At 43.9% G+C, this 144,179-nt stretch overlaps 1 protein-coding gene across 9 annotated transcripts; it reads right to left on the reverse strand.

Annotated features, from left to right (window-relative positions):
- Positions 1–51,735: 51,735 nt before the first annotated feature.
- Vamp7 (vesicle associated membrane protein 7) lies at positions 51,736–81,913 on the reverse strand. Of its 9 annotated transcripts, none has more exons than XM_070039417.1 (9): positions 81,794–81,913; positions 75,852–75,949; positions 74,520–74,611; positions 69,599–69,656; positions 66,721–66,858; positions 64,002–64,092; positions 57,032–57,099; positions 54,821–54,913; positions 51,736–51,958 (listed from the first exon to the last, which is right to left on the reverse strand). In XM_070039417.1, exons 3-9 carry the CDS (start codon positions 74,546–74,548, stop codon positions 51,890–51,892), a joined length of 546 nt encoding a protein of 181 aa, XP_069895518.1. In that variant the 5' UTR covers positions 74,549–74,611; positions 75,852–75,949; positions 81,794–81,913; the 3' UTR covers positions 51,736–51,889. The 9 variants fall into 9 exon arrangements, with proteins under 9 accessions (XP_069895518.1, XP_069895512.1, XP_069895519.1 ...); XM_070039411.1 differs by having other exon boundaries at positions 74,455–74,611; XM_070039418.1 differs by having other exon boundaries at positions 74,520–74,615; positions 75,847–75,949.
- Positions 81,914–144,179: the final 62,266 nt, after the last annotated feature.

The following is a 144,179-nucleotide window of genomic DNA, read 5'->3' on the forward strand; positions in this document are numbered from 1 at the left end:
GTGGGAAAGGAGCCCTCCGGTGCCACCCTCCTGGACATGCGTGGGTACATCACAGGGCCCACAGCACGGCATTGTGGGAAATGGTCTCCCTGTTGCCACCCCGCTGAGATCAGCCGGCATAGCCACTGGCTAGCCTCGCGGCAGAGTGGCAAGTGAGTTCTTTGGCACCACCTTATGAAAAGGTGCGGAACTATCACCCGGCCGAAAGCCGGGACCTGTGCCCTCTGGCACCCCCTCATACCAAGGTGCCTCTGCTATTGAGTTCTCTGCCTGTCGCTCAGCTGGAGATGTGCAGACATAGCACTCGGCTCCCACTCTGGGCATTGTGGGAAATAAGCTCCCTGGTGCCATCCTAAGGGAAATGGCCCGGGATGAGGCCTCCTGGCCATCAGCACAGCATCGTGGGAAATGGGCTCCCTGGTGCCGCCCTGTGGACATGTACGGGCAGAGCACTAGCCCGGCACTGCGGGAAGTGAGCTCTCTGGTGCCACCCGGAGGGTGGATGAGGGCATAGCACCTGGCCACCAGCTGGGAATTGTGGGAAATGACCTCTCTGAGGCCATCACGTGCAGATGTGTGGGCAGACCACCCAACAGGTAGCACAGCCCTGTGGGAAGTGACCTCTGTGCTGCCACCCTGTGAAGATTTCCAAGCGTAGCAACTGGCCACCCTGTGCGAATTGTGGGAAGTGAACCTGCTGGCAGCAACTCATGCAAATGTGCGGCACAATCACCTGGCAACCAGCTGGGGACTGGGGGAAGTGAGCTGTCTGTAACCACCCCGTGGACGTGTGTGGAATTATTTCCACCGGGCCGACAACACAGCTTTGTGGAAAATGACCGTTCTGTTGCCACCCCGTGGGGATTTGCAGGCATTGCAAGGGGCCACGAACTGGGCATTGTGGGAAATGAGGCTTCTGGCACCGCCTAAGGCAAAACTGGGGCACCGGCGCTTGGCTGACAGCAAAGCATTGTGGGAAATGAGCCTCTCTGGTGCCACCCCCGTGGACATGAGTGAGCCTACAGCATGGCATGGTGGGAAATGGGGAACTCTCGGCTTCCACCACGTGCAGAATTTCGAGCATTGCCACTTGGAACCCTCTGGAAATTGTGCGAATGGAGCTTGCTGGCACCAACTCAGGCAAATATATATGGCACTGTCACCTGTGTGACAGGAGAGCATGGTGGGAAATGACCTCTCTGATGCCTCCTTCTGCAAGTTTTCAGGCATAGCACATGGCCTCCCGCTGGGCACCGTGGGAAGTGAGCTCTCTGTAACCACCCCGGTAGACATGAGTGGGAATAACACCGGGCAGGCAGCAGGGCATTGTGGGAAAGGAGCCCTCCGGTGCCACCCTCCTGGACATGCGTGGGTACATCACAGGGCCCACAGCACGGCATTGTGGGAAATGGTCTCCCTGTTGCCACCCCGCTGAGATCAGCCGGCATAGCCACTGGCTAGCCTCGCGGCAGAGTGGCAAGTGAGTTCTTTGGCACCACCTTATGAAAAGGTGCGGAACTATCACCCGGCCGAAAGCCGGGACCTGTGCCCTCTGGCACCCCCTCATACCAAGGTGCCTCTGCTATTGAGTTCTCTGCCTGTCGCTCAGCTGGAGATGTGCAGACATAGCACTCGGCTCCCACTCTGGGCATTGTGGGAAATAAGCTCCCTGGTGCCATCCTAAGGGAAATGGCCCGGGATGAGGCCTCCTGGCCATCAGCACAGCATCGTGGGAAATGGGCTCCCTGGTGCCGCCCTGTGGACATGTACGGGCAGAGCACTAGCCCGGCACTGCGGGAAGTGAGCTCTCTGGTGCCACCCGGAGGGTGGATGAGGGCATAGCACCTGGCCACCAGCTGGGAATTGTGGGAAATGACCTCTCTGAGGCCATCACGTGCAGATGTGTGGGCAGACCACCCAACAGGTAGCACAGCACTGTGGGAAGTGACCTCTGTGCTGCCACCCTGTGAAGATTTCCAAGCGTAGCAACTGGCCACCCTGTGCGAATTGTGGGAAGTGAACCTGCTGGCAGCAACTCATGCAAATGTGCGGCACAATCACCTGGCAACCAGCTGGGGACTGGGGGAAGTGAGCTGTCTGTAACCACCCCGTGGACGTGTGTGGAATTATTTCCACCGGGCCGACAACACAGCTTTGTGGAAAATGACCGTTCTGTTGCCACCCCGTGGGGATTTGCAGGCATTGCAAGGGGCCACGAACTGGGCATTGTGGGAAATGAGGCTTCTGGCACCGCCTAAGGCAAAACTGGGGCACCGGCGCTTGGCTGACAGCAAAGCATTGTGGGAAATGAGCCTCTCTGGTGCCACCCCCGTGGACATGAGTGAGTGTACCACAGGGCCTACAGCATGGCATGGTGGGAAATGGGGAACTCTCGGCTTCCACCACGTGCAGAATTTCGAGCATTGCCACTTGGAACCCTCTGGAAATTGTGCGAATGGAGCTTGCTGGCACCAACTCAGGCAAATATATATGGCACTGTCACCTGTGTGACAGGAGAGCATGGTGGGAAATGACCTCTCTGATGCCTCCTTCTGCAAGTTTTCAGGCATAGCACATGGCCTCCCGCTGGGCACCGTGGGAAGTGAGCTCTCTGTAACCACCCCGGTAGACATGAGTGGGAATAACACCGGGCAGGCAGCAGGGCATTGTGGGAAAGGAGCCCTCCGGTGCCACCCTCCTGGACATGCGTGGGTACATCACAGGGCCCACAGCACGGCATTGTGGGAAATGGTCTCCCTGTTGCCACCCCGCTGAGATCAGCCGGCATAGCCACTGGCTAGCCTCGCGGCAGAGTGGCAAGTGAGTTCTTTGGCACCACCTTATGAAAAGGTGCGGAACTATCACCCGGCCGAAAGCCGGGACCTGTGCCCTCTGGCACCCCCTCATACCAAGGTGCCTCTGCTATTGAGTTCTCTGCCTGTCGCTCAGCTGGAGATGTGCAGACATAGCACTCGGCTCCCACTCTGGGCATTGTGGGAAATAAGCTCCCTGGTGCCATCCTAAGGGAAATGGCCCGGGATGAGGCCTCCTGGCCATCAGCACAGCATCGTGGGAAATGGGCTCCCTGGTGCCGCCCTGTGGACATGTACGGGCAGAGCACTAGCCCGGCACTGCGGGAAGTGAGCTCTCTGGTGCCACCCGGAGGGTGGATGAGGGCATAGCACCTGGCCACCAGCTGGGAATTGTGGGAAATGACCTCTCTGAGGCCATCACGTGCAGATGTGTGGGCAGACCACCCAACAGGTAGCACAGCCCTGTGGGAAGTGACCTCTGTGCTGCCACCCTGTGAAGATTTCCAAGCGTAGCAACTGGCCACCCTGTGCGAATTGTGGGAAGTGAACCTGCTGGCAGCAACTCATGCAAATGTGCGGCACAATCACCTGGCAACCAGCTGGGGACTGGGGGAAGTGAGCTGTCTGTAACCACCCCGTGGACGTGTGTGGAATTATTTCCACCGGGCCGACAACACAGCTTTGTGGAAAATGACCGTTCTGTTGCCACCCCGTGGGGATTTGCAGGCATTGCAAGGGGCCACGAACTGGGCATTGTGGGAAATGAGGCTTCTGGCACCGCCTAAGGCAAAACTGGGGCACCGGCGCTTGGCTGACAGCAAAGCATTGTGGGAAATGAGCCTCTCTGGTGCCACCCCCGTGGACATGAGTGAGTGTACCACAGGGCCTACAGCATGGCATGGTGGGAAATGGGGAACTCTCGGCTTCCACCACGTGCAGAATTTCGAGCATTGCCACTTGGAACCCTCTGGAAATTGTGCGAATGGAGCTTGCTGGCACCAACTCAGGCAAATATATATGGCACTGTCACCTGTGTGACAGGAGAGCATGGTGGGAAATGACCTCTCTGATGCCTCCTTCTGCAAGTTTTCAGGCATAGCACATGGCCTCCCGCTGGGCACCGTGGGAAGTGAGCTCTCTGTAACCACCCCGGTAGACATGAGTGGGAATAACACCGGGCAGGCAGCAGGGCATTGTGGGAAAGGAGCCCTCCGGTGCCACCCTCCTGGACATGCGTGGGTACATCACAGGGCCCACAGCACGGCATTGTGGGAAATGGTCTCCCTGTTGCCACCCCGCTGAGATCAGCCGGCATAGCCACTGGCTAGCCTCGCGGCAGAGTGGCAAGTGAGTTCTTTGGCACCACCTTATGAAAAGGTGCGGAACTATCACCCGGCCGAAAGCCGGGACCTGTGCCCTCTGGCACCCCCTCATACCAAGGTGCCTCTGCTATTGAGTTCTCTGCCTGTCGCTCAGCTGGAGATGTGCAGACATAGCACTCGGCTCCCACTCTGGGCATTGTGGGAAATAAGCTCCCTGGTGCCATCCTAAGGGAAATGGCCCGGGATGAGGCCTCCTGGCCATCAGCACAGCATCGTGGGAAATGGGCTCCCTGGTGCCGCCCTGTGGACATGTACGGGCAGAGCACTAGCCCGGCACTGCGGGAAGTGAGCTCTCTGGTGCCACCCGGAGGGTGGATGAGGGCATAGCACCTGGCCACCAGCTGGGAATTGTGGGAAATGACCTCTCTGAGGCCATCACGTGCAGATGTGTGGGCAGACCACCCAACAGGTAGCACAGCCCTGTGGGAAGTGACCTCTGTGCTGCCACCCTGTGAAGATTTCCAAGCGTAGCAACTGGCCACCCTGTGCGAATTGTGGGAAGTGAACCTGCTGGCAGCAACTCATGCAAATGTGCGGCACAATCACCTGGCAACCAGCTGGGGACTGGGGGAAGTGAGCTGTCTGTAACCACCCCGTGGACGTGTGTGGAATTATTTCCACCGGGCCGACAACACAGCTTTGTGGAAAATGACCGTTCTGTTGCCACCCCGTGGGGATTTGCAGGCATTGCAAGGGGCCACGAACTGGGCATTGTGGGAAATGAGGCTTCTGGCACCGCCTAAGGCAAAACTGGGGCACCGGCGCTTGGCTGACAGCAAAGCATTGTGGGAAATGAGCCTCTCTGGTGCCACCCCCGTGGACATGAGTGAGTGTACCACAGGGCCTACAGCATGGCATGGTGGGAAATGGGGAACTCTCGGCTTCCACCACGTGCAGAATTTCGAGCATTGCCACTTGGAACCCTCTGGAAATTGTGCGAATGGAGCTTGCTGGCACCAACTCAGGCAAATATATATGGCACTGTCACCTGTGTGACAGGAGAGCATGGTGGGAAATGACCTCTCTGATGCCTCCTTCTGCAAGTTTTCAGGCATAGCACATGGCCTCCCGCTGGGCACCGTGGGAAGTGAGCTCTCTGTAACCACCCCGGTAGACATGAGTGGGAATAACACCGGGCAGGCAGCAGGGCATTGTGGGAAAGGAGCCCTCCGGTGCCACCCTCCTGGACATGCGTGGGTACATCACAGGGCCCACAGCACGGCATTGTGGGAAATGGTCTCCCTGTTGCCACCCCGCTGAGATCAGCCGGCATAGCCACTGGCTAGCCTCGCGGCAGAGTGGCAAGTGAGTTCTTTGGCACCACCTTATGAAAAGGTGCGGAACTATCACCCGGCCGAAAGCCGGGACCTGTGCCCTCTGGCACCCCCTCATACCAAGGTGCCTCTGCTATTGAGTTCTCTGCCTGTCGCTCAGCTGGAGATGTGCAGACATAGCACTCGGCTCCCACTCTGGGCATTGTGGGAAATAAGCTCCCTGGTGCCATCCTAAGGGAAATGGCCCGGGATGAGGCCTCCTGGCCATCAGCACAGCATCGTGGGAAATGGGCTCCCTGGTGCCGCCCTGTGGACATGTACGGGCAGAGCACTAGCCCGGCACTGCGGGAAGTGAGCTCTCTGGTGCCACCCGGAGGGTGGATGAGGGCATAGCACCTGGCCACCAGCTGGGAATTGTGGGAAATGACCTCTCTGAGGCCATCACGTGCAGATGTGTGGGCAGACCACCCAACAGGTAGCACAGCCCTGTGGGAAGTGACCTCTGTGCTGCCACCCTGTGAAGATTTCCAAGCGTAGCAACTGGCCACCCTGTGCGAATTGTGGGAAGTGAACCTGCTGGCAGCAACTCATGCAAATGTGCGGCACAATCACCTGGCAACCAGCTGGGGACTGGGGGAAGTGAGCTGTCTGTAACCACCCCGTGGACGTGTGTGGAATTATTTCCACCGGGCCGACAACACAGCTTTGTGGAAAATGACCGTTCTGTTGCCACCCCGTGGGGATTTGCAGGCATTGCAAGGGGCCACGAACTGGGCATTGTGGGAAATGAGGCTTCTGGCACCGCCTAAGGCAAAACTGGGGCACCGGCGCTTGGCTGACAGCAAAGCATTGTGGGAAATGAGCCTCTCTGGTGCCACCCCCGTGGACATGAGTGAGCGTACAGCATGGCATGGTGGGAAATGGGGAACTCTCGGCTTCCACCACGTGCAGAATTTCGAGCATTGCCACTTGGAACCCTCTGGAAATTGTGCGAATGGAGCTTGCTGGCACCAACTCAGGCAAATATATATGGCACTGTCACCTGTGTGACAGGAGAGCATGGTGGGAAATGACCTCTCTGATGCCTCCTTCTGCAAGTTTTCAGGCATAGCACATGGCCTCCCGCTGGGCACCGTGGGAAGTGAGCTCTCTGTAACCACCCCGGTAGACATGAGTGGGAATAACACCGGGCAGGCAGCAGGGCATTGTGGGAAAGGAGCCCTCCGGTGCCACCCTCCTGGACATGCGTGGGTACATCACAGGGCCCACAGCACGGCATTGTGGGAAATGGTCTCCCTGTTGCCACCCCGCTGAGATCAGCCGGCATAGCCACTGGCTAGCGTCGCGGCAGAGTGGCAAGTGAGTTCTTTGGCACCACCTTATGAAAAGGTGCGGAACTATCACCCGGCCGAAAGCCGGGACCTGTGCCCTCTGGCACCCCCTCATACCAAGGTGCCTCTGCTATTGAGTTCTCTGCCTGTCGCTCAGCTGGAGATGTGCAGACATAGCACTCGGCTCCCACTCTGGGCATTGTGGGAAATAAGCTCCCTGGTGCCATCCTAAGGGAAATGGCCCGGGATGAGGCCTCCTGGCCATCAGCACAGCATCGTGGGAAATGGGCTCCCTGGTGCCGCCCTGTGGACATGTACGGGCAGAGCACTAGCCCGGCACTGCGGGAAGTGAGCTCTCTGGTGCCACCCGGAGGGTGGATGAGGGCATAGCACCTGGCCACCAGCTGGGAATTGTGGGAAATGACCTCTCTGAGGCCATCACGTGCAGATGTGTGGGCAGACCACCCAACAGGTAGCACAGCCCTGTGGGAAGTGACCTCTGTGCTGCCACCCTGTGAAGATTTCCAAGCGTAGCAACTGGCCACCCTGTGCGAATTGTGGGAAGTGAACCTGCTGGCAGCAACTCATGCAAATGTGCGGCACAATCACCTGGCAACCAGCTGGGGACTGGGGGAAGTGAGCTGTCTGTAACCACCCCGTGGACGTGTGTGGAATTATTTCCACCGGGCCGACAACACAGCTTTGTGGAAAATGACCGTTCTGTTGCCACCCCGTGGGGATTTGCAGGCATTGCAAGGGGCCACGAACTGGGCATTGTGGGAAATGAGGCTTCTGGCACCGCCTAAGGCAAAACTGGGGCACCGGCGCTTGGCTGACAGCAAAGCATTGTGGGAAATGAGCCTCTCTGGTGCCACCCCCGTGGACATGAGTGAGCCTACAGCATGGCATGGTGGGAAATGGGGAACTCTCGGCTTCCACCACGTGCAGAATTTCGAGCATTGCCACTTGGAACCCTCTGGAAATTGTGCGAATGGAGCTTGCTGGCACCAACTCAGGCAAATATATATGGCACTGTCACCTGTGTGACAGGAGAGCATGGTGGGAAATGACCTCTCTGATGCCTCCTTCTGCAAGTTTTCAGGCATAGCACATGGCCTCCCGCTGGGCACCGTGGGAAGTGAGCTCTCTGTAACCACCCCGGTAGACATGAGTGGGAATAACACCGGGCAGGCAGCAGGGCATTGTGGGAAAGGAGCCCTCCGGTGCCACCCTCCTGGACATGCGTGGGTACATCACAGGGCCCACAGCACGGCATTGTGGGAAATGGTCTCCCTGTTGCCACCCCGCTGAGATCAGCCGGCATAGCCACTGGCTAGCCTCGCGGCAGAGTGGCAAGTGAGTTCTTTGGCACCACCTTATGAAAAGGTGCGGAACTATCACCCGGCCGAAAGCCGGGACCTGTGCCCTCTGGCACCCCCTCATACCAAGGTGCCTCTGCTATTGAGTTCTCTGCCTGTCGCTCAGCTGGAGATGTGCAGACATAGCACTCGGCTCCCACTCTGGGCATTGTGGGAAATAAGCTCCCTGGTGCCATCCTAAGGGAAATGGCCCGGGATGAGGCCTCCTGGCCATCAGCACAGCATCGTGGGAAATGGGCTCCCTGGTGCCGCCCTGTGGACATGTACGGGCAGAGCACTAGCCCGGCACTGCGGGAAGTGAGCTCTCTGGTGCCACCCGGAGGGTGGATGAGGGCATAGCACCTGGCCACCAGCTGGGAATTGTGGGAAATGACCTCTCTGAGGCCATCACGTGCAGATGTGTGGGCAGACCACCCAACAGGTAGCACAGCACTGTGGGAAGTGACCTCTGTGCTGCCACCCTGTGAAGATTTCCAAGCGTAGCAACTGGCCACCCTGTGCGAATTGTGGGAAGTGAACCTGCTGGCAGCAACTCATGCAAATGTGCGGCACAATCACCTGGCAACCAGCTGGGGACTGGGGGAAGTGAGCTGTCTGTAACCACCCCGTGGACGTGTGTGGAATTATTTCCACCGGGCCGACAACACAGCTTTGTGGAAAATGACCGTTCTGTTGCCACCCCGTGGGGATTTGCAGGCATTGCAAGGGGCCACGAACTGGGCATTGTGGGAAATGAGGCTTCTGGCACCGCCTAAGGCAAAACTGGGGCACCGGCGCTTGGCTGACAGCAAAGCATTGTGGGAAATGAGCCTCTCTGGTGCCACCCCCGTGGACATGAGTGAGCGTACAGCATGGCATGGTGGGAAATGGGGAACTCTCGGCTTCCACCACGTGCAGAATTTCGAGCATTGCCACTTGGAACCCTCTGGAAATTGTGCGAATGGAGCTTGCTGGCACCAACTCAGGCAAATATATATGGCACTGTCACCTGTGTGACAGGAGAGCATGGTGGGAAATGACCTCTCTGATGCCTCCTTCTGCAAGTTTTCAGGCATAGCACATGGCCTCCCGCTGGGCACCGTGGGAAGTGAGCTCTCTGTAACCACCCCGGTAGACATGAGTGGGAATAACACCGGGCAGGCAGCAGGGCATTGTGGGAAAGGAGCCCTCCGGTGCCACCCTCCTGGACATGCGTGGGTACATCACAGGGCCCACAGCACGGCATTGTGGGAAATGGTCTCCCTGTTGCCACCCCGCTGAGATCAGCCGGCATAGCCACTGGCTAGCGTCGCGGCAGAGTGGCAAGTGAGTTCTTTGGCACCACCTTATGAAAAGGTGCGGAACTATCACCCGGCCGAAAGCCGGGACCTGTGCCCTCTGGCACCCCCTCATACCAAGGTGCCTCTGCTATTGAGTTCTCTGCCTGTCGCTCAGCTGGAGATGTGCAGACATAGCACTCGGCTCCCACTCTGGGCATTGTGGGAAATAAGCTCCCTGGTGCCATCCTAAGGGAAATGGCCCGGGATGAGGCCTCCTGGCCATCAGCACAGCATCGTGGGAAATGGGCTCCCTGGTGCCGCCCTGTGGACATGTACGGGCAGAGCACTAGCCCGGCACTGCGGGAAGTGAGCTCTCTGGTGCCACCCGGAGGGTGGATGAGGGCATAGCACCTGGCCACCAGCTGGGAATTGTGGGAAATGACCTCTCTGAGGCCATCACGTGCAGATGTGTGGGCAGACCACCCAACAGGTAGCACAGCACTGTGGGAAGTGACCTCTGTGCTGCCACCCTGTGAAGATTTCCAAGCGTAGCAACTGGCCACCCTGTGCGAATTGTGGGAAGTGAACCTGCTGGCAGCAACTCATGCAAATGTGCGGCACAATCACCTGGCAACCAGCTGGGGACTGGGGGAAGTGAGCTGTCTGTAACCACCCCGTGGACGTGTGTGGAATTATTTCCACCGGGCCGACAACACAGCTTTGTGGAAAATGACCGTTCTGTTGCCACCCCGTGGGGATTTGCAGGCATTGCAAGGGGCCACGAACTGGGCATTGTGGGAAATGAGGCTTCTGGCACCGCCTAAGGCAAAACTGGGGCACCGGCGCTTGGCTGACAGCAAAGCATTGTGGGAAATGAGCCTCTCTGGTGCCACCCCCGTGGACATGAGTGAGCGTACAGCATGGCATGGTGGGAAATGGGGAACTCTCGGCTTCCACCACGTGCAGAATTTCGAGCATTGCCACTTGGAACCCTCTGGAAATTGTGCGAATGGAGCTTGCTGGCACCAACTCAGGCAAATATATATGGCACTGTCACCTGTGTGACAGGAGAGCATGGTGGGAAATGACCTCTCTGATGCCTCCTTCTGCAAGTTTTCAGGCATAGCACATGGCCTCCCGCTGGGCACCGTGGGAAGTGAGCTCTCTGTAACCACCCCGGTAGACATGAGTGGGAATAACACCGGGCAGGCAGCAGGGCATTGTGGGAAAGGAGCCCTCCGGTGCCACCCTCCTGGACATGCGTGGGTACATCACAGGGCCCACAGCACGGCATTGTGGGAAATGGTCTCCCTGTTGCCACCCCGCTGAGATCAGCCGGCATAGCCACTGGCTAGCGTCGCGGCAGAGTGGCAAGTGAGTTCTTTGGCACCACCTTATGAAAAGGTGCGGAACTATCACCCGGCCGAAAGCCGGGACCTGTGCCCTCTGGCACCCCCTCATACCAAGGTGCCTCTGCTATTGAGTTCTCTGCCTGTCGCTCAGCTGGAGATGTGCAGACATAGCACTCGGCTCCCACTCTGGGCATTGTGGGAAATAAGCTCCCTGGTGCCATCCTAAGGGAAATGGCCCGGGATGAGGCCTCCTGGCCATCAGCACAGCATCGTGGGAAATGGGCTCCCTGGTGCCGCCCTGTGGACATGTACGGGCAGAGCACTAGCCCGGCACTGCGGGAAGTGAGCTCTCTGGTGCCACCCGGAGGGTGGATGAGGGCATAGCACCTGGCCACCAGCTGGGAATTGTGGGAAATGACCTCTCTGAGGCCATCACGTGCAGATGTGTGGGCAGACCACCCAACAGGTAGCACAGCCCTGTGGGAAGTGACCTCTGTGCTGCCACCCTGTGAAGATTTCCAAGCGTAGCAACTGGCCACCCTGTGCGAATTGTGGGAAGTGAACCTGCTGGCAGCAACTCATGCAAATGTGCGGCACAATCACCTGGCAACCAGCTGGGGACTGGGGGAAGTGAGCTGTCTGTAACCACCCCGTGGACGTGTGTGGAATTATTTCCACCGGGCCGACAACACAGCTTTGTGGAAAATGACCGTTCTGTTGCCACCCCGTGGGGATTTGCAGGCATTGCAAGGGGCCACGAACTGGGCATTGTGGGAAATGAGGCTTCTGGCACCGCCTAAGGCAAAACTGGGGCACCGGCGCTTGGCTGACAGCAAAGCATTGTGGGAAATGAGCCTCTCTGGTGCCACCCCCGTGGACATGAGTGAGTGTACCACAGGGCCTACAGCATGGCATGGTGGGAAATGGGGAACTCTCGGCTTCCACCACGTGCAGAATTTCGAGCATTGCCACTTGGAACCCTCTGGAAATTGTGCGAATGGAGCTTGCTGGCACCAACTCAGGCAAATATATATGGCACTGTCACCTGTGTGACAGGAGAGCATGGTGGGAAATGACCTCTCTGATGCCTCCTTCTGCAAGTTTTCAGGCATAGCACATGGCCTCCCGCTGGGCACCGTGGGAAGTGAGCTCTCTGTAACCACCCCGGTAGACATGAGTGGGAATAACACCGGGCAGGCAGCAGGGCATTGTGGGAAAGGAGCCCTCCGGTGCCACCCTCCTGGACATGCGTGGGTACATCACAGGGCCCACAGCACGGCATTGTGGGAAATGGTCTCCCTGTTGCCACCCCGCTGAGATCAGCCGGCATAGCCACTGGCTAGCCTCGCGGCAGAGTGGCAAGTGAGTTCTTTGGCACCACCTTATGAAAAGGTGCGGAACTATCACCCGGCCGAAAGCCGGGACCTGTGCCCTCTGGCACCCCCTCATACCAAGGTGCCTCTGCTATTGAGTTCTCTGCCTGTCGCTCAGCTGGAGATGTGCAGACATAGCACTCGGCTCCCACTCTGGGCATTGTGGGAAATAAGCTCCCTGGTGCCATCCTAAGGGAAATGGCCCGGGATGAGGCCTCCTGGCCATCAGCACAGCATCGTGGGAAATGGGCTCCCTGGTGCCGCCCTGTGGACATGTACGGGCAGAGCACTAGCCCGGCACTGCGGGAAGTGAGCTCTCTGGTGCCACCCGGAGGGTGGATGAGGGCATAGCACCTGGCCACCAGCTGGGAATTGTGGGAAATGACCTCTCTGAGGCCATCACGTGCAGATGTGTGGGCAGACCACCCAACAGGTAGCACAGCACTGTGGGAAGTGACCTCTGTGCTGCCACCCTGTGAAGATTTCCAAGCGTAGCAACTGGCCACCCTGTGCGAATTGTGGGAAGTGAACCTGCTGGCAGCAACTCATGCAAATGTGCGGCACAATCACCTGGCAACCAGCTGGGGACTGGGGGAAGTGAGCTGTCTGTAACCACCCCGTGGACGTGTGTGGAATTATTTCCACCGGGCCGACAACACAGCTTTGTGGAAAATGACCGTTCTGTTGCCACCCCGTGGGGATTTGCAGGCATTGCAAGGGGCCACGAACTGGGCATTGTGGGAAATGAGGCTTCTGGCACCGCCTAAGGCAAAACTGGGGCACCGGCGCTTGGCTGACAGCAAAGCATTGTGGGAAATGAGCCTCTCTGGTGCCACCCCCGTGGACATGAGTGAGTGTACCACAGGGCCTACAGCATGGCATGGTGGGAAATGGGGAACTCTCGGCTTCCACCACGTGCAGAATTTCGAGCATTGCCACTTGGAACCCTCTGGAAATTGTGCGAATGGAGCTTGCTGGCACCAACTCAGGCAAATATATATGGCACTGTCACCTGTGTGACAGGAGAGCATGGTGGGAAATGACCTCTCTGATGCCTCCTTCTGCAAGTTTTCAGGCATAGCACATGGCCTCCCGCTGGGCACCGTGGGAAGTGAGCTCTCTGTAACCACCCCGGTAGACATGAGTGGGAATAACACCGGGCAGGCAGCAGGGCATTGTGGGAAAGGAGCCCTCCGGTGCCACCCTCCTGGACATGCGTGGGTACATCACAGGGCCCACAGCACGGCATTGTGGGAAATGGTCTCCCTGTTGCCACCCCGCTGAGATCAGCCGGCATAGCCACTGGCTAGCCTCGCGGCAGAGTGGCAAGTGAGTTCTTTGGCACCACCTTATGAAAAGGTGCGGAACTATCACCCGGCCGAAAGCCGGGACCTGTGCCCTCTGGCACCCCCTCATACCAAGGTGCCTCTGCTATTGAGTTCTCTGCCTGTCGCTCAGCTGGAGATGTGCAGACATAGCACTCGGCTCCCACTCTGGGCATTGTGGGAAATAAGCTCCCTGGTGCCATCCTAAGGGAAATGGCCCGGGATGAGGCCTCCTGGCCATCAGCACAGCATCGTGGGAAATGGGCTCCCTGGTGCCGCCCTGTGGACATGTACGGGCAGAGCACTAGCCCGGCACTGCGGGAAGTGAGCTCTCTGGTGCCACCCTGAGGGTGGATGAGGGCATAGCACCTGGCCACCAGCTGGGAATTGTGGGAAATGACCTCTCTGAGGCCATCACGTGCAGATGTGTGGGCAGACCACCCAACAGGTAGCACAGCCCTGTGGGAAGTGACCTCTGTGCTGCCACCCTGTGAAGATTTCCAAGCGTAGCAACTGGCCACCCTGTGCGAATTGTGGGAAGTGAACCTGCTGGCAGCAACTCATGCAAATGTGCGGCACAATCACCTGGCAACCAGCTGGGGACTGGGGGAAGTGAGCTGTCTGTAACCACCCCGTGGACGTGTGTGGAATTATTTCCACCGGGCCGACAACACAGCTTTGTGGAAAATGACCGTTCTGTTGCCACCCCGTGGGGATTTGCAGGCATTGCAAGGGGCCACGAACTGGGCATTGTGGGAAATGAGGCTTCTGGCACCGCCTAAGGCAAAACTGGGGCACCGGCGCTTGGCTGACAGCAAAGCATTGTGGGAAATGAGCCTCTCTGGTGCCACCCCCGTGGACATGAGTGAGTGTACCACAGGGCCTACAGCATGGCATGGTGGGAAATGGGGAACTCTCGGCTTCCACCACGTGCAGAATTTCGAGCATTGCCACTTGGAACCCTCTGGAAATTGTGCGAATGGAGCTTGCTGGCACCAACTCAGGCAAATATATATGGCACTGTCACCTGTGTGACAGGAGAGCATGGTGGGAAATGACCTCTCTGATGCCTCCTTCTGCAAGTTTTCAGGCATAGCACATGGCCTCCCGCTGGGCACCGTGGGAAGTGAGCTCTCTGTAACCACCCCGGTAGACATGAGTGGGAATAACACCGGGCAGGCAGCAGGGCATTGTGGGAAAGGAGCCCTCCGGTGCCACCCTCCTGGACATGCGTGGGTACATCACAGGGCCCACAGCACGGCATTGTGGGAAATGGTCTCCCTGTTGCCACCCCGCTGAGATCAGCCGGCATAGCCACTGGCTAGCGTCGCGGCAGAGTGGCAAGTGAGTTCTTTGGCACCACCTTATGAAAAGGTGCGGAACTATCACCCGGCCGAAAGCCGGGACCTGTGCCCTCTGGCACCCCCTCATACCAAGGTGCCTCTGCTATTGAGTTCTCTGCCTGTCGCTCAGCTGGAGATGTGCAGACATAGCACTCGGCTCCCACTCTGGGCATTGTGGGAAATAAGCTCCCTGGTGCCATCCTAAGGGAAATGGCCCGGGATGAGGCCTCCTGGCCATCAGCACAGCATCGTGGGAAATGGGCTCCCTGGTGCCGCCCTGTGGACATGTACGGGCAGAGCACTAGCCCGGCACTGCGGGAAGTGAGCTCTCTGGTGCCACCCGGAGGGTGGATGAGGGCATAGCACCTGGCCACCAGCTGGGAATTGTGGGAAATGACCTCTCTGAGGCCATCACGTGCAGATGTGTGGGCAGACCACCCAACAGGTAGCACAGCACTGTGGGAAGTGACCTCTGTGCTGCCACCCTGTGAAGATTTCCAAGCGTAGCAACTGGCCACCCTGTGCGAATTGTGGGAAGTGAACCTGCTGGCAGCAACTCATGCAAATGTGCGGCACAATCACCTGGCAACCAGCTGGGGACTGGGGGAAGTGAGCTGTCTGTAACCACCCCGTGGACGTGTGTGGAATTATTTCCACCGGGCCGACAACACAGCTTTGTGGAAAATGACCGTTCTGTTGCCACCCCGTGGGGATTTGCAGGCATTGCAAGGGGCCACGAACTGGGCATTGTGGGAAATGAGGCTTCTGGCACCGCCTAAGGCAAAACTGGGGCACCGGCGCTTGGCTGACAGCAAAGCATTGTGGGAAATGAGCCTCTCTGGTGCCACCCCCGTGGACATGAGTGAGTGTACCACAGGGCCTACAGCATGGCATGGTGGGAAATGGGGAACTCTCGGCTTCCACCACGTGCAGAATTTCGAGCATTGCCACTTGGAACCCTCTGGAAATTGTGCGAATGGAGCTTGCTGGCACCAACTCAGGCAAATATATATGGCACTGTCACCTGTGTGACAGGAGAGCATGGTGGGAAATGACCTCTCTGATGCCTCCTTCTGCAAGTTTTCAGGCATAGCACATGGCCTCCCGCTGGGCACCGTGGGAAGTGAGCTCTCTGTAACCACCCCGGTAGACATGAGTGGGAATAACACCGGGCAGGCAGCAGGGCATTGTGGGAAAGGAGCCCTCCGGTGCCACCCTCCTGGACATGCGTGGGTACATCACAGGGCCCACAGCACGGCATTGTGGGAAATGGTCTCCCTGTTGCCACCCCGCTGAGATCAGCCGGCATAGCCACTGGCTAGCCTCGCGGCAGAGTGGCAAGTGAGTTCTTTGGCACCACCTTATGAAAAGGTGCGGAACTATCACCCGGCCGAAAGCCGGGACCTGTGCCCTCTGGCACCCCCTCATACCAAGGTGCCTCTGCTATTGAGTTCTCTGCCTGTCGCTCAGCTGGAGATGTGCAGACATAGCACTCGGCTCCCACTCTGGGCATTGTGGGAAATAAGCTCCCTGGTGCCATCCTAAGGGAAATGGCCCGGGATGAGGCCTCCTGGCCATCAGCACAGCATCGTGGGAAATGGGCTCCCTGGTGCCGCCCTGTGGACATGTACGGGCAGAGCACTAGCCCGGCACTGCGGGAAGTGAGCTCTCTGGTGCCACCCGGAGGGTGGATGAGGGCATAGCACCTGGCCACCAGCTGGGAATTGTGGGAAATGACCTCTCTGAGGCCATCACGTGCAGATGTGTGGGCAGACCACCCAACAGGTAGCACAGCACTGTGGGAAGTGACCTCTGTGCTGCCACCCTGTGAAGATTTCCAAGCGTAGCAACTGGCCACCCTGTGCGAATTGTGGGAAGTGAACCTGCTGGCAGCAACTCATGCAAATGTGCGGCACAATCACCTGGCAACCAGCTGGGGACTGGGGGAAGTGAGCTGTCTGTAACCACCCCGTGGACGTGTGTGGAATTATTTCCACCGGGCCGACAACACAGCTTTGTGGAAAATGACCGTTCTGTTGCCACCCCGTGGGGATTTGCAGGCATTGCAAGGGGCCACGAACTGGGCATTGTGGGAAATGAGGCTTCTGGCACCGCCTAAGGCAAAACTGGGGCACCGGCGCTTGGCTGACAGCAAAGCATTGTGGGAAATGAGCCTCTCTGGTGCCACCCCCGTGGACATGAGTGAGCCTACAGCATGGCATGGTGGGAAATGGGGAACTCTCGGCTTCCACCACGTGCAGAATTTCGAGCATTGCCACTTGGAACCCTCTGGAAATTGTGCGAATGGAGCTTGCTGGCACCAACTCAGGCAAATATATATGGCACTGTCACCTGTGTGACAGGAGAGCATGGTGGGAAATGACCTCTCTGATGCCTCCTTCTGCAAGTTTTCAGGCATAGCACATGGCCTCCCGCTGGGCACCGTGGGAAGTGAGCTCTCTGTAACCACCCCGGTAGACATGAGTGGGAATAACACCGGGCAGGCAGCAGGGCATTGTGGGAAAGGAGCCCTCCGGTGCCACCCTCCTGGACATGCGTGGGTACATCACAGGGCCCACAGCACGGCATTGTGGGAAATGGTCTCCCTGTTGCCACCCCGCTGAGATCAGCCGGCATAGCCACTGGCTAGCCTCGCGGCAGAGTGGCAAGTGAGTTCTTTGGCACCACCTTATGAAAAGGTGCGGAACTATCACCCGGCCGAAAGCCGGGACCTGTGCCCTCTGGCACCCCCTCATACCAAGGTGCCTCTGCTATTGAGTTCTCTGCCTGTCGCTCAGCTGGAGATGTGCAGACATAGCACTCGGCTCCCACTCTGGGCATTGTGGGAAATAAGCTCCCTGGTGCCATCCTAAGGGAAATGGCCCGGGATGAGGCCTCCTGGCCATCAGCACAGCATCGTGGGAAATGGGCTCCCTGGTGCCGCCCTGTGGACATGTACGGGCAGAGCACTAGCCCGGCACTGCGGGAAGTGAGCTCTCTGGTGCCACCCGGAGGGTGGATGAGGGCATAGCACCTGGCCACCAGCTGGGAATTGTGGGAAATGACCTCTCTGAGGCCATCACGTGCAGATGTGTGGGCAGACCACCCAACAGGTAGCACAGCCCTGTGGGAAGTGACCTCTGTGCTGCCACCCTGTGAAGATTTCCAAGCGTAGCAACTGGCCACCCTGTGCGAATTGTGGGAAGTGAACCTGCTGGCAGCAACTCATGCAAATGTGCGGCACAATCACCTGGCAACCAGCTGGGGACTGGGGGAAGTGAGCTGTCTGTAACCACCCCGTGGACGTGTGTGGAATTATTTCCACCGGGCCGACAACACAGCTTTGTGGAAAATGACCGTTCTGTTGCCACCCCGTGGGGATTTGCAGGCATTGCAAGGGGCCACGAACTGGGCATTGTGGGAAATGAGGCTTCTGGCACCGCCTAAGGCAAAACTGGGGCACCGGCGCTTGGCTGACAGCAAAGCATTGTGGGAAATGAGCCTCTCTGGTGCCACCCCCGTGGACATGAGTGAGTGTACCACAGGGCCTACAGCATGGCATGGTGGGAAATGGGGAACTCTCGGCTTCCACCACGTGCAGAATTTCGAGCATTGCCACTTGGAACCCTCTGGAAATTGTGCGAATGGAGCTTGCTGGCACCAACTCAGGCAAATATATATGGCACTGTCACCTGTGTGACAGGAGAGCATGGTGGGAAATGACCTCTCTGATGCCTCCTTCTGCAAGTTTTCAGGCATAGCACATGGCCTCCCGCTGGGCACCGTGGGAAGTGAGCTCTCTGTAACCACCCCGGTAGACATGAGTGGGAATAACACCGGGCAGGCAGCAGGGCATTGTGGGAAAGGAGCCCTCCGGTGCCACCCTCCTGGACATGCGTGGGTACATCACAGGGCCCACAGCACGGCATTGTGGGAAATGGTCTCCCTGTTGCCACCCCGCTGAGATCAACCGGCATAGCCACTGGCTAGCCTCGCGGCAGAGTGGCAAGTGAGTTCTTTGACACCACCTTATGAAAAGGTGCGGAACTATCACCCGGCCGAAAGCCGGGACCTGTGCCCTCTGGCACCCCCTCATACCAAGGTGCCTCTGCTATTGAGTTCTCTGCCTGTCGCTCAGCTGGAGATGTGCAGACATAGCACTCGGCTCCCACTCTGGGCATTGTGGGAAATAAGCTCCCTGGTGCCATCCTAAGGGAAATGGCCCGGGATGAGGCCTCCTGGCCATCAGCACAGCATCGTGGGAAATGGGCTCCCTGGTGCCGCCCTGTGGACATGTACGGGCAGAGCACTAGCCCGGCACTGCGGGAAGTGAGCTCTCTGGTGCCACCCGGAGGGTGGATGAGGGCATAGCACCTGGCCACCAGCTGGGAATTGTGGGAAATGACCTCTCTGAGGCCATCACGTGCAGATGTGTGGGCAGACCACCCAACAGGTAGCACAGCACTGTGGGAAGTGACCTCTGTGCTGCCACCCTGTGAAGATTTCCAAGCGTAGCAACTGGCCACCCTGTGCGAATTGTGGGAAGTGAACCTGCTGGCAGCAACTCATGCAAATGTGCGGCACAATCACCTGGCAACCAGCTGGGGACTGGGGGAAGTGAGCTGTCTGTAACCACCCCGTGGACGTGTGTGGAATTATTTCCACCGGGCCGACAACACAGCTTTGTGGAAAATGACCGTTCTGTTGCCACCCCGTGGGGATTTGCAGGCATTGCAAGGGGCCACGAACTGGGCATTGTGGGAAATGAGGCTTCTGGCACCGCCTAAGGCAAAACTGGGGCACCGGCGCTTGGCTGACAGCAAAGCATTGTGGGAAATGAGCCTCTCTGGTGCCACCCCCGTGGACATGAGTGAGCCTACAGCATGGCATGGTGGGAAATGGGGAACTCTCGGCTTCCACCACGTGCAGAATTTCGAGCATTGCCACTTGGAACCCTCTGGAAATTGTGCGAATGGAGCTTGCTGGCACCAACTCAGGCAAATATATATGGCACTGTCACCTGTGTGACAGGAGAGCATGGTGGGAAATGACCTCTCTGATGCCTCCTTCTGCAAGTTTTCAGGCATAGCACATGGCCTCCCGCTGGGCACCGTGGGAAGTGAGCTCTCTGTAACCACCCCGGTAGACATGAGTGGGAATAACACCGGGCAGGCAGCAGGGCATTGTGGGAAAGGAGCCCTCCGGTGCCACCCTCCTGGACATGCGTGGGTACATCACAGGGCCCACAGCACGGCATTGTGGGAAATGGTCTCCCTGTTGCCACCCCGCTGAGATCAGCCGGCATAGCCACTGGCTAGCCTCGCGGCAGAGTGGCAAGTGAGTTCTTTGGCACCACCTTATGAAAAGGTGCGGAACTATCACCCGGCCGAAAGCCGGGACCTGTGCCCTCTGGCACCCCCTCATACCAAGGTGCCTCTGCTATTGAGTTCTCTGCCTGTCGCTCAGCTGGAGATGTGCAGACATAGCACTCGGCTCCCACTCTGGGCATTGTGGGAAATAAGCTCCCTGGTGCCATCCTAAGGGAAATGGCCCGGGATGAGGCCTCCTGGCCATCAGCACAGCATCGTGGGAAATGGGCTCCCTGGTGCCGCCCTGTGGACATGTACGGGCAGAGCACTAGCCCGGCACTGCGGGAAGTGAGCTCTCTGGTGCCACCCGGAGGGTGGATGAGGGCATAGCACCTGGCCACCAGCTGGGAATTGTGGGAAATGACCTCTCTGAGGCCATCACGTGCAGATGTGTGGGCAGACCACCCAACAGGTAGCACAGCACTGTGGGAAGTGACCTCTGTGCTGCCACCCTGTGAAGATTTCCAAGCGTAGCAACTGGCCACCCTGTGCGAATTGTGGGAAGTGAACCTGCTGGCAGCAACTCATGCAAATGTGCGGCACAATCACCTGGCAACCAGCTGGGGACTGGGGGAAGTGAGCTGTCTGTAACCACCCCGTGGACGTGTGTGGAATTATTTCCACCGGGCCGACAACACAGCTTTGTGGAAAATGACCGTTCTGTTGCCACCCCGTGGGGATTTGCAGGCATTGCAAGGGGCCACGAACTGGGCATTGTGGGAAATGAGGCTTCTGGCACCGCCTAAGGCAAAACTGGGGCACCGGCGCTTGGCTGACAGCAAAGCATTGTGGGAAATGAGCCTCTCTGGTGCCACCCCCGTGGACATGAGTGAGCCTACAGCATGGCATGGTGGGAAATGGGGAACTCTCGGCTTCCACCACGTGCAGAATTTCGAGCATTGCCACTTGGAACCCTCTGGAAATTGTGCGAATGGAGCTTGCTGGCACCAACTCAGGCAAATATATATGGCACTGTCACCTGTGTGACAGGAGAGCATGGTGGGAAATGACCTCTCTGATGCCTCCTTCTGCAAGTTTTCAGGCATAGCACATGGCCTCCCGCTGGGCACCGTGGGAAGTGAGCTCTCTGTAACCACCCCGGTAGACATGAGTGGGAATAACACCGGGCAGGCAGCAGGGCATTGTGGGAAAGGAGCCCTCCGGTGCCACCCTCCTGGACATGCGTGGGTACATCACAGGGCCCACAGCACGGCATTGTGGGAAATGGTCTCCCTGTTGCCACCCCGCTGAGATCAGCCGGCATAGCCACTGGCTAGCGTCGCGGCAGAGTGGCAAGTGAGTTCTTTGGCACCACCTTATGAAAAGGTGCGGAACTATCACCCGGCCGAAAGCCGGGACCTGTGCCCTCTGGCACCCCCTCATACCAAGGTGCCTCTGCTATTGAGTTCTCTGCCTGTCGCTCAGCTGGAGATGTGCAGACATAGCACTCGGCTCCCACTCTGGGCATTGTGGGAAATAAGCTCCCTGGTGCCATCCTAAGGGAAATGGCCCGGGATGAGGCCTCCTGGCCATCAGCACAGCATCGTGGGAAATGGGCTCCCTGGTGCCGCCCTGTGGACATGTACGGGCAGAGCACTAGCCCGGCACTGCGGGAAGTGAGCTCTCTGGTGCCACCCGGAGGGTGGATGAGGGCATAGCACCTGGCCACCAGCTGGGAATTGTGGGAAATGACCTCTCTGAGGCCATCACGTGCAGATGTGTGGGCAGACCACCCAACAGGTAGCACAGCACTGTGGGAAGTGACCTCTGTGCTGCCACCCTGTGAAGATTTCCAAGCGTAGCAACTGGCCACCCTGTGCGAATTGTGGGAAGTGAACCTGCTGGCAGCAACTCATGCAAATGTGCGGCACAATCACCTGGCAACCAGCTGGGGACTGGGGGAAGTGAGCTGTCTGTAACCACCCCGTGGACGTGTGTGGAATTATTTCCACCGGGCCGACAACACAGCTTTGTGGAAAATGACCGTTCTGTTGCCACCCCGTGGGGATTTGCAGGCATTGCAAGGGGCCACGAACTGGGCATTGTGGGAAATGAGGCTTCTGGCACCGCCTAAGGCAAAACTGGGGCACCGGCGCTTGGCTGACAGCAAAGCATTGTGGGAAATGAGCCTCTCTGGTGCCACCCCCGTGGACATGAGTGAGCGTACAGCATGGCATGGTGGGAAATGGGGAACTCTCGGCTTCCACCACGTGCAGAATTTCGAGCATTGCCACTTGGAACCCTCTGGAAATTGTGCGAATGGAGCTTGCTGGCACCAACTCAGGCAAATATATATGGCACTGTCACCTGTGTGACAGGAGAGCATGGTGGGAAATGACCTCTCTGATGCCTCCTTCTGCAAGTTTTCAGGCATAGCACATGGCCTCCCGCTGGGCACCGTGGGAAGTGAGCTCTCTGTAACCACCCCGGTAGACATGAGTGGGAATAACACCGGGCAGGCAGCAGGGCATTGTGGGAAAGGAGCCCTCCGGTGCCACCCTCCTGGACATGCGTGGGTACATCACAGGGCCCACAGCACGGCATTGTGGGAAATGGTCTCCCTGTTGCCACCCCGCTGAGATCAGCCGGCATAGCCACTGGCTAGCCTCGCGGCAGAGTGGCAAGTGAGTTCTTTGGCACCACCTTATGAAAAGGTGCGGAACTATCACCCGGCCGAAAGCCGGGACCTGTGCCCTCTGGCACCCCCTCATACCAAGGTGCCTCTGCTATTGAGTTCTCTGCCTGTCGCTCAGCTGGAGATGTGCAGACATAGCACTCGGCTCCCACTCTGGGCATTGTGGGAAATAAGCTCCCTGGTGCCATCCTAAGGGAAATGGCCCGGGATGAGGCCTCCTGGCCATCAGCACAGCATCGTGGGAAATGGGCTCCCTGGTGCCGCCCTGTGGACATGTACGGGCAGAGCACTAGCCCGGCACTGCGGGAAGTGAGCTCTCTGGTGCCACCCGGAGGGTGGATGAGGGCATAGCACCTGGCCACCAGCTGGGAATTGTGGGAAATGACCTCTCTGAGGCCATCACGTGCAGATGTGTGGGCAGACCACCCAACAGGTAGCACAGCCCTGTGGGAAGTGACCTCTGTGCTGCCACCCTGTGAAGATTTCCAAGCGTAGCAACTGGCCACCCTGTGCGAATTGTGGGAAGTGAACCTGCTGGCAGCAACTCATGCAAATGTGCGGCACAATCACCTGGCAACCAGCTGGGGACTGGGGGAAGTGAGCTGTCTGTAACCACCCCGTGGACGTGTGTGGAATTATTTCCACCGGGCCGACAACACAGCTTTGTGGAAAATGACCGTTCTGTTGCCACCCCGTGGGGATTTGCAGGCATTGCAAGGGGCCACGAACTGGGCATTGTGGGAAATGAGGCTTCTGGCACCGCCTAAGGCAAAACTGGGGCACCGGCGCTTGGCTGACAGCAAAGCATTGTGGGAAATGAGCCTCTCTGGTGCCACCCCCGTGGACATGAGTGAGTGTACCACAGGGCCTACAGCATGGCATGGTGGGAAATGGGGAACTCTCGGCTTCCACCACGTGCAGAATTTCGAGCATTGCCACTTGGAACCCTCTGGAAATTGTGCGAATGGAGCTTGCTGGCACCAACTCAGGCAAATATATATGGCACTGTCACCTGTGTGACAGGAGAGCATGGTGGGAAATGACCTCTCTGATGCCTCCTTCTGCAAGTTTTCAGGCATAGCACATGGCCTCCCGCTGGGCACCGTGGGAAGTGAGCTCTCTGTAACCACCCCGGTAGACATGAGTGGGAATAACACCGGGCAGGCAGCAGGGCATTGTGGGAAAGGAGCCCTCCGGTGCCACCCTCCTGGACATGCGTGGGTACATCACAGGGCCCACAGCACGGCATTGTGGGAAATGGTCTCCCTGTTGCCACCCCGCTGAGATCAGCCGGCATAGCCACTGGCTAGCGTCGCGGCAGAGTGGCAAGTGAGTTCTTTGGCACCACCTTATGAAAAGGTGCGGAACTATCACCCGGCCGAAAGCCGGGACCTGTGCCCTCTGGCACCCCCTCATACCAAGGTGCCTCTGCTATTGAGTTCTCTGCCTGTCGCTCAGCTGGAGATGTGCAGACATAGCACTCGGCTCCCACTCTGGGCATTGTGGGAAATAAGCTCCCTGGTGCCATCCTAAGGGAAATGGCCCGGGATGAGGCCTCCTGGCCATCAGCACAGCATCGTGGGAAATGGGCTCCCTGGTGCCGCCCTGTGGACATGTACGGGCAGAGCACTAGCCCGGCACTGCGGGAAGTGAGCTCTCTGGTGCCACCCGGAGGGTGGATGAGGGCATAGCACCTGGCCACCAGCTGGGAATTGTGGGAAATGACCTCTCTGAGGCCATCACGTGCAGATGTGTGGGCAGACCACCCAACAGGTAGCACAGCACTGTGGGAAGTGACCTCTGTGCTGCCACCCTGTGAAGATTTCCAAGCGTAGCAACTGGCCACCCTGTGCGAATTGTGGGAAGTGAACCTGCTGGCAGCAACTCATGCAAATGTGCGGCACAATCACCTGGCAACCAGCTGGGGACTGGGGGAAGTGAGCTGTCTGTAACCACCCCGTGGACGTGTGTGGAATTATTTCCACCGGGCCGACAACACAGCTTTGTGGAAAATGACCGTTCTGTTGCCACCCCGTGGGGATTTGCAGGCATTGCAAGGGGCCACGAACTGGGCATTGTGGGAAATGAGGCTTCTGGCACCGCCTAAGGCAAAACTGGGGCACCGGCGCTTGGCTGACAGCAAAGCATTGTGGGAAATGAGCCTCTCTGGTGCCACCCCCGTGGACATGAGTGAGTGTACCACAGGGCCTACAGCATGGCATGGTGGGAAATGGGGAACTCTCGGCTTCCACCACGTGCAGAATTTCGAGCATTGCCACTTGGAACCCTCTGGAAATTGTGCGAATGGAGCTTGCTGGCACCAACTCAGGCAAATATATATGGCACTGTCACCTGTGTGACAGGAGAGCATGGTGGGAAATGACCTCTCTGATGCCTCCTTCTGCAAGTTTTCAGGCATAGCACATGGCCTCCCGCTGGGCACCGTGGGAAGTGAGCTCTCTGTAACCACCCCGGTAGACATGAGTGGGAATAACACCGGGCAGGCAGCAGGGCATTGTGGGAAAGGAGCCCTCCGGTGCCACCCTCCTGGACATGCGTGGGTACATCACAGGGCCCACAGCACGGCATTGTGGGAAATGGTCTCCCTGTTGCCACCCCGCTGAGATCAGCCGGCATAGCCACTGGCTAGCGTCGCGGCAGAGTGGCAAGTGAGTTCTTTGGCACCACCTTATGAAAAGGTGCGGAACTATCACCCGGCCGAAAGCCGGGACCTGTGCCCTCTGGCACCCCCTCATACCAAGGTGCCTCTGCTATTGAGTTCTCTGCCTGTCGCTCAGCTGGAGATGTGCAGACATAGCACTCGGCTCCCACTCTGGGCATTGTGGGAAATAAGCTCCCTGGTGCCATCCTAAGGGAAATGGCCCGGGATGAGGCCTCCTGGCCATCAGCACAGCATCGTGGGAAATGGGCTCCCTGGTGCCGCCCTGTGGACATGTACGGGCAGAGCACTAGCCCGGCACTGCGGGAAGTGAGCTCTCTGGTGCCACCCGGAGGGTGGATGAGGGCATAGCACCTGGCCACCAGCTGGGAATTGTGGGAAATGACCTCTCTGAGGCCATCACGTGCAGATGTGTGGGCAGACCACCCAACAGGTAGCACAGCCCTGTGGGAAGTGACCTCTGTGCTGCCACCCTGTGAAGATTTCCAAGCGTAGCAACTGGCCACCCTGTGCGAATTGTGGGAAGTGAACCTGCTGGCAGCAACTCATGCAAATGTGCGGCACAATCACCTGGCAACCAGCTGGGGACTGGGGGAAGTGAGCTGTCTGTAACCACCCCGTGGACGTGTGTGGAATTATTTCCACCGGGCCGACAACACAGCTTTGTGGAAAATGACCGTTCTGTTGCCACCCCGTGGGGATTTGCAGGCATTGCAAGGGGCCACGAACTGGGCATTGTGGGAAATGAGGCTTCTGGCACCGCCTAAGGCAAAACTGGGGCACCGGCGCTTGGCTGACAGCAAAGCATTGTGGGAAATGAGCCTCTCTGGTGCCACCCCCGTGGACATGAGTGAGTGTACCACAGGGCCTACAGCATGGCATGGTGGGAAATGGGGAACTCTCGGCTTCCACCACGTGCAGAATTTCGAGCATTGCCACTTGGAACCCTCTGGAAATTGTGCGAATGGAGCTTGCTGGCACCAACTCAGGCAAATATATATGGCACTGTCACCTGTGTGACAGGAGAGCATGGTGGGAAATGACCTCTCTGATGCCTCCTTCTGCAAGTTTTCAGGCATAGCACATGGCCTCCCGCTGGGCACCGTGGGAAGTGAGCTCTCTGTAACCACCCCGGTAGACATGAGTGGGAATAACACCGGGCAGGCAGCAGGGCATTGTGGGAAAGGAGCCCTCCGGTGCCACCCTCCTGGACATGCGTGGGTACATCACAGGGCCCACAGCACGGCATTGTGGGAAATGGTCTCCCTGTTGCCACCCCGCTGAGATCAGCCGGCATAGCCACTGGCTAGCCTCGCGGCAGAGTGGCAAGTGAGTTCTTTGGCACCACCTTATGAAAAGGTGCGGAACTATCACCCGGCCGAAAGCCGGGACCTGTGCCCTCTGGCACCCCCTCATACCAAGGTGCCTCTGCTATTGAGTTCTCTGCCTGTCGCTCAGCTGGAGATGTGCAGACATAGCACTCGGCTCCCACTCTGGGCATTGTGGGAAATAAGCTCCCTGGTGCCATCCTAAGGGAAATGGCCCGGGATGAGGCCTCCTGGCCATCAGCACAGCATCGTGGGAAATGGGCTCCCTGGTGCCGCCCTGTGGACATGTACGGGCAGAGCACTAGCCCGGCACTGCGGGAAGTGAGCTCTCTGGTGCCACCCGGAGGGTGGATGAGGGCATAGCACCTGGCCACCAGCTGGGAATTGTGGGAAATGACCTCTCTGAGGCCATCACGTGCAGATGTGTGGGCAGACCACCCAACAGGTAGCACAGCACTGTGGGAAGTGACCTCTGTGCTGCCACCCTGTGAAGATTTCCAAGCGTAGCAACTGGCCACCCTGTGCGAATTGTGGGAAGTGAACCTGCTGGCAGCAACTCATGCAAATGTGCGGCACAATCACCTGGCAACCAGCTGGGGACTGGGGGAAGTGAGCTGTCTGTAACCACCCCGTGGACGTGTGTGGAATTATTTCCACCGGGCCGACAACACAGCTTTGTGGAAAATGACCGTTCTGTTGCCACCCCGTGGGGATTTGCAGGCATTGCAAGGGGCCACGAACTGGGCATTGTGGGAAATGAGGCTTCTGGCACCGCCTAAGGCAAAACTGGGGCACCGGCGCTTGGCTGACAGCAAAGCATTGTGGGAAATGAGCCTCTCTGGTGCCACCCCCGTGGACATGAGTGAGTGTACCACAGGGCCTACAGCATGGCATGGTGGGAAATGGGGAACTCTCGGCTTCCACCACGTGCAGAATTTCGAGCATTGCCACTTGGAACCCTCTGGAAATTGTGCGAATGGAGCTTGCTGGCACCAACTCAGGCAAATATATATGGCACTGTCACCTGTGTGACAGGAGAGCATGGTGGGAAATGACCTCTCTGATGCCTCCTTCTGCAAGTTTTCAGGCATAGCACATGGCCTCCCGCTGGGCACCGTGGGAAGTGAGCTCTCTGTAACCACCCCGGTAGACATGAGTGGGAATAACACCGGGCAGGCAGCAGGGCATTGTGGGAAAGGAGCCCTCCGGTGCCACCCTCCTGGACATGCGTGGGTACATCACAGGGCCCACAGCACGGCATTGTGGGAAATGGTCTCCCTGTTGCCACCCCGCTGAGATCAGCCGGCATAGCCACTGGCTAGCGTCGCGGCAGAGTGGCAAGTGAGTTCTTTGGCACCACCTTATGAAAAGGTGCGGAACTATCACCCGGCCGAAAGCCGGGACCTGTGCCCTCTGGCACCCCCTCATACCAAGGTGCCTCTGCTATTGAGTTCTCTGCCTGTCGCTCAGCTGGAGATGTGCAGACATAGCACTCGGCTCCCACTCTGGGCATTGTGGGAAATAAGCTCCCTGGTGCCATCCTAAGGGAAATGGCCCGGGATGAGGCCTCCTGGCCATCAGCACAGCATCGTGGGAAATGGGCTCCCTGGTGCCGCCCTGTGGACATGTACGGGCAGAGCACTAGCCCGGCACTGCGGGAAGTGAGCTCTCTGGTGCCACCCGGAGGGTGGATGAGGGCATAGCACCTGGCCACCAGCTGGGAATTGTGGGAAATGACCTCTCTGAGGCCATCACGTGCAGATGTGTGGGCAGACCACCCAACAGGTAGCACAGCCCTGTGGGAAGTGACCTCTGTGCTGCCACCCTGTGAAGATTTCCAAGCGTAGCAACTGGCCACCCTGTGCGAATTGTGGGAAGTGAACCTGCTGGCAGCAACTCATGCAAATGTGCGGCACAATCACCTGGCAACCAGCTGGGGACTGGGGGAAGTGAGCTGTCTGTAACCACCCCGTGGACGTGTGTGGAATTATTTCCACCGGGCCGACAACACAGCTTTGTGGAAAATGACCGTTCTGTTGCCACCCCGTGGGGATTTGCAGGCATTGCAAGGGGCCACGAACTGGGCATTGTGGGAAATGAGGCTTCTGGCACCGCCTAAGGCAAAACTGGGGCACCGGCGCTTGGCTGACAGCAAAGCATTGTGGGAAATGAGCCTCTCTGGTGCCACCCCCGTGGACATGAGTGAGTGTACCACAGGGCCTACAGCATGGCATGGTGGGAAATGGGGAACTCTCGGCTTCCACCACGTGCAGAATTTCGAGCATTGCCACTTGGAACCCTCTGGAAATTGTGCGAATGGAGCTTGCTGGCACCAACTCAGGCAAATATATATGGCACTGTCACCTGTGTGACAGGAGAGCATGGTGGGAAATGACCTCTCTGATGCCTCCTTCTGCAAGTTTTCAGGCATAGCACATGGCCTCCCGCTGGGCACCGTGGGAAGTGAGCTCTCTGTAACCACCCCGGTAGACATGAGTGGGAATAACACCGGGCAGGCAGCAGGGCATTGTGGGAAAGGAGCCCTCCGGTGCCACCCTCCTGGACATGCGTGGGTACATCACAGGGCCCACAGCACGGCATTGTGGGAAATGGTCTCCCTGTTGCCACCCCGCTGAGATCAGCCGGCATAGCCACTGGCTAGCGTCGCGGCAGAGTGGCAAGTGAGTTCTTTGGCACCACCTTATGAAAAGGTGCGGAACTATCACCCGGCCGAAAGCCGGGACCTGTGCCCTCTGGCACCCCCTCATACCAAGGTGCCTCTGCTATTGAGTTCTCTGCCTGTCGCTCAGCTGGAGATGTGCAGACATAGCACTCGGCTCCCACTCTGGGCATTGTGGGAAATAAGCTCCCTGGTGCCATCCTAAGGGAAATGGCCCGGGATGAGGCCTCCTGGCCATCAGCACAGCATCGTGGGAAATGGGCTCCCTGGTGCCGCCCTGTGGACATGTACGGGCAGAGCACTAGCCCGGCACTGCGGGAAGTGAGCTCTCTGGTGCCACCCGGAGGGTGGATGAGGGCATAGCACCTGGCCACCAGCTGGGAATTGTGGGAAATGACCTCTCTGAGGCCATCACGTGCAGATGTGTGGGCAGACCACCCAACAGGTAGCACAGCACTGTGGGAAGTGACCTCTGTGCTGCCACCCTGTGAAGATTTCCAAGCGTAGCAACTGGCCACCCTGTGCGAATTGTGGGAAGTGAACCTGCTGGCAGCAACTCATGCAAATGTGCGGCACAATCACCTGGCAACCAGCTGGGGACTGGGGGAAGTGAGCTGTCTGTAACCACCCCGTGGACGTGTGTGGAATTATTTCCACCGGGCCGACAACACAGCTTTGTGGAAAATGACCGTTCTGTTGCCACCCCGTGGGGATTTGCAGGCATTGCAAGGGGCCACGAACTGGGCATTGTGGGAAATGAGGCTTCTGGCACCGCCTAAGGCAAAACTGGGGCACCGGCGCTTGGCTGACAGCAAAGCATTGTGGGAAATGAGCCTCTCTGGTGCCACCCCCGTGGACATGAGTGAGTGTACCACAGGGCCTACAGCATGGCATGGTGGGAAATGGGGAACTCTCGGCTTCCACCACGTGCAGAATTTCGAGCATTGCCACTTGGAACCCTCTGGAAATTGTGCGAATGGAGCTTGCTGGCACCAACTCAGGCAAATATATATGGCACTGTCACCTGTGTGACAGGAGAGCATGGTGGGAAATGACCTCTCTGATGCCTCCTTCTGCAAGTTTTCAGGCATAGCACATGGCCTCCCGCTGGGCACCGTGGGAAGTGAGCTCTCTGTAACCACCCCGGTAGACATGAGTGGGAATAACACCGGGCAGGCAGCAGGGCATTGTGGGAAAGGAGCCCTCCGGTGCCACCCTCCTGGACATGCGTGGGTACATCACAGGGCCCACAGCACGGCATTGTGGGAAATGGTCTCCCTGTTGCCACCCCGCTGAGATCAGCCGGCATAGCCACTGGCTAGCGTCGCGGCAGAGTGGCAAGTGAGTTCTTTGGCACCACCTTATGAAAAGGTGCGGAACTATCACCCGGCCGAAAGCCGGGACCTGTGCCCTCTGGCACCCCCTCATACCAAGGTGCCTCTGCTATTGAGTTCTCTGCCTGTCGCTCAGCTGGAGATGTGCAGACATAGCACTCGGCTCCCACTCTGGGCATTGTGGGAAATAAGCTCCCTGGTGCCATCCTAAGGGAAATGGCCCGGGATGAGGCCTCCTGGCCATCAGCACAGCATCGTGGGAAATGGGCTCCCTGGTGCCGCCCTGTGGACATGTACGGGCAGAGCACTAGCCCGGCACTGCGGGAAGTGAGCTCTCTGGTGCCACCCGGAGGGTGGATGAGGGCATAGCACCTGGCCACCAGCTGGGAATTGTGGGAAATGACCTCTCTGAGGCCATCACGTGCAGATGTGTGGGCAGACCACCCAACAGGTAGCACAGCCCTGTGGGAAGTGACCTCTGTGCTGCCACCCTGTGAAGATTTCCAAGCGTAGCAACTGGCCACCCTGTGCGAATTGTGGGAAGTGAACCTGCTGGCAGCAACTCATGCAAATGTGCGGCACAATCACCTGGCAACCAGCTGGGGACTGGGGGAAGTGAGCTGTCTGTAACCACCCCGTGGACGTGTGTGGAATTATTTCCACCGGGCCGACAACACAGCTTTGTGGAAAATGACCGTTCTGTTGCCACCCCGTGGGGATTTGCAGGCATTGCAAGGGGCCACGAACTGGGCATTGTGGGAAATGAGGCTTCTGGCACCGCCTAAGGCAAAACTGGGGCACCGGCGCTTGGCTGACAGCAAAGCATTGTGGGAAATGAGCCTCTCTGGTGCCACCCCCGTGGACATGAGTGAGTGTACCACAGGGCCTACAGCATGGCATGGTGGGAAATGGGGAACTCTCGGCTTCCACCACGTGCAGAATTTCGAGCATTGCCACTTGGAACCCTCTGGAAATTGTGCGAATGGAGCTTGCTGGCACCAACTCAGGCAAATATATATGGCACTGTCACCTGTGTGACAGGAGAGCATGGTGGGAAATGACCTCTCTGATGCCTCCTTCTGCAAGTTTTCAGGCATAGCACATGGCCTCCCGCTGGGCACCGTGGGAAGTGAGCTCTCTGTAACCACCCCGGTAGACATGAGTGGGAATAACACCGGGCAGGCAGCAGGGCATTGTGGGAAAGGAGCCCTCCGGTGCCACCCTCCTGGACATGCGTGGGTACATCACAGGGCCCACAGCACGGCATTGTGGGAAATGGTCTCCCTGTTGCCACCCCGCTGAGATCAGCCGGCATAGCCACTGGCTAGCCTCGCGGCAGAGTGGCAAGTGAGTTCTTTGGCACCACCTTATGAAAAGGTGCGGAACTATCACCCGGCCGAAAGCCGGGACCTGTGCCCTCTGGCACCCCCTCATACCAAGGTGCCTCTGCTATTGAGTTCTCTGCCTGTCGCTCAGCTGGAGATGTGCAGACATAGCACTCGGCTCCCACTCTGGGCATTGTGGGAAATAAGCTCCCTGGTGCCATCCTAAGGGAAATGGCCCGGGATGAGGCCTCCTGGCCATCAGCACAGCATCGTGGGAAATGGGCTCCCTGGTGCCGCCCTGTGGACATGTACGGGCAGAGCACTAGCCCGGCACTGCGGGAAGTGAGCTCTCTGGTGCCACCCGGAGGGTGGATGAGGGCATAGCACCTGGCCACCAGCTGGGAATTGTGGGAAATGACCTCTCTGAGGCCATCACGTGCAGATGTGTGGGCAGACCACCCAACAGGTAGCACAGCCCTGTGGGAAGTGACCTCTGTGCTGCCACCCTGTGAAGATTTCCAAGCGTAGCAACTGGCCACCCTGTGCGAATTGTGGGAAGTGAACCTGCTGGCAGCAACTCATGCAAATGTGCGGCACAATCACCTGGCAACCAGCTGGGGACTGGGGGAAGTGAGCTGTCTGTAACCACCCCGTGGACGTGTGTGGAATTATTTCCACCGGGCCGACAACACAGCTTTGTGGAAAATGACCGTTCTGTTGCCACCCCGTGGGGATTTGCAGGCATTGCAAGGGGCCACGAACTGGGCATTGTGGGAAATGAGGCTTCTGGCACCGCCTAAGGCAAAACTGGGGCACCGGCGCTTGGCTGACAGCAAAGCATTGTGGGAAATGAGCCTCTCTGGTGCCACCCCCGTGGACATGAGTGAGTGTACCACAGGGCCTACAGCATGGCATGGTGGGAAATGGGGAACTCTCGGCTTCCACCACGTGCAGAATTTCGAGCATTGCCACTTGGAACCCTCTGGAAATTGTGCGAATGGAGCTTGCTGGCACCAACTCAGGCAAATATATATGGCACTGTCACCTGTGTGACAGGAGAGCATGGTGGGAAATGACCTCTCTGATGCCTCCTTCTGCAAGTTTTCAGGCATAGCACATGGCCTCCCGCTGGGCACCGTGGGAAGTGAGCTCTCTGTAACCACCCCGGTAGACATGAGTGGGAATAACACCGGGCAGGCAGCAGGGCATTGTGGGAAAGGAGCCCTCCGGTGCCACCCTCCTGGACATGCGTGGGTACATCACAGGGCCCACAGCACGGCATTGTGGGAAATGGTCTCCCTGTTGCCACCCCGCTGAGATCAGCCGGCATAGCCACTGGCTAGCGTCGCGGCAGAGTGGCAAGTGAGTTCTTTGGCACCACCTTATGAAAAGGTGCGGAACTATCACCCGGCCGAAAGCCGGGACCTGTGCCCTCTGGCACCCCCTCATACCAAGGTGCCTCTGCTATTGAGTTCTCTGCCTGTCGCTCAGCTGGAGATGTGCAGACATAGCACTCGGCTCCCACTCTGGGCATTGTGGGAAATAAGCTCCCTGGTGCCATCCTAAGGGAAATGGCCCGGGATGAGGCCTCCTGGCCATCAGCACAGCATCGTGGGAAATGGGCTCCCTGGTGCCGCCCTGTGGACATGTACGGGCAGAGCACTAGCCCGGCACTGCGGGAAGTGAGCTCTCTGGTGCCACCCGGAGGGTGGATGAGGGCATAGCACCTGGCCACCAGCTGGGAATTGTGGGAAATGACCTCTCTGAGGCCATCACGTGCAGATGTGTGGGCAGACCACCCAACAGGTAGCACAGCACTGTGGGAAGTGACCTCTGTGCTGCCACCCTGTGAAGATTTCCAAGCGTAGCAACTGGCCACCCTGTGCGAATTGTGGGAAGTGAACCTGCTGGCAGCAACTCATGCAAATGTGCGGCACAATCACCTGGCAACCAGCTGGGGACTGGGGGAAGTGAGCTGTCTGTAACCACCCCGTGGACGTGTGTGGAATTATTTCCACCGGGCCGACAACACAGCTTTGTGGAAAATGACCGTTCTGTTGCCACCCCGTGGGGATTTGCAGGCATTGCAAGGGGCCACGAACTGGGCATTGTGGGAAATGAGGCTTCTGGCACCGCCTAAGGCAAAACTGGGGCACCGGCGCTTGGCTGACAGCAAAGCATTGTGGGAAATGAGCCTCTCTGGTGCCACCCCCGTGGACATGAGTGAGTGTACCACAGGGCCTACAGCATGGCATGGTGGGAAATGGGGAACTCTCGGCTTCCACCACGTGCAGAATTTCGAGCATTGCCACTTGGAACCCTCTGGAAATTGTGCGAATGGAGCTTGCTGGCACCAACTCAGGCAAATATATATGGCACTGTCACCTGTGTGACAGGAGAGCATGGTGGGAAATGACCTCTCTGATGCCTCCTTCTGCAAGTTTTCAGGCATAGCACATGGCCTCCCGCTGGGCACCGTGGGAAGTGAGCTCTCTGTAACCACCCCGGTAGACATGAGTGGGAATAACACCGGGCAGGCAGCAGGGCATTGTGGGAAAGGAGCCCTCCGGTGCCACCCTCCTGGACATGCGTGGGTACATCACAGGGCCCACAGCACGGCATTGTGGGAAATGGTCTCCCTGTTGCCACCCCGCTGAGATCAGCCGGCATAGCCACTGGCTAGCGTCGCGGCAGAGTGGCAAGTGAGTTCTTTGGCACCACCTTATGAAAAGGTGCGGAACTATCACCCGGCCGAAAGCCGGGACCTGTGCCCTCTGGCACCCCCTCATACCAAGGTGCCTCTGCTATTGAGTTCTCTGCCTGTCGCTCAGCTGGAGATGTGCAGACATAGCACTCGGCTCCCACTCTGGGCATTGTGGGAAATAAGCTCCCTGGTGCCATCCTAAGGGAAATGGCCCGGGATGAGGCCTCCTGGCCATCAGCACAGCATCGTGGGAAATGGGCTCCCTGGTGCCGCCCTGTGGACATGTACGGGCAGAGCACTAGCCCGGCACTGCGGGAAGTGAGCTCTCTGGTGCCACCCGGAGGGTGGATGAGGGCATAGCACCTGGCCACCAGCTGGGAATTGTGGGAAATGACCTCTCTGAGGCCATCACGTGCAGATGTGTGGGCAGACCACCCAACAGGTAGCACAGCCCTGTGGGAAGTGACCTCTGTGCTGCCACCCTGTGAAGATTTCCAAGCGTAGCAACTGGCCACCCTGTGCGAATTGTGGGAAGTGAACCTGCTGGCAGCAACTCATGCAAATGTGCGGCACAATCACCTGGCAACCAGCTGGGGACTGGGGGAAGTGAGCTGTCTGTAACCACCCCGTGGACGTGTGTGGAATTATTTCCACCGGGCCGACAACACAGCTTTGTGGAAAATGACCGTTCTGTTGCCACCCCGTGGGGATTTGCAGGCATTGCAAGGGGCCACGAACTGGGCATTGTGGGAAATGAGGCTTCTGGCACCGCCTAAGGCAAAACTGGGGCACCGGCGCTTGGCTGACAGCAAAGCATTGTGGGAAATGAGCCTCTCTGGTGCCACCCCCGTGGACATGAGTGAGTGTACCACAGGGCCTACAGCATGGCATGGTGGGAAATGGGGAACTCTCGGCTTCCACCACGTGCAGAATTTCGAGCATTGCCACTTGGAACCCTCTGGAAATTGTGCGAATGGAGCTTGCTGGCACCAACTCAGGCAAATATATATGGCACTGTCACCTGTGTGACAGGAGAGCATGGTGGGAAATGACCTCTCTGATGCCTCCTTCTGCAAGTTTTCAGGCATAGCACATGGCCTCCCGCTGGGCACCGTGGGAAGTGAGCTCTCTGTAACCACCCCGGTAGACATGAGTGGGAATAACACCGGGCAGGCAGCAGGGCATTGTGGGAAAGGAGCCCTCCGGTGCCACCCTCCTGGACATGCGTGGGTACATCACAGGGCCCACAGCACGGCATTGTGGGAAATGGTCTCCCTGTTGCCACCCCGCTGAGATCAGCCGGCATAGCCACTGGCTAGCGTCGCGGCAGAGTGGCAAGTGAGTTCTTTGGCACCACCTTATGAAAAGGTGCGGAACTATCACCCGGCCGAAAGCCGGGACCTGTGCCCTCTGGCACCCCCTCATACCAAGGTGCCTCTGCTATTGAGTTCTCTGCCTGTCGCTCAGCTGGAGATGTGCAGACATAGCACTCGGCTCCCACTCTGGGCATTGTGGGAAATAAGCTCCCTGGTGCCATCCTAAGGGAAATGGCCCGGGATGAGGCCTCCTGGCCATCAGCACAGCATCGTGGGAAATGGGCTCCCTGGTGCCGCCCTGTGGACATGTACGGGCAGAGCACTAGCCCGGCACTGCGGGAAGTGAGCTCTCTGGTGCCACCCGGAGGGTGGATGAGGGCATAGCACCTGGCCACCAGCTGGGAATTGTGGGAAATGACCTCTCTGAGGCCATCACGTGCAGATGTGTGGGCAGACCACCCAACAGGTAGCACAGCACTGTGGGAAGTGACCTCTGTGCTGCCACCCTGTGAAGATTTCCAAGCGTAGCAACTGGCCACCCTGTGCGAATTGTGGGAAGTGAACCTGCTGGCAGCAACTCATGCAAATGTGCGGCACAATCACCTGGCAACCAGCTGGGGACTGGGGGAAGTGAGCTGTCTGTAACCACCCCGTGGACGTGTGTGGAATTATTTCCACCGGGCCGACAACACAGCTTTGTGGAAAATGACCGTTCTGTTGCCACCCCGTGGGGATTTGCAGGCATTGCAAGGGGCCACGAACTGGGCATTGTGGGAAATGAGGCTTCTGGCACCGCCTAAGGCAAAACTGGGGCACCGGCGCTTGGCTGACAGCAAAGCATTGTGGGAAATGAGCCTCTCTGGTGCCACCCCCGTGGACATGAGTGAGTGTACCACAGGGCCTACAGCATGGCATGGTGGGAAATGGGGAACTCTCGGCTTCCACCACGTGCAGAATTTCGAGCATTGCCACTTGGAACCCTCTGGAAATTGTGCGAATGGAGCTTGCTGGCACCAACTCAGGCAAATATATATGGCACTGTCACCTGTGTGACAGGAGAGCATGGTGGGAAATGACCTCTCTGATGCCTCCTTCTGCAAGTTTTCAGGCATAGCACATGGCCTCCCGCTGGGCACCGTGGGAAGTGAGCTCTCTGTAACCACCCCGGTAGACATGAGTGGGAATAACACCGGGCAGGCAGCAGGGCATTGTGGGAAAGGAGCCCTCCGGTGCCACCCTCCTGGACATGCGTGGGTACATCACAGGGCCCACAGCACGGCATTGTGGGAAATGGTCTCCCTGTTGCCACCCCGCTGAGATCAGCCGGCATAGCCACTGGCTAGCGTCGCGGCAGAGTGGCAAGTGAGTTCTTTGGCACCACCTTATGAAAAGGTGCGGAACTATCACCCGGCCGAAAGCCGGGACCTGTGCCCTCTGGCACCCCCTCATACCAAGGTGCCTCTGCTATTGAGTTCTCTGCCTGTCGCTCAGCTGGAGATGTGCAGACATAGCACTCGGCTCCCACTCTGGGCATTGTGGGAAATAAGCTCCCTGGTGCCATCCTAAGGGAAATGGCCCGGGATGAGGCCTCCTGGCCATCAGCACAGCATCGTGGGAAATGGGCTCCCTGGTGCCGCCCTGTGGACATGTACGGGCAGAGCACTAGCCCGGCACTGCGGGAAGTGAGCTCTCTGGTGCCACCCGGAGGGTGGATGAGGGCATAGCACCTGGCCACCAGCTGGGAATTGTGGGAAATGACCTCTCTGAGGCCATCACGTGCAGATGTGTGGGCAGACCACCCAACAGGTAGCACAGCCCTGTGGGAAGTGACCTCTGTGCTGCCACCCTGTGAAGATTTCCAAGCGTAGCAACTGGCCACCCTGTGCGAATTGTGGGAAGTGAACCTGCTGGCAGCAACTCATGCAAATGTGCGGCACAATCACCTGGCAACCAGCTGGGGACTGGGGGAAGTGAGCTGTCTGTAACCACCCCGTGGACGTGTGTGGAATTATTTCCACCGGGCCGACAACACAGCTTTGTGGAAAATGACCGTTCTGTTGCCACCCCGTGGGGATTTGCAGGCATTGCAAGGGGCCACGAACTGGGCATTGTGGGAAATGAGGCTTCTGGCACCGCCTAAGGCAAAACTGGGGCACCGGCGCTTGGCTGACAGCAAAGCATTGTGGGAAATGAGCCTCTCTGGTGCCACCCCCGTGGACATGAGTGAGTGTACCACAGGGCCTACAGCATGGCATGGTGGGAAATGGGGAACTCTCGGCTTCCACCACGTGCAGAATTTCGAGCATTGCCACTTGGAACCCTCTGGAAATTGTGCGAATGGAGCTTGCTGGCACCAACTCAGGCAAATATATATGGCACTGTCACCTGTGTGACAGGAGAGCATGGTGGGAAATGACCTCTCTGATGCCTCCTTCTGCAAGTTTTCAGGCATAGCACATGGCCTCCCGCTGGGCACCGTGGGAAGTGAGCTCTCTGTAACCACCCCGGTAGACATGAGTGGGAATAACACCGGGCAGGCAGCAGGGCATTGTGGGAAAGGAGCCCTCCGGTGCCACCCTCCTGGACATGCGTGGGTACATCACAGGGCCCACAGCACGGCATTGTGGGAAATGGTCTCCCTGTTGCCACCCCGCTGAGATCAGCCGGCATAGCCACTGGCTAGCCTCGCGGCAGAGTGGCAAGTGAGTTCTTTGGCACCACCTTATGAAAAGGTGCGGAACTATCACCCGGCCGAAAGCCGGGACCTGTGCCCTCTGGCACCCCCTCATACCAAGGTGCCTCTGCTATTGAGTTCTCTGCCTGTCGCTCAGCTGGAGATGTGCAGACATAGCACTCGGCTCCCACTCTGGGCATTGTGGGAAATAAGCTCCCTGGTGCCATCCTAAGGGAAATGGCCCGGGATGAGGCCTCCTGGCCATCAGCACAGCATCGTGGGAAATGGGCTCCCTGGTGCCGCCCTGTGGACATGTACGGGCAGAGCACTAGCCCGGCACTGCGGGAAGTGAGCTCTCTGGTGCCACCCGGAGGGTGGATGAGGGCATAGCACCTGGCCACCAGCTGGGAATTGTGGGAAATGACCTCTCTGAGGCCATCACGTGCAGATGTGTGGGCAGACCACCCAACAGGTAGCACAGCCCTGTGGGAAGTGACCTCTGTGCTGCCACCCTGTGAAGATTTCCAAGCGTAGCAACTGGCCACCCTGTGCGAATTGTGGGAAGTGAACCTGCTGGCAGCAACTCATGCAAATGTGCGGCACAATCACCTGGCAACCAGCTGGGGACTGGGGGAAGTGAGCTGTCTGTAACCACCCCGTGGACGTGTGTGGAATTATTTCCACCGGGCCGACAACACAGCTTTGTGGAAAATGACCGTTCTGTTGCCACCCCGTGGGGATTTGCAGGCATTGCAAGGGGCCACGAACTGGGCATTGTGGGAAATGAGGCTTCTGGCACCGCCTAAGGCAAAACTGGGGCACCGGCGCTTGGCTGACAGCAAAGCATTGTGGGAAATGAGCCTCTCTGGTGCCACCCCCGTGGACATGAGTGAGTGTACCACAGGGCCTACAGCATGGCATGGTGGGAAATGGGGAACTCTCGGCTTCCACCACGTGCAGAATTTCGAGCATTGCCACTTGGAACCCTCTGGAAATTGTGCGAATGGAGCTTGCTGGCACCAACTCAGGCAAATATATATGGCACTGTCACCTGTGTGACAGGAGAGCATGGTGGGAAATGACCTCTCTGATGCCTCCTTCTGCAAGTTTTCAGGCATAGCACATGGCCTCCCGCTGGGCACCGTGGGAAGTGAGCTCTCTGTAACCACCCCGGTAGACATGAGTGGGAATAACACCGGGCAGGCAGCAGGGCATTGTGGGAAAGGAGCCCTCCGGTGCCACCCTCCTGGACATGCGTGGGTACATCACAGGGCCCACAGCACGGCATTGTGGGAAATGGTCTCCCTGTTGCCACCCCGCTGAGATCAGCCGGCATAGCCACTGGCTAGCCTCGCGGCAGAGTGGCAAGTGAGTTCTTTGGCACCACCTTATGAAAAGGTGCGGAACTATCACCCGGCCGAAAGCCGGGACCTGTGCCCTCTGGCACCCCCTCATACCAAGGTGCCTCTGCTATTGAGTTCTCTGCCTGTCGCTCAGCTGGAGATGTGCAGACATAGCACTCGGCTCCCACTCTGGGCATTGTGGGAAATAAGCTCCCTGGTGCCATCCTAAGGGAAATGGCCCGGGATGAGGCCTCCTGGCCATCAGCACAGCATCGTGGGAAATGGGCTCCCTGGTGCCGCCCTGTGGACATGTACGGGCAGAGCACTAGCCCGGCACTGCGGGAAGTGAGCTCTCTGGTGCCACCCGGAGGGTGGATGAGGGCATAGCACCTGGCCACCAGCTGGGAATTGTGGGAAATGACCTCTCTGAGGCCATCACGTGCAGATGTGTGGGCAGACCACCCAACAGGTAGCACAGCCCTGTGGGAAGTGACCTCTGTGCTGCCACCCTGTGAAGATTTCCAAGCGTAGCAACTGGCCACCCTGTGCGAATTGTGGGAAGTGAACCTGCTGGCAGCAACTCATGCAAATGTGCGGCACAATCACCTGGCAACCAGCTGGGGACTGGGGGAAGTGAGCTGTCTGTAACCACCCCGTGGACGTGTGTGGAATTATTTCCACCGGGCCGACAACACAGCTTTGTGGAAAATGACCGTTCTGTTGCCACCCCGTGGGGATTTGCAGGCATTGCAAGGGGCCACGAACTGGGCATTGTGGGAAATGAGGCTTCTGGCACCGCCTAAGGCAAAACTGGGGCACCGGCGCTTGGCTGACAGCAAAGCATTGTGGGAAATGAGCCTCTCTGGTGCCACCCCCGTGGACATGAGTGAGTGTACCACAGGGCCTACAGCATGGCATGGTGGGAAATGGGGAACTCTCGGCTTCCACCACGTGCAGAATTTCGAGCATTGCCACTTGGAACCCTCTGGAAATTGTGCGAATGGAGCTTGCTGGCACCAACTCAGGCAAATATATATGGCACTGTCACCTGTGTGACAGGAGAGCATGGTGGGAAATGACCTCTCTGATGCCTCCTTCTGCAAGTTTTCAGGCATAGCACATGGCCTCCCGCTGGGCACCGTGGGAAGTGAGCTCTCTGTAACCACCCCGGTAGACATGAGTGGGAATAACACCGGGCAGGCAGCAGGGCATTGTGGGAAAGGAGCCCTCCGGTGCCACCCTCCTGGACATGCGTGGGTACATCACAGGGCCCACAGCACGGCATTGTGGGAAATGGTCTCCCTGTTGCCACCCCGCTGAGATCAGCCGGCATAGCCACTGGCTAGCGTCGCGGCAGAGTGGCAAGTGAGTTCTTTGGCACCACCTTATGAAAAGGTGCGGAACTATCACCCGGCCGAAAGCCGGGACCTGTGCCCTCTGGCACCCCCTCATACCAAGGTGCCTCTGCTATTGAGTTCTCTGCCTGTCGCTCAGCTGGAGATGTGCAGACATAGCACTCGGCTCCCACTCTGGGCATTGTGGGAAATAAGCTCCCTGGTGCCATCCTAAGGGAAATGGCCCGGGATGAGGCCTCCTGGCCATCAGCACAGCATCGTGGGAAATGGGCTCCCTGGTGCCGCCCTGTGGACATGTACGGGCAGAGCACTAGCCCGGCACTGCGGGAAGTGAGCTCTCTGGTGCCACCCGGAGGGTGGATGAGGGCATAGCACCTGGCCACTGTAAGGTCCGCTCAGCAGAAGTGCTCAGGGACAGTGCCCAGGCCTTGAGTTCAAACCTCCTTAAATACTAGTGGTACTATAACTCAAAGTGGTTCAGTGCTAGCCTTGAGCGGAAGTGCTCAGGGACAGTGCCCAGGCCTTGAGTTCAAACCTCCTTGAATACTAGTGGTACTATAACTCAAAGTGGTTCAGTGCTAGCCTTGAGCGGAAGCGCTCAGGGACAGTGCCCAGGCCTTGAGTTCAAATCTTGAATACCAACTGGGACAAGCCATCCCTGCAACGAGCACCTAGACTCAGCCAGTCTAGGGAACAAGGGAACGTGGAAGGGAGTAAGAGAAGATGTCACATCAGCTACTTTGTGCCTGCCCTTTCAAAATTAACCTGAGCCGGGAGGTCAGTAGGAGTAAGAAGCCTACCCAGCCAATGTCTATACCTGTCTACCTATTAACTGAACAGGAATTTATATTCTTGCCTTTGTCACCTGACTTCTCTACCTAGTCGCCAGATGTCAGAAGTAACTAGGGACATTTCTACCAACATTTTCAGCCCCAAGTCCTTCCTCTTGCCATTTATTTGCTCTCTAGTATTTTTTTTTTCCAGCCCCTCAATGCTCATGAGACTTCTCCAGATTTCATCCAAGGACTCACGCCACCAAGGGACAGCTGCTGTTCACTGCCTTCTCTGGGAGGAGACCAACTTCCAGCCTTTTACCCCTATTGTCGACGCCCCTTGTCAGCAGGAAGTAGCCAGAGAGAATCCTCGCCCTATTTCATGATTATTAAAAGGCTGGAATGTAAGGTCCTCTCCTGGATGGCGAGCAGACTCCACCCTCCTCGCAGCAAAGTCTCCACCCAGTACCTGCGTTACCTAGGCAACTGGGACACCTGGAAGAGGTCACGTCTGCATCTGCTGAGGTCACATCTGAATTTGATGTGGCCACACCTTTCCCCACCCATACCCTACATAAGGGCTAGCCCAGGCCCAGACCCTCCCTTTTTAGCTCTTGCTGCTCTTCTCTTGCTCTCTTGCTGCCCCCTTTTTTCTCTCTCTGTTCATTTCTAGCTCTTGCTGCTCTTTTCTTGCTCTCTTGCTCTCTCTCTTTCCCAGCCACGTGGAGTGCCAACCTTGCCTGGTCCCAGCAGGTCTACCCCTTACCTGAATACCACGTGAGTGCTACTGTTCTTACCCCTCTCTCTGCTCTTTTCTCTCTCTTTCCTCTCTTCCCAGCTCTCTCTCATTCCCAGGCCTTTCCCAGCCACGTGGAGTGCCACCCTTGCCTGGTCCAAGCAGGTCTACTGAATAAACCTACCACTTATCTGAATACCACGTGCGTGCTGGTGCAGTTCTTACTCGGCTACCTCTTTTTAAAAACCTAACAGCCAAAAGCTGGGAATTGTGGGAAATGACCTCTCTGAGGCCATCACGTGCAGATGTGTGGGCAGACCACCCAACAGGTAGCACAGCCCTGTGGGAAGTGACCTCTGTGCTGCCACCCTGTGAAGATTTCCAAGCGTAGCAACTGGCCACCCTGTGCGAATTGTGGGAAGTGAACCTGCTGGCAGCAACTCATGCAAATGTGCGGCACAATCACCTGGCAACCAGCTGGGGACTGGGGGAAGTGAGCTGTCTGTAACCACCCCGTGGACGTGTGTGGAATTATTTCCACCGGGCCGACAACACAGCTTTGTGGAAAATGACCGTTCTGTTGCCACCCCGTGGGGATTTGCAGGCATTGCAAGGGGCCACGAACTGGGCATTGTGGGAAATGAGGCTTCTGGCACCGCCTAAGGCAAAACTGGGGCACCGGCGCTTGGCTGACAGCAAAGCATTGTGGGAAATGAGCCTCTCTGGTGCCACCCCCGTGGACATGAGTGAGTGTACCACAGGGCCTACAGCATGGCATGGTGGGAAATGGGGAACTCTCGGCTTCCACCACGTGCAGAATTTCGAGCATTGCCACTTGGAACCCTCTGGAAATTGTGCGAATGGAGCTTGCTGGCACCAACTCAGGCAAATATATATGGCACTGTCACCTGTGTGACAGGAGAGCATGGTGGGAAATGACCTCTCTGATGCCTCCTTCTGCAAGTTTTCAGGCATAGCACATGGCCTCCCGCTGGGCACCGTGGGAAGTGAGCTCTCTGTAACCACCCCGGTAGACATGAGTGGGAATAACACCGGGCAGGCAGCAGGGCATTGTGGGAAAGGAGCCCTCCGGTGCCACCCTCCTGGACATGCGTGGGTACATCACAGGGCCCACAGCACGGCATTGTGGGAAATGGTCTCCCTGTTGCCACCCCGCTGAGATCAGCCGGCATAGCCACTGGCTAGCCTCGCGGCAGAGTGGCAAGTGAGTTCTTTGGCACCACCTTATGAAAAGTTGCGGAACTATTACCCGGCCAATAGCACAACGTTGAGGGAAATGAGCACTCTGGTTCCATCCCATGGATATGGTTGGGCATACCACAGGGCCAACACCACAGTATTGTGGAAATGGGTTCTCTTGTGCCAGCCTGTTTAGAGGTTCAGGCATAGCGCCCGGCTGTCAGCACGACATTTTTGAAACTTACCTCTCTGTTTCCACCACTTGGAGATGTACAGGCGGAGCACGTTGTACTCAATGGCCATTGTGCCTATTTATTTCTCTGCCACCTCCCAATGGAAATGTGCAGACAGAGCACTTGGCTGCCATCTGTGCATTGTGGGAAATTAGGTCTCTCGCACCGCCCCATGGATTCTGCAATAATAGAACCAGTCAACACAGTAGGTATTGTGGGAAATGAGCTCTCTGGGTCCACCCCACGGGGATGTATGTGCATAGTACTGGTCCATTAGCAGGGCATTGTGGGAAGTGAACCCTCTGGTGCCACCCATTGGAGTTATGCAGCCATAGAACCTGGCTCTCAACTGGGAATTATGGGAAATGACCTCTGTAGTGGCACCCTGTGGAAATGTGCATTGGTTGAGCATTGTGGGATATGAGCTCTCTGGTCCCAGCTGAAGATGTGCAGGGATAGCACCCTGCTGCCACAGAGGAATTGTGGGAATGAGCTCTCTGTTGCCACCTCTTGAGATGTGCAGGTATACCACTTGGCCTTCAGCAGGGCATTCTGGTAAGTGAGCTCTCTGCTGCCCCATGGAGATGTGTAGGCAGAGCCATTGTGCATATTGAGCTCTCTGTAGCCACCCAGTGGAGGTTTGCAGGCATAGCAACTGGCCACTCGCTGGGCATTGTGGGAAGTGAGCTCTCTGTTGCCACCCCGTGGAGGTATGTGGGAATAGCACCCAGCCATCTGCGGGACAAGTTGGGAAGTGAACTTTATGGTGCTACCCTATCAAGATGTGTCAGAATAGCACCCAGTTGACAGCAGAGCCTTGTGGGAATTGAGTTCTCTGGTGCCACCCCACTGAGATTGCAGGAATAGCACCAGGCAATATGCAAGACATTGTGGGAAATGAGATCTCTGGTTCTACCCTGTGGAGATGTATGGGCATAGCACTTGGCCGTTAGCAGGACTTTATGGGAAATGACCTCTCTGCTGCCACCCTGTGGATATGTGTGGGTAGGGCACCTGGCTAAAAGCACAGCATTGTGGGAAATGACTTCTCTGGTGCCACCTCGTGAAGATTTGCAAGCATAGCAACTGTGCATCCACTGGGGATTGTGGGAATTGAGCTTTCTGGAGACACCTTGTGCAAATGTGTGACACTAGCACCCAGCAGACAGCACAGCATTGTGGGAAATGAGGTCTCTGAGCCACCCCGCGGAGATGTGTGGGCATAGCACCCAGCTACCCACTGTTAATAGTGAGAAGTGAGCTCTATGGAGCCATGCTGTAGAGATGTGTGGAATAGCACCTGATTGACAGCAGAGCATTTTGTGAAGTGAGCTCTCTGGTGCCATCTCGTAGAAATTGCAGAAATAGCACCAGGTAATCCACTAGGCATTGTAGGAATTGAGCTCTCTAGTGCCACCCTGTTGAGATGTACAGGCATAGCACCGGGCTATGTGGGAAGTGAGTTATCTGATGCCACCCCATGGAGGTGTGTAGGCAGAGCACATGGCTGCCCAATGGCCATTGTGTGTATTGAGTTCTCTGTAGCCACCCTATGGAGATGTTCAGACATAACACTAGGCTGCCCTCTGAGCATTATGGGAAATAAGCTCTCTGGTGCCATCCCAAGGATATTTGTGGGAAAAGCACCTGGCTGCCCACTGGGCATTGTGGAAAATGAGTTCTCTAGTGCCACCCCATGCAGATGTGCAGGCATAACAACCGGCTGCTTGCTGGACATTGTGGTTAGTGAGCTGTCTTGAGCCACCCCATGGAAATGTGCAGGCATAGCCATGTGCTATTAGCAGGACATTGTAACAATGCCTGCCGTCAGCAGGGCATTGTGCCACCCTGTGGAGTTGTGTGGGCATAGGAACTGGCCATCTGCCTGGAATTGTGGAAAATAACCCCTCTGGCACCACCCCATGAAGATGTGCAGGTATAGCAACTGGCCACGTGCTGAGCTTTGTGGAAGGTGAGCTCTCTGGTGCCACCCTGTGGAGATGTGATGGCAAACCTACTGGCCAACTTCAAGGCACTGTGGAAAATGAGCTCTCTGGTGTCATCTCGTGGAGTTGTGCGAGCATAGCACCTAGCCACCCACTGGGAATTGTGAGAAATGACCTCTCTGATGTCACCCTATGGAGATGTGTGGGCAGACCACCAGGCCATGAGCAGACCATTGTGGGAAGCAAGATTCTGGCACCATCCTGTGGACATATATGGGCACAGCACCCGACGACCCACTGGGCATTGAGGAAAGGAGGCTTTCTGCTACCACCTCGTGGACATGTATGGGTCTAGCACTGGGCCAAAAACACATGGCATTGTTGGAAATGAGCTCTCTGGTGCTATCCAGTATAGATGTGTGGGCATAGCACATGCTCTCAGCAGTATATTGTAGGAAGTGAGCTCTCTGGCGACATCCTTTGGAGAAATGTTGGCATAACACTCAGCTGCCTGCAGAGCATTGAGATCTACGTCGCCACCCTGTAGAGATTGGCAGGCATATTACCTGGCCACCACACTGGACATTGTGGGATGTGACGTCTCTGGTGCTGCCCGGTGAAGATGTATGAAAACAGCATCTGGCTTCCCCATGGGAATTTGGGGACATGACTTCAATGCCGCCACCCTGTGGAGATGTTTGGGCACAACACATAGTTGCCCACTGGGTATTGTGGGATGCGAGTTCTATGGAGCCATGCAGTGGAGATGTGCAGGCTAGCACGGGTCGATAAGCAGGGCATTACCCCATGGATATATGTGGGCAAATACACGGCTACCAGCTGGGCATTAAGGAAAGTGAGCTTTCTTCTGCCACCCTGTGTACATGTACGAACAAAGTACTAGGCCATCAACTGGGAATTGTGGGAAATGAGCTCTCTGACCCCGTGGAGATGGGTGAGCATACCACTAGGCACTCAGTAGGGCATGGTGGGAAATGAGCTCTATGGCGCCACCCCATGGAGATATGTGGGCATAACACCTGGCCACAGCTGGGCATTGTGGGAAATATGCTTTCTGGTGCCACCCCATGGAGATGTGCAGGCATAGCAACCAGCTGCCTGCTAGGCATTGTGGGAAGTGAGGTCTCTGGCGCCACCCCGTGGAGATGTGCAGGCATAGCCATGTACTATTAGCAGGACATACTCGGAAGTGAGTTCTCTTGTGCCACCGCGTGGTGATGTGCAACACTAGCACTCGGCCAACAACACAGCATTGTGGGAAATGAGCTCTCTGTCAATACTCTGTGGAGATGTGCAGGCATACCACCATTCTGTCAGCAGGGCATTGTGGGAAGTGAGATCTCTTGTGCCACCCCATGGAGATGTGTGGAAATAGAGAACTGGGCCTCCCTCTAGGCATTCAGGGAAGTGAGCTCTCTGGTGCCACACTGTGGAGATGTGCATGCATAGCACCCAGTCGCCTGTTGGGCATTGTGGGAAATGAGCTTCCCGGAGTTACCCAGTGGAGAGGTGCGAGTAAAGCACCTGGCCACATGCTGTGCTTTGTGGGACGTGAGCTCTCTGGTGCCACCCCATGGAGATTTCCAGGCATAGCACAGCTCTCAGGAGGGCATTGTGGGATATGAGTTCTCTGGAGCAACCACGTGGAAATGTGTGGGCATAGCACCTGGCCATCAGCAGGGTGTTGTGGGAAATGAGGTCTCTGATGCCACACCGTTCATATTGCAGGCATAATAATGGGTCATCAGAAGGGCATTGTAGGAAGTGAGCTGTCTGGCACACCCCGTGTAGATATGCAGGCACAGTACTGGGGGGTATCCAGGGCATTGCTGGAAATGAGCTCTCTGATGCCACCCCGTGGAGATGTGTGGGCAGTGCACCAAGCTGCATGCTGGGCATTGTGGGAATGAGGCACGATCTCATACAAATGCATGAGCATAGGACCAGGCTGTCAACAGGGCATTGTGGGAAATGTTCTCTCTGGTACCACCCTGTGGAGAAGTGTCAGCATAGCACCCAGCCACCTACTGGGCATTGTGGGAAGTGAGCTCTTTGACGCCACTCCGTGGAGATGTGCAGGCACAGCACCCGATCACCCACTGTGAATTGTGGTTTCCTGAAACCTTTCTACATGTTCCTCTTCACAGACCCCCTTTGGCAACTAGACACACAGGGATGATTATTCAGAGCTCCAACTTGTTCACCAGTGCTAATACTTTATATGGAAGTGCCTAGGACTGTTTCTCTGATATGTTGGTGTCTTCTCTTGAAACTTCACTTCCTATTTGTCACACATTTGTGTAAGCTTAAATCCAATGTTAAACTCCTTGTTTCCATAATACTTGTCTGGCTGTTTTCTCGTTAAACAGACACAAGTTAGCCACAACCATCACCATCACTTCCACCTTATATTCTTCAGAAAATTCAGTTGTGAGAAATAAACCTGTTGCTAAGGTAGAACCATTCACTAGTATCTAGGACTGCTATTATTGCTGTTTGAATCAATGGTGCTAGGGATTCGAAAAGAAACAACCACCAAAGAATCACGTTTACCTCTGTGTGGTTAGAAATTCATATACTTCAGATACAATCTGGATGGCCTAGAGAGAGGAGCTCAAATGGGCTGTTTTCAAGTTACCCTAACCTGTAAAAAAATATTCAGCTACCTAGGTTCACAGGTGACAAAGGTTTTTTAAATTATTATTTTGGGGATGTGGTCTAGCTTTTTTTTGTTTTAATCTTTACCCATTTTTCTTTTTTTTTCTGTTTAGCCAACCCTGTTTGCTATAGTGAAATGTTCTCTTCCACTTTGCATCTTCCTTTGAGCAATCTCTTTCAGAACTAATAACTTTTATTTTATTGTAATTAATTTATTTTTGGTGGTAGTGGATATTGAACCCAAAGCCTTATATACACTAGGCAAGTGCTCTAACATTAAGCCATGCCCCACAGTGTCCCTTCCCCACCAAACCATTCAACTTAGATACATTTATTTTTTAAAGTATTACATGGAATCCCAGTCTTTGGAGGTTTTTTTCCCTGTTTTATGCCTTCATAACTCATGGTTTAAAGATGAGCTATAAAGTCTATATGATCATTCTTGGATCTTTTTCTGGTTTTATCATGACTTATACACTTTTTGTTGCATCTTTTGGTTTTGAACAAGCTGACACTATACCATAGATCTTTACTAAATGATTAAGAAAACACTTCTTGCCAGGCTCCAGTGACTCACACCTGTAATCATAGCTACTCAGGAGGCTGAGATCTGAGGATCACAGTTCAAAGCCAGCCTGGGCAGGAAAGTCTGCGAGACTCTTATTTCCAGTAAACCACTAGAAAACTGGAAGTGGTGCTGTGGCTCAAGCGGTAAAGTGCTCGCCTTGAGCTGAAGAGCTGAGAGACAGTGCCCAGGCCCAGAGTTCAGGCTCCACGACCGACAAAAACAAAAACAAAAAACAAAAGATGATGACATGTCTTTGTATATCTTCAGCAAAAAATAACAACCCTTTGTTCTATACCGTATGGTTAAATGTCAGCAAATGAGATCAGACTCCAGTAAAAATTTCTAAAGCAAAGAACTCAATTAGTCTTAAATTTTATTAATGTCTTCAGTTAGTTCATTATTTACACTAAAACACGTGCTTTAAAAAGCAGTCTGATACATAAATAGACCAAGGAACACTTGGATAACTAATCACTAAAACATGCACACTCAGTTTTACTCAGGTGGTCATAAGAAAGGAAAGTAAGCTTTAAGCATTTTTCTTTGGATTAAAAATATTTGGGGGGAAAGGATGGGAAGGGATGGGAAGGGGAAACAAAGGAGGCTACAATGCTTGATAAGAAATGTACTCATTATCTTGCCCATGTAATTGTAACCTCTCTGAACAGTATTTTCACAATAAAAAAAATAAAAAATATTTGGAAATTATTATTTAGGAATGCCAAATGATTGGTGTTGACAAAGAAGACTAGAAAAACATTTGTGTTATGAATAAGTTCCTGTGGGTCTATGGTATATGTCACATAAATGAATCAGGTAGCATGAATTCAGTGTTTTAGAAGGAAGAACAGGTACTATGAGTCTAATTATAGGACATACACACAAACTGAAGGCACATAACTAGGCTAAACAGGTGGCTAGTTTCTACAGACTAATTTGTTCTTTCACTGTGTAAAGGGTAAAATGTAATATAACTTGTTTAATGGAAACTTAATAAATAGATGCAATTAGATCTAGGGCAGCAATGTCTTCTTTTCAGATACACACCAAATACTAGCTAAAAGATATTAAAATCGATGAAATGGTATTATTATAGTACAATTTACTTATACTGTAGTAAAATATATGATAAACTACTTTGTCTTGTTTCTGTATATCACACTGACTATTCTCTTTTGGGTTTCAAAAAGAATTCCTCAAAATAAGACAGAAAAAAAGAATTTATTAAATCATAAAGGATACTCTATTACTCAACAGGAGTCAAATCCAAATCTGGACTTGATGTTTAGCAGTATTGATTTTGGGCTTTTCTCAGAATGGAAAAAATACCACCTTTCCATCTTACCTCTCTTGTACAGCAAAAATGCTAGTACATTCACTGTGTTCTGTTCTTCTTTGGCAAGTCAGTCATTTGCCTCCCCAACCCTCCATTACCCATTCTACTAACAACACATATGCCCCAAATATGCACAGAAGAAAAGGAATATGAAAAAACTCTACAACTTTTAGAAATATTTAAATAGAAATCTCCTCAAATCAACTACAATGAAGAAACAGAAGATATCAAACTATCTACAATTTTTTCACTAACTTTATTCCCAAAAGTAAATGCTAGGAGGGAAAGTATAATCTTTGTGTTTCTAACAGGCTAGGAAAATGATCCACATATAATTCAAATAATGTTTAGTACTTTACCTTTCTGGGCTCCTACTGTAAATAAGCAGCACCAACAACTAAGTACAATTCCCAAAATAAGAACTATTCTCCATTTGTATTGTTTTGAAGCACCTGAAACTCTTCCATAACAAAAGATATGAAGATAAGTTGCTAGTAATGTTATCTCCCAAATACTTCTGTGTGCATATAAAATCATACTTTTATTAGACAAGTTGTATGAGTGGTGGCTTTTACCTTGGCAACAACTTTGTGCAATTAACACTAAGATTAATTTTAGAAGTAGATGACACTAGTTAACAAACAAAAGCCTTTCTAAAGCTACTGCTGTGATCAATGATTCAATCTGAAGTGCACTGGAATAAACTATTAGGACAAATATATATTTTTTAAGTGAAAAGAGGGTTGAAGCAATTGGCAGACACTTTTTGTAAGTACTGCAAAGCCTGAGTTACATGAATTACTTTTAACTCTTTTGTCCCTCTTATCCTTGGTTAACAGCTTCTTTATTTCTTCACACAGCTTGGCCATGTAAATCCACCACAGAGAGGTGACACAATGATATAGATGAAGACCTGGAAAAAAGGAGGCAGGCAATTTTATTCTCTTGAATCTATCATATACTTCAAAATAATATATAAAGGGTAGTGCAACCTATTAAAGAACACTGCTAAGCTGGGCACTGGTGGTAATCCTAGCTACTCAGGAAGCTAAGATCTGAGAATTGTGGTTCAAAGCCAGCACAGACAGGAAAGTCTGTGAGACTCTTATCTTTAATTAATCACCAAAAAGCCAGAAATGGAGATGTGGCTCAAGTGGTAGAATGCTAGCTTTCAACACAAAAAGCCCCAGTACTGGGACAAGGAAGGAAGGAAGAAAGGAAGAAAGGAAGAAAAGAAAGAAGGAAGGAAGGAAAGGAGGGAGGGAGGGAGGGAGGGAGGGAGGGAAGGAGGGAGGGAAGGAGGGAGGGAGGGAGGGAGGGAGAATAATTGATTTTATTACAGTAGAAGTTGTGTACTATGCAACAAAACAATATTTTCAAAGACAAATAGCATTGAAATTATCTTTTCTAATCTCTCATCCACTTAAGTTCCACTATTTTTCTCTCAGAAAGCAGTAGGTAACCAAGCAGAACCAAGGCTATAAGAGCGACCCCACTGATGCAACATTAATATGTGATAAAAATCCCAAATAACTGGATGCCTCATGCCTGTAATCCTATCTACTCAGTATGCTAAGATCTGAGGGTCACAGTTCAAAGCCAGCCTAGGCAGAAACATCCATGAGACTCTATCTCCAATTAACCACCAGACAATTGAAAATGGTTCTGTGGCTCAATGTAATAGAAGAGCATTAGCCTTGAGTGAAAAAGCTCAGGAACAGCAGTTTAGGCCCTGAGTTTAAGCACCATGACCAACCAAAAAAATCCCAAACAACTACAATTTCCTTGAAGTACTGTTTTATTATAAACTGTATTTTTAAGGTTTTAGGCTTGAATTTGATTTTTCAATAATGAAGATAAAAACATAAGGAAAACCATGGAGAGAGACTATCTCTACATAACTTAATTATAAAACCAGCAGATAATGACACAAGAGTTACAATTACCAAAGCAAGGAAAAGCTGATGATGGAACATTTTCAAACTACTGATCCTATTTTAGCTATGTTAAATTTTTAAGGCAGTACTACAACTTTATTTTATTAATTTTTGTGCTAATAGTACCATGCCTTGAACTCAAGGCCTCACACTCTAGCTCAGCTTGCTTGCTCACAGCTGGTACTACTGGTCCTACTGGTTAATTTGATATGGAGACTATCAGATTTTTCTGACAGGGCTGGCTTCAAATAGCAATCCTCTGATTTCAGCCTCCTGGGTAGGTAAGATTGCAGGTATGTGCTTCTGGCACCTGATTTAGTACTGAAATTTAAATTATGACACTTTTATCAAAAAACTGTGTTACCTACATAGTATTACACATACACACATTTACATACACATATTCCACAAGTTAGGGACTTGTTAGAAAAGGGGTTATGTAAGTGTTAGGTTTGGGAGTGAGTTAGTATTGAAGAAAGTGTTAGGTACACAATGATGTATGGATTTAGCTTAGCAGACGATTTAGGGTAAGGCATAAGGTTAGAGTTAGGGTGTATGATGGGGTAAATGTTAGGGAAATGTTAAGATAATGTTTGAGTTTAAGGTATGAATTGTGGTTAGGGTAAGTGTTTGTTAGGGTTTGGGGTACATGTTGGGTGCATATAAGGGTACCTATATGGTTTAGAGTATGTGTTAGAGTACTTGATACTGTATATATTAGTGGTTAGGGTATATGTTAGGGTACATGTTATGGTTAGGGTATGTGTTAGGGTATGTTAGGGTTAAGGTAACTGCTAGGGTTAGGGTACATGTTAGGGTGGATGTAAGGGTGGTTTAGAGTATGTGTTAGGGTACTTGTTAGGATATATGTTAATGTTTAAAGTGTATTTTAGGGTTAGAGTATACTTGAAAGTACATGATAAGGTTATTGTTAGAGTTAGGGTACATGTTAGGGCATGGGTTAAAATTAGGGTACATGTTAGAATATGAGCATGGCCAGAGTTAGGCTGTATGATGGGTATGTCAGGGAACATGTAAGGATACATATTAGGGTTAAGCTATGTGTTAGGGTTAGGGCAAGTGTTAGCATATGTATTAGGTTATATATTTGGGGTACATGTTCGGGTGCACATAAGATTATCTTGTATGGTTTAGAGAATGTGTTAGTAAGGTTAACTTGTATGGTATAGAGAAGGTATTAGTAGTTAGGGTACATATGAGGGTACATGTTATGTTTAGGGTACATATTAGGATATGTGTTAGGGTTAGAACATGTGTTAGAGCCAGGTGCCGGTGGCTCTCGCCTGTGATCCTAGCTACTCAGGTGGCTGAGATCTGAGGATTGCGGTTCAAAGCCAGCCCAGGCAGGAAAGTCCATGACACTCTTATCTCCAATAAACCACCAGAAAACTGGAAGAGGCAATGTGGTTCACTAGCTGAAGAGCTGAAGAGCTGAGGGACAGCACTCAGGCCCAGAGTTCAAGCCCCATGACCGACAAAAAAAAAAAGAACATTGGTTAACGTTATGGTTTTGGTTATGTTAGGGCATGTGTTAGGGTATATATTAGGTTACAAATATAAAGCTTACTATCTTTATATAAAGACAATTTGTCACAGCTGTAATATGAAAATCTCACAAGCTGAAATATATTATGTTAGGTGAATTCTTTTAGCAAAGGCTGACCTGCATTAGAACAGTGCTCTGCACATATATAGTAACCAATAAGTATAATTTAAACTTAATACAGCTTCATAAATCAAACTAAATTCACACACTAACAAAGAAGAAGCTAAGCTCAGGAGCATAAAGACCATGACATAAAAGGATAAAAACTTACAATTGATATGATGATGATGATGATAGTGAGTTTGATATTCTTCATACACATGGCTCGAGCAAGATTTCTGCTGGTAGTTTTGAAGGTAACAGACTAGAAAGCAATCATAAATTGTTCAGCTCTTGGCACTAATTACATGAATGATCTGCAGTAACACGTTGCAAAAATTTTGCTTTCATTAATTCTGCTGAAGTCTCAATGCCCCTTACCTCTCTTTACAAGTAGCCACTCATAATTGCCAGTTCCAAATAGCAAGGTTCTACCAGATCTATCATAAGCTGTGAAAGCCCACTAAATATGCTTCACTTCCTTTCCTTTTTTTAACCATCCCAATGAACATGGTGTTGAGTACCAGAATTGATTCTTCTAATGAAAAGAATTTTCCTCTTTACATTTTCAATAAGAAGAGTTCCTTCTAAACTATTTGGCTGCAAGCTCATTAGCTTATTCTGCCCAGTTCATTCACTGTAACAAATATACCTTATTAATGTATGAGTTCATAACAGAGAAACCAAGTATGGAGGGGGAAGGAAGGGATATATTTGAAATTCTTTACCATCTCTTTAGTTTTTCCATGAATCTAAAACTTTTCTAAAAATAAAGTATTATTTACATAAAAAAGAACATAGATGAAAAATTCCTAAACAGAAATTAGGAAATTTAATAAAGTGTTATATAAACAGGATATTATGGCATGACCTTGAAGAAAATGCAAGTTCAGTTTAACATTAAAAAATATGAATGTAAGTTACCATAATAATTGAAGAAAGGAGAAAAAACATATAATTATCTTCATAGACAAAAACTTCTGACAAAATTCACCAATAAAACTCTCAATTATAGAACTGAAAGGAACTCTTTGACCTGATAAAAGGTATCTACAAAATATCTACAGCTGAGCCAGGCATCAGTGGGTCACACCTGTAATCCTAGCTACTGGAAGCTGAAATCTGAGGATTGTGTTTAAAGCCAGCCCAGGCAGGAGTCTGTGATATTCTTGTCTCCAATTAGCCACAAAAAAAAAAAAAGTAGAGCTGTGGCTCAACTGGCAGAGCTCTAGTCTTGCACAAAAAAACCTCAAGGGCAGTGCCTAGATCCTAAGATCAAGCCACAGGACCAGCACACACAAAAAATGATGGTACAATACTGAATTTTTCCCCATCAGATAGTCAACAGGTAAGATGTCCACTGCTGCTACTTATATTCAATCTTAGAATCTACTGAAAAGCTACAACAATTGAATTTCCCAAACTTGCAGGATTCAAACAAAGCCAATATAAAAAATAAATTTTGTCCCTATATACTAGCAACAAATTCAGGCAACCTGATTCTAGAGTTTGTGCTTCTAACCACTATAATCTCGTTGCCAGTAGTAACAAACATGCATTATAATAGTGTCAACAAAATAAAAGTTTTATTTGGAAAGTACAAGTTACACTAGTACTGATCAAACATAAACTACTTCAGCTAAATAAAGTTACCTTCAGGAATTAAAAATAGCCGAAAGACTGGAAGTAACATACAAGTTAGGATTAGATACTTATTTGCCTTCTTTGTACTCCAGCATTTAAATGTGTAATAGTGTAGATTCCAATTGTAACTGGTTTCTGCATTCTTTCTGTATCTACCATCTTTCTCTCAAATTTTTATTTACCTAATCATATGGAATAATAAATGATACATGTAACTGCAGCATACCTAACTTACAAAATTACACAGTTTCCTTTAAGGCTTACTAAGGGCTTTCCTAACCTATGATGTGGTTTGATAGAAGGAAAAGACCAAAGTATTACTATAAACAAGAAAGTGAACTGTTCAGTTTTCAAGATTCATCTTGGATCACAACTGAGCTATACATTTGTTTCATACTGTGAGACTTTTTTTAGTAGCAAAAAGACTGGTTGGTACATACAGTTGAGGTGATGATCAATCTAAAAATTGTACATTAATTCAAAGGTTTAGGAAATTGTTTTTGTGTACTGAGTATGCTTTCTAAACCAAAGATTCCTTAATGGCTATTAACTGTGGCTATTTTTCTATGTCTCACTGTTTCCTTCTTTAACACAATATTATAACGTATAATAAAGATAAAATAGACATGAGAAAGGAAACAAAAAATAAACTTAGTATTAAATTTCAGGGCTTTTTCTACTTTCAACCATCATTTGTATCTACTTTGCATCCTGAAAAATTGTTATATTATACACTTACTGAATCCACAAGATTTTCTGTTTTGTCTATCAATAATTCCAATCTTTCTCCCCGCTGAGCAACCAGATCTGAAAATTTCAGAAATAAAAAAAATCATATTTTCTATTACAAATACATTATTTTTTTTCAATCAAGATCTGATTTCAATCATAGTTGGTGTTCTTGTCACCTCATAGGTATCACAAAAGTATTTATATGTTTAAATAACAACAGATCTCAATTTTTTTTTTTGGTCAGTCATGGGGCTTGAACTCTGGGCTTAGGCGCTGTCCCTGCACTCTTCAGCTCAAGGCAAGTGTTCTACCGCTTGAGCCACAGCACCACTTCCGGCTTTCTAGTGGTTTACTGGAGATGAGTCTCCTGTACTTTGCTGGCTTTGAACTGCGATCCTCAGATCTCAGCCTCCTGAGTAACTAGGATTACAGGCTTGAGCCACCGGTGCTCGGCTCAATTTTTGTTCTATCATATTCTCTTGACATGATGTGCTATACTCCTTAGGGTACTACTTGATCTTGGACTGGTACCTTAAGAACCATAAACAAAAATAAATGATTTATGTTAAAAATATTTTTATCAATTTATCAAGAAAAATAAAGGTTGACAGTTCTGTTTAGGCCTTGTAGACCTACACTGCAATTACTCTCCTTGGTCATATTTAGGCATTATGTAAATGAATTATCATTGCTGTATTCTGATTAAACTTTATGTAGGAAAACAGACAGCAGACTACACTTGACCTAAGAGTGGTAGTGTGAAAATCCTGAGTGAAAGCTAGACACTTCTAGAATAATGGCACAAGAAGCTCATGACAAGTACAACCTGGGAAAACATTTTCCCCCTGCTGGGTCCCAGTTAAGGGTTATACTCATTCCAAAGGAGAGCGTATACAAGGGGAAGAGACAAGCCTTAAGAACACACAGCTTCCCTTCAGGGGACAGACTATTTGGAACAGAAGATGAGGTAGTTGAAGCCTAAGGAGGCTATCTAAAACAATAGAAATTTTAGAGGAAGGTAAGTAAGATGAAACTGGTAGTTTCATGGGCAAAACAAACTAAAATTTAGGCCATTTGAAAGTAGAAACAGAAAAAGAGGAAACAAGAAAGCTAACAGCCCTTCTGGAGAGTGGAAAATTGCAGTCATAATATTCAATGTAAGTATGAGAAAACAGATCCAGGTAACTTGAGGGGATGAGTAGGGTTGGGAGAGATGGGGGAGAACAACAGAAAGGTGACACTGATCAAGATGCATTGTACTCAAAAACTGACATGCTGAACTGGAACCCCTTTGTACAAACTACTTAAAGATAATTTTAAAAAATGTTTTCCTTTAAAAACAATTCTGCTTTCAGAGTTCAGAGCATGCCTGTAAGACTCCCCCTACAACAGAACCAAAATCTAATTAGATTATATTTCAATTAGTAGAAATTAGCAGGTAAGTAAGGAAGAGTAGCAGCGCAGCCAGATGTTTAACAGAGAAATTAAGAGAGATCTGAGGAGAGTCATATTATTCTGGTTGACAGGCCCAAGGATTTTCTCTCTGAGGAGTGACATTAGAGTATGCATATTATGTAAAGAATATATTCCACTGAAAAACTCCAGCCTAGTCAATAAATAAACAAACAACAAATCTTAAAGGGGATCAGTATTCGGAATGACTATAATACATTATCTAAAATGTCCACTTTCAACAGCTTTATGAGATATGAAAATAAACAGGAGAGTCTGAAACATATATAGGAAAAAGAACAGGGAATAGAAAATGGCTTTGATATTTAAGAAAAATGAAGTAAGACAGATAAATAAGAAGATAAGGAAATTATATTATTTTCAACAAAAATTCAAAGGGCCAGACTTACAAGTTAAAATCAGGAAGTAAACAAAAAATATAGGAGAGGCTATCTAAACTTGTTTTATTTATTTATTTATTTATTTATTTATTTATTGTTGGGTCCGGTCGTGGGGCCTGAACTCCGGGCCTGGGCACTGTCCCTCAACTCTTCAGCTCAAGGCTAGCGCTCTAGCACCTGAGCCACAGCGCTACTTCCAGCTTTTTTCTTTTTGCTTATGTGGTGCTGAGGAATTGAACCCAGGGCCTCATGCATGCAAGGCAAGCGCTCTACCACTGAGCCACCTTCCCAGCCCCTTGTTTTATTATCTAAATGATTAAAAAAAATCTGGAAATTCTTCATGAATGGACAAAAACAGAAAGAATAAAAGATATGTCTTGCAAAAGGAAGTCTTGAAGGTTACCTGGGTTTGGGGTAGGATTCACCCACCTCACCCTCCCCAAACCACTGTAAAGATTTGGAGTTGCTAGGTGACATTATCTGCATTCAACTCAGCTCAAAAAGTACAAAAACTACAGGTAAAAACTGCCATTTTGAATCTTTAATTTCCATTTCCAGCAAGAAGAACAGGAAATGTTTCTCTTTTTCTATTCCTCTCTACATTTTTAACTGTGATGTACTCAAGTAAATCCAGGCTAAAACTTTCATAAAAACAAAAGCAAAATGACTTGAGGTAATCCAGCTATTGAATTCAGCAAAAACTTCAAAGTTGCCAGGCCCGGATGTCTTACACCTGTAATCATAGATACTCAGGAGGCTGGGATCTGAGGATTGAGATTAGAAGCCAGTCGGGGGGGGGGTGAGGGGGGTGGGGGGAGTCCATGAGTCTCTTATCTCCAATTAACTACTAAAAAGTCAGAAGTGGAAGTGTAGCTCAAGTGGTACAGCACCAGCTTTGGGGGAAAAAGCTAAAGGACAGTTCCCAGACCCTAAGTTCAAGGCCCACTACTGGCACAATGAAAAGGAAAGGAAAGCATAATGTATCACAAAGAGCTCAATAAAGATTTAAAGTAAACCAAATGGAAATAGAGCACAATAATCAAAATAAAAAATTAGCTAGACAAAATCAGAAGTAGATTAGAAGAGATGAAAGACAAAATATCAGCAAACAGGTCAATTCCCAGTATCAGCCTGAAGATATTTAGGCTGAATGAGATATCAAAAGAATGAATAAAAATAACAACTTCACAAAACTGTGGGACATCACAAATGTGCCAACATATGAATAATAGGTATATCAAAACAGGAGCTAGAGAAATGAGGGACATAAATGGAGAAATAAAATAGTGTCTGGGCAGGGGAGCTTAAATCTGTAATCCCAAATACTTAGGAGGCAAAGATTGGGAAGATGGCAATTCAAAGGCAACCAGGAAAAAAAGAGTGGAAATTCATTTCAACATTCACTCCTGGCAATCCCAACTATGTGGGAAGTATAATGAAGGCGATCACAGTCTAAGGCTGGCCCTGGGAAAAAGTGAGACCTTACCTGAAAAATAACTAAAGTCAAAGAGCTGGGATGTGATTCAGCTGATAGCGCATTTGCCTAGCAAGCACAAAGCCCTGAGTTTAAAACACTAGAACTATCAAAAAAAATTTAAAGAAATAGTGACAATGTACTGACACATTCAGTTATGAAAAGGAATAAAGTACTGATACAAGGTGCCACATGAATTAACCTCAATATCATTATGCTATGAGAAAGGAGTTAATACACAAAGGGTCTCATATTATATGATTCCACTTCTGCAAAAAGCCCAAAATTTTGTAAAAGAATTAGTAAAGACAAAAAAAAGAGATTGATTGTTGCTTAAATCTAGAGATTGAGAGAATATGAGGAGTGACTAAAAAGTGTACAGAGTTTCTATCAGTGTAATGAAAAGTTTGATTTGTTGGGAACTTTACATATCCACAATAGTATAGCATTGGTTGCTTCCACTTTCACGTAAAATTTGGTAAGACAAAAATATTAGTAGTTTTTTCAATGGGCCCTCTACTCCTCATCTAGACATATTTAAAACTAAAATAAAAATAAATCACTTTACACCGGGTGTTGGTGGCTCATGTCTATAATCCTAGCTACTCAGGAGGCTGAGATCAGAAAATCACAACTTAAAGACAACCCAGGCTGGAAAGTCTGTGAGACTCTTACTTTAGTCAAGCACCAGAAAAGCTGGAAGGGAAACTATAGCTCAGGTGTTAGAGTAAGTCTTGAGCAAAAAAGCTCAAGGACAGTGCCCAGGCCTTGAGTTAAAGCCCCAGAACCAGCACAGTCTATCAATAAATAAATCACTTTAAATAGGCAAGAGATATGCATATAAAGATTAACAAAATGTTTCTGCACTTTGGTTATTAATTGTATTCATGGGAATTAATCTAAAAAATAAGGTAAACATAATAGGCACAAAAATAGTAACAGTACTGTTAGTGTAACACAAACTCTAAATCAGTACAGCTTAATAGTTAAGTGGTTTGCTACTGGTTTAACTAAGTCTCTAAGCACACTACTCAGTTTAACTGACATTACTGCCAGAGCAAGAGATTCTCAATGAAGGAAGTCCAGCACTAATTTACATTCTTCAGCTAGGTCCTCATTTACTAACAAAACCGTACTTTGAGTAAAATGACCCTATAGAACTTAGGTGTCCAAAGAAAAGGACATAGTGATACATTAACTCAATGAAATACTGTATGACCAAATTCAATCCTTACTAAATTCCAGGCAGTGTACAAAGTCTTTACATACATTACCACTTTTATCCTGTTATCTGTTGGTAATATTACTTTATTGATTTTACAGATCAGAGATTTTACAGATCAGACTTTAAAGTTCAGAGAGGATAGATGACTTCTAAAAGACTAATATATATGAAAAGTAAAACTGAGACTTGAATTCAGACATATATATGACTATAAACCTTAATCACTTTATTATATTGCCACTACAGAACAATATAAACAAGACTATAAGTATGTATGTGTACATGAAGATAAAAATTTAAATAGAAGAATAAAAGTAAATCTTTGCAACAATGAGATCAGGAGCAGAAATTTTTAAATGTCTTTTTATAATCTGTAATTGTTCTAAGAATAAATGTAAAAGTAATTCAACTTGCAAATCCAAGATCATAAATTGGTATTTAAGATATTTATATATAATTATATATTTTATACAACAATTCAATTTTGTAAAAAATACTACCCTTAGAAGATATATGTAAAAAGTGTTCTTAAATTTGAATATGCATTGGAATCCTCTGGAGGACTTGTGAAAACACATCACTGGGGCCTACTCCCAGAAAGTCTGATTCAGCAGGTGTGGATTAGGCTCCCAAATATGCATTTTTTTGTGTGGGTCCTGAGGCTTCAACTCAGAGTCTGGGCACTGTCCCTGAGCTTTTTATTTTGTACAAGTCCAGCACACTACCATTTGAGCCACAGTTCCACTTCCAGGTTTTGGGGCAGTTAATTGGAAATAAAGTCTCACAGGCTTTCCTGCCCAGGCTGGCTTCCAACCATGACCTTCAGATCTCAGCTTCTTGAGTAGCTAGTACTACAGGTATAAGCCATCAGCATCAAGCTCCAAATAGTATTTTTTAACAAACTGTTAGATGATGCTGATTCTACTAGTCCAAGGACCACACTATGAGAACCTGAGCTTTGAGAATAATATACTTTGAAACTGAGCCTTGAAACTATATACCAATATCATCCTAAATTTAAACTCTACTGAATAAATCAATTAAAAATAAGATTCATGTATTTGTTTTGTTGTTGGTGGTGGTGGTGGTAGTGGTGGTTGTGGGGCCTGAATTTAGGGCCAGCATACTGTCCCTGAGATTTTGTACTGAAGGCTAGTGTTCTACCACTTTGAGCCACAGCACCATTTCCGTTTTCTGATGGTTAATTGAAGATAAGAGTCTCATGGACTTTCCTGTCCAGGCTGGTTTTGAACCACAATCCTCAGGTCTCAGCCTCCTCGGAAGCTAGGATGATAGACATGAACCACCAGTGCCTGGCTCTCTGGCTTATTTTAATGTGCCAAGTATTCCTAACAAAATCAGCACAAGCCATTAGATGGAAATTATAACACAGTTTATTTCTCTGAAAAATACAAGTTGTTTTTTTTTTTTTTTTTTGGTCCAGTCGTGGGGCCTGAACTCTGGGCCTGGGCGCTGTCCCTCAGCTCTTCAGCTCAAGGCTAGCGCTCTACCACTTGAGCCACAGCGCCACTTCCGGCTTTTTTCTTTTTGCTTATGTGGTGCTGAGGAATCAAACCCAGGGCCTGAGGCATGCAAGGCAAGCGCTCTACCACTGAGCCACCTTCCCAGCCCTTGTTGTTGTTTTTTTTTAAACCTAATTCTTTCTTTTGGTCAATAGCCAAATATTGTTTTTCCAAACAATATTTTTTTTCTTTTTTTTTTCCTCTTTTTTTTTTCTTGGGTCAAGTCGTGGGGCCTGAACTCTGGGCCTGGGCACTGTCCCTCAGCTCCTCAGCTCAAGGGTAGCACTCTACCACTTGAGCCACAGCGCCACTTCCGGCTTTTTTCTTTTTGCTTATGTGGTGCTGAGGAATCGAACCCAGGGCCTCATGCATGCAAGGCAAGCACTCTACCACTGAGCCACCTTCCTAGCCCTTTCCAAACAATACTTTAGGAAGCTCCAGTATAGTTTAAGAATCTATATTTTCAGCCATCTGGATATCTCCAAACCAAATTGTCATATTAACTTTTTTTTTTTTTTTCCCATTGTGGGGCCTGAACTCTGGACCTGGGAACTGTCCCACAGCTCTTCAGCTCAAGGCTAGCGCTCCACCAGTTAAGCCACAGCGCCACTTCTGGCTTTTCTGCTTATGTGGTGCTAAGGAATCAAACCCAGGGCCTCATGCATGCAAGGCAAGCACTCTATCCCTGAGCCACCTTCCCAGCCCTTAATTAAACAATCTTACAGAATAGCTGAAGGTAATAAGAAGCAGACAACAGCACAGCTAAGTTACATCAATATCTCAACTGATATTAGCTTCTAATAGTGAGAATAAGTAATTGTGTCTGTATCTCTATTATAACTTGACTATAAAATAGTCATCATTGTTAATGTCTATATGAGTGAAACACCAGTGAAACATACCTATGTTTCTGACCATGATTCCTTTCAGTTCATCCACTTGAGCTTGAGTCTCCATCACTCTGTCTACTCCCTTATTCTCAGAGTGATGCTTCTACAAAAAAAGATACCTAGACATTATTTACAACAGAAAACAAAAATAAGAGAAATTATAACATATTAATCAGAAAAAAATGATATCACTATTTTATTATATAAAAGATACATGTCACTTTGCTGAAAAGATGGTCATCAGACCTATGGGGAAATACTGGCAGCACAAAAAATGCTTCCATATAAAAATCTAAGTATTATAGTATAAAGTATCTTATTTTTGAGTAAATTTAAGTGAAAGATACTACAATATGTCAAATATACAGCTGAGATTCTTGTGGGACAAGAGTGAAAGGTATATAATCTGTGGTTAGATGATAAAGAAAGGAATACAAAGAAGTCTTTATTTGGGGCAGGAAGGACAGAGACAAAATGCATGAAAATTTGTTCCCTACTTTTTGGATATAATGAGGCGGAGGCATGCTCTCTTATATTTGTTCTTCTATCTGTTGGCATCAAAGCATGCCACCTATTTTCATTAGCTTTTCACAGGATCTAGAATCTAGGTCACCAATGACAACATACATGTAGAAGTTCTTATCCATAGATAACAACAATTGAGTGTTTAATACACAATGTCCCAGTCACTTCACTATACTGAATGCTTCAAATGGGATACTACTCAATTTACCTCAAAACTCTGATGAAATGCCTTCCATATTTCTGCTTATAGATGAGGAAACCAGCACAGGTTGGTTCAAAGGGTCAAACATAATTCTAGAGCTAATGAGAAACTGGCTAATTTGAAAGGTTTTCTATAGCTGTCTATTTATTCACTGTGCACTAGTATGCTTTTGATGATAGTGTTTTACATAGCATCAAATATGTAAACATCTCCTGGTAAAGAGTATGAAACAAACTACTGCTTAAATAATAAGGGTTGATAAGCAGGGTATAAATAATAGTTTAAAAGGACTTCATTTCCAGAGGAATGAAGCCCACATATACTTTTTAAAGTATATGCATGCAAATATACTTTAAAAAATATTAAAAAGAATACTTATATACAAGTAAAAAATATCTAATTAAAAATGTCCTTTTTTCTACATTCGCAATACTATCATAGTTCTAGGTTAGGTCTTTGTAAGCATTTAAAAGATGCTCAGCACCATTAGTTATCACAAAAATGTTAACTAAAAACACATGAGATACAATTGCACACCCATCAAAACACCTAAAATTAAAGATAGACACAAGTGTTGGCAATGATGCAGAAACACTGGGCCGGGTGGTAAAAATGTAAAATTATGTAATAACTTGGGGAAAATGTGTGACAAATTTTAAGATATTACAAATACTTACCATATGAACCAATAACTCCAATCCTAGGTATTTTCCAAAAAGATATATATATATATATATATATATATATATATATATATATATATATATATGTGTGTGTGTGTGTATATATACACACACAAACATTTATATGTAGAGAATCATAGTTATTCATGAGAGTTGAAAACTGAAAACAATCCAAATACCTAGAAACAGGTTGAAAACTGAAAGCAATGAAAATATCTACAAACAGGTAAATGGATAAATGACTTATAGTATATACATACAATATTACTTATTAAAAAGGTGGCTCAGTGGTAGAGCGCTTGCCTTGCATGCCTGAGGCCCTGGGTTCGATTCCTCAGCACCACATAAGCAAAAAGAAAAAAGCCGGAAGTGGCACTGTGGCTCAAATGGTAGAGCACTAGCCTTGAGCTGAAGAGCTGAGGGACAGTGCCCAGGCCCAGAGTTCAGGTCCCACGACTGGACCCCCCTCCCAAAAGTAAACAAACTACTGATTTATATAACATGAATGAGTGAATATAAAATCTTTTACAATGAACAAGACAAGCAAGACACAAAAAGATACACACTGTATCTATCCATTTATTGGAAACTACAAAAGACAAAACTAATTAACAGAGATAGAAAATAGATTGTAGTTGCCTGGAGCAGAGTATGGGGGGAGGCAACTGACTGACTGGGAAAAGAAATGTTGGAAAATCTAGAGCAATGGAAATTCTTTCTGTCTTAATTACAGTGGCAATTTAAAGGGATATGTACACATACATATTTACATATGTAAGTAAAATGTCACTGAGTTAACAATTAGGGATTTATGTAGATGATCAGACTCCTAAATGGTTACTCCAAACTACTTAAAAAATAAACTTGTCTCATGAATGGATAGAAAGTTTATATATATGTTAAAAAGACAGTTGGCATGGTCAGTGGATTTAAGCATTAGATGGGTAGCTTAACTAGATAATCTTTCATGTTCTCCCTACCTCTGAGATACTTTGACAACTATTAAGAAAGAATGTCACCAATTATTATCTTTCTACCATAAAATGGCCCCTTTACTTTTAGTAAGAAAATTTTATTATGTTATACAGTAAAACAATAAGAAAAGTGTACTGCAGGTCAGGACCCTCTGCATTCATGGTGATTTAAGGTAACAAGAAAACATGTAGGAGCGACAATGTTGTCAGACATCTTGTATTCCTATACTGTTTTGTAGAATGGGAACTTCTTTGTACACCTACTTAAAGATAATAATAATAAAAATAAATAAAATTTTAAAAAAGAAAACATGAATCAAAACACTGTATCCTGAGAAAGATCTTACCAATTGTGCAGCCAAGACACTTGAGAACTCACTATTCATGGCATATGGAAGTGCTGTCTGTGCTCTTGAACCATAAGTAGTCTGAAATCTTTTCTTTATCTCATTCAGAAAATTGAAGGCTCTGGAACGTTCAAAATCCTAAAAAGTAACCAACATAGAATTCACACTTACAAAGTAAACAAAAGTGCCATGGATTACCAACAACAGTATAAACAGGATAATGGTTACTGAGCAATGACTCTATGAGGAGGAACTACGACTAATTCCATTTTCTAAGATAAAGCAAAGACTTTGAAAAGGGTAGCTAACTTGCCAAATGTGAAACACTTAGTAAATGAAAGAGCTGAGAGTTAAATCCAAACATGTCTGGTTATTGCCAATTGAGGTAATGGTAATGGTACCTGGGTTATTCAACTTCCTGAGGTTAGGAACTTGGATTGATAGTTGCAAATAATGGTAATACAATGGAAAGGGTCATGTGAAATAACTTTGTCTATGCCCAGTCAGTCAATAAGTACATATACATGAATATGTATCAAATCATAGCTCAAGTAATATTTGACAATTCAAGATTTCATGATATTTTTCATCAATTCCAAGCTCTTTCATACCAGTTTTGTCAGATGTTGATGTTTGTTTGTTTTCCCCTGATTTTAGAAGGTACAATGAGACCATGGTTAAAATCATTATGATTATCACTATGGTTGACACTCTTTTCCACTTCACCTAAGATAATTAGTCTAGACCAATGTTTTTAAAAATGGAGTTGATGTTAAAAATTCAAAGGGAGCATGCTCTTAGACAAAAAAAAATTGCATTGTTATGTGCAGTAGCTCATATCTGTAATCACAGCTATTTAGGAGGCAGAGATGAGAAGGATCAGATCATAGTTCAAGGCCAGCAAGGGCAAAATGTTAGCAAGACTCCCATTTCAACAAATAACATGCATGGTTGCTCATTTATGTGATCCCAGCTATACACAGAGCATATGTAGGAGGACCATGGTCTAATGTTGCGCTTACACAAAAAAGACTATCTAAAAAAATGACTAAAGCTAAGTGGGGTAAGTCCTGGCTTCAAGTGGTAGATCCTGCCTAGCAAGCACAGGACCCCAAGTTCAAACCCCAGTACTGCCATAATATTTTTTGTCCTTTTAACTGTGAATGTAGGTAATAAATCAGAGGAGTATTAAGAAGTAATTGCAATTTTGTCATCTACAGAAATCTTTTTTATATACCATGGCCATTATAGATACATGGAGAACATTCAAGCTCATCTCTATTTCAAACTTATTACTTGTTATTAGACTCATGACTAGGTACTGTTAGTGAGCTCATAAAGAAGTATATTTATTATTGTATCATTTAAAATATGTTCAATATTATAAATACACATATTTTAGTATAATCAGTTTTGTTTAGATCACATGCATACTATTTCATATATTTAATAACATTATGAACATGCCCATGGGTGACAAAGGGGTCTGTAACAATAAACGTTAGAGCTCGATGCTGGTGGCTCATGCCTATAATCCTAGCTACTCAGGAGGCTGAGAACTGAGGACTGAAGTTCGAAGCCAGGCTAATCAAGAAAGTCCATGACTCTTATCTCCAATAAACTACTCAGAAAAAGCTGGAAGTGGTGCTGTAGCTCAAGTGGTATAGCACTAGACTTGAGTACAGAGAAGCATAGGGACAGTGCCCAGGCCCTAGCACCAGCAAAAAATAAAAATAAAAATCCAAAAAACAAAAACAAAAAATACCCCCAAAACAATAAAGGTTAGGGATCCTAACACATGGCAATTGTGCCAATTCCATTACCAGAACAGTTTAGAAATAAGCATGTGGCCAGTAAGACATGAAAGGATAGTCACTTCAAAAGTAAGGAGAAGGCATAGATTTAGGAAATGTTTCCTTATTCCCACAATAAGAGACTAAAATACAAAGGCATGGCACAGCAGCTCACACCTATAATGCAGCTACTCAGGAAGCAGAGATGGGGAAACTACATAGGAAGTACAAAGAAGAAAATCACAGTCTAAGCCAGCCTGGGCATAAATGAGATCTTATTCAAAAACTAAGTAAAAGCAAAAAAGACAGTGGGAGCATACTTCAACTGGCAGAGTACCTGCCTAATAAGGTCAACATTCAGAATTCATACCCTAGTACCACCAAAAGAAAAAGACTAGAGAATCTAATTCCTATTCTTTATACATGACTAAATAAGCATGTAGCTCCATGCAATCATTAGGGAAACTTCTAGGGGAAGAAACTGACAAGAAAGAGAATAGTTGTTGATGGCATCATTAAGTTACAGAGTTTTTGGAGTATAGAGCCAAGAAATACTAAAGAAAAAAATGCCCAGAACATAACTGGATGGGGGACATGGCTCAAGCAGCAGAGCTCTTATCTAGCAATTCTAAGGCTCTGAGTTCAAACCTCAGTCCCATGAAAAATGTCACATAACTGAAATAAACTATGTTTACACGATTACTGATTGTAATGTATTATTTTGTTCTTTTCAAAGTCTACACACATTAAAATTTATTAACTATTGAATAGAGTTATGATAAAGTGTATTTAACATTGTAGTCACATTTTTGAGAAGCTCTGATTCCAAAATTCATAATTATAATAATCAATTTTAATAATAGAACAAGATAAATGCTGAAGTTTCAAGATATTAAACTAAAACTATAAAAATTGAGCTGATCTATACATATCTAAGTACAAAAGATTATCATATGTAGAGCTATATAACAAATGAAAGAACAGAAAAAAAAAGCTACAAAAAGTTTGCATCCCCCTTACCCACCACAGGTATAAATAATTAAGAACTACATAATGAAATAGTAATATGCCTTCAAGTTACTTACATCATCAGTGATACAAAGATATACAATCCTGTCTTGGCAGATGTAATGAAACAAATAACTGTAGAATAAAAGATATATAACTTACTTTGGTTAAAAGCAATATTCCTTTTATATCTATCTTGTATGTATGCATAGGCAAACCCAATAATGCTAACATATTATTTGCAAATAAAATTGATTCTTTTCCTCACCTTCCTCATACATCTGTTTCTCTCAATTTAAACCAACAGGATTGAATAAGAAGTTCTCTACCCTAATGACATAAAACAAAAGCATGTGTATTACCCATTAAAATTACTGCTATAAAAGGATAATTGGGCTCTTCAGGCATGAATAAGAGAAGACATCTTAAATTAAGTATTAGTATCAATGGACCACATGGCTTTCCTTGCTTTTTACTAATATCTCAAAGCAAATACCTTTTCTACCAAATGCTCAATAATATTTGTTTGAGTATCTAGTTCGATCCAGTTATCATATTACATATGAGGATATCAAAATGCAAAACTTATCCCTGTCTTGCTGAGGATCACAGTGCAAGTAATTGCAGTATAGTGTAGCTAATATAATGATGATAAAGTTAAAGGCAGTACATGGTACTCTGGGGATACACAGGACACAGGTAACAGAGATTTGCTCAAGGGTACCAGAAAAGACTCCTTGGAAATAATGATGTCTGATCTGAGACCTGAAGAATAAGTAAGAGAATGCAACTCAAAGAATCATCAAGAGATAAATGAGCATATAATAGATCTAGGAAAGTAAAATTCATTCACATGACTAAAGTACAGAACATGGAAAAAAATAAATTACCTGAAGGGATGATAATAGGGATATAACCAGATGCCAGGTTATACATATATATGGTATCATTATCTTAAGAAAAATGAACAAGCGTTAATAGCTTTTATCCTGGGGGAGAATGTTGCCAGATTTGCTAATGACTACCAAAATCTAAGTATCATCTATCTCTTGCGCTCTAGTCTGACCTACACTAGTGTCTGTTAAACACATCCAATTGGACATACCATAGACAATAAAACATAACGTCCCAAACTAAGAGTTATCATTTTCTCTATTAATCTCTCCTAGGACATATTTAGGAGTCACTGATACAAAGGCCATAAACAATATCAAGGTATGATCCTGCTCATCAAGGCGCCTAAAGTCAGGTGACAGAAAAAACCAAGATTGCAGTTACAACACAGTGTGACAAGTCCTAAACTAGATGGTAGATAGATACATAGAAGCACCCCAGTCTTGGAGTTTCGTACTTTGTAGAAGGTGAACTATCTAAGTACAGAGAGAAAATAGCAGAATTTTAAAATTAGGGTATGGTAAGTACATTCCAATAAAAATTAAGAGCCATTGTCAAGGACAGAAAGGAAAAAAAAAACATCATTGAGCTGTACATTGTTAAGTATGGCTGTAGAACAAACCTGAAGACTCAAGTACTGAAAAACAATACTAGAGAAGGGGAAAGGGAATAGATGAAAAAGAATAGATTGGAAAACTTCATGGAGAATAACAAGGATTTAGTGAAGAAGTCTAATATGATTTTCAAGTTTAGGCTTAGCCAGTTGAGTATCCAGTAATGTTGCTAAAGTAAAAAGGAATATGAAGAACAGCTTTCAGAAGAAAAACATTAAACATAAAGTTAAACAAACTTTCTTCTTTAGGTATAAAGTAAGAAGACGTTTTATTGAATTGGTGAACAAAAGAATAGAACAGAAATTAAGGCAGAAGAATAGAAAGAAAAATGTAAGTGATGGAGCCTCACCCCATAGGTCACAGGGGTAGACTGCACCAGGATGAAAATGGAAAAGCACAGCAGATACCTTCTTCTACTAAAATTGACATTGTAACTAGATTATTATAGCTTCCCTTGTAATTAGGTGTGACTATATTACTAAGTCCTGTCTCATAAAAATATAAGCAGAACACGTTTCCTATATTCCTCTTAAAAGATTTCATGTTTTTCTTGACCATTTTCCTAGAAAATAATTAGAAACACACACACACACACACACACACACACACACACACACACACACACACACACACACACACACACACACACACACTATAAGCCTTATAAGGTTCTTAAGAAACTCTATAGCCATATTCACTAGAGAGTGAGATTAACTCCTATAGAAATCTCTGGGTCCCCCAAACCATACTGCAGGAAGCAGATATAAAACCTGTATATTTCTCAAAGATGACACATTTTCTTATACTCACTTGGGATATGGCCAAAAGGTATAGCTGACCAAAAAGAACTTCCTGGGTAACAAGAGCAGGAGTTACGGAGAAAGGATGGAGTTTCTCCAACAAGCAGAACCTCTAAAAGACCCTTATCAGAGACTTTGAAATTGCTATGAAGCAGTTATGTGATCATTGTTAGGCCACACTCACTTCTACATGTTTCTTGGAAAACTTTTAACCATCATTTCTGAAACACTCATCTCTGGACTCTCATTACATTTATTTTGTATCTTCAGAGTTTTTCTCATAGTAGCTTAGAGTAGACAAAATTATAAAAAGGAGTTACCCCTAGAAAATAACATGGATCTCTTTAAGAACTAAGGAAATAAGGATTGATTAAGAAACAAAAGATTCTTTAAACATCATTGAGGAAAGCTGAGTCATTTTTATGGGATTATTCATATTTCCCAGTTAGGATTCCTCCAATAAGCCACCAAAGTCATCTTTATAAAGAAAAAGGTATCATATCCTAAAAACTTTCAATGCTTTTCCACTTCCCAAAGGGGAAATGTAAATTCCTATTTCCAAACTCTTCTTTAAAAAAATATATTTTATTTTTATTATAGAGGTGGTATACAGAGGGGTTACAGTTACAGAAGTCAAGTAAAGAGTACATTTCTTTTTAGACCATGTAATTCCTTCACTCACTTTCTCCCAGTTTTTCCCGCTTGTCCCCACCGACAAATTGTATAGTTCATTTTCCAGTGTCTAATGAGTACCAGTGCTGCTGCATTTATTTATCCTTTGACCCTCTTTTTCTGTGCCCTCTTACCCTCCCAGAGACAAATAAACTAACAAAAATAGACAAGAGGAAAAGACAACAAAAACAGCAGCAACAACAAAAAATCTTGTTTCTATACCTTAGAGTTATTTTGTAAAATTTTATTTTATATGATCATATACACATGGCTATTGAGCCTTTGTGATCCATTCCTATGAATATCCTCCTTTGGTCTCACTATGTGACTGTCTAAAGACCAGTATAATTTATCACGTTCCAGTGTATTTTTTTAACTACCTATGTGTTTACTTGTAGATTTACAGGCACGTTCTAGTTACCACAAATGAGGGAAACCATGCAACCTATGTTTATTTGGATCTAGCTTATTTTGTTTAATATCATTTTCCCCAAGTCTTTCCATTTCCTTACAAATGATACAATATCATTCTGATGGAAGAGTAGAATTCCCTTCCATTACATTAATTCCCTTGATACCACATTTTCTTGATTCATTCATCCACTGAGGAGCATCTGGGTTGATTCAATATCTTGGCTATGGTAAACAATGCTGCAATAAACATGGTTGTGCTGGACACTTTAGTGTGGCACTAGAATCAATTCTAAATGGGTCAAAGATTAAACATAAGGCCAGATACCACAAAAATATTACAGGAAGAAGTCTAGTAAACACTAGGGCTCCTAGGCATGGGTCAAAACTTCCCAAGTAAAAATCCAGAATCACAAAAAAAATCAAAGAAAGATTGGATAAATGGCATTGTATCAAAGTGAAGAGTTTCTGCATGGCAAAGGACATAGCTAGCAAGATAAATAGAAAGCCCACAGAATGGGAGAAGATTTTTACCAGCTATGCATCAAAGACCTCATATTAAAATACACTTAGAGTTCAAAAAATTAACCCACCCAAAATAAACCTTCAAAGAACAAACAACCCAATTAATGAATGGGCTAAAGACTTAAAGAGAAACTTCTCAGAGGAAGAAGTAAGAATGCCAATAGAATCATGAAGAAATGTTAGATATCCTGGCCATAAAAGAAATGCAAATCAAAACAATATTGAGATTCTCTATCACCCCAGTTAGAATGACCATTATCAAGAAAACCATTAACAACAAATGCTGGCAGGGATGTGGCCAAAAGAGAACCCTACTACACTGTTGATGGAAATGTAAACTTGTTTAACCACTCTGGAAAGCAGTATGGAGGTTTCTCAAAAGACTAAAAGTGGAGCTTCCCTATGACCTAGCAATTCCACCCACTTCCAGACTCTTAACACGCACTATGAAGCCTTAAGTGAATTTTCTGCTATCCATCTTTATCTTTACCATCCAAGGTAACAAAGAACAACTTACAGATCCCTAAATAGGATTACATACATCCATAAGTTTCTACCTACTGTTCCTCTTAATTAGAATGCTACCCACCTACCACTACCTACCCAATCTATTATACTAATCTATGGATTTTTTCATTAAACTATAATCTCTATTAGGCAAATACTACATTTCTTGTTATATCACTAAGCAAAGTGCCTAGCAATAGTTAGGTATTATGTGAATTTCATAAAAAGAACAATGGAATACTTTTATTATCATTTCTTATATCCTACAACTCTACAATAAAGTCAATTTTGCATCGACATTTCCATATCTTCCTTTAAAATAATATCATCACTTCAATAACAGAATAAAATAACCATAAGTTTATAAGCTTTTTTTTCTAAGTTCGTAAAAGTAACTGATCTGTCAGCTCATTCAAATTAATCTTCCTAAAAAGCTTGCTTTCTACTTATTTTTGGGTTCAGATTACAAAATTCTTTTCTTCCCTCTACCACATGCAGATCAGAACTCACTTGCCATGTGAGTACGTTAGTTTGTTATTTTCAGAAGGTATCTTAGCCAGAATCTGCTCTGTCACCTCCAGGAAGTTTCCTCCACACCAAGCATGTTTGGCAAGGATCGTGGTTCCCCGGGCAACAACAGCAAAAAGAATGGCCATGGCTTCACAGTCTATTTTAAAGAAAACACACACACACACATACAGATTTTTAGCATATTTCTTTAACATGATCTTTCAAAAGCAACTATAATTTATCAAAATTCACCTAGGGACATTGAAAGTAACAAAAGACTTAAAAAGAGCTGGGGGCATAACACAGTGGTAGAAACCATATTTAGTATTTGCAAAGGCCTGGGTTTGATCTCTACCACCAACAAGAAAGACAGACCAATAAGGGCCCAGTCTTCCACAAGCTTACAAACTAACCTGCACTTATATCCACATACCAGCGATACATTTCAACATTGCATTTACAATTATAACATAAACTGATACTACCTTTTTGAAAAGCAATGAACATAAATAGCAGAAACATCCTGAAATTTTATCATAGAGAAATTGTTTAACATAATTAGATTCTAGATTCACACAAAATCCATATTTATTAAATGGTCATGCTGTGACAGGAACTACTTTAAGTATTTTGTAATTATTTACCCATTTAATTCTAACAACTCAATGAAATTATACATATGCTGACACACCTATTACAGATGAGGAAACTGATTTTTCCCCAATTACAGGAGTAAAGGAGCTATAATTTAAACTCAGGAACTATGACTCTAGAATCTACAATTTTATGGTGATATGGTTTACTACTTCTAAAATAAAGACATTATCTATAATAGAAATAAAGTGAAAAAGTAAAAACTTTCCACAAGAGGGAAGTGGTTTTAAAAACTGTGGTAAGAGCTTTCATAAAATGTTACTAAAATGATATGGCATGAGTTTAAGATATTTCCTTATGTTTGGCTATGAATATGTGCTATTTCCCACAATACAACAGACTAGTTGCTCTTATTTAATGACATAAACTTTCAAAGATGAACAAATAAATTCCTCAACCTAATATTATTGATGATCATGTTCATTATCACCTACAACGCCAGAGGCTCTAAAACTATAATGAGACTACAAAATATCTTAGTGGCAGAATAAGAGTCACTTGCTAAAAATTCAAATTCTTGGCATAATTTCATAAAATTCTGATTATGTAAACCTGAAGTACAGCCTTGGAATCTTGTTTTAAAGTAAGTTTGTATGGATGTAGATGATTCAGATAACCATACTTTGTGAGACACAGCAGCAGGCTATTAAGTGCTTAGCATCTAAGGTCTCTTATTTAAGAGTCCTTACTGAAATCCCAGAACTAAATTAAGACAATACACAGAACAGAAGGCACTCATCTGCCTCTTCAGATGTATTCCTCTTAGGATGTCTTCAGAATTCCTGTGTAAATAATGTTGTTCTCCAAGGCTGGGTCCTCAGATTCTTCTTTCTGGAATTCTCTGCAGAAAATTACAGTTTCAAAATCACTGTGTACATTTTAATACCATTGACCAAAGGTTTCCTCAATCATATATAATGCTCTGGGTACTACTGTATTTCTTAGTCTCTTGTCTATACATTATCTTGCTTTTCTACTTCCTTCAACTTACTATATTCTGGCTTTTCCTCTTACTGCTCCATAATAAGATGCTTCCTAATCACCAATAGCTACTATGTTGTAAAGTACAGTGGTCATTTATTTATTTTCACCCCTCTTAACTTCCAGGAACCATGAACAACCTAGATCAATCTTCCTTCCTGAAACATTCCTACATTTGTTGATGCCTTTTCTATTTTCCTGTTTACTTGCTCTCTATTTTACCACTAAATGTTGATTTCCCTAAGGGATTGATTCTAAACTCTTATTATCCCCACATAAATCCTTCTGGATGTACTATTTTAAATATGACTTATCTGAAGATGCACTTCATATAGAAAACGGGAAGAGTGTTGATGATAAAACTGAATCCACAAGCCAGAAGAGTGTAGCAGCTCAGAGGACAAAGGGAAAGAAAACTTCAAGAAGAAACAATTGTCAGGGGTTAGCTATGTTTATGATAGAAATTAAGCACTATAAAACAGTCACTGCAATTTTATAAGAAAGGGGCCCATTGTTTGGAGGCAAAGAAACACACACACACACACACACACACACACACACACACACACACACACACACACACACACACACACACACACACACACACACACACACACACACACACACACACACACACACACACACACACACACACACACACACACACACACACACACACACACAGTGAAAAAAATCTTCTGGTCCTCCAGACAAAAAGATGAAAAAGTAGCAGTCTTAGTTCTGTGCAGTTCCAAGAAAACTAAGTTTTACAACAATACAGAAAAATCTATTCAAGTTCAGGCTTGAACTCAAGACTTAGATGCTACCCCTTAGCTTTTCTGCTCAAGTCTAGAACTCTACTACTTAAGCAACAGCTCTAATTCTTTAGGGTAGTTTGGTGGAGATAAATCTCATGTGTTTTCCTGCCCAGGATGGCTTCCAACCATAATCCTCAGATCTCAGCCTCCTGAGTATCTAGGATTACAGGCAAACCACTGGTGCCCAGCAGAAAAATCCACTGTTTTAGCAAACCACAAATTCATGACAAATCAAGGATATGAGGTATGTACTTAAAATGTTAACATAAAATTAAATCACAGTAAGATATAAAGTGCGTTGATCTCTTTAAGTACTACTGACATTAAGGTCTGTGCTGCTTAGAACATGTGTAATACTGAATTCAATTCTGAGTATCTCAAGGTTGGACAGAAGGGAGACAGAATGGGTTAGCAACCATTATATTATATCAAGAACAGCTAGAAGCTAGGTGTTGATGGCTCATGCCTGTAATCCTAACTACCCAGGAGGCTGAGATCTGAGGATCAAAGTTCGGAAGTAGCCCAGACAAACAAATCCACAAGACTCTTATTTCCAATTAATTAGCCAAAGCCAGAACTGGAGGTGTGGCGCAAGTGGTAGAATGCCAGCCATAAATGAAAAAGCTAAGCAACAAATAGCATGAGGCCTGGAACACACACACACACACACACACACACACACACACACACACACACACACACACACACACACACACACACAAACACACACACACACACACACACACACACACACACACACACACACACACACACACACACACACACACACGGCCAGAACAAGAAATATTTAACATGAAAAAAGAAAATATCCTCGTTTCCCAGACACACACACACACACACACACACACACACAAATGGCCAGAACAAGAAATATTTAACATGAAAAAAGAAAATATCCTCGTTTCCCAGACACACACACACACACACACACAAATGGCCAGAACAAGAAATATTTAACATGAAAAAAGAAAATATCCTCGTTTCCCAGACACACACACACACACACACACACACACACACACACACACACACAAATGGCCAGAACAAGAAATATTTAACATGAAAAAAGAAAATATCCTCGTTTCCCAGACACACACACACACACACACACACACACACACACACACACACACACACACACACACACACACACACACACACACACACACACACACACACAAATGGCCAGAACAAGAAATATTTAACATGAAAAAAGAAAATATCCTCTTTTCCCAGATCTGTATTTCAGTGTTTACAAGGGAGGGTTACCTTTCCTCATTTCCCTTTTGACAGAGATTAGAAGTACTTCTTTAAGAAAAAAGTGAATTTGAGAAATTGTAAAAAAAAAAAAAAAAAAAGAAAAAAGAAAATATAATAGTAAATTTCAAGTTTATATAGAATATGGCCAGTTGGAATAAGGAGTACATCACTCAGCATAAAACTAGGAATAATAAATATAAAGAAGCAGATTATTATTTTTAGATAAAAGTAATTCCTAAATTTCCTCTCTTTCTGCCCCAAACCTTTATCCTATCTTTTCCTTCAGTCATATTAGAGGCCTGTCCGTAGAACTCTGTGATAGAAAGCTTGAAGTCACTGTGTTAAATTTCCAAATAAAAGGTATTTTTGTTCCAGTTGCTAAGTTCCAGTTCCAAAAGATATGCTGTAGTTGAATTCAAATGAGAATTCCACGCACATTTCGTAGTAGAATTACAGTGTGAGAGAGATCTTGGATTTTACTAAAAGTTAATAAGAAGCAATTAATTGGCATAACAAGTGAAATGCCCTTTTATATTATTATTTATATAGGAAGAGCTTATATTATACAAGAGCTTCAAACAGCAAGCTTAAAAAAGAAACTTTCAAAATATATCCATTTGTAAGGGATTACCTGTATGAAATATTTAGTAATTGCAAAGGAAGATACAAATGTTTGGATGAACATTTCACTAGAGTTTGAAACTAGTTTCAGGGAACTGAGTAGGGGGAAAGATCAAGTCTTGAGTATTCCTCACACTCAACTCCATGTGATCTGAGAATTTTTTAAAATTCTATGTTGTTATTATAATATTAAAAAGGTTATAAGACTGTTGTGGATCATCTAATGTACACTTTACAAATAAAAAAGGTATAAAATCCAGTGCTGCATTTACATTCATGTTTATGAAGGCAAAGTTGTGAAGAAATTCACCCAAAATGCCAGAACTTTTTAATGTCTTGAAAGCATGTCTGGTTGATCTTTGGTTGACACCCCCTAAAATTATGATACTCATGGCTTAAACACTCTCATGTTTCCATTGTTTTCAATTAGTTTTAAAGAACAAATTTGTTCTTAGTAGTAACAATTTAAAATTGAAAGATAACTGCAGGGAATAAGACTTGAATTTTTATTTTTATTTTATTTTTTTTGGCGGGGGGGGGGGGGGTCCGGTTGTGGGGCCTGAACTCTGGGCCTGGGTGCTGTCCCTCAGCTCTTCAGCTCAAGGCTAACACTCTACCACTTGAGCCACAGCGCCACTTCCGACTTTTTTTTCCTGCTTATGTGGTGCTGAGGAATTGAACCCAGGGCCTCAGGCATGCAAGGCAAGTGCTCTACCACTGAGCCACCTTCCCAGCTCGACTTGAATTTTTAAAATTGAGACTTTTATCTAACATTTTGAAAATAATATCGTGGCATTATAACAGTAACATGTAAATTGCTTCAGACTTAGGAGTAAATATTCAAATATTCATTTTTAATAAGGAAAAACCAAATTACATCACAATGTGATATGCAAAGATTGCACAACCTTTAAAGGAAGTAAAAGAATTTAACTCATACAGTACATGATAGTAATCAGTATAATATCCAAAGAAAGCACTGTGTACCATTACTTGCATTTCTGAAAAGGGATGGTTTACATTATTAGCTCTTGCAACAGTTTCATTGCAAAATGTCTCATAGGGCAGACAAAATTTCCATGTCGCATACTATAGGTTAAATGGCCCATTTAATTAAGAGCTCCAGGAGATACTGAGGAAAGAGATAGGAACTAATCTTTTAAGGTATAATACAAGGATAGAAGACACAGAAGTGAAAACAACCTAAGATGGGTAATAGATTAGCCTAATATATAAATTAAGTCAATTGAATTTCAGTTCCAGCCAAGCAGAAGACAATGGAGATACAAAGTTGAATAAAAGTTGATATAAAGGACTCTTGTGCCCAAGAGAGCAAAAGTACAATGAGAAACAGACTTTATAAAGCAAATACAATAACTCGTTAGGAATAAGTAATCTAAAAATGTCCACAATTATTCAGATTTCTTAAAATTCTGTGATTATCTCACTTTGGATAAAGGAATGAATGAAGGTGTTACTTGTATATTAGCAATTTCCTCTGTGTAATGTTAGCATTAGTTCTCCTTAGAAAAAAGGTCAAAGTGTTCATTTTACCCTGTTTTCCCAGTGTTCAGCACAGTGCCTAGCATCTAATATCACTCGAATATTTGTTGAATAAATGAGTGAACACTAAATGTGTTTTGGTCTTAAATACAGTATAGATGGTAGATAACTTTACATTTATATTTTATATTTATATTTATATTTATATATTTAGTAGGACCTGGTAAGAACGATTTCACTACCAAACTATCTCTCATTTAGATAAAGCAGTTGAACAGTTAGTAATCCAATCCCCAACTCTTTGTGGCTCTTAGAAGGAAATAGGCCAATTACAGCTAAACTTCAAATTGTGATGCAATAATCTCGGAGGAAACATAAAAACTAAGAACATAGCTATGAGAAAAATAAAATGTTCATGAAAAGTGAAGTTACTTTTTGTTTGGTATCACAAATATTCTTTATGAACAATACTGAGACCTCACCCAATCCCTCTGATGTTCTCAGCATATAATTCTACCCTGTCAAGTTAACCACACTTTTAAATTTTGCATTAAACAACATATAACATATTGATTATTCCTGTTTATCCTTGCCATCTAAACATGTAATTTCCTGACAAGTGTGTGCTCTATATTACTTACAACTAGCTGTTTCCCTACACATTAAAAAGTATATATCTGTTATAGTATATATAGTATATATCAGTTATTTAATCAATTATGGTACACATACAAATGGACTTGCTCCCCACACTAGCTACTCAAAGGGAAAGAATGTTTCATACATTAACAGCATGATCTGGGATCAAATGTGGGAAACTGGTACTTCAGGTAGTTGAGAACAATTAAGATAGAAAGAAAAGGATTTGATCACTGTGAGAGTTACAGGAAATAAAGATGTATTTACCAAAAAGCCAAGCACATGATCAATTTGATAGCTATTGGCTATCAATAAAAATAACAATATCATATAGATCTGATGCCAGAAAATAGATCTGAGTGGAAATACAATCCCTACTGAAACCGAGGAGAAAGAAGAATGTCAATATTAGGAAGTGGAAGAAGATGTAGGGTGATAGGAACTTGAAAAGGAGCATGAGCAGTCACAAGTAGGAGGGATAGCAGAAAGTGATGTCACTGAAAAAATGCAAAACGAATTTTTAGTAGACCGGCTATCTAGGGAGATTCAAATGCTACACAAAGGTCTAACAGAACACGAAAAGAGTGGAAGTTAACATTTTTCCATCCTGTAACGACAACTTAAGTGACGCGTTCTGACACTCTAACTATAGGCCTTTTCGGTGGCGTACAACACACTTTGCCCAAACTGGACCTACTGAGCAATTCAAACTGTCGACATCGACATCGAGAAACCCCAGTCACCCTTACTCTGCCTCCACCCCAGCACCTTTAATTCTACACCTTCGCGTTCTCTCCGTCGTCGTCCCTCGCTTCCCGCGGAGAACGTCTCGTTCTGTTTACCTGTCCGGGCACCCTCTGAGGGCACACGGGCTCGTGACCGAGGGTCGCAGATTGGCCCAGAGCTGCCCGCGGCGCTCACCCAGAGAAGGACGGGCTTGAACAGGCTGACTTCCGCGTAAAGCGCCCCCACCCACTACGTATGGCCTCCTGGGAGTGTGAGCGCTCCTCCAATGGGAAGGGCAGTAGGGCGGGAACTACACGTTCCCAGCTACCCACCAGTCCACGAACCACACTGCATTATGGGAGTTGTAGTTCCTGGGGCCGACTTGCCGGGCCTGTCACACTTGGGGTTAAGATTCCTGTTGTACACAACAGCAAATGGTGTAGGAGGTTTCTAGAAAATGACAGAATGCAAGTGTGGAAAAAAATATGAATCTACCAGTATTGAGTAAACTAGTAAATGATGAGCTTCCCTAGCCATCTCCCTTCGGTCTCCCATAGCAATTAAAGTTACTTCATAGACAATATAGAAGTTGTCTGACAGGAACTCCCTCTATTTCCACCAAGAAAATTAACCAGCGTCCTGTACCCCTCACTATCATTTCTCCCATTCTACTATTATTGTGGTGGTAGTTATTTACTGCTTCTTTCTTTTGATTCTCCCATCTCTCTAGTCCACAATTCTCAACAATGTTCCTAAAACAAATACTTTACAAAACCTCTTTTTCTCTAAAATCAGGCCATTTCTAAAGTCTATAAAGTTCAATCCATTTCTGCAAGAAACTTCTTACTCTCTAGTTTTTCCCAAGACACTACACTCTGAAGGTTTCTCTCCCACTCCTGTGACAGCTCATTTTCCTTTGAAAAGTTCATGTTCTATGAGGTTCTTCCCTATACTTTCTTAATCCTCCCTATTACTTTGGTTGACTTTTTTTTTCCCCGGTGATGGAGCTTGAACTCTGGGCCTGGGCACTATCCCTGTGCTCTTCAGCTCAAGGCAAGCACTCTACCGCTTGAGCCACAGTGCCACTTCCAGTTTTCTAGTGGTTTATTGGAGATAAGAGTCTCTCGGACTTTCCTGCCCAGGCTGGCTTGGAACTGTGATCCTCAGATATCAGCCTCCTGAATAGCTAGGATTACAGGCGTGAACCATCGGCACCCGGCCTTGCTTGAATTCTACATGTTGATATTTCCCATATATAGTAACCCTAGACAAGACTCCCATATTTCAGTCAATTATCTACTGATAAATGGACCAAAAACTTTTCAGGTACCTGAAACTTAAAAGTACTCCCCAATTGACCTAATACATTTCTACTTTTCCCTAACCTGCTTGTACATCTCCTCTTAATCCCATGTCTCAACCAGTCAGTTTACCACACCAGTAAGCTGGGTATTATTTTGAATGGGTAGATTTCCTCAAAGCTATATTAGACAAAAGCCAGCTATATTGATTCTATCTCTTTCTTGATGATTATAAATAAGTTGTATTTATGAAACACATACTCTGCCATTTCAGTTCCTATGGATGCCAAGCTTGGAATTAAAGAACTGACAGTTTAAATAATGTGAATCACCTGTACATCCAAGAAACCTGGTCTTGGTCTTGACAAAGGTTACAAAATTAAGAAGAGATGTACCATGAATTACAACCAGCCCCAATTTACTTGGTGCTTGAAATGTCTGTTCACCCAGCATAAGAAAACATATCACACAGGGCTCTAGTCATATCTGAGAGATTCTTGTTTTATGTTCTGTTTGTCATAATTGATTTTGATGTATTATTTTGTGGTTTGCAAACAAATCTAGTGGCTTCCTTATGTTGGAATCAAAATTATTCATGTTTATTGCAGTGTGTTGCTAATTTTCATTGCTATTTATGTAGCTTTCCTCCTAGATTTTCAGACTTGGGCAACTTTTCTGGAATTCTGTGCTCAATACATACCTACATTCTGCATGCTTGTTTTTTTTTTAAGTTCACAATTAGCAGAGGGAGTTAAAATGGGATCTTACAGGAACTAACCAGGTTTCTGAGAAAACTATATCTCTTCCAAGCATCAAGCTCCCAGTAATCTAACTACTTCCCTCTAAGCCTAATTTCTTAAAAGTTCTACTGTCTCTTAACATTACCACACTGAGGACCAATCTTTCAGCATTCGAATTCATGAGTGATAAACCAGTCAAAACCATAGCAAAGCTAGGCAGCAGTGACTCGTGTATATAAATGCTAGTTAATGAGGAGTCTGATATCAGGAAGACTGTGGTTGGAAGCCAGCCCAGGTTAAAAAAAAATCTATTAAAAAAAAGTCCATGAGACTTTATCTCCAAAATAATAAACACAAAGTGATGCTGGAGGTGTGGCTCAAATGGGAAAATGTAACTTGGGCAGGTGGAAGTCCCTGAATTCAAAACACCCTACTATAAAAAGTATTTTATTTACTAAGTTGCTTTTCTCCTCTATGTTGTAAATGTTAACCTCCCTTGCTGATTGTCTCTCTTTTATTTAACTATTTTTCAAGAAACACATAGAAAAAAAATTTTTGGGTCCGGTCATGGGCCTGAACTCTGGGCCTGGACGCTGTCCCTCAGCTCTTCAGCTCAAAGCTAGCGCTCTACCACTTGAGCCACAGCGCCACTTCCAGCTTTTTTTTCTGCTTATGTGGTGCTGAGGAATCGAACCCAGGGTCTCATGCATGCAAGGCAAGTGCTCTACCACTGAGCCACCTTCCCAGCCCCACACATAGAAAATTTATAAATAAATTTTGATTTTTCTTTCTTACCTACTAACTTCTAACTCTGGAAAATTAAGAACTTACTATATTTTACTGCCTTAACTAACACATTACATGGAGTATAACAGAAAAGACCTGCTTCACAGAAAAATAAAAATTCTAAGAAATAATGATTCCAAGACTTGGTGTAGAAAATAGAATTTGAGCACTGATGGTAACACTTCTTAAGTTTCAAAGTTTTATTTTTTCCTCCTGCAGAAGAGCTTGAACCCAGAACCTCTCATATAGTAGGCAAGCATTCTACCACTGAGCCATATTCTCAGCCCAAGTTTCATAGTGTCTAAGAATAGAAAAGATTGTGTTAACATCCAAAGGGTTGACTTGAAATATTTAACTTATCAATTTTTTTTGGGTCTGGTCGTGGGGCCTGAACTCTGGACCTGAGCGCTGTCCCTCAGCTCTTCAGCTCAAGGCTAGCGCTCTACCACTTGAGCCACAGCTCAACTTCCGGCTTTTTTCATTTTGCTTATGTGGTGCTGAGGAATCGAACCCAGGGCCTCAGGCATGCAAGGCAAGCACTCTACCACTGAGCCATCTTCCCAGCCCTGATCATTTTTTTTTAACCCCAATACTCATGAGTTTGTGACAGACAGATGCTCTTATCGGGCATTCAGGATTGTAGTCAAAAGATTTAAAATGGAAAAGTGATAGGATGAGATTGCTGGCCCAATGAAATTACTTTTTACATGTAATATATACTAATAAAGTTTTTTATTTTTTAATTTTTGTCGGTTGCGGGACTCTGGGACTGGGTGCTGTCCCTCAGCTCTTCAGCTGAAGATAAGCACTCTACCACTTGGGCCACAGCGCTACTTCTGGTTTTCTGGTGGTTTATTGGAATTAAGAGTTTCACAGACTTTCCTGCCTGGACTGGCTTTGAACCGTGATCTTCACTCAGATCTCAGCCTCCTAATTAGCTAGGATTACAGGCATAAGCAATCAGTGCCCAACACTAATAAAGGTTTTAAATGAGATTAAAATGATGAAATTGAAAGGAAGAAATCACTTTAAAATTATCTGCAATTAGAATTCTGATGGTAAATGAACACTTACATTTTAAAGTTCCTGGAATAAAATCTAAGTGTGTCCTGTTGGCTGTCTTCTTTAACTTGACATCAGAAATCCATATTCTGATACAATAGAAAATAATCAAACAGGTGTAACTTAGGCTTAGACTTTTTCAACCTTGGCTCATTTCTACTTTAGTATTTTGACTAAAAAGCTTCCTACCTTAAGCCAATTGTTTATGAGTGGAAGGAGCTAGGACTCTTTCTCCAGGCAGAGGCTGATAATGGTCATTCAATCACTTTTATGGGAAAACAGGCAGGATACACTGTCACACTTTTCCATCTTCTAACTTTTCTTTGACAAGGATGAAGATGCTCATGTAAGTTATCCTGAAGTCATTGTAATATAGACTACCAAGACCATAATTTTCACCCTCAGAACAAGCTAATCATTTTCTGACTTTGATCTTTTACAGCAACTATTTATACTGCACTAAATCTGTTTACTCAGATCTGAATGTCTTCAGATTTGTGTCCATGTCTCCCTTGTCATTCATATTCAAGCTTACTCAGCCACTCTCAGATAGACTTTCTTGTCTTTCCTGACCCCTCCTGAGATACACTTGGCCTGACAGCTGACTTCTCATTAGGCACTCTCTGTAAATTTCTCCTTCCCCCTTGCTCCATTCCTCCTCCCCCTGTCACTTGGCTACTACCACTCTGGGATTCCATTATATCCATTACACTAAAGTTTTTCCAATTGAGCTACTGTGGTTCCCACCACAGGTTAGCATACAGAAAAAAGCAATGACAGAAGTTTTCAAGGGTTCTGGTTACTTCTTCACAAGTCTGTTTCTTGAGGTGTTGGTGAAAAGCACATATTCTGGACTTCAACCGTGGGTGAATAATTTTTATATTACAGATCTACTCTCACATTCCAATCTTCTTGAGCATTTGAATCCCTTCATCAATGATTAACAGCTTTACCATTTCATTCATAGTTTAACAACCAATCAAGTAAACTATTCCTTTGTTAACTCTGAAAACTGTAACACAACTCAATGTATCTAGCTACGGTAGCCCATGTCTGTAATCCTAGCTACTCAGGAGGCTGAGATCTGAGGATCACACTTTGAAGTCAGCCTTAGCTCCAATTAGCCACCAAAAAAGCCAGAAGCAGAGGTGTGGCTCAAGTGGTAAAGCACTAGCCTTGAGCAAAAAAGCTCAGGCATAGTGCCCAGCCTATGAGTTCAAGCCCCAGGAGGACTGGCACACTCAAAGAACCCCTCAATTTAAGCTTTTTTTTTCAGGGCTATCTAATTTTATGTTTCCTCTACCATTATCCCATACACTTAAAGTCCTTTCCTACACAGGTTCCCCAGACATCTGCTTTTAGGAATTAAAACAGTCATGAGATTCTTTGTAATGTAGCCCATCTCCTTTTAGGTAAAATTGTGTATCTCACCTTTAGAAGTCTGTTGAAATTTGTGTCTGATTAGTCTAGAGGCAAAAATGGATGGTAAGAGTAGGTGAGTCTTAAGGAGCATTAGCATTCTCTTAGCAACTGCATCAAAAAAGGCATTACTGCTTCCATAGGCAATACAAGATCAGGTTCCTTGGGCCAAAACTGAGAGGCCCATACCACAGGGAATAGGGATAGGGTTGCCACTAACATTGAGAGTGGTGAGGCCACTTCTCTGGCAAAAGAAATAAATGAAATTTAGGAGTTCAATGTCTCAAACTTATCAGGGTCCTCCCACACATCTCTTTCTCAATTTACAGAATCCCATTTTTTTCTACTCAGTGCTGTCACTTTTTTTTTAAATTTTTACTGCAAAGGTGCTGTACAGAGGGGGTTACAGTTGCATAAATCAGGTAATTGTTAGGTTTTTAAAAAGAGGTAGCCGAGTAAGAACCGCACCAGCATGCACGTGGTATTCAGATAAGGGGTAGGTTTATTCAGTAGACCTGCTGGGACCAGGCAAGGTTGGCACTCCACGTGGCTGGGAAAGGCCTGGGAATGAGAGAGAGCTGGGAAGAGAGGAAAGAGAGAGAAAAGAGCAGAGAGAGGGGTAAGAACAGTAGCACTCACGTGGTATTCAGGTAAGGGGTAGACCTGCTGGGACCAGGCAAGGTTGGCACTCCACGTGGCTGGGAAAGAGAGAGAGCAAGAGAGCAAGAAAAGAGCAGCAAGAGCAAGAGCAAGAGCAAGAGCAAGAGCAAGAGCAAGAGCAAGAGCAAGAGCAAGAAAAGAACAGAGAGTGAGCTAGAATAGAACAGAGAGAGCAAGAAAAGAGAGTCTGGGCCTGGGCTAGCCCTTATGTAGGGTATGGGTGGGGAAAGGTGTGGCCACATCAAATTCAGATGTGACCTCTTCCAGGTGTCCCAGTTGCCTAGGTAATGCAGGTACTGGGTGGAGACTTTGCTGCGAGGAGGGTGGAGTCTGCTGGCCATCCAGGAACGGACCTTACATTCCAGCCTTTTAATAATCATGAAATAGGGCGAGGATTCTCTCTGGCTACTTCCTGCTGACAAGGGGCGTCGACAATAGGGGTAAAAGGCTGGAATTTGGTCTCCTCCCAGAGAAGGCAGTGAGCAGCAGCTGTCCCTTGGTGGCGTGAGTCCTTAGATGAAATCTGGAGAAGTCTCATGAGCATTGAGGGGCTGGAAAAAAAAATACTAGAGAGCAAATAAATGGCAAGAGGAAGGACTTGGGGCTGAAAATGTTGGTAGAAATGACCCTAGTTACTTCTGACATCTGGCGACTAGGTAGAGAAGTCAGGTGACAAAGGCAAGAATATAAATTCCTGTTCAGTTAATAGGTAGACAGATATAGACATTGGCTGGGTAGGCTTCTTACTCCTACTGACCTCCCGGCTCAGGTTAATTTTGAAAGGGCAGGCACAAAGTAGCTGATGTGACATCATCTCCTCTTACTCCTTTCCACGTTCCCTTGTTCCCTAGACTGGCTGAGTCTAGGTGCTCGTTGCTGGGATGGCTTGTCCCAGTTGGTATTCAAGATTTGAACTCAAGGCCTGGGCACTGTTCCTGAGCGCTTCCGCTCAAGGCGGACCTTACATTCCAGCCTTTTAATAATCATGAAATAGGTCGAGGATTCTCACCTGGAAGAGGTCACATCTGAATTTGATGTGGCCACACCTTTCCCCACCCATACCCTACATAAGGGCTAGCCCAGGCCCAGACTCTCTCTTTTTCTCTCTCTGTTCGGTTCTAGCTCTTGTTGCTCTTTTCTTGCTCTCTTGCTCTCTCTCTTTCCCAGCCACGTGGAGTGCCAACCTTGCCTGGTCCCAGCAGGTCTACCCCTTACCTGAATACCACGTGAGTGCTACTGTTCTTACCCCTCTCTCTGCTCTTTTCTCTCTCTTTCCTCTCTTCCCAGCTCTCTCTCATTCCCAGGCCTTTCCCAGCCACGTGGAGTGCCAACCTTGCCTGGTCCCAGCAGGTCTACTGAATAAACCTACCCCTTATCTGAATACCACGTGCGTGCTGGTGCTGTTCTTACTCGCCTACCTCTTTTTAAAAACCTAACATAAATGGTGCCGTGATTCGGATAAAGGCTTAAAGTCAGGATAGCTGGGATTTCTCTGTTTTTTTCCTCTTTTTTCTTTTTTTTGTTCTTCCCTTTTTGCTCTGAGGAATACCCGCAGTTCTGACGGCCTTTTGCGAACCAGTCTGTCTGCGGCGGAATCAACGCATCGATACCATTGCTGCCTTCACATCCACGTCCACACCACTTCTCTACTCTGGTGAGTGAAACTACTCTACGGCTCTCTGTTGCTCAGTCTCTGTCCAGACGTGGCGCCACGCCAGAGAGCTCCTACGGCCTTTAGCTGAAAGGCGGTCACCTCTGAAGCCGAGGACGCTTGGCTTTGGGGGCTTGGCCATTTCTCTCTAGAGGGCTCTGGGGGAAGTCGGGACGCCGCTTCTGCCTGGTCAGCTCTCCTTCACTCACCAGACTGACTCTACTCATTTAATGGGCTGCTGCGAATCATGCCTGAGCCGTGAAACCCCTGGAAAGCTCCCTGGAAAGCCAGAGAGCCTCATTTTTATGCCATTCTCAGAAGTACACAGTTTTTGCTACTGCAATGGTAAATGATCAGAAGTCTGTTTACTTTCGGGCTCTCTTTGCTCTCTCTCTGCCATTCATGTCCAACTTTCCCTATCTCTCCCTTTCTCTTTTCTACAACTTTTTGGCTTGTGCCTTGAAGAGTGCGACGCAGGCTGGGTCCCAGGGACCCCCCTCTAGGTTCCCTCTCAAAGGCTAGCCAATGTAGGCTTAATCTATTCAGGCTTTCTTTGCATTCTTTCAGAAATTCGCCATCTTGAATCCGCCATCTTGGCCACGAGCCACGTGGTGGGTTAAGGGTTTGGCCCCATCTGATCCCTAATCTTCCACTAAGGTTACTACTCCATCTATTCTAAGGTGCCTTGCTAACAAGTTGCTGTTTTCACAGGCCCTAGTAACTGAGGCCCAACCATCTGATGTGCTTTGTTAGCAAAGATGTCTAAATGTTGTCAAAATTTTAGGTTTTGAGTTTTAAAATACTGGGCATATCTGTGCCAAAGTTTTCATCACATCTGATGAGTTTTGTCATTTCAGAATATTTGTTGGCAATTCTTGATAAGAACCAGGTAAGCTCTACTTATTCTACTTGATCTCCTTGTTGCTTTAATTGAAAATAATAAAGGGCTTTTGTGGCAAAGATTTCAGTTCAAAGCCAGCTCGGGCTAAAAAATCCCTAAGACTCCGTCTCCCAGCTAAACTCTGCAAGTGGTACTATAACTCAGTGTGGTAGAGTGCTAGCCTTGAGCAGAAGTGCTCAGGGACAGTGCCCAGGCCTTGAGTTCAAACCTCCTTAAATACTAGTGGTACTATAACTCAAAGTGGTTCAGTGCTAGCCTTGAGCGGAAGCTCTCAGGGACAGTGCCCAGGCCTTGAGTTCAAATCTTGAATACCAACTGGGACAAGCCATCCCAGCAACGAGCACCTAGACTCAGCCAGTCTAGGGAACAAGGGAACGTGGAAAGGAGTAAGAGGAGATGATGTCACATCAGCTACTTTGTGCCTGCCCTTTCAAAATTAACCTGAGCCGGGAGGTCAGTAGGAGTAAGAAGCCTACCCAGCCAATGTCTATACCTGTCTACCTATTAACTGAACAGGAATTTATATTCTTGCCTTTGTCACCTGACTTCTCTACCTAGTCGCCAGATGTCAGAAGTAACTAGGGTCATTTCTACCAACATTTTCAGCCCCAAGTCCTTCCTCTTGCCATTTATTTGCTCTCTAGTATTTTTTTTTCCAGCCCCTCAATGCTCATGAGACTTCTCCAGATTTCATCTAAGGACTCACGCCACCAAGGGACAGCTGCTGCTCACTGCCTTCTCTGGGAGGAGACCAAATTCCAGCCTTTTACCCCTATTGTCGACGCCCCTTGTCAGCAGGAAGTAGCCAGAGAGAATCCTCGCCCTATTTCATGATTATTAAAAGGCTGGAATGTAAGGTCCGTTCCTGGATGGCCAGCAGACTCCACCCTCCTCGCAGCAAAGTCTCCACCCAGTACCTGCATTACCTAGGCAACTGGGACACCTGGAAGAGGTCACATCTGAATTTGATGTGGCCACACCTTTCCCCACCCATACCCTACATAAGGGCTAGCCCAGGCCCAGACTCTCTCTTTTTCTCTCTCTGTTCGGTTCTAGCTCTTGTTGCTCTTTTCTTGCTCTCTTGCTCTCTCTCTTTCCCAGCCACGTGGAGTGCCAACCTTGCCTGGTCCCAGCAGGTCTACCCCTTACCTGAATACCACGTGAGTGCTACTGTTCTTACCCCTCTCTCTGCTCTTTTCTCTCTCTTTCCTCTCTTCCCAGCTCTCTCTCATTCCCAGGCCTTTCCCAGCCACGTGGAGTGCCACCCTTGCCTGGTCCCAGCAGGTCTACTGAATAAACCTACCCCTTACCTGAATACCACGTGCGTGCTGGTGCTGTTCTTACTCGGCTACCTCTTTTTAAAAACCTAACAGTAATGAGTACATTTCCTTTTGAATAGTATCATTCCCTCCCTCATTCTCTCCCAGTTTTTCCTCTCCTGAATTCCCTCCCCTCCTCTTAAGTTGTTTTAAATTTTGTCAGTCATGGATCTTGAACTCTGGGCCTGGGCACTGTCTGAGCTCTTCAGCTCAAGGCAAGCACTCTACCACTTGAACCACAGCACCACTTTTGGTTTTCTGGTGTTTAAAGTGGAGATAAGAGTTTCAGGGACTTTCCTGCCTGGGCTTAGCTTTGAACCACTATCCTCAGATCTCAGCCCTCCGAGTAGGTAGGATTAAAGGCATGAGCCACCGGCATCTGCCCTCCCCGCCAAGTTGTTTAGTTCATTTCCAACATAGTGTCTAGAGGGTTTCACTGCTGAATTGGTTCACCCCTTGTCCCACCATTTCTGTGCTTCCCCTTTGCCCTTCCCAAATCAGATAAACTTATATACAAGACAAAGGGTACTGAAATCAAAAACAGTGACAGAAGAGAATAAACCAAAGAAAGGAGGAAAGATGGGGGGAAAAAACCACAAACAGTAAAAAATTTTTTTAAAAAAACCCTCTTGCTTCCATTTTTGGAGTTCATTTTGATAAGCATTTTATATGATTGTATGCACAAAACTATTGAGTCCTTGTGATCCTCTCATAAGAATATCCTATGGCAATACTGTAACACATGGAAGCTGAACAACACACTGTTGAACCACCAGTAGGTCATGGAAGAGATTAGAAAGGAAATTCAAATGTTCCTACTATTTAACAAAAATGACCAAACAAACTATCAGCTCTTCTGGGACACAGCAAAGGCAGTACTCAGAGGCAAGTTTATAGCTCTGATTTCCTACATTAAAAAATTGGAAAGATCTGAGACTAACAATTTAATTAGGCACCCAAAGCTCCTTTAAAAAGAACAACAAGCTAAACCCCAACCAAGTAGATGGAAACAAATTAAAATAAAATCCAAATTAAATGAATTAGAGTCCAAAAAACTATAGAAAGAATTAACAAAACAAAGAGTTGGTTCTTCCAAAAATTAATAAAATTGACAGACCCTTAGCAAATCTTATGAGAAAAAAAGAGAACACACCCAAATAAACAAACTCAGAGATGAGAATGGAAACATCACTACAGAAACAGCCAAGATTCAGAATATAATAAGGGGATACTTCTCAAACCTTTCTGCTAGTAAGTTTGAGAATCTGAAGATATGGACAATTTCTAGCAAATATTGAAATGCCCAAACTAAACCAAGATGATTTAAACCAACTTAACAGACCCATATCCAGCATCAAAATAGAAGCAGCAATAAAAGACCTCCCACCCAAGAAAAGCCCAGGACCGTATGGATTTACAGCTGAATTCTACAAGGCCTTCAAAGCAGAACTCACACCAATATGCCTCCATCTCTTCAATGAAATTGAAAGCAAAAATTCACTACCACACTCTTTTTATGAAGCCAGCATAACCCTCATTCCAAAACCAGGCACAGACTCATCAAAGAAAGAGAACTATAGACCCATTTCTTTGATGAATATAGATGCAAAATTCTCAACAAAATCTTGGCTAATTTACTTCAACAATTCATCAAAAAAATCATACACCACGATCAAACAGGATTCATTTCAGGGATGCAAAGCTGGTTCAACATATGCAAAACAATATAATTCATAACATCAACAAGAGCAAGGATAAGAACCACATGATTATTTCAGTAGATGTAGAAAAAAACATTTGACAAGATCCAAGACCCCTTTATGATGAAAGCTCTGGAATAACTAAGAATCCATGAAGCATTCCTCAATATAATAAAGGCTGTATATGACAAATCTACAGCCAGCATTATACTTAATGGAAAAAAAGCCATTTCCTCTAAATTCAGGAAGGAGTCAAGGATGTCCACTCTCTGCACTCCTCTTCAACCTAGTATTAGAATGCCTACCTAGGGCAATAAGACAAGATGCAGACATAAAGGGGATCCAAATAGGGAAAGATGAAGTAAAACTCTCCCTCTTTGCAGATAACATAATATTGTATTTAAAGAACCACATAGACTCCACTCCCAAGTTACTTGAGCTGATCAGAAACTTTGGCAAAGTAGCAGGGTATAAAATTAACCCTCAGAAATCAATAGCTTTCCTGTATGCCAATGAGAAGACCATGGCTGAAATTAGGAAAGCAGCCCCTTTTGTAATAACCCCACAAAAAAATACTTAGGAGTTAACAAAAGAGGTGAAGGACCTTTATGACAAAAACTTTAAAAACCTGAAAAAGGAAATTAAAGCAGAACTAAGCAAGTGGAAAAACCTTTCATGCTCCTGGATTGGGAGAATTAACATCGTGAAAATGGCAATGCTGCCAAAGGCTATCTACAAATTTAATGCAAAACCTATCAATATCCCAATCTTATTCTTCAATGAAATAGAAGAAGCAATCCAAAAAGTCATATGGAACAATAAAAGACCCTGAATAGCAAAAACAATCCTTAGTAGAAAGAACAGAGCTGGAGGAATATCAATTCCTAATTTCAAACTCTACTACAAAGCCATAGTAATCAAAACAGCTTGGTACTGGCCACAAGAACAGACCTGAGGTCCAATGGAATAGGACTGAACACCCAGAAATGAACCCACAGACTTATATCCACCTAATCTTTGACAAGGGAGCTAAAGAAATAGAATGGAAGAAAGACAACCTTTTCAGTAAATGGTGCTGGCAAAATTGGTTAAACACTTGTAGAAAACTAAAGCTAGATTCGTATATATCACCCTGCACTAGAATCAACTCCAAATGGATCAAAACCTCAAAATAAAAGCAGACTCCATGAAAACATTACAGGAAGGAATAGGACAAATTCGAGGGCTCCTTGGCACAGGCCAAAATTTTCTTAATAGAGACCCAGAAGCACAACAAATTAAAGAAAGGTTGGACAAATGGGATTGCATGAAACTGCAGAGCTTCTACAAGGCAAAGGACATAGCTAGCAAGATCAACAGAAAGCCCACCGACTGGGAGAAAATCTTCACTAGCCATACAATGGACAAGTGTCTCATATCTAAAATATACTTAAAACACAAAAAACCAAATCCCCCAACAACAAATCCTCAAAGAAACAACTGCCTGATTCATAAGTGGGCTAAAGACTTAAAGAGAAACTTCTCTGAAGATGAAATAAGAATGGTCAATAGACACATGAAGAAATGCTCAACTTCTCTAGCTATAAAAGAAATGCAAATCAAGACAACTTTGAGATTCCACCTCACCACAGTTAGGATGGCTATAATCAAGAAATCTAGTAACAACACATGCTGGAGGGGATGTGGCCAAAAGGGATCCCTACTGCATTGTTGGTGGGAGTGTAAACTTGTTCAACCACTCTGGAAAGCAGGATGGAGGTTCCTCAAAAAACTCCACATAGAACTCCCTTATGACCCAGCAGTCCTGCTTTTGGGCATTTACCCAAAGGATCACAAACAAGGTCATACCAAAGCTACCAGCACAACCATGTTTATTGCAGCATTATTTACCATAGCTAAGGTATGGAACCAACCCAGATGCCTCTGAGTAGATGAATGGAACAAGGAAATGTGGTATATATACACAATGGAATTCTATGCCTCCATCAGAAAGAATGGCATTGCCTTATTTGTTAGGAAATGGAAAGACTTGGAAAAAATTATATTAAGTGAAGTAAGCCAGGCCCAAAGAAACATAGGTCCCATGATTTCCTTTGTTTGCAATGACTAGTACATGTCTAGGACAAGCAGAGAAGATCAAAGGCTATGTACATATGACCACATGAGATAACGTTAAGCAAAATGTACCCCAAGACAAGTGGTTTTTCTTTATTGCTAGTGTTTTAATGTACTTACAATGCACTATGTGATTCTTTTGTTTCTTTTGTGTTTTCTTCCTCCACAGTATAACCCCTGTTTTCACTGGATTTGATGCTGGTGTTCTGCACCTTGTATATTCATTTTTGTAATTTGGGGAGGGGAAGAGATATTGAGGAATGCTTAAATGGGGATACAGGCTGACCCATTGTGACAACAAGATGTACAGGACACTATGTTGAAAACGAGCTTTAAAATGTCAGGGTTGGGGGACAGGAGGAGTTGGGGAGATGGAGAGGGAAGTGATGGTAGGGGGAAAACAAAGGAGGAGGTAACAATGCTCGCTATGAAATGAACTCATTACCCTACTCATGTAACTGTAACCTCTCTGTACAACATTTTTACAATAAATAAATAAATATAGATAGATAGCTATAGCTGTAGCTATAGATATAGATATAGAATATCCTCTGTTCTCACTGTGTGAAAGTTTAGACTACCGACTAGTTAATCATGTGCAGGTATAATTATTTGTCTTTTACTATCCATTGGGTTTACTTGTAGGTTTATAGGCACATTCTAATTATTACAAATGAGGGAAAACATGCCATCTATGTTTCTTTGGGTCTGGCTTACTTTGCTTAGTATAGTCTTTTTTTTTTTTTGCAAGTCTTTGCATTTCCTCATGAATGGGGCAATTTCATTCTTTCAGCATAGAATTCCACTGCAGAGTTTCTGCATGGCAAAGGACAAGCTAGCAAGATAAATAGAAAGAAAATGGAAGAAGATCTTTACCAGCTATGCATCAGACAAAGGCCTCATTACTAAAATATAAGCAGAGCTCAAAAAATTAAAACAAATCATAAAAGAAACAACCACCCAATTAATAAATGGAGAGAGTCAGGGGGAGGGAAAGTGGGAGAAAAAGGAGGAAGGGGGTAACAATGTTCAACCAGAAATGTACTCATTACCTTACATATGCAACTTTAACGCCTCTGTACATCACTTTACAATAAAATTAAAGTAAAAAAAATAAACAGGCTAAAGACTTAGAAAGAGACTTTTTTGAAGAAGAAATAAGAATGGCCAATAGGCACATGAAATATTTGACATCTTTGGCCATAAAAGAAATGCAAATCAAAACAACATTGAGGGAGGAGGGTTGGGGGGGGCGGGAGGAGGACGGGATGGGAAGGGGAAACAAAGGAGGAGGCTACAATGCTTGATAAGAAATGTACTCATTATCTTGCCCATGTAATTGTAACCCCTCTGTACAGTATTTTCACAATAAAAAAAAAAAGTTAAAAAAAATGAGATTCCACATCACCTCAGTTAGAATGGCCATTGTGGCGAAAACTAACAACAACAAATGCTGGTGGGAATATGGCCAAAAGGGAATGCTACTACACTGTTAGTGGGAAAGTAAAATTATTCAACCACTCTGGAAAGCAGTATGGAAGTTTCTCAAAAAACTAAACATAGAGCTTCCCTATGACCCAACAATCACACTCCTGGGCATCTATTCAATTGACCACAAACCAAGCTACACTAAAGCCACCAGCACAATCATGTTCATTACAGCATTGTTTGCCATAGCCAAGATATGGATCAACCCAGATGCCCCACAGTGGATGAATGGATCAAGAAAATGTGGCACACATATACAATGGAATTCAGTGTTGTCACTTTAATACCACACATCTTAATGCTATCTAGGGGGCTATGGTTCAGCCCATTTCTCCTACAGGTAAGAAGTTAAGAGGCAGAAGAGTAGTATAGTAATGCAGCAAGTTTGTTGAAAGCAAAAGTGAAGTATCAACTCTCTATAGATAAGGGTTCTGGAGCTGGAGGTCTGTTGTGAGATTCTCAGAGGGCAGATGTTATAGTATGGGTCTCCTCCCATATCTCCTCCCCTGTGTGTCTCTCCTTGTGGGCTGACTTTACTGCTGGTATATTCTCTGCCCTGGCTCTTTGTATTGGTCTTTCCTCTCCCTCAGAGCACAGTAGAAAAACAAATTTTATTGATCATGTCTCATCATGCATGAGTACAGAAGTGGATTTGATTGGTCATATTTGACGTTGTACAGACATTACCTCACTATGCAGAATTTTAAGCAAGAGTCCAGGGCATTATGGGAAGAAGAGCATTTGAGCAGGAACCCAGGGCATTATGGGGAGAAAAATTGCCATTTTGAGCAGTCGTCAAAGGTACTATGGAAACAAGGAGCATTATGGGGAACCACATGTTGTTAGCCACAGGTGTTATGTTCACATTTTTTTTATTCTTATCTACCTGACATCCCCCCTTTCTTTCCCTCAACCCTATAAGACTGAGTTAAACTTGCATTGTAATTCAGCTAATTGCATGATGAGGGCTTGTGTTTGGTTGCCAGCAACTTCTGTTGCCCTTTGGCCACAGGAAATAAGATTCTTCAGAGCACACTTTAGAAGCCTTTAGGTTATTTATGTCCATCTGGATCTGGGAAATTGAATCTCTGAGCTCATTTCTTTTCCTTTATGACTTTGTTCAGAGATGCCAGGAGCAACTAGCCAACATTATTATATTCTTTAGTTTTTTCAGAAATGTTTAAAAGTATAGTCATTGAATTCCTTGCCTCTCATAAGCAGTGTATTTCATGTATTCCTTCAAATAGCTTGTAACATAGTTTATCAGTGCTATACTAACAGAAGAAGCCCCTTTAGCAACTTTAGGACTAAAAATTGGATAGCCAACTCCAGAAACCATAAAGCCAACTAAGGAAATTCATGCTTATAATTGTTTCTCCAGAACCACTCCTGGCACCAAAATCTTATCAGTAAGGTTTCTCTGGATTTGTTATTCTAGAGAATATGTGTATAGTATATAATTATAAAAAGAGACTTACTATATTTCTGTAAACAATTGGAGACTGCATAGTTCAACAATGGCTGTCTATATGCTAGAGAACCAGAGAACCTCATAGGTGCTCAATCCAAAAAGCTGAACACTTCCTCATATGGAACATCAATGATGTTGCTCAGCTCAAGGCTAAAAGTCTCGAAGCTTCCTGGAATGTTGCTTGTAAATCCATGTTGAAAGGTGAAGAAGCTGGAGTGTGATGTCAGTGGGTGATGACACTAATGGTAGATAACAGGAAGAAGGGAAATGTTGAGGAATGATGGCATTTGCATGCGCTGGCTGGCCTATTTGATAATGCTATGTACTTTCAGGATGAGTATTTTCCAGTCACCTCAGGAAATATCCTCACAGACACATCCAGAATTGTACTTTGCTAATCACCTGAGTATCTCTTAATCCAATGAAGTTGACAATCCATATTAATGATTACATGGGATATTTTACCTTTTGGTATCCCCTTTAATATCTTTTATCAATGTTTTATGAGTTTCATTGTGTTGATCTTTCACATTTTTTAAAGTAAATATTTTTTTATATTTTATTTTATTTTTTTATTGTGAAAATACTGTACAGAGGGGTTACAATTACATGGGCAACATAATGAGTACATTTCTTATCAAGCATTGTAGCCTCCTCCTTTGTTTCCTCTTCCCATTCCTTCCCATCCTCCCCACCCTCCTCTACCCAATCCTCCCCGCCCCCCCCCCACCAAAGTTGTAAAGTTCATTTTCGACATAACGACTTTTACATCTCATTGTTGCAATGGGTCCACTTGTATACCTATTTAAACGATTTGTTTTTCCCCTTCCCCTCCACAAATTATACCGACATGAAATACAGTGAAAGCAGGGGTTATACTGTGGGGGAGGGACATACAAAGCAACAAAGAAATAATCTTATAAATGTGTTAGAAATAATTGCATGAAAGAAAAAAAAACATTTGAATACATATCTTAGGGTTAATTTCCCTAAAATCACCTTATCTGACCTTTTCTGCTTGACTCAGACATATACTAGATATTGCAAATAAGGGAAACCATGGGACCTATGTTTCTTTGGGCCTGGCTTACTTCAGTTAATATAATTTTTTTCCAAGCCTTTCCATTTCCTAACAAATGGGGCAATGTCATTCTTTCTGATGGAGGCATAGAATTCCATTGTGTATATATACCACATTTTCCTGATCCATTCATCTACTGAGGGGCATCTGGGTTGGTTCCATATCTTAGCTATAGTAAATAATGCTGCAATAAACATAGTCGTGCTGGTTGCTTTAGTGTGGCCTTGTTTGTGATCATTTGGGTAAATGCCCAAAAGTGGGATTGCTGAGTCATAGGGGAGCTCTATGTGGAGTCTTTTGAGGAACCTCCATACTGCTTTCCAAAGTGGTTGAACAAGTTTACACTCCCACCAACAATGTAGTAAGGTTCTGTTCTGTCCACATCCCCTCCAGAATCTGTTGTTATTAGAGTTCTTGATTTTAGCCATTCTAACTGGGGTGAGGTGGTATCTCAATGTTGTTTTGATTTGCATTTCTTTTATGGCTGGGAAGGTTGAGCATTTCTTCATGTGTCTATTGGCCATTCTTCTTTCTTCTTCAGAGAAATTTCTCTTTAAGTCTTTAGTCCACTTGTTTATTTGGCAGTTGTTTCTTTGAAGATTTGTTGTTGGGGGATTTAGAAAGACAGCCTCTTCAGTAAATGGTGCTGGAAAAATTGGTTAACTACTTGTAGAAAACTAAAGTTAGATCCTTATATATCACCCTACACCAGAATCAACTCCAAATGGATCAAAGACCTCGGAATCAAAGCAGACACTCTGAAAACATTACAGGATGGAATAGGAGAAACCCTAGGTCTCCTTGGCACAGGCCGAAATTTTCTTAATAGAGACCCAGAAACACAACAAATCAAAGAAAGGTTGGATAAATGGGATTGCATGAAATTGCAGAGCTTCTGCATGGCAAAGGACATAGCTAGCAAGATCAATAGAAAGCCCACGGATTGGGAGAAGATCTTCACTAGCCGTACAACAGACAAGGGTCTCATATCTAAAATATACCTTGATCTTTCACATTTTTTGTTAAGCTTATTCCTAGTTTTTTTAGTTAATGAATTAATAATAAAAATGAAATTGTTAATATTTGCCTTGATTCGGATCTTAGAATATTGCAGCTTTCCCAACTCAACATAATTTTATCTGTTGGTTTGCTATAAATGGCCTTCATTATATTGAGGTATGTGCTTTTATTCCTAATTTTTCAGCATTTTCATAATAAGGAATGTTGAATTGAAATTAACATACATTTTGGTGTCCTTCTTTGTGATGTTGTGGTATATTGTATTTTTTTTTTGTTTAAGCACATTGAAATGTCCTTGCATACTTGGGATGAATTCTGCTTTATCATGGTGAATAGTCTTTTTAATGTGCTTCTGGATTAAGTTTGGTAGTATTTTTTCATTTAAAATCATTAAGGATATTGTCTTGTAGCTTTCTTTCTTATTATTTCTATACTAGTTATTAAGGCAATGCTGGCCTCAGAATGCTTTTGGAAGAATTACTTCATTTTTCTTAATAGCTTAAGATTAACTAATAGTGGGGCTGGGAATGTGGCTTAGTGGTAGAATGCTTGCCAAGCAAGCATGAAGCCCTGGGTTCGATTCCTCAGTACCACAAAAACAGAAAAAGCTGTAAGTGGTGCTGTGGCTCAAGTGGTAGAGTGGGAGCCTTGAACAAAAGAATCTCAGGGATAGTGCCCATGCCCTGAGCTCAAGCCCCATGACTGGCAAAAAAAAAAAGAATAGTATTCTTCTTTAAATATTTGGTAGAAGTTGGGCACCAATGGCTTGCAGCTGTAATCCTAGCTACTCGGGAGGCTAAGATGTGAGGATCATGGTTCAAAGCCAGCCCAGACAGGAAGGTCTATGAGTGTTATCTCCAATTAACCATCAAAAAGCCAAAAGTGGAGCTATAGCCCTGAGTCAAGCCTACTATCAGCACAAAAAAATGGCAAAATATACCATTTAAATTATGTTACTGAATTTTTGTTTGAAAGGGTGATTTTTATTAGTAATTCTGTCTCATTACTTGTTGTTTTAATATTTTCTACTCCATGATTTAGTCTAGAAACTCCTTGAATTCTTCTATATTATTCAAATTAGTTGGCATATAATTGTCTATAATAATCGCTAGTGAACTTTTGTATTTCTGTGGTATCAATTTTCAGTTCTGATTTTATTTGAATCTTTTCTTTCATTTGCTTGGTCTGGATAAGAGTTTGTAAATTCTGTGAAGACCCAGCTCTTTGTTTCATTGAATTTTTGTACTATTTTTAGATTTCATTTCATTTATTTTTGTGTGTGATCTTTATGTCTTTCCTTTTACTAATTTTGGGCTTAGTTTGTTGTCTCTCATAGTTTTTTTATGTGTAGTATCTCCATTTTCACTTCATTTTAAGAATATTTGTATTTTCCTTCATTATTTCCTTCTTGACCCATTGGTTCTTCAAAAGCAATGAAACATTTGATTTTCATGTATTTGTATAGTTTCTAAAGTTTTGTGTTACTTATTTTTTGTTTGTTGCATTGTGGTCAGAAATAATATCCAATAGGGACTGGGAAGGTGGCTCAGTTGTAGAGCGCTTGCCTTGCATGCCCGAGGTCCTGGGTTTGATTCCTCAGCACCACATAAGCAAAAAGAAAAAAGCCAGAAGTGGTGTTGTGGCTCAAGAGGTAGAGCGTTAGCCTTGAGCTGAAGAGCTGAGGGACAGCGCCCAGGCCCAGAGTTCAGGCCCCACGACCAGACCCCCTCCCCCCAAAAAGAAATAATATCCAATATAGTTTCATTTTCTTTAATGTTGAGAGTTGTGGCTTTCTCCAATCTATCCTGGAGAAAGTTCCGTGTACTGATGAGAGAAATTTATATTTAGCAGCCATTGGATGTAATGATATATTCATATCTATTTGGACCACTTAGTTTAAACTGTAATCTAGCTCTGATTTTTCTGACATCCCACTTGTAATGAAAGTGGGGTATCAAAGTTCCCTATCACTCCTTTCAGGTCTTTTAATACTTGCAACACACACACACACACACACACACACACACACACACACATTTAGGTGCCACAATATTGAGTACATATGTATTTTGTCTTGTTTTTACCCTTGTTAAGTTGCCTATTTTATATAATAGCCTTGTCTCTATTGCTTCTTACTTAAAATCTGTTTTATCTGATATTAGTGTAGTTATTCTTGCTTTTTTGTTTTGACTTCTACTTACAGGAAATATTTTATCCCATCCCTCTAATTTTCACTGTTTGTGAGTCCTAAGAGGTAAATGAAATTACTTGTAAGCAATTTTTTTTTTTACCAATTCAGTAAATCTTATCTTTTTTTTTTTCTTGTCAGTCTTGGGGCCTGAATTCTGGGCCTAGGCACTGTCCCTCAGCTCTTCAGCTCAAGACCAGCACTCTATCACTTGAGCCACAGCGCCACTTCCAGCTTTTTCTGCTTATGTGGTACTGAGGAATCAAACACGGGGCCTCATACATGCAAGGCAAGCACTCTACCACTGAGCCACCTTCCCAGCCCAATCTTTATCTTTTAATAAGATAATTTAATCATCTACATTCAAAGTAATTACTTACAAGTAAGGTCTTACTATAGCTACTGTTACTTATTTCTAGTTTTGTTGTAGTTTTTTTCTCTCTCTCTCTCGCTTATGGTTCTTTCTTGGAGGTTGAGGGAATTACTGTAGTAGTTTTGATTCTTTCTGTACTAGTTTTTATTTTGTCTACTGCTTTGTAGTTGACATAAGATTTACAAAAAATGTTTTGATTATAATAAGTTACTCTGAAAATGATGACAACTTGATTGTAAGGATAAAAAACTAAACAACAAATTGAACAAAATAACAACAAAAAATATACTCATAAGAAAGCTCTCAAGTTCAATTACATTCCTCTCTGATTTTAAATGATATTCTGTTTTGTATCTTTCATTATGCCTAGCACTTTAACATATTAATGTAATTGTTAGTTTATACTCTCTTTGTTTTTTAGTCTTCACACTAAATATCTGAATGATTTATGGGCCATAAAGTATTAGAGCATTCTGAAATTTCTGGTATGAATATTCTTACAGGTAACTTTTATACTTTCCTATGTTTTCCTCTATGAATTTGTAAGACTTCTTGTAGGATATTCTTTTTTTTTGGGGGGGGGGTCCGGTTGTGGGGCCTGAACTCTGGGCCTGGGCACTGTCCCTCAGCTCTTCAGCTCAAGGCTAGCACTCTACCACTTGAGCCACAGCGCCACTTCCGGCTTTTTCCTTTTTGCTTATGTGGTGCTGAGGAATCGAACCCAGGGCCTCATGCATGCAAGGCAAGCGCTCTACCACTGAGCCACCTTCCCAGCCCATTGTAGGATATTCTTGTAGGATAGATCTAGGAAAGTTATAATTTCTCAGCTTTTGTTTATCTGATTTTTTTCTCCTTTCATTAGTAATAGATAGCTTTTCTGGGTACATTACAACTGACTAACATTTCCCCTCAATACTGTGAAAATTCCATGCTGCTTCATACTGTTCTATGAGGTTTCTGCTGGTAACTTGGCTGTAAGGTAAATGGGAGTAACACTGTGTGCTTTTTCCTTTCTTTTGTAGTCTTGGGAATCTTGTCTTTAGTTTGATGGTACATGCCTATAAAAATCCCTGCATTTGAGATATTGAGGCCTAAGGATGATAAGACTGTGTTTGTTGAAGCAGTTTCTTGGCCATCTAAGCTGGTGCTAAGCTGAATCACAGCCACTAGGACCTACACAGCCCCACAGGTGCACTACGGTTCTATGACACAGCTGGTGGTGATGTAAGCTAAAATATAAGACTCATGTGGCACATATCTCTGCCTGTTGTTCAGGGAGGTCTAGAGTTCCATCTATGAGCACTGACCTGATGACAACTGTTTGCCCAGGGTTGGTTATATGTGGCAAAGACATTTTTTTGGCCTCTAATGCTGATGCTAAACTAGATTGCACCGAAGCGTTACAGTATGATGCGAGGAGCTGCACAGACTTAGGATGTTGAAGTGTGCCCCATGCTTCACTTCAGAGCTTTCAATGATGTGGGCCAGAACTCAAATTTGCATTACAAACACACAGGTTTGGGCCTGATGCTAGGTCAGATTTAGAGGCTCCATCTTGCAGGCTGTAGTCTGTGCATGTGAACTTCATTTTTTAACTGGTAGTTGGTCTCACTACAGAATGCCTGATACTGAGCTCCAAGACAAAGTTCTGTGCTAGCTTTGGTATCTTGCTCCCAAACAGATGGAGTCTTGTCTTCCACCTCCAACCATGTCTGCTGCTTGATGTCAGAAGAGGTTGTTGGAGACAATCTACTTGCCACCTGCCTAGCACAGTTTTCGCTGCTTAGTCTGGTAGTGTTGGCCTACAGTAGGAGTTGTGGGGTTGTGGGTCTCTGCTTAGGGAGGTTTTTAAATATTTTTTTGGGGTCCGGTCGTGGGGCCTGAACTCTGGGCCTGGGTGCTGTCCCTCAGCTCTTCAGCTCAAGGCTAGCGCTCTACCACTTGAGCCACAGCGCCACTTCCGGCTTTTCTCTTTTTGCTTATGTGGTGCTGAGGAATCGAACCCAGGGCCTCAGGCATGCAAGGCAAGGGCTCTACCACTGAGCCAACTTCCCAGCTCTAGAGAGTTTTTAAGTGTAAGGCTTGGTCTTAATTCTCTTATCCATCTTTCAAGCAAGAAGCTACTCCATTCTATGAAGCTTAGAGTTTGGAGAGGGGGTGATGTGGGCAACTTTCCTTTTTTCCTCTTAAAGTTATATTTTTTTCTTCCTGGTAATATATCTGGGTTTTTTAGCTCCTGCAAAGGTAGTGAGTATAGAAAAATTGTTTAACCTGTTATAGCTGTGAGAAGATGGTTACCACAGGCTCTTAGTGATAATATTGCTCTGCCTCTCAAAAGGCACTATTCTGCCTTTTAAAATTTTTGATGTTTTAAAACTGATTTACAAGAGTTCTTAGTATTTTATACATACCAATCCCATGTTATATTTGTTGAATATTTCTCTGAGATGGTCACTTGAGATTTTCTTTTTTTAAGATATTGAATAATAATTTACTTCCAACAAAATTCCTAGCCCTTAAAATGTTCAGTTCAACAACATTTTGGGGTTTTTGCCAGTCCTGGGGCTTGAACTCTGGGTCTAGGCTCTGTCAATGAGCTTTTTTGCTCAGGGCTAGCACTCTACCACTTGAGCCACAGTGCCACTTCTGGCTTTTTTCTAAGTAGCTCATTAGAGATAAGAGTCTTATGGACTTTCCTGTCTGGGCTAGCTTAGAACCATGATCCTCAGATCTTAGTCTCCTCAGTAGTTAGAATAACAGGCATGAGCCACCAGTGCCCAGCTAAATTCCATAACTTATGATGTTTATATATAGAGAGATATATAGATGTATGTATGTATATATATATATATTTATATATCTATATCTATATCTATCTATCTATCTATATATATATATATATATCCATACTAGGCTTAAAACCTGTCCTCTCCCACTCAAAGAGAAACTTCTCTGAAGAAGAAATAAGAATGGCCAATAGACACATGAAGAAATGCTTAACTTCTCTAGCCATTAAAGAAATGCAAATCAAGACAACATTGAGATTCTACCTCACCCCAGTTAGAATGGCTATAATCAAGATATATAATAACAACACATGCTGGAGGGGATGTGGCCAAAAGGGAACCCTACTACATTGTTGGTGGGAATGTAAACTTGCTCAACCACTTTGGAAAGCAGTATGGAGGTTCCTCAAAAACTCCACATAGAGCTCTTATGACCCAGCAATCCTACTTTTGGGCATTTACCCAAATGATCACAAACAAGGCCATACTAAAGCTACCAGTACAACTATGTTTATTGCAGCATTATTTACTATAGCTAAGATATGGAACCAACCCAGATGCCCCTCAGTAGATGAATGGATCACGAACATGTGGTATACAATAGAATTCTATGCCTCCATCAGAAAGAATGACATTGCCCCATTTGTTAGGGAATGGAAAGATTTGGAAAAAATTATATTAACTGAAGTAAGCCAGGCCCAAAGAAACATAAGTCCCATGGTTTCCTTTATTTGCAATAACTAGTGTATGCCGAGGAAAAGCAGGTCAAAAGCTATGTACATATGACCATATAAGATGATGTTAAGCGAAATGAAGCCCAAGACAGAGACACAAATGTTGTTTTTCTTTCTTGCTATTGTTTTTAGCATACTTATAATGTACTATGTGATTTTTTGTTTCTTTGGTATGTTCCCCCCCATGGTATAACCCCTGTTTTCACTGTATTTGATTCTGGTGTCCTGCATCTTGTATATACATTTTTCTAATTTGGGGAGGGGAAGGGAAAAAACCAAATGTTTAAATAGGGACACAGGTTGATCCATTGTAACAATGAGATGTACAAGATACTGTGTTGAAAATGAACTTTACAACTTGTGGGGGGGAAGGGAGGGAGGAATTGGGGAGGTGGGAAGGGAAGGAATGGTAGGGGGAAAACAAAGGAGGAGGTAACAATTGTTGATAGAAAATGTACTCATTACCTTACTCATGTAACTGTAACCCCTCTGTATACTATTTTTACAATAAAAAACATATTTAAAAACTCCTAATCTCTAGCACTTGTGAATGCTACATTACATAGCAAACTGAAATGGTCTTTGCCACTATAATTAAGAATCTTGAGTTGGGAAAATTATCATTGATTATCTGATGAACCTTAAATGCCATTGCATTTACAAAAGAATAGAAGGGATTTGGCAGCTGGAAAGCAATGTTAAAGATGAAGGCAGAAAATTCAATAATAGTATCATGAACCAAGGGATGCATCAGCCAGTAATGGAAGCTGGAAGAGGTAAGGAATGGTGTTTTCTCTAAAGCCTAAGGGAATACAGCTCTGTTATCACCTTGACTTCTGTTCACTAAACTGATTTCAAGCTTTTGTCCTATATAACTATACAATTCTGTGATTTTTAGTGGATATATTGGTGGTAATTCATACAGCAACTACAAGAAAATAACTGAATATTTACAAATTGAATATTTACAACACCTAAAGTCAGTTAAATGAGAAAAGAAAAATCTTTAAGGCAAATAATGTTAGAAAACTATACCTCCATATTGAATAAAAAATCCATAACCTCTAAACATAATGCTTGTAACCATAAGGAGTCTAGAAGAACAGATATGGAAATATTTTCACAAGCTCAGTGTAGGCAGATATGTGAAGCATGCATGACACTTGATATTGTGTATCCAGGATAAAATTGTGCTGAAGGACAGCGCCCAGGCCCAGAGTTCAAGCCCCATGACTGACCAAAAAAAAAAAAAGAGAGAGAGAGAGAAAGAAATGTTAATGTCTTTAATTCACTCTTGAATGATTCAGAAAATACTATGCAATGAAAATTATATAACTAGGATAAATATTACATAATATTTTGTACATATAGAGAGGGAGAGTATATTAATGTAAGAGAGAGGCAGATTTAAAGCAAAGTTGTAAAATTTTGAAAATTAGAGATGAGAATATGGTTGAAAGGTGTATAGGAATTCTTTATAATTCTGTTTATGTGAAATTGTTTTTGTTTTTGTTTTTTTGTCAGTCATGGAGCTTGAACTCGAGGCCTGGGCGCTGTCCCACAGCTCTTCAGCTCAAGGTTAGCACTCTACCACTTGAGCCACAGCATCACTTCCTGTTTATGTGAAATTGACAAAAATAAAGTACATATACTTTTATTTATAGGAATTCAAATCTGAATGATGTTTTAATAACCTTTTTATTTCTTTTTATTTTTTATTTCTTGCTTATATTTTTAAAGAATCATTTTTTTCAAAAAAAAATGTTAGGCATAATTGTTTCATATTTTATGTGTCTGGTAATTCTGATGCCTGACAGCCCTGGAAAGAGATTCTGTTATTTTCAAATTATTATTTTTTACTCAGAATCATAGCAGTTTTGTTTCAATATTTTGTATATATTTATTTTTAGTTCACATTCCTTGGAACTTTGTGTGCAAAATTTTCTTTTCTTTCTTTCTCTCTCACTTTTTTTTTTTTTTAATTTTGTTCATATTACTCCAGAATTTGTGTTTGCTTCTGCTGGTCACCTGGGGGCACTACCAAACAGATAATTTTCTGATTGAGATTTGTGGTTTGAGGGACCTCACATGTGATGTGCACTTGGATAACAAACTACAATAAGGCAGCTTTTGAAATTCCGAGGGGAAATAATTTTTCCTCTAATTCCAAGATTAAAATTAAACATGGGTTTTAGTTTTGGTTTCGTGACCCTTTTCTGTTCACTTTTACACTGATAGTAAAACTTTTGTAGTTCTATGGGCTGGGAAGGTGGCTCAGTGGTAGAGCACTTGCCTTACATGCCTGAGGCCCTGGGTTCGATTCCTCAGCACCACATAAGCAAAAAGAAAAAAAAGCCGGAAGTGGTGCTGTGGCTCGAGTGGTAGAGCGCTAGCCTTGAGCTGAAGAGCTGAAGGACAGCGCCCAGGCCCAGAGTTCAAGCCCCATGACTGGACCCCCCCCCCAAAAAAAAAAAAAAACTTTTGTAGTTCTAGCTAAATGTGGCTGACATAATAGGACAGATTTCAATTTTGAATAGATCATAGGATTTATAATCTGTCTCTTGTGTTTATAGCCTACTTCCTGTATTCTATGCACTCTTGAAAGACAAACTCAAGTTCACTCAGGCTTGACACGTAAGTTCTGAATAAATGTTGGCTATAGTGGTCACCTTTTGGGTCTTCATTTTCAATTTCTTTTTCTTCTCTATGGATTTTTTTTTTTTGTCGATCATGGGGCCTGAACTCTGGGCCTAGGCACTGTCCTTCAGCCCTTCAGCTCCTCAGCCCAAGGCTAGTGCCACTTCCGGCTTTTTCTGCTTATGTGGTGCTGAGGAATCAAACCCAGAGCTTCATGCATGCAAGGCAAGTGCTCTACCACTGTAGCTTTGTGATTCATTTAAAATCTATATTATGGGGTGAAATCAATCAAGATGCGTTGTATTCATAAACTGGTATATTGAATGGTAACTGTACAACTACTTAAAGATAACAAAATTTAATTTAAAATAAAGTAAAATCTGTATTATGTTTATCTTTGTAAAATTATTTCCATTGGGAAAATCATTTTCTAAACAGCTATGATATTTCAAACACTTCTATGTTTCTAGTTCTGTTGACTTATGATTACAAGCTATCTTAAAAGCTAGAAAACATTTTAAAAGATTCCTATGTAGCTTTCAGAATAATTGATTTTTGTGTTTTATTATCTACACAAAATGTTGATACAATATTTGAGATATGCTTAAATTTCTACATGAATTTTAAAATCAATTTCTTGAATGAATTAAATTCTAGTAAGTTTAGATTTTATATCTGTTCAATCTTTAAGGAAATTTGTTTATATCTACTGCTCACTTGTGATATCAACATGCCATACATTTGCAATTGCTTTTATTTCAAATTTACTGCCATTATGCATATATAGTACTCACTTGCTTAGCTTTTTAATGTCATTGCATAATGTTTTACTTTATTCTCATTGTGGCATAGAGAAATAAATTCCTACTTCTGAAACATTAAGTTTACCACTAGTGATTTCTTTTTGTTGTATTTACTTTATATCTTTTTTGTTGCCTAGAAATCCTATATTATTTTATTAGTGAAGTCACTCCCTTAAGTGGCTATTTTACAGGCTCTGCTTTTTGTCCTTGCCCCCAAACTTCCATTGTTGCCTCCTCCTATCACAACACATATCTATGCATGCAAACACATTACCTGCTTTTAAAAGCCTTTCCTTAACCCCACTATTAGGTTAGCTTGTCTCTTTTTTTTGTCCACTTCATTTTATTGTTTTTTTTTTTCTTTTTTGGGGGGGTGCTGGTCTTGGGGCTTGGTTTCAAGGCCTGGGTACTATACCCCAGCTTTTTTGCTCAAGGCTAGTGCTCCACCACTTGAGCCATGTCTCCCATTTTGGCTTTTTAGTTATTAATTGGAAATAAGAGTCTCACCTTCATTCCTTCATGAGCTGGCTTGGAATAGTGATCTTCAGATTTCAGCCTACTTAGTAGGAAGGATTAAAGGCATGAGCCACCAGCACTGGGCTTCCTAGGTCCATTTTAAAGGGAATAATGAAAGAATCATGAGCACTCAGAATATCCTCTCCTTTTTTCTTCATTCTCTCTAGAATACATTCCATTCACTGCTTTTTTGTTGTTTTCAATTTTCACTATCTTTAAACAGTTGTACAAGCCGGGCGCTGGTGGCTCACGCCTGTAATCCTAGCTACTCAGGAGGCTGAGATCTGAGGATCGCAGTTCAAAGCCAGCCCGGGCAAGAAAGACCAGGAGACTCCTATCTCCAATAAACCACCAGAAAACCGGAAGTGGCGCTGTAGCTCAAGTGGTAGAGCGCTCGCCTTGAGCTGAAGAGCTGAGGGACAGCGCCCAGGTCCAGAGTTCAAGCCCCACGACCGACAAAAAAAAAAAACAAAAAAAAAAAAAACAGTTGTACAAAAGGGTTTGAATTCAGCATGTCACTTCTGAACTCAGAACCTCACACTTGCTAGGCTGGTATGATACTGTTGAGACAAGTCTCCAACTTTTAAAGAACATTTTCATTACTTCTAGTTTTCACCCAGTACTGGGAATTGAACTACTCAAGACCTCACACTTGCAAGGGGTTACTCTACCACTTAAGACATATTCTAGCTTAGACTTTTGCTGGTAATTCAAGATGAAGTTTACAAATTTTTCTGCCTACATTGGCTTTGAACAATAATCCTTCAGCATTCAACCTCTGAATAGTTAGAATTGGACATGTTCACATCTGGAAAATTTTCATACACATACACACACACACACACACACACACACACACACACACACACACACACACAAACATATTTTTCACTAGAGGCAAGAACTACAACATATCCATCACTCCAGAAAAAATTTCCTTTTGCCCATTTGCAATCAGTCCAACAATATCCCAATCCTTATTAAAGGCAAACCATTTCACTGTTATCTTAGTTTAGCTTTCACATGAATTTTGTATCAAATGAAGTCATACAATGCATACACTGTTGTGTCTTTCTTTTGTAATACAGCAGAATTGGTAAATACATCAATATTATAGTGTGTCTCAAGGATATACCTTTTATTGCAGAGTAGTACTTACTGTATGGTTATGATAAAAAATATTGTTTTAAAAACCTATTAAATATTCCAAAAGTTTACCTCATGAATTAAAAACGTATTTTTTCCTTTTTTCTTTCTTTTCCCCATCTGCCCATCTTCTTTATTATTATTATTATAATAAAAGATGTACAAAGGGGTTACAGTTCATAATTGGTTTTTTTAATTCATTTTCATTAGTTTGTTTATTCATGCAGAGGTTCACAGATTTAGATTGTATTCTGTTTGGAGTTTATAAAGATAGAACAACTAGAGACATGTAATTGGTTTTGGTATTTTATAAATGTCTTTGGACAATTTACCTTGGGTAAATTCAAAAAGCTAAATTGCTGTCTCTCATGATGAATGTATGCTTAACTTCTAAGAAATTGACAAGCTCTTTCCCAAAGTAGTTGTACCATTTTTAATTCTGACTACCAATATATTACTGTTCCAGTTCCACAAAATCCTCACTAACATTTTTTTTCTTTTTCTTTTTTGTTGGTCGTAAGGCTTGAACTCTGGGCCTGGGCGCTGTCCTTGAGCTCTTCAGCTCAAGGCAAGCACTATACCACTTCCAGTTTTCTGGTGGTTTATTGGAGATAAGATTGTCACAGACTTTCCTGCCCGGGCTGGCTTTGAACACCAATCCTAGATCTCAGCCTCCTGAGTAGCTAGGATTACAGGCGTGAGCCACTGGAACCTGTTTTTTTGGTGAGTAAAACAAACACAGCCAAAACATGAGACTCCCACCTTCCCTCCTCACTAACATTTTATATGCCTAATTACTTTTAATTTTTGTCATTCTAGTAAGTGTATGATATCTAATTGTTTTTAATTGCATTTTTCTTTTTATTAATGTATATTAATTGTACATTGTACAAAGGCGTTTTATTGTGATGTTTTTCAATTCAACATCAGTTTATGAGTGCAATGCATCTTGATCAATATTACACTTTTCATTATTCTCCTTTTCTCCCAACCCCACCCATCCCCTCAATTTTCCTAGTTCCATTTTCACACATGTATATTGAATATTATGGCTTCACTTTCCCACCCTTCCTCTATTTACTCATCTGTTCCTCTCCCCTATGTCTTCCTTCTCCCTGAAACCTCAAGTTCCAGCTTCGCTGTATCCATTTTGTTAGATGGTTCTTCCTCCCTCCCTCCCTTCCTCCCCCCTTCCTCCCTCCTTCCTTCCTTCCTTCCTTCTTTCCTTCCTTCCTTCCCATCTGCTATTGGTTCCCATCCTCAAGCAATTCCCCCATTTTACAATCATGCCATTATTTTCTTTTTTACATCTAGATTCTGAATATGAGAGAAAAATATATGATACTGGTCTTTTTCAGTTTGATATATTTTATTTAACATGATTTTCAGTTCCATACAATTTTCTCCAAATGACATAATTCTAAGGTCTCAGAGTCAGCTTGCCCATTAAGTCCCTGCCCTGTGTCCCTACCTGTTTACAAAAATCTGTTAAGTTTCTATTTCCCTGATGTTGTACTGTTTTCCCAGTGTGACATACAAATTCCCACCCCAGTTGCAAGAACCTTATTACACTCCTTCTTGGAATGTGACTCTCCCCCAATTTCTGTAGTCCACGTAACACCTTCTTGGAACTGACTCTACCCCCGAATTCCCATAGTCCATGTAATGTGACCCATATAACTGCCCATGTTACCCATGTGACTGCCCCCTAAATTTTTACCCATGTGACTGCCTCTTAAATTTTGTTTAAATTCAGCCCACACCTGTACATTGCTGCCTCCATTCCTGCTTGGAGCAGCCCAGCATGTCTGCCCCCTGCACCCTGCCCCCCTAAAGCCTTGAGCCCATATTGATCGCTCTTGCTCACCTCTCATTTCTTATAATAATTCATAATTTCATTCCTCTCTGTGTACATATATTGTTAGTATGTCCTCTTCCATTTGGGGGTTTACAGCCTCCATCCTAGGCCCTCAAGCATGTATCTTTAACCCCCCAGCTGCACCAGCAGAACGCCCTCCACTCAGACCTGAATGCCACCCTGCCCTTCACAAAGAAAAGAGAACGGAGAACTGTGGGTGGGATCCATCTGCAGTCAGCATTCCCACTCTCCACCCAGACCTAAACTCTGCTTTGCCTACTCAGAATACCTCCCACCTCTAGTCCTGGGACTGTGTAAGGATGTCTGAATAAGGACAGTTGCCACTCTCTCACGTGAGGGAAGTGGCCTTGTCAGTCCCTCTGTCAATAAACCCCTGTGCTGTAGGTGAGTGTGTGTTCACGTGATTTAGGGGGATAGTGCTATCATATATCACATTTTCTTTATTATTCAGTTGATCAACACATACACTGATGAGTTTGGCTATTATGAATAGTGCTGTTATAAATATGGCTGTGTAGGTATCTCTATTGCATGTACACTGACATTCCTTCGAATATATGCTCGAGAATAGTGTGGTTGGATCATATGGTATTTCTATTTTTAGTTTTATCTGAAAAACTTCCATAATGGTTTCCATAGTGACTGTACTAACATACATTCCCACTAACAATGTCCAAGGGTTTATGTCCATGAACATGGCAGGGAAATCTTACCATCTTCTAGCATCTTCTCCAATTCTTTCTTTACAATTTTATAGTTTTCATGTTATAAGTCTTTCATCACCTTAGTTAAGTTTATTCCTAAGTATATAACCTTTTTTAACTATACTGAATTAGATCTTTTCCCAAAATTTGTTCTCAATGTATTCTTTCTTGATATGCAGAAAAGCTACTGATTTTTTTTCATGTGGGTTTCATATCTTGATATTTTGCCAAGTACTTATCAGACCTGAGGGATTTTATTGGAGTTCTTAGGGTTCTTTAAGAATAGGACCACATTATCTGCAAACAAGGATAATTTATTTTCATTATTTCTTATGGTATTCCTTTTCTTTCTCTTGACTTATTGCTCTGGTTAAGAATTCAAACACTATATTGAGTAAGAGTGGAGTGAGTGGACACACTTTATCTGTTGCTTACTTGAAAAGAAATGGTTTTAGTTATTGCCTATTTGCTATGATGTTGGCTATAGTTTTGTAATATATATTATCCTGAGGGGATATTTAATTTTATCATAGGTTTTTTTTCTATGCCCCTTGAGCTAATTACATGATTCTTGTGCTTTATTCTGTTTACATGTTGCATTATATTTCTTCCTTTTCTTTCTTTTTGTTGGTCATGGGGCTTGAACTCGGGGCCTGGATGCAGTCTCTGAGCTCTTTTGATCAAGGCTAGCACTCTACAACTTCAGCCATAGCACCTCTTTCAATTTTTGAGTGGTTAATTCAAGATAAGAGTCTCACAGTGACTTTTCTGCCTGGGCTGACTTTGAATCATGATTCTCAGATCACAGCCTCCTTAGTAGGTAGGATTACAGGCATGAGCTCCTGGATCCTGGCTTACATTTCTTAGCTTTACAGTTTATGACTAGTTTAAGGAGCACCGGTGTTCTTTAAAGATCATGTAGAATTCAACAATGAGTCCATTTGCTCCCAGGCTTTTCTTTGTTTTGGAGAATTTACTACTGCTTCAATTTCATTGCTTGTTATGATCCATTTAATTGGTTTATATATTCTTGGTTTAATTTTGGTAAGTCATATAAATCTAGAATCTATGGCTTCTAGATTTTACATTTATTAGAATATAAATTTTAAAAATACTTTGCAATGATCCTCTAAATTTCACAAATATTGGTTGTGATATACCCTTTCTCTTCTTTAATTTTATTAATTTCAGTCTTCTTCTTTTCAGCTAATTAGGCTAAGGATGTGTCATTTTGTTGATCTTTTGGAAGAACCCACCTTTTGTTTCATGAATATTATGTACTGTTCTTTTAGTATCCATTTTGTTAATCTTGCCTTGATCTTTATTGTTTCTTTCCATCTATTAGTATGGGCTTGATTTGTTCTGAGATGCATAATTAAGATATTTGTTTAAGATGTCTTTGATTTCTTTTTTTTTTACATTTTTTTAAATTGTGAAAATACCATATAGAGGGGTTACAGTTACATGGGCAAGATAATGAGTACATTTCTTATCAAGCATTGTTGCCTCCTCCTTTGTTTCCCCTTCCCATCCCTTCCCATCTCCCACCCCTCATCTCCCCCCGCCCCCACACCCCCAGCCAAAGTTGTAAAGTTGGTTTTTCGACATAACGACTTGTACATCTCATTGTTGCAATGGGTCCACCTGTATCCCTATTTAAACAATTTGTTTTTTTTTCCCTTCCCCTCCACAAATTATACCAACATCAAATACAGTGAAAGCAGGGGTTATACCATGGGGGAGGGTCATACAAAGCAACAAATAAATCATCTTATAAATATGTTAGAAACAATCGCATGAAAGAAAAAACATTTGAAACTTATCTTGGGGTTCATTTCACTTAATATCTAATTATCTGACCTTTTCTACTTGTCTCAGACATATACTAGTTATTGCAAATAAGGGAAACCATGGGACCTATGTTTCTTTTGGCCTGGTTTACTTCACTTAATATAATTTTTAAGTGCTTTCTTTCTTTAGTAGTACTGGGATTTAAACTCAGAATGCCTTCTACTTGTCAGATACTTGAATCACGCTACCAGCCTTTTTACTTTTTAAAATTATTTTTCAAGTAGAGTTACACATTTATGCTTGAGCCAGCTTGGACTGAGATCCTCGTATTTATACTTTCTGTATAGCTAGGATGACAGGTAGGCACTATAACACTCAGCTTTTTATTGGTTGAGATAGGATCTTATGAACATTTTACGCAGGCTGGTCTCAAAGCACAGTTTTCTTGATTTCTGCCTCCCAGATTACAGGGCTAGTATTATAGGCACAAGCCACCATGGCCAGCCATCTGATTTATTATTATTATTATTATCATTAATTATTATCATAATTATCAATATTTTTGCTGGTACTTAGGTTTGAACTCAGGGCCTCTCATTCAGCTTGCTTGCTCATATGGTTCTCAGTTACTTAAAACATGACTCTAGAACTAGGTTTTAGCTTATTATTTTAGAAATTGAGTCTTAAGTACTTTTTTGCCCAACCTGGCTTCATCCTCTAAAGTAATGAAGATTACAGTTGTGAGCCAGCAGCTCCCAGCTTGATATTTTGTGTGTGGTACTGAGATTTGAACTCAGAAACTTCAGTTACTAAGTAGGTCCTTCAGACTTCTGTCCAATTCTAAATTTTTGAGTATGTTGATACTGGGTCTTGAACTCCAGGCGTTTTTGCTCTAACTCAGCTCTTTCATTTATGGCTCATGCTTTACCACTTGCTCTATACCTCCAGTCCTGTTTTTTTGCTGGTTAATTGGAGATAAGAGTCTTTGAGATATGTCTGTTGGATTAGCTTTGGACCAATATCCTTGGTTCTTGGTCTCCCAAGTAGCTAGGACTATATCATGAGCCACTGGCACTCAGTTTAGTACTAATTTTTAAAAATAGTTCCAGGGCTTGAATTTTAGGGCTTTATATTTATTTAGCTTCCTCACTCACAGCTGGCATTGTACCATTTGAACTATGCCTCCAGCCTAGTTCTAATTTTTTTTAAATGAAAGCACTCATAGCTGTTAACGTAGCACTACCTTTGTTATGTGCTAGAAGTTCTGGTAAGTCGTTTTTATATTTTCATTTGATTCTACTCATGCTTTGATTTCCCCATTTCATTTCTTCAATGACCCACTAAGCATTCAAGAATGAATGAATTTCAGTCTCTATATGTTTGAATATTTTCTATAATTTCTCTTATTAATTTCTAGTTTTGTTCCATTATGGTCTGATGCATATATAGTTTATTTATAGCATATATACATATATAGCTTTCACATATAGTACAGAGCTATAAAACTTACTCTATTTGTAGCTTTATATTAAGTTTTGAAATTGGAAAGTTTAAGTATTGACACTTCATACTTCTATTCCAAAATTGCTTTTATTATTATAGATCTTTTGTGTTTGAGAATCAACTTGTCAATTTATGAAAAATATCATATTGGGTTTTAGTATGAATTGCATTGAATCTATAGATACAGATAAGTAGTATTTCTATAACAATGTTTACTCTTCCAGTGAAATAAGATGGAATGTTTTACATGCTCATATCTTTTTAATTTCCCTTAATAATGTTTTGTGATTATCAATGTACAAGTCTTCTACTTTTTGTTACATTTGTTTCTAAGTACTTGAACAATTTAATGCCACTGTGCATGGAATTGTTTTCTTAATTACATTTTTTGTTTCTGTTTGGTAATATATTGTTATCAGTTGATTATGTGTATTGATCTTTCATTTGTGACCTTATTGAATTCATTTATTCTGATTTTTTTATTTTTAATATATATTTTTATTGTAAAGACACTGTACAGAGGAGTTACAGTTACATGAGCAAGGTAATGAGTCCATTTCCTATCGAGCATTGTTACTTCCTCCTTTGTTTTTCCCTTATGATCTCTTTCCTCCCCACTTCCCCAACTCCCCCCATACTCCTCCCCCCTCCCCCCACCCTGGGACAAAGTTGTAAAGTTCGTTTTCAACATAGTGTCTTGTACATCTGGTTGTTACAATGGATCACCCTGTAACCTTATTTCAGCATTTTGTTATTTCTCTTCCCCTCCCTAAATTAGAAAAATGTATATACATGATGCAGGGCACCGGCATCAAATACAGTGACAACAGGGGTCATACCATGGGGGCAGAACATACAAAGAAATAAAAAAAATTCACATAGTACATTATAAGTACATTAAAAAGAACAGCAAGAAAGATAAAATATCTTGTGTCCCTATCTTGGGGTTCATTACACTTAACATCATCTTATCTGGTCATATGTACATAGCTTTTGACCTCTTCTGCTTGTCCTAGACATAAACTAGTTATTGCAGATAAGGGAAACCATGGGACCTATGTTTCTTTGGGCCTGGCTTACTTCATTTTTTTCGATGTCTTTTCATTTCCTAACAAATGGGGCGGTATCATTCTTTCTGATGGAGGCATATAATTCCATTGTGTGTGTGTGTGTGTGTGTGTGTGTGTGTGTGTGTGTGTGTGTGTGTGTTTCACATTTTCTTGATCTATTCATCATACAATGGACAAGGATCTCATATCTAAAATATACTTAGAACTCATTTGTTTATTTTAATCAGGTCTTTTCTTTTTAAAATTTCCATGAAATGTTAATTTTTAATATATACACTTTTGTATGTGCATACAATGTTATTACCAATTAATATATTAATTAATAAACACACTCATTGACTCAATTATAATTAATATATTCATTACTTCATAAAATTACTACTGTTGCATTTGTGATGAGACCTTTTAAAAACTAATTATCAATTTTAGGCATAGTGATATATTAAATCTTTTTTTAGTCCTCTTCATGGTATGTTTCCATTTATTGTGTATCTTTAAACAATATATAGCAATGCATGAATTCCTAGTACTATATTTTCACATTTGTTCTTAAAATTCATCCCAAATTACAATATGAAACTTCATTTTTATATACAGTAGCTAATTGGATATATATAATGATTTATATTATTGACAAATTTAAATGTAGTAATTTCTCTGTGTAACTCTAGTTGTTTGTTTTCAGTATAGTGTATTATTTCACGATTATGTGCTATTTTTAAAGTGTTGAAGACTTTATCTTAAAAGCTAGTTTGTTGACCATCACTACTGCTTGCCATACATTATTTTTTCATTAACCTCTCTCTGTGTGTATATGTGTGCATGTGTGTACTTATAACCTTATAAATATCATATGATTAGTTTGAGATTCTGAGAAACTTTTATATTTGCCAAATAAAATTCATTCATATATATTGTAATTCTTGACTTCTGTGATTCATTTTTAATGTTTTATTCTCAGTTGAATTAATCACAAATTTGCTATGCTCCTTTTATTTTCCTCTTAGGCCATGTCATATAGCACATTTCTATGTCATGTGTTTGTTTGTGCTTGTATATATATATATATATATATATATATATATATATATATATATATATATATGCATGTAATTTACGAATTTTGTCTTACTAATTTGGAAGTTATAATCTTAGTTCTTGCACTGATTAGGCTTATGCTTTAACGATTGGTATCTCCAATGTAATCATCCCACATTTAATCCTGTTTTATTGTCTATTGATTATTTGTATTACAACATTTATTACAAATAAGTCAATGCTCACTTTACCTAAGTCCTGTCCTTTCATTTCAGTGGTCTTTCTTTACTCATTTTGACTCCCATGTTTCTTTCCTGTTTAATTTCATTTTCTTTAAATTAAATCTTAAGAACTTAAATATAACCAAATTTTTATGACTGCTGAGCTAAAATATTCCCATTTTTCCTACCCTAATTTGCCAGCAAACCCTTACCTCTCTATTCTGTTTTTCTATATGTTCACCCTCATTAGATTCCATGTAAGAGAACATATAGTATTTGTCATGCTATGTCATAAACATAAATGTTATCTCACTTAGCATAATGTTCTCCATGTCTATCTACATGGCACAAATGGCAATAGTTCATTCTTTCAAAAGCCAAATAATATTACATAGTGTGCACATGCCACATTTTCTCCATTTATTGATGGACATTTACATGGATTCCATATCATAGCTTTTGTGATTAATGCTACAATAAGCATAGAAGCAAAACGTAATGCTAAAAATCATTGGTAAACGGTTTCTATTTAAGAAACTAACTTCAGTTCTTCAGGATATGTGTGTAAGGTCCTCTCCTGGATGGCCAGCAGACTCCACCCTCCTCACAGCAAAGTCTCCATCCAGTACCTGCGTTACCTAGGCAACTGGCACACCTGGAAGAGGTCACATCTGCATCCGCTGAGGTCACATCTGAATTTGATGTGGCCACACCTTTCTCCGCCCATACTCTAGATAAGGCTTAGCCCAGGCCTTATCTTTTCTAGCTCTTTTCTCTCTCTTTCCCAGCTCTCTCTCATTCCCAGCTCTCTCTCTCTTTCCCAGCTCTCCCAGCTCTCTTTCCTAGGCCTTTCCCCACCATGTGGAGGACCAAGATGGCCTGTTGCCAGCTGGAACGATGAATAAACCTACCCCTTACCTGAATACCACGTGAGTGGTGTGGTTCTTACTTGGCTACCTCTTTTTAGAAACCTAACAATGTGGAAGAGAAATTGCTGGATTTAATGGAAAAATTATCTTTACTTTTTTTTTTTCAGTCATGGGGCTTGAACTCAGGGCCTGGGTATTTGTCTCTGAGCTCTTCACTCAAGGCTAGTGCTGTACCACCTTGAGCCACAGCACCACTTCTGGTTTTCTAGTGTTACTTGGCGATAAGAGTTTCATGGACTTTCCTTCCCAAGCTGGCTTAAAATGACAATCCTCAGATCTCAGCCTCTTAGGTAGCTAAGATTACAGACATGAGCTATTGATGCCTGGCTATCTTTTATTTTTTGAAGGAAACTTTGCATTATTTTCGTAGTGGTTGCTCCATTTTTTAGTACCACCAGCACTGTATAATGGTATCTTTTCCTCCACAACTTTAACATCATTTGTTACTTTTATAAAATGAAATTTATCTTTTTATTATCTTAAAATAGTTGTAGAAAGGAGTTTCAATTCAACACATCAAGTTCTTACAATGCATCTTGATTAGTGTCACATTTTCCATCATTCTCCTCCCCATCTATCTCAACCTCACCCATCAGTTCATTGGTTACTTTTCAAAAAATAATAGCCTCCGGTGCTGGTGGCTCGCACCTGTAATCCTAGCTATTTGTGAAGCTGAGATCTGAGGATTGCAGTTTGAAGCCAACAAGGGCAGGAAAGTCCACGAGACTCATTTCCATTTAATCACCAGAAAACTGGAAGTGGAGCTGTGGCTCAAAGTGGTAGAGTGTTAGCCTTGAGCAAAAAGAGGCTCAGGGCCAGTGCCTGGACCCTGAATTCAAACTCCACAACTGACAAAAAAATAAAAAAATAGCCACCCAAGTAGTTATGAAATTATATGTATCAGATATTGATATGTATTTCCTTGATGGCTTGTGATAGTATGGAATAACCGGTTGGTGAGTTGTAAGTCTCTAGTGAAATGTCAATTCAAGTCACTTTTAAATTGAGTTGTGTATGTTTTTCTATTGAGTTGTAGGAGTTCAAAACTATGTATATTTTAATATCAATTCCTTATCAGATATTTGTTATGAATTTTTTCTATCATTCCATAGGTTGCTATTTCAATTTGTCACTTTCATCAGTGGATGGATATTATAACACTGTTTTGTGGAAATATGAAGTCTACGACCTTCTTCTCTGCCACCTTTTACAATTTAGCCTTCATAATGAATATATAGTGGTATTTTCAGTTGCTTTTAATTTTTTTTGCCAGTCCTGGGGCTTGAACTCAGGGCTTTGTCACTGTTCCTGAGCTTCTTTGTTCAAGGCTAGCATTCTACTACTTGAGCCATAGTGCTACTTCTGGCTTTTTCTGTTTATGTGGCACTAAGGAATTGAACCCAGGATTTCATGCATGCTAGGCAAGCACTCTATCACTAAGCCACATTCCAAGCCCTGCTTTTAATTTTTATTTCAGGTAGTTTAGAGATGATAAGAAAGTGGAGTGAGTTAAACTAACTTTGAGTTCCTTATTCTAGTGTTTTCCAGAGCTGGTTGTTTATCAGAATCATTTTTAATAACTTCATAGGGTCCAGGTGCTTAGGTTCAATGACTGAATTGAATATTCAGTGCTGAGTCTCAGACAATTGTGTCTTATTGTATAGTTAGTCACACAGCCTGTAATGAGAACCATACCTTACCTCTAATTAAGCTTATTTAAACACCTTTCCTTTGTTGTTTTCATGCATGTTTCAGTTTGAGCACCACTGACATTAATTATTGTTGCCTAGCCCAAGTTTACATCTGATTGTTTCTCTTTTTTTAATTTTATAGACTATTAATACATCATGTCCCAATATACAAAATTTAACCTTTATTTCACTGCTCATGTCACTAAATGCAAACCCACATAATCAATTGTTGTGGACTCAAAGAATACTGTCATTCTGATTTGATTAGCATATTATTAATGATGTCTAGTGCTTTTGTAAATTTGTATCCCAATAGCATATTATTAATGATGTCTAGTGCTTTTGTAAATTTGTATCCCGAAGTTGAATGACAAATAAAAATTATTTTGTCTAAACCATGCTTATAGTTAACTAGCTATAGGAGCATTGTGGCCTGATACTCTACATGTCAATGATACAACTATGGTAGGTAAGTAAAGACAATGAAGAAAACCATTATTTCTTATTTTAGGAGCTATAAATGGCTTTAACATTGGATGTTAAAAAATTATGTCCTGCCAGGTTCTGGTGGCTAACACCTGTAATCTTAGTTACTCAGAAAGCAGAGCTCTATGGATCACAGTTCAAAACCATGCTTGGCAAGAGAGTCCATGAGACTCTTATCTCCAATTAACTACCAAAATGCCTGAAGTGGAGCTGTGACTCACATTGTAGAACACTCTCCTTGAGCTAAAAGCTCAGGCGCAGTGCCCAGACCCTGAATTCAAGCCCCAGGACCAGCACACACACAAAAAATCATGTCCTTCATCATGTTTCCTAATCAGTGTGATAACAGAATAGAAAGAAATATGGGCTGACAATATTTTATGAGATATAAAAAAGCTATGTAAACCAGAAGTGGAAGTACATGCCTTGGAAGGCTAAGGCAAAAGCATTGTGTTTGATTTTAGCCTGTACTAACTAAAGAAACTATTTCCAACAAAACACAGCACAACAAAACAAAAATTCTATTTAGCTTCATCCTACTTTCTTCCTGGTATTTTGTATAGAAACATAGACATTGTAAGTAGCAATGTAAAACAAGTTTCCACAATTCAATCATTCTAGAAATTAGGTTACTTACATATGGTAAGTAACCATGGGAATTGACTTTGCTTCTATCTCACCTTTCCCATTTTACAGTAATGAAAATGGATTTAATAGACTCTGATATTTTAGCTCTGCGACTCCATGAAAATATACTTCATACCATTTTTCTTCTTATTCCAAACTAAAAAGAGAGGAAGAAAAACATTGAATTGCTTTTATTCTTTCATCTTAACAATTAGCTCTTGACTTGATTAATGTTTGCTGGCAACTACTGCATCTTAGTGGAGATGATTTAGTATTTCAGCAATTGCTGAATTCTTATAAATGTGCCAGCTTGGTGAATTGAAATTAGTAGGAATTTCCAAAAGCATTTGAAACTGGCCTTAATTAATTAAATGCTTGATAGATGCAGTCCAAGGTTAACCACTTAATAAATTGGCAACCAAATAAAAAATGAAATCAAATATTTTGAGCAGCTTACTGGAAGGGATCTGGGCTCTCTACCAACAGACTCTGTAGCAAAGCTGGCAGCAGGGTGGGTCATTTTCAAGCTCCTGACTCATTGTCACTCTACCCTTTCACCTAAGACTGAACTGTTCCCTTAACTGCACAGAACTGCTTCAAGCTGTAGCAACGATTGCGTTAGCATTCACAGATTAAAAGCATATCTCCACCTGAAATGTGACTAGTTGAGATAAGAACCATCTTTACATTACTGTGTATTTCAACAGAAGAACATCACAAAGGATGACAAATACTATAGTTCTTTGGTGCATAGGAAAGTTCTTTGCTATTTCTCTGAACTGACATTTAAGTTGAAAACTAGATTATAGATAAAAGAATTTTGCTTAGAAAAAGTATCATAAAGTAAGATCATTTGCTCTTACAAGACTTTGAATGCTAAATTATTGAAGATTTTGAAGTGAGAAGTAATTAAGGGTTGGCCACATACCAAGTAAATACATTAATTTGGGAACTTTTCTGTTTTCTGAGATGCTAAAGGGATATGCATTATCACTTAGGTTGTCAGGAGCTATATTTGTATTTTAAAAAATACCTAAGAATTCTGTCAAGTCCAGGTATAAAACAAAGACACACAATATTAAGGAGATACTTTGTGTTGTGACTCTGTGTTAAAATGTTACAAAGAAGTGAGGAAGAAATAAGATTTCTACTTAAGTGTACTTACAAAGATAGCATGATATAATGAAAATTGTCCTGTGTGATTGACAATGACAATGCAGGTACTAATAACTGGAAATAATAACAATGTTGAATAAAGCAGATATTCTGATAACCCAATCCAGGCTTAAATCCTGCCTTTGTTACTAGCTATGTAGGTTTGGAGGTTAACCTCTGAGTCCCTCATTTGTACAATTAGGATAGTGTTAAAACAAATATTCACCTCATAATACTGTTTCTTGTCATATAGTAGATATTAGATAATGGTCACCTTTATTTACAAAATAAATACATTTGGGCCTGTGAAGGTGGCTCAGTGGTAGAGTGCTTGCATTGCATGCATGAGGCCCTGGGTTTGATTTCTCAGCACCACATAAGCAGAAAAAGCCAGAAGTGGTGCTGTAGTTCAAGTGGTAGAGCGCTAGCCTTGAGCTGAAGAGTGGAGGGACAGCACCTAGGCCCAGAGTTCAGGCCCCATGACTAGCAATAAATAAGTAAGTAAGTAAGTAAGTAAGTAAGTAAGTAAGTAAGTAAGTAAGTAAATAAATAAATAAATAAATAAATAAATTTAAATAGGAAACTGGTATAAGCTGTGAAGCTAATGGGAATTTATAAATCTATCTCAAAATATACTGCAAACAAAACTGCAGTATATAAAGGATAGTAGAAGGATAGAAGTAGGAAATTAATTCTTTTCTGGAATTTTATACAATGAAAACAGATCTTCAAATGAAAGTTACTAAGCTTAAGAAGTGGCCTGACGCCAGCCATCGGAGTGCCTAGCGTCACTGGGTAACCAGAGCCAGAGGCTGCCCCTCCCTCTAGCAGCCACCACAATCAATTGAAAAACAGAAACCCTGAGAATGGCTCTAGGCTGGGCGCTGTGAGCTCTATCACAAAATAGCCCCAGGGAAAAGCTACTGTTTGTTGAAAGGCCTCAACCCTAACCAGAACCTAGCCTCATAACCACATCCCCCTCTTTTGTGACTCTCAAAGCAGACCACCCTCCCAGAAAACTAACCTGGGAGGGGGATCTCAAAATCTTGGGTAAAGCAGAGCATTTTTCTGCCTCTTCCAACCAACCGACTTAAGAAACCAATCAAGCCACAGGACCTCAAGCTGACCAGAGACTACAACAAGAGACTGGTCGCAGACAAAAGGGAGATACAGGATTCCTCCCACTCCTCCCCCCCCCCAAAAAAAAAATCAAAAGACTTTTTTTTCTTTTTTTCTTTTCTTTTCTTTTTTTTCTTCTTCTTCTTTTCTTTTTTTGCTTGTTTTTTGTTTTTTGTTACCTTATATATATATATATATATATTTTTTTTTTCCCTTCTAAAACTTTTATTAATCTTTAATTTTTGCCTCTTCTGAAAAAATAATTGTTTTCCAGTAATTTTTTTTTCTCATCTTATAATTTTTATTTTAGGAATACGTGAATGAGAGTTTTCCTTTCTTTTCTTGTCTTCTTTCTCTTTTTCTTTCATTCTTAATTATCTTTTTGTTTTTTATCTAGCTCTACTGAACTTCTGATCTTTTCTTCTCCCTTTCCCATCCTTAAAGCTTTCCACATCTCCTCTATGTCCCTCCCCTTCTCTGAACATATTCACATTCCTCTCTAAATAGACGGTCTTTTAACCTCTATAATAACATTAATTTTTACGTTTCTATTCTTTTTCTGGTCTCTCTTTATTCCCCTTTCCGTCTCTTCTTTTTCTCTCTCTCTCTACTTGCATCCTACCCAACCCATTTCCTGCACTGTGATTAGGACATAGTTAACTCTCCCTGTGCCTCCCCACACCAATCTATTCCTATTTTTTACCCACATCTCTCCCTAATCCTAATAATTTCTGGTTTTCCAAATTCTTTTCTGCGGTTCGAAGTCCTTTAACATATAGTCATTTGATGTTGAATAGATGTATCTGTTGAACTAGATTGTATCTGTAGACTATTGACTGTACAAATGCAAACTTTGGTTGATGGTTGCCTTAAGATAGTGTTCTAGCACAAAACTGGTGCAATCTGTATCTCAAATGGGCCGAGTAAGCCGGAAAAACACAAGAAAAATGGCAAATTCGGGTATCTCAATTCCCAACCTTGATAATCAGGGATTAGAACAGATAAAGAATAATCCAGAGGAGAGTTCCCAAATAGCTCTACAAACACTAATAGCAAACATGATAAATGAGAAGTTTGACAATGTACAAAGGACTCTGTATGAGCGTGATAGGGAGAGAGAGGAGGCATCCCAGAAGTTTATACAGGAACATCATAAGCGTGAGGAAGCTTCTCAAAAACTGATACAGGATTTGCGTGAACAACTTGAGAATACTCAAAGAGAAAGGGAGGAATGGCGTGAGCAGGCAGAGAACACTCAAAGAGAACTGCAGGAATCCCACAGAAGGGAGGAAACTAATCAAAGAGTAATTCACGAATTAAGAGACCAGGTAGAGAATACACAAAGATCACTAAAGACATTCATGGAATCCATTAACAAAGAGCTGAAGGAAGTCAGGGAGACCACAAAGGGAAGGCTGAATGGAACCCAACAGAAGGAATGGGAGTCCAAAGAAACCATAACCAATCAACTAAGTGATTTGAGAACAAACACTGAACACCAAATTAAGGAAGTAAAGAAATTCATACAAGACCTAAAACAGAGCTTCAACAAAGAACTTGAAGCCATCAAAGCTGACCAATTAGAAGGAAAAGAGATAAAAAACAAAGTAGAGAGTCTTGACAGCAGGTTAGACCATGCAGAAGATCGAATCTCAGGGATTGAAGACAGCCTAGATATTATAGAGAAAGAACATACAACCATCCAAGACAAGTCCAAGAAATATGATAGGTCTATCCAACACCTGGAAGACACCATCAGAAGGCCCAATCTAAGGATAATGGGTGTAGAGGAGCACCTAGAAACAGAAGTTAATGGTCTAGGAAATTTGTTTAACAGGATCCTAGCAGAGAACTTCCCAAACATACAAAAAGATAGGCCTATTCAGATACAAGAAGCTTTTAGAACCCCAAATAGACCAGACCAGAATAGGACATCCCACCGTCACATTATAATCCACACAGGATCAACCCAGACCAAGGAAAAGATCCTTAAAGCTGTCAAGGAGAAAAGGTTAATCACCTATAAAGGGAAACCAATTAGAATTACCTCAGATTTCTCACCAGAGACAATCAAAGCAAGAAGAGCCTGGAATGATGTATGCCATGCCCTAAAAACAAACAACTATCAACCAAGAATACTGTACCCAGCTAAACTCTCCTTCATAACTGAAGGCCAAATAAAAACCTTCCATAGCAAAGAAAAATTGAAACAATACATCTCCACCAAACCAGCCCTGCAAAAGATTCTTAAAGATGTCCTACACATAGAAAACCAACAAGAACACAACAAAGGCCAAGAAACTGCACCCAAACTGAGAATCCAAGAGCCTTAGGAAGAACCCAGTTTTCACAGCCCCCAAGAAGGTGGATAACATGGCAGGAACTCCCAAATACCTCTCAGTCCTATCTCTTAATGTTAACGGACTGAACTCTCCAATTAAGCGACATAGACTGTCTAGTTGGATTAAAAAACAAGACCCTTCTATCTGCTGCCTGCAGGAGTCACATCTTGCCCGTAAAAACAAACATATTTTCAAGGTTAAAGGCTGGAACAAAATCTACCAAGCAAACGGCCCTCATAAACAGGCGGGAGTTGCAATCCTAATATCAGATAAAATAGACTTCAAATTAAAATTCGTGAGAAGAGATAAAGAAGGTCGCTACATACTAATTAAAGGATCTCTCCTTCAGGAGGATATTACAATTCTAAATATCTATTCGCCAAACAATGGAGCACCCAAATTTATCAAAGAAACACTACTTTCCCTCAAATCCCAGATAGATCCAAAGACATTAATCGTTGGGGATTTTAACACACCACTCTCCCCACTAGATAGATCAACTCGGCAAAAACTCAACAGAGAAACCGCAGATCTAAACAGCTGCATAGATCAACTAGACTTAACAGACATTTACCGAACATTTCACCCAGCAGCATCAGAATACACGTTCTTCTCAGCAGCACATGGGACGTTTTCTAAAATAGACCACATTTTAGGCCACAAAGCAAACTTGTCTAAATTCAGAAACATTGAAGTTATACCTTGCATTCTCTCTGACCACAAGGGAATAAAATTAGAACTCAACACCAAAAGCCACCAAAGAAAGTCCGGTATCACATGGAGGCTGAACAACACACTGCTGAATCATGAGTGGGTCATGGAAGAGATTAGAAAGGAAATTCAAATGTTCATGCTATTCAACAAAAATGAACACACAAATTACCAGCTCCTCTGGGACACAGCAAAGGCAGTACTCAGAGGCAAGTTTATAGCTCTGAGCTCCTACATCAACAAATTGGAGAGATCGGAAACTAATAATTTAATGACACATCTAAACCTCCTTGAAAAAGAGCAGCAAGATAAACCCCAATCCAGTAGACGGAAAGAAATAATCAAAATTAAATCAGAATTAAATGAATTAGAATCCAAAAAAACTATAGAAAGAATCAACAAAACAAAGAGTTGGTTCTTCGAAAAACTTAACAAAATTGACAGACCCTTAGCAAACCTTATCAGAAAAAGGAGAGAACACACCCAAATTAATAAACTCAGAGATGAGAATGGAAACATCACCACAGAAACAACCAAGATTCAGAACATTATAAGGGAATACTTCTCAAAACTTTATGCTAATAAGTTTGAGAACTTGACAGAAATGGACCTTTTCCTAGCAAATATTGACATGCCAAAACTAAACCAAGATGAGTTAAACCAGCTTAACAGGCCCATATCAAGCATCGAAATAGAAACAGCAATAAGAGACCTCCCAGCTAAGAAAAGTCCAGGACCAGATGGTTTTACAGCGGAATTTTACAAGGCCTTCAAAGCAGAGCTCACACCAATACTCCTCCAACTCTTCAATGAAATTGAAAGAGAAAGCTCACTACCGAACACATTCTATGAAGCCATCATAACCCTCATCCCAAAACCAGGCAGGGACTCATCAAAGAAAGAGAACTATAGACCCATTTCTTTGATGAACATTGATGCAAAACTTCTCAACAAAATTTTGGCCAATCGACTTCAACAATTCATCCAAAAAATCATACACCATGATCAAACAGGATTCATTTCAGGGATGCAAAGCTGGTTCAATATACGCAAATCAATTAATATTATTCATCACATCAACAGGAGCAAGAATAAGAACCACATGGTTATCTCAATAGATGCAGAAAAAGCATTTGACAAGATCCAACACCCCTTTATGATGAAGGTTCTGGAAAAATTAGGAATCCATGGAACATTCCTCAATATAATAAAGGCTGTATATGACAAACCTACAGCCAGCATTATACTCAATGGTGAAAAACTAAAGCCATTTCCTCTTAACTCAGGAACAAGACAAGGATGCCCACTCTCTCCACTTCTCTTCAATCTAGTATTAGAATGCCTAGCTACAGCAATAAGACAAGATGCAGACATAAAGGGGATCCAAATAGGGAAAGAAGAAATAAAACTCTCCCTCTTTGCAGATGACATGATCTTGTATTTAAAGAATCCCATAGACTCCACTCCCAAATTACTCAAGCTGATTCAAAACTTTGGCAAAGTAGCAGGTTATAAAATTAACCCCCAAAAATCAATGGCTTTTCTATATGCCAACAATGAGAAAAGTGTGGCTGAAATTAGGAAAGCAACTCCATTTGTAATAGCCCCACAAAAAATAAAATACCTAGGAATTAACTTAACCAAAGAAGTGAAGGACCTCTATGATGAAAACTTTAAAATCTTGAAAAAGGAAATCAACACAGAACTTAAAAAATGGCAAAACCTCCCATGCTCCTGGATTGGCAAGATTAACATCGTGAAAATGGCAATACTTCCCAAGGCTATCTACAAATTCAACGCGATACCTATCAAAATTCCACCCTCATTCTTCAAGGAAATAGAGGAGGCAATCCAAAAATTCATATGGAACAATAAAAGACCCCGAATAGCAAAAACGCTCCTCAACGGAAAGAACACTGCTGGAGGAATATCAATACCAAATTTCAAACTCTACTATAAAGCCATAGTAATCAAAACAGCTTGGTATTGGCATAAGAACAGACCTCAGGACCAATGGAATAGAATTGAAAACCCAGAAATGAACCTACAGACCTATAGCCACCTAATCTTCGATAAGGAAGCTAAAACAATAGAATGGAAGAAAGACAGCCTCTTCAGTAAATGGTGCTGGCAAAATTGGTTAACTACATGTAGAAAACTAAAGCTAGATCCTTATATATCACCCTGCACCAGAATCAACTCCAAATGGATCAAAGACCTTGAACTCAAAGCAGACACTCTGAAAACATTACAGGATGGAATAGGAGAAACCCTAGGTCTCCTTGGCTCAGGTCGAAATTTTCTGAATAGAGACCCGGAAGCACAACAAATCAAAGAAAGGTTGGACAAATGGGATTGCATAAGATTGCAGAGCTTCTGCAGGGCAAATGACATAGCTGGCAAGATCAATAGAAAACCCACCGATTGGGAGAAGATCTTTACTAGCCATACAACGGACAAGGGTCTCATATCTAAAATATACTTGGAACTCAAAAAATTAAACCACCCAACAACAAATCCTCAAAGAAACAACTGCCCAATAAATAAGTGGGCGAAAGACTTAAAGAGAAGCTTCTCTGAAGAAGAAAGAAGGATGGCCAATAGACACATGAAGAAATGTTCAACATCCCTAGCCATAAAAGAAATGCAAATCAAAACAACATTGAGATATCACCTCACTCCAGTTAGAACAGCAAAAATCAAGAACTCCAATAACAACAGATGCTGGAGGGGATGTGGACAGAAAGGAACCCTACTTCATTGTTGGTGGGAATGTAAACTTGTTCAACCACTTTGGAAAGCAGTATGGAGGTTCCTCAAAAGACTTCACATAGATCTCCCCTATGATCCAGCAATCCCACTTTTGGGCATTTACCCAAATGTTTACAAACAAGACCACACTAAAGCTACCAGCACAACTATGTTTATTGCAGCATTATTTACCATAGCTAAGATATGGAACCAACCCAGATGCCCCTCAGTAGATGAATGGATCAAGAAAATGTGGTATATATACACAATGGAATTCTATGCCTCCATCAGAAAGAATGACATTTCCCCATTTGTTAGGAAATGGAAAGGTTTGGAAAAAATTATATTAAGTGAAGTAAGCCAGGCCCAAAGAAGCATAGGTCCCATGGTTTCCCTTATTTGCAATATCTAGTATAGGTATGAGTCAAGCCGAAAAGGTCAGATAATGTGATGCTAGGAAAATGAACCCTTAAATATGTATTTTAATGTTTTCGTTTCTTTCATGCATGTATTTCTAATGCATTTATAAGATTATTTCTTTGTTGCTTTGTATGTCCCTCCCCCACAGTGTAACCCCCGTTTTCACTATATTTGATGTCAGTATAACATGTGGAGTAGATGGGGACAAACAAGTCGTTTAAGGATTCAGGTGGACCTATTGCAACAATGAGAAGTACAAAATGTCATGTCAAAACCAGCTTTACAATGCCGGTGTGGGGGGGGGGGAGGGGGGTATAATTGGGTGGGGGGAGGGGGGTAAAATTGGGTGGGGGGAGGGGGGAGGCGGGGAAGGGAAGTGAAGGGTAAACAAAGGAGGAGGCTGCAATGCTTGGTAAGAAATGTATCCATTATCCTGCCCATGTAATTGTAGCCCCTTTGTACAGTATGTTCTCAAATAAAATAAAATACAATTTAAAAAAAAAAAAAAAAAAAAAAGAAGTGGCCTGAAACTGAGACTAATATTGGAGATAGATATGAGTTGCTGAAGAAGTAAAATCCATAAGAATTGGTGACTTGTTAGGGAGTGAAAACATGCCAAGTGAGGATGGGTACTCCCTAGTTTTTTAAAAATTCAATGGTTAGATAAATGATACTATCAATCAGTAAGCTTTTTTCATTATTTGGAGACTATTTTATCTCTTGCTATGATCAAATCTTATATATTTAATACAGTGTGTTAACTCCTGTAAAAATGGAAAAAACATGAATATTTTATTAATTTCTATATAATACTGTCAACAGTAAACTCAAATGTTTTTTCCAAAGTTGATAGCACAGACGGTTTCCAAAAATTAACTATAATTCATTTTTTAAAGTTTTCAATTTTTTAGAGTTAACATACATTTGTAATTTGTAATATAAGGTTTTGTTTTGATGTTTTCATACATGTACACAGTGCACTTTGAACAAAGTCACCCCTCCACTATATTCCCATCCTTCTCAATTTCTTCAATACATGTATATGGTTATTTAAGTCTAGCCAGAGGGGTAGAGCATAGGCCATTGGCGAGAAAATCAAGTGGGAGTGCAAGGCTCTGAGTTTAAGCCCTGGCACTGGGAAGAAGAAGTAAGAAGGAAGAAAGAAGGAGGAAGAAAGAAGAAGGAAAAAGGAAGAAGGAAGAAGAAGTTGTTTGTTAAGCCTGAGTAGGTTTGTACTTAAAACTTTTTCCTTATTGCACCTCCTAGTTATTCTCTTCCTTGGCACCTCACTGTCTTTGCTTAAAAAAAAAAAACAATGTATTAGGGGAATTTAGGGGAGTGGTAGAATTCAAACTTTCATAGCTCTGTTAGATATATAGGTATACAAATTAGTATTTTACTTAGTACCATGAAGGTAGCTAAAATATTTAGAATTGCAAAACAATTTACAGCAGTATGTGTGTGTTAAAAGGACCCTTGTGTCTGGGCATTTTCTGGTTTTTGGAAAGTACGTGAACAAGAGACAACAACCATAGGTTAAGCAACCGAAGGAAAATAAATAAGCCTTCCTCTATCTCAGGAACACAAAAGCTGTATACCAAAATACTGCATTGTACATTATGAATAAAGGTGAAAAATTTATACTTTTCCCTAAGGTTATAAACAAGGCAGACTGCCTACTCTTGCAATTTCTATTCAAATTATACTGAAGTCCCAGACAGTGTTTGGTAAAGGGACAAAAATAAATAATGCACATACTTGTTTTAAATAGAAGTAAAAGCCTTTATTAACAAACAACATGATTATCCACAAATATGTTCCTAAAGAATTGGCATTAATTAATTAAATTAATAAGGCCATAAGATATAATGTAAAAATGCCAGGCACCAGTAGCTACTCAGGAGGCTGAGATCTGGAGGAATTTGCTTTCAAACCATTCCAAATAGAAAAGTCTTCAAGATTCCACCTCCAATTAACCAGGAAAAAGTCAGACTTGATGCGTAGCTCAAGTTGTAGAGCACCATCCATGAGTGAAAAAGATAAGAGCACAAAGCCCTGAATTCAAATTGCAGCACTGGCCAAAAAAGAGATATAGTGTAAACATGAATTCCAGTTGTACTTCTATGTACTAAATGATGAAGAATTGGCAATTTAAAATTTTAAAAACTATTTAGGTTGGGCTCAGTGGCTCACACTACTTGGAAGTTGAAGATCAGAGATCAAGAGGATCACAGTTTGAAGCCAGCCTGGGCAAAAGTTGGCAAAACCCCATCGGAATCAATAAGCCAGGTACCGTGGTACATGACTGTGATCCAGCTATGCAATAGGCCATAGGTAAGAGGATCATTTGTTGTTGTTGGTGGTGGTGGTGGTGGTGGTGGTGGTGGTGGTCATGGGGCTTGAACTCTGGGCCTGGGTGCTGTCCATCAGCTCTTCAAATCAAGGTTAGTGCTCTACCACTTGAGCCACAGAGCCACTTCTGGTTTTATGAGTGGTTTGTTGGAGATAAGAGTCTCATACTCTTTCCTGCTCGGGCTGGCTTTGAACTGCGATATTCAGATCTCAGCCTCCTGAGTACCTAGGATTATAGGAGTGAGCCACCAGTGCCTGGTGAGGATCATGTTTTCAGTCTGGCTCCTAGAAAAAAAAATGAGACCCTAGCTCAAAAATAAAGCTAAGAAGGTCTGAAGCCATGGTTTAAGTGATAGAAGTATCTGCCTAATACCACCAAAGAAGAAAAAAAGCAATTATAGAAGCATAGAAAAAATTAAATATGAATAAATAGAAATATATACCATGGATATATTGGAAGGCTCAGTATTTTTAAGATATTATTTTAGTTTTCTATCATGTAAAAAATTACCACAAACAAAATGACTTAAAGTGACACAATGACCTAAGTTTGTTGTTTCATAATTTCTGTGTTGGCCAGTGCTGTAATCTCATCTAAGACTCAAAATACTCTTTCAAACATACATTGGTTATTGGCAGAATTCAACTTCTTGCATTTATAGGGTTGAGAATATGATAGTAAGCTACCAGTTCCTCTGCAGCAGTAGATTGAATGAATAGGAGTTTTTTAGGTTACACTGAAGATTATCACAAGGTATCTTGAATGCATTCAGTTTTATTTGCCAATTGCAGCTCAATAAAACAGAAAAAGTAGAAGTGTAAAGTAGAAGCTCATGTAGATGTTAATGAAAACATTTATCTCTAAATAAGCTATCACATCTTTCCTATTTACCTTCTGATGGGGAATTACTTTCATTTAGTTAGGTCAGAATTGGGGGAAATAGTACATTCTGAGCAGAGGAAGTGACAAACTGTAATCTTTGAGACACCTCTGCATCTGTCCATCACCACCTCTGTAGAAGATCCATATTTTTCAAAGATGGAACAAAAAACATTGCCAGTCTTCTAAAATATCATCCTGCCACTCCTCAATCAAGTAGTGCAGTCCATTTCTCTACAATTGCACTTGGGCATTACTTGTGACTACTTTGGGTTACAGAACATGGTATACATTACCTACCACAAAAACTTCTGATTCATCCTCCTCAGAATACTTACTATTGGAACACTTTGTGTAATCCAGGTTCCATGCCATTAAAGTCCAAGTTACATCGTTAGACTGTAAGTAAAGGCCTTAGTCCACAGTCTCAGATGGGCTTCCAACCAATAGCCAATGAACCATTTTAGATATCTAGTCCAGGTGATCACTTAAAGAAATCCACCTCCAGACATTATCTGGCAAACTGAGATGTCAAGTGAGAACAATTCATTTGAAGTTAGTTACCCCCGCAGCATCATAAGAAATAATAATCAATGATGAGAGTAAAATAAAATAGATTTTATTGGGTATAATATTAGTGGGAAAGGGGAAGGCAAAGTCAAGAGGGTGAATTAGGATTAATTCTCTCAAAGAACTTTATTTGCATATAAGAAAATAGAAAATGAAGCCTTTTAAAATCATTTTAGAACAAATAAGAAGGATAGAAACATGATAGAAAGGGTGGGTTTGATATACATGATGAAAATATCACAATGAACCTCCTTTGTACAACTAATAAATGCTAATAAAAGTACATCTAAACATTAAAGGAAAAGGAACCTAAAATGTCAAAAACAGAATACGTCTTTCATCCATCCAGAATATCTTTCACGCAAATATTTTGATACCAGTCTATTTTATTTATGCTCCCCTTTGAATTCTGAATTGTTAACAAATTTAAATACAAAAAAATTAAAGTCAAAAGCAAAAAATAAAATCCAGTAACCAAGTGAGAAAATCCATCATAAGTTATAGCTATTGCTTTGCTTCCAACTTCTAAAGCTAACACAAATTATTCTAACATTGAGACATTCAAATAGATTCCAGAAAATATAGTTTTCAGCACAATACTCTAGTGTAAGTTAGCAGTAGAACATTTTAGTGTATTTAGGTTGGCCATACTTTGGTTGTAAAATAAGAATAGATATAAAAACAAGTAGAGGCTTTAATTTGCTCTCATATCCTGCTACTTGCCATTAGAAGGTGATGTCTTCAGTAACCTCTAGGATTGTCTGTCAATGATTAAATAAGTATATGGAAATGTCACAATGAACCCAGTTATCCTTGAGTCAAATCCTAAACAAGTCCAAGAGGCTAGAAAAACCACAAATGACTAATAGATCTAGGAATAAGAAATAAGTACTTAGTGTTATAAGTCATTAAGATTTGGGGGTTTTTTTGATATAGCATTATTTAAAAAATCTAGCAACTATATGTGATTTTAAAAATGTGAATAATAGAGCATTCATTCAGGTTTTCTTAATGTAAGTGCTTTAGAGTAACCAAACCAGTTGATATGAAAAAAATTGTACAAGAGTCCCAATTTATAAACACAGGAAGAATAATAGCATTGTATCATCTTACAGCTTATAATGGAATGACATACAGATCATGAAAACTGCTAAATTTATTAGGTGAAAAAGTCATGGGAAGTTTACAATGAATAGATTAGGAGAATATATGAACAAACTAATTAGCATTAACATCACACACCAAGACAGAAAATCAAACATGTGCCTCTCAATATGATACACAATACTAAAGAAAAACAACATGACTTATGACTTATTCTTGATAAAATTTGTATCTGTATCTTATAGACCTGTAATCCTAACTAGAGGAAGTACAGAGTCAGAAGAACAGGTCAGTGGAGGCATCAGTTAATCGATTACAGAGCCTAAAGACTAGAAGAGATTAGTACCATGCATGGATAGCAGTTAGCAAAATTCAGAGTATAGAAAATTGTGCAGTACAAACAACTGACTTTTCAACAGATATTTTGAAAGAAAGGAAAATAGAAAATTATATATTATATTGTATTGTATATATGTGTGTGCCAGAATTTGTACCAGAAAGGAAAGGAAAACAGAAAATTATTTATTATATTATGTGTGTGTGTGTGTGTGTGTGTGTGTGTGTGCCAGAATTACTGGCACAAAACAGATACACAAACTGGTAAATAGAAGATTCAAAAACTAAACACAAAAAAGGCTGGGAAGGTGGCTCAGTGGTAGAGCGCTTGCCTTGCATGCATGAGGCCCTGGGTTCGATTCCTCAGCACCACATAAGCAGGAAAAAAAAGCTGTAAGTGGTGCTGTGGCTCAAGTGGTAGAGTTCAGGCCCACGACCAGACCCCCCCCCCAAGAAAAACTAAACACAAAAGAGCAAATAATCTCAATAAATGAGGAAATGAACTAAACAGATATTTATCAAATGAAAAAGTAAGGATGGCCAGTACATATATGGCAAAAATGTTCAAGATGTTTAGTCATCAGACAAGTCCATAGAGTTCAGCCATCTGAATCTCAAAAAATAAAATAGATACCAAAACACAAATTGAAGAAAACACAGCCTCTTACAAGTGTGGCTAGGCAAACTAGACATGTAGAATACTGAAACTACGTTCCCCTTTCTTACTTTGTGTGACAATTAACTTATATGCACTAAACATCTTAATGTAATACATGAAACTTTGGAATTAAATGAAGAAGTCAGAAGAAACACTTCATGATACAATCAATGACTTTCTAGATGGGATTTCAACAGTTCAGACAACAAAATCAAGAATGGATACAGAATTAGATAAAATTTTTAAAACTTCTCACAGCAAAGAAAACAATTAACAAAGTAAAAAGCTTACAGAATTGGAGAAAATATTTTCCAAATATTCCTCATGCAGGGACTACTTAAGATATACATAGAACTCAAAAAAAACCCCACCAATGAGCAAATAATTTAATCAATAAATGGGCAAATAAAATGAACAGACATGTATCAGATGAAATGGATATAGTCAACAAATATGTGGAAAAAACGTTCAACAGCTTTAGCCACCAGTGAAATGCAAAGCAACTAACATTCAGATTCCATTTCACTCATCAGAATGGCCATGATCAAGAAAACAAGTCAGCTTATAAGAGATATCTGAATACTTATATTTATTGTGACACTATTCACAATGGCCAAGTCATAGAATCAGCGTAGGGACCTATCAATGAATAAAGAAAATGATTGTATATAAACACAACAGCGATAAAAAAAGAATGTCATCTTCAGGAAAATGTATGGAACTGGAGATCATCATATTGAGTGAAATAAGAGTCACAAAACAGTACTACATTTTCTCCCCCATATGTAATTTAGGAAGGAAATAAGGACATGAGTAGAATGCATTTACTGAAGTTGGGTGCTGGTGGTTCACACTTGGAGTCTTAGCAACTTAGGACACAGATCTGAGGATCACAGTTCAAAGCCAGCACGGGCAGAAAAGTCCATGATACTCTTTTCTTAAAAGAATATTTTTATTTCCTTTAAATAGCTATTCAAAGGAGTTTTCATTCAACAGAGCAGTTTATGAATACAGTGCCTCTTGATCAATGTCACTCCTTTTAATACTCTCACCAATTACTCCAACCTACCCCCTCCCTCACTTTTCTTAATTTTATGTTATGTATTGACTTTTTGCCATTTAACAAGACAATTTGTGTATACAATGCATCTTGATCTGTGTCATCCCTTCAACATCTTTACCCTACTTCAACCCACCCCTTCCCTTATTTTTCTCAGTTCTGTGGCATATGCAATGTATTCTTGCCTGCATTCCAGTCTCTTCCCCCATTCATTCTTCTACCCTCTCCTCTTGACTCGCCCTACCATGCAAGTTCCCATTTCCTACTACTAATTTTGTTAGGCTTTGATTTAGTTTTTCTAAAGAATTATACTATTTGTGCTTGCCACAGATTCTGTTATACTTCAGTTAATTCATTTACAACCACTTGGGTGCTCCCAGTGTGCTTACTTCTAGATTTAGAGGCATATTCTAGTTCTCATTAATGAAAGAAACCATGCAACCTGTGTTTCTGTAGGTCTAGCTTACTTCACCTAATATAATTTTTCCATTTCCTTATGAATGTTACAATATCATTCCTTCTGATGGATGGGTAGAATTCCATTGTGTATATAATACCACATTTTCTTGATCCATTCATCCATTGAGGGGCATCTGGGATGATTCCATATCTTGGCTAAGGTAAATAATGCTGCAGTGAACATGGTTGTTCTGGTGGCTTTTCTTAACCTTGTTTGTGTTCTATTGGATGAATGCCCCTGAGTGTAATTTCTGGGTCATAGGGTAGTTCTGTGTTTAGTTTTTTGAGGGTCCTCCATACTGTTTTCCAGAGTGGTTGAACAAGTTTGCATTCCCATCAACAGTGTGATAGAGTTCCCTTTGGGCCACATCCATGCCCACATTTATTATTGTTACTTTTCTTAACAATGGTCATGCTAACTGTGGTGCAGTAGAACCCCAGTGTTGTTTTGATTTGCATTTTCTTTATGGCCAGAGATGTTGAACATTTTTTCATGTGTCTATTGAACATATTTACTTCTTCTTCTGAGGAGTCTCTCTTTAAGTCATTAGCCCATTTGTTAATTGGGTTCTTCTTTCTTTGAGGATTTATATTTTGAGGGCTCAATCTCTCTCTCTCTCTCTCTCTCTCTCTCTCTCTCTCTCTCTCTCTCTCTCTCTCTCTCTCTCTCTCTCTCTCTCTCTCTCTCTCTCTCTCTCTCTCTCTCTCTCTCTCTCTCTCTCTCTCTGTCATCATGGGGCCTGAACTCTGGGCCTGGGCACTGTCCCTCAGCTCTTCAGCTTAAGGCTAGCACTCTACCACTTGAGCCACAGTGCCACTTCTGTCTTTTTCTGCTTATGTGGTGCTGAGGAATCAAACCTAGGGCCTCAGGCATGCAAGGCAAGCGCTCTACCACTGAGCCACCTTCCCAGCCACTCCCCCTCCCTCTCTTTTTTGTAAGTCGTGGGGCTTGAACTCTGGGTCTGGGTGCTGTCCCCCAGCTCTTCAGCTCAAGGCTAGTGCTCTAGCACTTGAGCCACAGTGCCACTTTGTGATCTTACAATTTATCTTGTTAGCTATGTCTTTTCCATGCAGAAAATTTTAAGTTTGATGTAATCCCATTTACCAATTCTTTCTTTGATTTGTTGTGTTTCAGGATTTTTACTTAGAAAGTTTTGACCTGTGCCCAGGATCCCTAGTGTTTTCTCTATCCTTTCCTGTAAAACGTTCATAGTTTCTAGCCTTACATTGAGATCTTTGATTTATTTCAAATTGATTATGGTGCAAAGTGATAAAAGAATAGCTAGTTTGTGTTCTGCACATGGATATCCAGTTTTGCCAGCACCATAAGACTCTTATCTTTAATTAATCACCAAAAAAATCAACCAGAAGTGGGCCTGAGGCTAAAATGGTAGAGCATCACATCGAATAAGAAAGCTAAAAGAGAGAGCATTCCAGGCCCTGAGTTTTGGTCCCAGTATTGTCACAAAAAAGGCAAAGCTTTATTAGGAATGTGGAAGGGGATAAGGAGAGTAATAGAGGAGGTGGAATATGATTTCAGTGTTATATGCATATATAAGTATTTCATAATGAAATCCTTTGCTTTGTACAGTTAATATGTGCTAATTTAAAAAACCCTATGGTCTGGTGCTGGGGGCTCATATCTGTAATTCTAGCTACTCAGGAGTCTGAGATCTGAGAATTGCAGTTGCAAGCCAGCCAGAAAGGAAAGTCCATAAGGCTCTTAACTCCAATAAACCACCAAAAAACAGAATAGAGTTGTGGCTCAAGTGATAGAGCATTAGCCTTCAGAATAAAACCTCAGAAATAGCACCCAGACTGAGTTCCAACCCCAGGACTAGCATTAAAAAATAAAAAATAAAAAAAAGCAAAAAACCTCTGTGTGTCTCAAGTGTTTTCTTTCACAAATTCCTGTCTCTGAAACTCTAGAGTATGGCTTTCAATAGTTTTGTCAATGACTTGAAATGAAAGAAAGAAAATAAATATGACATAAATACTGAAGGAAATATAAATTCCATTGATAATATATAAGGTTGACTCCAATAAAGTGAAAAAGTTTTTTTCTCAAACAGTAAAATACTCTTTAATTCAATCTTAATGTTTCTTGAATCCAACAACTATCCAATGCTACCAGCATCACAAATAAAAAAGTCATTCTATATGTTATTAAACATTGCTTTGAACAGTTGCTAATTATTTAGTGACACAGTCTTAAGTTGTTGGATATCTATAACTTTACCTTCTGTTGATCTTAAACAATTATATGATTTCAAAAACTGGTTCCTTTTCCTGCTAAACATACATATCAATTTTATTATATCTTTTATGACACAAACTTTTTGAATATTTGTAGACAGTAATCATGCCACCCTACAATCACCTTGTTTTCAGATCAAAATTCTTTCATCTCCTTAATTTACCATTCTATCACCTTCTTTATCCTCTGGACCCACTCTAGTTTAGTGGTGTACTACTTAAAGTGTAGGATTTTGTGTTTTTGTTGCTCAGAAAATATATCCATTATTGCAACTCATCACTTTTGTATATATCAGAGTGATGATCTGGAGCAGTTATTCTTCTAATGACCCCATATAATTAACCCTTGTGGTGTCTAATTAAAAATAAACATATACCAATGTCCCTATGCTTCCCTGAGGAGCTGTCCTAATTCATTTTTGTCCTCTGGCTACCATTTTACATAAGATATCCATAGGGCAGTTAATTTTGGAAACACATATGATAGCAAATTGAAGTTCAGTTTTTTCCTTACTGTACTTTCAATCAGTCCTTCTAGTTATACTCTGGGATGATTTTATTATGCATACTTTTTCTTCTATCCCTAACCTTAAGTACTGGTGATATTAAACATCAAATCTTTACCATAACATAGATTAACTCTATTCCCCATACTTACCCATTACTCTCTCTGAATCTAGATGACAGATATTCACTCCAACCAGGAAAAAATGTGGCCTATTCTCTCTCAGAAATAGCATACTCACCTGGATTAAAGAAATCTAAGAGAAGCATACCAACAAATCTGAGCATGTGCCTATAGGCCCTTAAGAACTGGGCTACATACTTGGATTCTTCTCAGTCTGTGTTCACTTCTCTCTTTCAATCAGTCCTATAGATTTAAATATGTTCTATATGTTGGTAATATGAAATGTATATCTTCTATCCAAATATATTCTTTATTCTTTCAAGTATCACGTCAGATTAATCTTAAGGATAGCTCCCTTTAAAGTTATCGGGTGGTTGTTGGCATTCATTAGGACTACACTCTTCCTTGTTCATGATGTCTAATGGAAACTAGATCGTATTTCTTCCGAGTCAAAGCTTATCAAATACTTGTTGTAAAAAAAAGTCTATTATGTATATTTTTAAAGAGTCATTAATTTGGGAATTAATTTTATGTGTTTTTCATATTTAATCATCCTTGCATCCCTCACATAAAATCAGCTATTGGATTCAATTCATGATTCATGTAGGGATTGTGTTCATAAATGAAATGGATAGCTTATTTTTCCTTCACCTAATATCTTTTGTCCCATGTTTATGCTACCTTTAAAAAATAAGCTGAGTATTCTTTCTTTCTGTTGCTACAAAAAGTTTGATTAAAACTAGGACTGAGCACTGTTCGCAATAGCTAGGATATGGAAACAACCTAGATGCCCCACCACAGATGAATGGATCCAAAAATTGTGGTATCTATACACAATGGAATATTATGCAGCCATTAGAAATGACAAAATAATGGCATTTGCAGGGAAATGGATGGAGCTAGAAGGAATCATGTTGAGTGAGGTAAGCCAAGAATGAAGAGACAAACAGTACATGGTCTCCCTGATAAGCGGATGCTAAATCCAAAATGTTAGGTGATATGACAAAACTAACAGGACTTAAGAAACAAAGAACTCCCACTCATCTGGTTGAACCACTACCAAATATCCCCATGCTGCTGATCACATATATGGTATATAACATGTGAGCACCGTTATATATTACAGACTGTGATAGACAATTTGCTCCAGGAAAGTTAGAATGAACTTGTGACTTTAAATGAGCATCATTATTCCACAATACTGTGAATTTCCGGAAATTAAGTAATCACTTAATCACAATCAAAAAAAAAAAAAAGAACCTTGGGGAAGGGAGGGAGGGAGGGGATGGTAGGGGGAAAACAATGGAGGGGGTAACAATGTTCAAGAGGAAGTGTACTCATTACCTCACTCATGTAACTGTAACCCTCTGTATAGTATCTTTACAATAAAAAAAATTAAAAAAAAAAAAAACTAGGACTAAGGTGTGACTCAGTAGTATCATGAGGCAATGAGGTCAAGCCCCCTGTACCACTGAAAAAAGAAAAAAATTGGGCAACCGAAACATAAAAACAGGGTGGTAGCCCGTATTTGTAATCCTAGCTACACAAGAGGCTGAGATCTGCAAGACCACAGTTAAAAGCCAACTTAAGCAGAAAATTCTGTGAGATTTTTATCTTCAATTTACTGACAAAAGTATGACTGGAGGTGTAGCTCAAGTGGCAGAGTACCAGTTGTGGGCAATCAAGCAAAGAGTAAGGCCCTGAGTTAAAGCCTTGGTATTGGCAAATTTTTTTTTTTAAAAAAAGGATGATCTTCTTTAAAGTCTAACTTGACTGTAAAGCCATTCAAGACAAGCATATCATGAGTAGAAATAATTTAATATACTGTTTGAATTCATCATAGTTCAAGCACTATTAAAAAAAAT

Source organism: Dipodomys merriami, unplaced genomic scaffold, assembly GCF_024711535.1.
Source record: "Dipodomys merriami isolate MVZ:Mamm:240054 unplaced genomic scaffold, mDipMer1.0.p SCAF_3, whole genome shotgun sequence".
Classification (NCBI taxonomy): Eukaryota; Metazoa; Chordata; class Mammalia; order Rodentia; family Heteromyidae; genus Dipodomys; species Dipodomys merriami.

Bases quoted from the DNA above. Each gene is read 5' to 3' on its own strand.
- Vamp7 (XM_070039411.1), bottom strand. From the start codon at position 74,600: ATGGCCATTCTTTTTGCTGTTGTTGCCCGGGGAACCACGATCCTTGCC. The intron at 69,657-74,454 runs GTGAGTTCTGAT...TTTATTCTACAG, and splicing joins CTAACGTACTCACATGGCAA to TTATTTGTTTCATTACATCT. The intron at 57,100-64,001 runs GTATGTTTCACT...TGAAATTTTCAG, and splicing joins AATCATGGTCAGAAACATAG to ATCTGGTTGCTCAGCGGGGA.